General features: G+C 44.5%; 3 protein-coding genes and 1 long non-coding RNA gene across 9 annotated transcripts; 2 read left to right on the top strand and 2 right to left on the bottom strand.

Moving 5' to 3' along the window:
- Positions 1-9,428: 9,428 nt before the first annotated feature.
- On the bottom strand, positions 9,429-21,677 carry LOC104333347 (uncharacterized). 2 transcript variants are annotated; one of them, XM_075446169.1, is made up of 9 exons: positions 21,627-21,677; positions 19,258-19,329; positions 17,124-17,235; positions 16,312-16,456; positions 15,134-15,247; positions 14,419-14,563; positions 12,950-13,098; positions 12,303-12,442; positions 9,429-10,917 (listed from the first exon to the last, which is right to left on the bottom strand). In XM_075446169.1, exons 3-9 carry the CDS (start codon positions 17,227-17,229, stop codon positions 10,796-10,798), a joined length of 921 nt encoding a protein of 306 aa, XP_075302284.1. In that variant the 5' UTR covers positions 17,230-17,235; positions 19,258-19,329; positions 21,627-21,677; the 3' UTR covers positions 9,429-10,795. The 2 variants fall into 2 exon arrangements, with proteins under 2 accessions (XP_075302284.1, XP_075302276.1); XM_075446161.1 differs by lacking the exon at positions 21,627-21,677 and having other exon boundaries at positions 19,258-19,393.
- A 43,364-nt stretch (positions 21,678-65,041) lies between these two features.
- Positions 65,042-74,672, top strand: LGALSL (galectin like). The gene is made up of 5 exons (XM_075413331.1): positions 65,042-65,441; positions 65,638-65,709; positions 65,840-65,928; positions 66,371-66,548; positions 68,839-74,672. The coding sequence occupies exons 1-5, from the start codon at positions 65,409-65,411 to the stop codon at positions 68,980-68,982; spliced, it is 516 nt and encodes a 171-aa protein (XP_075269446.1). The 5' UTR covers positions 65,042-65,408; the 3' UTR covers positions 68,983-74,672.
- LOC142360501 (uncharacterized) lies at positions 68,805-94,105 on the bottom strand. 4 transcript variants are annotated; one of them, XR_012763104.1, is made up of 4 exons: positions 93,874-94,075; positions 93,299-93,410; positions 92,151-92,260; positions 68,805-69,141 (listed from the first exon to the last, which is right to left on the bottom strand). It is a non-coding gene; the product is annotated as an uncharacterized LOC142360501 (long non-coding RNA). The 4 variants fall into 4 exon arrangements; XR_012763106.1 differs by having other exon boundaries at positions 93,299-93,373; positions 93,874-94,073; XR_012763107.1 differs by lacking the exon at positions 93,299-93,410 and having other exon boundaries at positions 93,874-94,062.
- A 121-nt stretch (positions 94,106-94,226) lies between these two features.
- AFTPH (aftiphilin) lies at positions 94,227-142,798 on the top strand. Of its 2 annotated transcripts, XM_075413329.1 has the most exons (10): positions 94,227-94,425; positions 106,752-108,552; positions 119,523-119,674; positions 120,214-120,340; positions 120,636-120,692; positions 122,999-123,121; positions 129,483-129,543; positions 131,203-131,286; positions 135,210-135,333; positions 141,618-142,798. In XM_075413329.1, the coding sequence occupies exons 2-10, from the start codon at positions 106,783-106,785 to the stop codon at positions 141,760-141,762; spliced, it is 2,643 nt and encodes an 880-aa protein (XP_075269444.1). In that variant the 5' UTR covers positions 94,227-94,425; positions 106,752-106,782; the 3' UTR covers positions 141,763-142,798. The 2 variants fall into 2 exon arrangements, with proteins under 2 accessions (XP_075269444.1, XP_075269445.1); XM_075413330.1 differs by lacking the exon at positions 131,203-131,286.
- Positions 142,799-143,412: the final 614 nt, after the last annotated feature.

Raw genomic sequence — 143,412 nt, 5'->3', positions numbered from 1 at the left:
AGCAGCCGTCTCTCAGGTTGTGCTGCAACGCAATGGGAAATGCTTAGAGGAAGAGGAGTTCGAGCAGGCAGAGGTAAGGGCAAGACCATTTGCCTGGAAGGTCCTGGTTTGCACGGATTTGCTCTCCACAGAGGAATCACGTCCTAGCAGATGATGTCCAAACTTGCCCTGACCAGGACTTAGCTGAAGGAGGACACTTTACCCCTCTCCAACCATGACTGTGGACACACGGTTTGTGAGCAACTGCTTCCAAAAGTGTCCTGGGAGCGTCAGCGCCTCCAGTCACAGCAGAGGACCACAGTGCTGGTGTATTCTCCTTCCTCCCTTTAAAAGCCGAGTGCCAGCCCCAGCCAGCTTTCCCTCTCCCAGCCGAAGCCGTGGGCTTGGGCAGGTTGTTGTAGCAAAGAAAATATAGCTGTGCTGCCTCAGCCAGAGACTGTGGAGCTGCAGAGAGCTGAAGCACTAAGCTGGCTGAATGACAGGCTCTGCCCCTGTGGAGCACCAGACACTCTCCAGCACCCTCCTGGCATCAGCCCGGCAAGCCGACTAGTGCACTGGGAGGGAGGACATCTCTTTCAAGCTTAGCAAACTAAGCTCTTAAGCAGAGCTTGTCAGCCATCAGATAAACACAGTTAGAGTGTGTTTATCACTCTATGATAGGGAATATGACGTGTTTATGTACAGCGCGGAAGTGAGGAGGCTTTCTGACTGAGGAGTTTTCTCACCTGGTGGCCAGCTCCTGTGTTTCCTTCACCAAGGGCAGCTCCTCGTCTTGAAGCCTCTGACCCACGAGTCAAAATTTTTTGATTTGTTACCCTTTTGGAAGCCAGTTCAAGCCCCCATGGGGAAGATAGAAAACACTGCCCAACAAGTCTTTCCTGAAAGTTGATTTTGCAGGTCAAAATCCCTGGAGAGGCTGCCTGTACTCCACATCATGGATACTTTCAGCATAAACAGAGTAAGGCGCCTCCTTTGACAAGCTGTCAAGAGCTTTCAAGAGGCTCTTTATTGCTCTACACACAAAGAAAACCTTGAGAAAGCTGGGAAAGCTTGAGCAAGCAGATTGTCTTTTCGAGAGTCAAAAGCCAGTCTTCTGCTCAGACGTGGGGTTTCGGTCACTGTCACCCTCCCAACCTTCATTAGGATAACTTCAGTGTAGCACAATAATTGAGGCCCAGCCTTAAAGGTATCTCATGCCGGATCTTAAGCTGGCATTGCTGCCACAGGGGAATGGGGTTGTTTCTGCAAGGTTCCAGGTAGGATTTTCTTCTGAGGCAACAGGTCGCCAATTTTTCCTGGGTTGACCAGGTCTCTCTGTGCACTCGCTTCAAGCCTTGGCACTGTCCAGGTCTCCTAAAAAATAATTTCCTGGGCATACAGAGGAGAAGTAAACAAGTCTTGGGAACCACAGTCAGAGTTATGGGCTGTGATCTCATCTAGCCTTGTCAACCATCAGGTTCAACACAGTGCAAATACTGGGATCGGGTGCAGAGCTGATTTAAGGAACATTGATAATGTCCACTGGAGATGCTGCTCACAGCAACCAGCAGCAGCAAATGCTATTCCAGAATCTGAAGACAGTGTTGCTTTGGTTTGTGAACAATTGGTGTTGAAAGGCGGGAGATGCCATCACACTTGAGGAAGAGAGCTGCCTTTCTTTCAGAGGAGGGAAAAGGAAAAAAAAAACAACATTTTTTCACCATCTGAGTTGGAGTAATTTCCCTGACCATCTCCATCCCAACACCATGGAAGGCAGCATGCTGGCAGCTATTACAGTCTCACCTGATACCAAGTGTACTTGCCTTTTGAGACATATTTGAAGATCAAGGGGATTACAGTGGGGTGTGAAGAGATGAGGGATGAGGAAACAGCCTTCAGAAGGCTGCTAGGGCCAGTGAGGAAGCTACCTGAGCCCTTTGTGCCAAGTCTTCTGTCTTCCGAGAGGCTCAACCACTTCTACATCTGTGGAAGAGAGCGAGAAGTAGAAGCTCCTTTTCCCCCAAGGGGTTCTCTGCTCTACACATCAAAGGCAACATCATGGGAAACCCCACAAGTCTGTCTCTTCCTAGAGATGCTCTAGGTCTTTCCTGGTGGGGAGTCCCTTTATGCCAGCCCCATGTCCAAGGCTTGCTGGGAGTTTTTTCCCTGCCCTCAGGCATCAGATGACAGCACCATCGGCTTGGCTGAGCTGGTGAAGGTGTTGTAGTACCACTGCCTGCCCATCCCACTGACACATCTGTGTTCCCCAGGGTGGGTAGGAGGAAAACACCTCTTAACTCAATGCTGGAGGTTTTTAGGTGGGACTAAAACTCATCTCTTCAGTGCTTGAGTTTCACGCAGCGTGGGGGCTGGTGTGAGCCAGCCCTGGATACCTCATGCTGCTCGCTTCCTCCCATTTAACAGACATGAAACATACAAAGGTTCATTAATATTGAACAAAATCCCATCTTGCTGCACCAGCATGCCAATTCATATTATCTTGACTGACTGCAGCAAGATCTCTGCACCCATGAGGGGATATCTACGTGCAAGTTGCCCTTGATAAGCAGCCAGCACATTAAAACCTGGCAGGATTTTAATGCAAGGTCCATGGGGTGATGCTTGGGGCATGCACCCCAAGGCCCAGGTTGTAGTTCCTGGCTGCCTAAGACCTGCATATCTGTAACGCAGCAACATCTGTGCCTGGATTATGCCCATGGGGGGAGCCCCGGGGACAGGTTTGCAGGCAGAAGAAGGGGTGGTGAGCAGCACTGGGGTGCCACGCAGAGGACATGGGCACTAACATCTGAGTTGGATAGCCAGGACAGCTCAGAAACATGAACTGTGCATTGGTGTATCATGTGCATTTTTGGGATGGCTGTTTGCTTTGCCTTGGCTCCTCCCTATACAAAATGATAACATGCAGTCGATATTGTGCTCAAAAACTTGCTGCGGAGAGCAGAGAAATCCATATGCAGACGTGCAGCTGGCTCTGAAGGATTTGGCTTTGATGCAGTGTCAGGCAGCAGCTGCTGCCTGGCTTCAGTGTCCCTACTGCCATGCTGGCTAGAGCTGCTCCAGCATCTGGGACACCTTGGCCTGGTGGCAGCTGTGAGACCGAATTCCCCAAAGGGTGTCAGGGATCCTCCCTGCCCCAGCCCAGGATATGGGCAGGACCATCTCAATGCTGAGAGCTCTCAGCCACCGTCTTCCTTCCCCTCCTCCACGTGGTGCCAGTGCTGGAAGAACAGGGAAAAGTATCAGATGCTGCAGAAGTCCTGGCCTCATTGGTACGCTGCCTGCATATGTTTTGTGCTAACACTGTGATAATTATCAAATGCTTGCTTTCCATTTTCCCAGCCAGGCACCAACATTATTGCCATTGCTCATTTGCTTGTGTCTTCCGGAGTGTCCTCAAGGACTGCCTTTGCATTTGCCTGAACAAGATGTTCTTGTCTGAGGAACCACAACAGTGTTCTTCCTGGTTTTCCACCCATCCTCATAAACCACACCAGCAGCTTTTCTCCCTGCTAATTTGAGTAGCGTGCGTTCTTCTGGCTAGTGTTATGTACGAGGACAATATACCCTTTATTTCCCATCAGCTTTTGGTTAGGTGAGCCCAGTGCTCCAGGTCAGAGAGCTGATGTGCCTGACAGCATGATAGCACGAGGAGATGCATAAAAACAGTATCCCAAAGCAGATTGGGTGGTGTCCCGCCAAGGAGATGTCAGAAGCATCCGAACAGTGGCTTCCTGCATAGGGGTAGAAACATCCACAGCATTACTGGTATGTAGGGCCTGTCCTAGGTATCAAGGTGCGATCAGACAATAACAGCCCATGCAACACCTCTACCTGCTGAGCAGGTAAAGGAGGACACGTGTAGTCCTAAGCCAGCCTGGCCATTACAGGTCAGTGGTATATCAGGCATGAACTGTGGGGTTTTCTGCACTCACCTGTGAGCTGATAATAAGTCCTTGCACAAGTGTTCAATTAATTTATGCATGAGTGCTCAAGTAGTTAATGCATGAGCACCTATTTAATCCATGCATGAGCACCCAATAAATTTATGCACAAGAGTACAAATAGCTAATGCATAAGCACAGAATTAATTAATGCATGAGCACCCAACTAATTTATGCATGATAACCCATTTAATTCATGCATGAGACTCTGATTGGTCAATGCATGAGCACCCAATTACTTCATGTATGAGCATCCAAACAACGCAAGCCTAAGCGAGCTGTTAATTCACACTTGGGTGCTTGAGGAGTTCATGCATTAGTGCTCCACCCATGCATGCCTGAGCACCCTCTTTGCTCGTGCATGAGCACCCAATTAAGTCATGCATGGGCACCCAATTAGTCCATGCATGGGTGTTTGATCAGCTCGTGCATGACTGTTTACCTGAGTACATAATCGCTTATGTTTTCTTTTTCTCATTACCAACGCAATGATTAGAAGTTTGTGTTAGCTGGCAATAAATTAAATTAAGTAAAAAATCCTCACCGATAAACAGCATTTTGCTGGCTGGTGTGAAAGAGTGGTGTGGGAACGGGCTGCCCTGGGGATGGGGATGGTGCAGCCAGGGAAGAAGGTGCAGCCAGTGCTGTGGCCAATGCCTCTGACAGCAGTCGTTGCCATGCTTCAGCAGCCATCACGGCTCCCCTGCACTTTGCTTGGCATGTCCTCTCTATACATTTGCCTGCTCTTCTTGTTTTGCCATTTAAGTGAAGACGATGTGGTGCTAGCACCCAAGGTGTGTTCACATCTCATGCAAAAGTGGGGACCCTTTAGCGCTCATCACACTTGAAAGACTGTTCCAGAGCTCCCAGCACAAAGCCAAGCAATCCTCCTGTGAATGAGGACAATCCTGCTCTTCTGCTCTACAGACCCTTGCAGAACAGGAGGACCCCCCAAGCCCATCACTCTGACTCCCACAGACCCAGCTGATGGTCACATGGTGACCGTGATGGTGACCGTCTCCTGACCCTGCCAGGAGATACCTGCAAAACTCATCACACTGCTCTCTTCCAGCACTCCCAGTTCACAAGGATAAAAAACAGAAGGGCCTGCTGGAAATGGACCATGACTTTGCCCCTGCTGTTGTTATCAGGCATGCAGTGGATATCTCCTTATGATTTCTAGTCTTCTTTAAAGACATCCAGGATAAGCTTTTGTCTGATGGGACATTTGATACCGAGTCCATCATTATGCCTTGTGGGAACTTTCTCATGCTGAGGATAGTAGGATGGGTCTAGGAGTAGGCTGAACAAGGGGACATGCAGTGGGTCTCCCAGGAGGCTGCATTTTGGGCAGGGACCATGGCCCAAAGCAACGACAGCATGCAGATATTTTTGCCATGCTATTTTTAATGCGCTTATGGTAAAGCACTGGGGCGAGGAAGCCCAGGCTCATGCCAGTCTGGCACAGCTCTCAGACATCTCTGCTCAATCCCTCTGCTCTGCTTTCAGCCCTAGGGCCATCTGATAGCAAATTATTCCTTTATTCTGTTCCTGCAAAAGAAGTGGCAAAAGATGCATGGTTGCCAGGGAAAGTGATAGCAACCACAGGAACAAACACACATGCAATTTTTTTTTCTCTCTTGGACTCCGACCGGCGTCCTGGCTCTGCCGGGAGTGGGGTCAGGCTCTTGGGCTGCTCCAGCATTTTTTCCCACATGTTCAGTCCATGCATGAGTCCTGCCCGAGCCCATAACGCTTTGCTGAGATGCCTTTGACAGAGGGAGCTGAGCTAATCTCCCAACAAGGGGCTGTCCCGGCTCTACGCAGATAAAATAAATATTTAGCTTGAAAACATCTAACAGTTTTCAAAGAACCCAGCATGGCCCAAGCGTGTTTAGACTGTGTGCATAGCAAAGGGTGCTGATGCCTTTAATCATCGCTATATGTATTCGTCACTTTTATCTGGAGAACTTCATAGTCCTCCGCAGGGAGTCTTGTCCTGTTCATCTCTGCTTTACAGACAAGAAAAAGGAGGCACAGCCAGTGAGGGCTGGATTTGCTCCAAATCCGGAGGACGAGTGTTTGGGTCATCATCTTTTGAGCCAGTCTACTTTGTGTTTCCTCTCCAAGGCCAACATTCCTCCAACAAGATGCCTTGAAAAGTGACAAGGCACCAGCAAGAGTCTCAGCAGTGTTTTCCTGCTGCTGGTGGTTATGGCCGGTGTGGCCAGTGCCACTTGTACCTGTATCTTGCTACACCCATCGCCCCTGGCTGCAGCTGGGCAATAGGTTTGCAAAATTGCTCTGAATTGCAGATGAAAGGCAATCCTTCTTTCTGCTTTGGTGTTTTACACCATGGTGTAACATCTCTTCTCTCCAGCAGGCTCAATTTTATTTATTTATTATTCCTTTCCACGGATGCTTTAACATCAAGTAATTAGTACTGAAGGCAGCATCAAGCCAAGAACAAATTAGGTCATAACACGATGTCTCCTCTGCCTGGGTGCTCTGGTTTTTGGGAGCCCAGCAGGAGAACCTCCTACCTTCACTCTCTATGAGCTCCACTGTCAAGAGCATCATGCAGGAGTTGCGGTGCCCTGGGGCTGCAGGCAGGATGGTCTCTGGGGAACACCGCCCAGAGCATGCTGCTGCTGGTGATAGGTGTAAAAGGGAAGCCTGCCCTGATCCCTGCATCTCCTCCACTCTCACGGTGGCTGAGAAGGAGCCGGCCGAGCCCTAATCAAAGAAATGAGGTGTTTTTTTCTCTGGAAGCTATATGGGCTTTAATGAGAGCCTGATCCAGGGACTTCTAACCCCATTTTTTAAAAAAACCTCTTGAATTAACACATTTGCTCTCTCAGTTCAAACACATATTTCCCCTGACCCACAACTTCTTCCATGCAACATTCTTCCAAATCAGATTTTCCCTGGAAATTTTAGTGAAAACAACTGTCTCATAGCTTCAGCAACAACCAACCCAGCTGATACAGCCCTCCAGAGAAAACATTGCTAAACTGCTGGGTTATGCTCAGATGGAGGTGGCCAGGCACAGAGCAGGAGAGAGCCTGGGCAGAAGCTGGCCCAAGCCTGAGGAAGGAGGTATTCCTCAAGCATCCCTGGACTCAGTGCTGAGGTTGTCCACCCAATGGTGGTTTACAGATGGCCCTGCTTTTCCCCATCTTTTCGTTTAGCCACAGAACAAATCCCTTCACAGGATGACAAGTGTAAACCCAGCTCTTGTCTATCAGACAGAGAAGTACGCCTTCATGTCCCAGGCCAGAGGGCCCAGGGGACTTGGGTCACAGCCCAGGCTGGGCTATGAGACACACCAGCATTTGCCTGGGCCCTGAATCCCCTTTTCAGGAACAAAACTAATTTTTCAGGCTTTGGGTTCTTAAGGCCACAAGCTTTCCAAGAAATTTTAAATCCGGTAAAATTCACCCAAATCCTATAATCACTCATGGAAAGGCTGGACTGATTATTTTAGCTAAAATGTTGGCAGGTTTCCAGCTTCATGAAATGCAGCTTTGCTGAAAGAAAAATTCCTCGTGGGCAAAACCGCTTATCAGTGGTTTTTGAAAACAAATGAAAATAAAGCATTTCAGAAAAAAACACACCTTTAAAAATAGCCTTGATGCTATCTTTAGCCCCAAGGCTGGAAGAGGAAGGTTCACACTTATTTTTCATGTTTCCCCAGAACCCAGCTAAAAGAAAAAGGGGCAGGCTTCCCTATTTTTAGGCTCCTGTTCCCACTGCAGATGCAAGGAAAGCAATTTTCCCAAAGCTGGCTGGAGTTCAGCCTGCCCCAGCTCTGGAGAAACGGCTTGGAGAGGGTTTGGGAGACCAGGAGCTGTTTGTAGGTGGCCAAAAGTAGGTTAGGGATAGCTCAGCCTAATCATTTCAGGGCAGTTGCCAGGGGCTTTCTCACAGGGAGGTCTGTAAAAGATTAACTGAGTGCTGCTGCAGCCCCTCATCACCACTTAAAAAAGGCCTTTGAGGCTCTCCTTGCAGCTCATTTCAGAGTGGTGAGAGCAGGGTGAAAAGCAGCATCTGGCCCTGTGCCACACATGGCAAGGTGACCACAGGCTCACTCTACCTCCTCACCTGAGCTGCTCCTCGGCTCTGGGGTGCACAGCTGGGCAGGGAGACATCTGGCTCCACGGTGTCATCACTCTTCTCCAAACCCTTAATAATCTCCTGGAAGTGCAAGGACCAGGATTGCACAAATCTCTCAAGACATTCATGTACAGTAGCTTTAGAGGCACAAGGGTGCTCTCAATTTTACTCCTTTCCTAACCCTCCCCAACACATGGTTTCCCTCTGCTTCTGCTAGATGAGGACATATTTGGGTAGGAATGGCTACCATAGCTCGAAGCTCCTTTGCCCAAGTGGCAGAGGCCAGCTCAGACCATGTCTTTTGAAATGCGCACAGCCTCATTTTACCTGTATGCATCCTTTAGTACTTACCTACAATGTCTTTCATCCATCATTTGCACTGCCCACTTGCAGTTTCGTAAGAGCTTTTTGCAACTCCCCAGTCAATCTTCTTTTTCAGCATCCTAAACAACTGTCCGTCATCAAACTATCTCTTGGCTTTATGACAACTCTGTTATCCAATCCAGGTTTAATGACACATGCCACCAACCACCTCCCTTCCTGGAAAGGAACACCTCCTCTATTTCCCAGCTTTAATCATCTATGGGAAGACATTGCCTTTAATGCCATAGCTTTTGGGTTTCCTTAGACACCAGTAGCAGTATAAAACAGTTCCCACTTGCCTATGTTCTTTTTGAGTCCTTCAGAGAAGTTGAAGGTTTACAAGACGTGACTTCCTTCTATAAAATCCTATTGACTCTCCCCAGCGAATTAATAAATGAATTGTACCCTGTGGTCTAGTTTCTAGTCACTTGACCACTACAGACATCGAGAAAGCCCCTGGAGGCTCTCTTTAATGTCCTGTGGAAAGGCAGTGCAGCTGCCCTGGTCCAGGAGCCGTTTGCAGAGCTCTTGCTCAGGAAGATGAAAAATCTTCTGGGTATTCCCATGAAGTAACTGCTGCACAGCCTCACACCAGCTACTCACCTTGCCTGGACTCCTTAATCCACAGACCAGTGGATTTAATACCACTGTATGAAAGAAGGCAGCTTACATAGAGGCTGCTTGGAACATGCTAGCTGAGGTCTTGGGCAGCAGAGCTTACAAAATAGAAGTTTAATGAACAGGGTGCTGGGCAGAGGAGTTTCAGTCATACATAGGAATCTGCATCGCCCAATTCTTTGCCTCTATGGTTGTTGAGGACACCCAGGAGCACCCCAGCCAGGGAGGGGTAGCTAGCCCCAGAAAGGCACGAGAGTCCCTGAAGAACCCAGGGCACGAGGTAGGAGCCAGGATACTTGTTTTTGGTGATTTGCTTACACTTTACAGAATTAGCAGACTAGTGGAATGAGTTGCTTTATTTGGAAAAAAAAAAGACAAAAAATAGTGCAACTGAATGACAAGATTAATTGCATTACACTGATTTTGTTCTTTGTTAAATCCAAACACAATAGCACATACTACTTTAGAAGAATTTACCTTTGTAATAGCATTGCAAGCTATTTAGCATTTGAAAGCAGCTACCATGTAGGAACACTTTCCAGGCACCAGTGAGACACCATCAACTCTCAGGTAGGCACAGGAAATAGAAACAGTGGTCCAACAATTCAGTCAATCCACTGTTAGGCTTCATAATACCTCTCCGGAAACGGCGAAACCACATGAGAAAACACTGCTCCAGGTTGAACTCACTCCACCAGTTCAAAAATTTTTTTTCCCCTTGAACAGGCTTCCTTTGAAGCAGCAGGCTTTACCCAAGATCAGGTATCATCTTGTCTGCACATCTACCCTCCTGCCAGAGTGGCTGCAAACCATCCTCCAGTGGGAGGCATCCAGCCAGCACAAGTTGTGCACTACTCACTCTGCACAGCTCAGGAAGAGGAAGCCCACCGCTGCTGCCTGACCCAGATCTCATCTGTCTCACAGGCAGAGCAGGAACAGCGGGAAGCTGCTGTTATTGTGGTTCCACAGATAGAGGTACTGACATAGTGACTAGCTTTACTGAGAAAGTCAGGAAAAACCAGGGCAGAGACCCAGATACCTTAATGTATGCTGAGTAGTGAATGCATCTTCAGTTTCTAGAGCTACAACAAGCTTAAATAGGTTGGAAGCTTGCAATTGTGTCAGAAGTATTCAGGCATTCCTCCTCCCCCCTTGCATGTCAGAGCTGACAGACAAAACTAGATCTCTAGAGTTGTAGTATCCGTTCCCATCACGATGAAGAGAAGCAGGAAAGGGAGCACTTGCTGCCTGCAGATCTACTCACACCTCTGGGGCTTGTAGATACCCAGAACTGAACAGCCAAAGGAATGATAGACCTCCCGCTGCCCACCTTGACTTCCAGGGGCAGTTCACTTCAAGCAGCACTTTAAGAAAAACGAACTACTGAGGAAAGAATATGAACAACTCTCTGGGCAAGCCTGCCAAGTGCCTGTTGACAGCCCTCGTTGCACTGGCAGGAACATAGTGCCACAGCTCAGTCAAAGGTGCACAGGGCTGTTCAGCTGAAGGACCTTTTCCTGCACTGGTCCAGAGTCAAACCAAATGAAGGAGCATAGAGATTCAAGGTGGGACTGTAAGTAACTGATCTGAGGGAACTGGGTAAGCAGGACAGGTTTGCAGACATAAACCATCTGCATTTGGAGTGGAAGGAAACAGTTAGAGAAGAGCACAAGGCAATCAATACTGGAAGGAAGGACCAGCGGATGCCCAATTCTTTTTTCTCCCTTTGAAGTATCTGCCACAACCTGTCAGAGGTCTCAGGCCACTGTGCCTGATGGGTCCAGGGTTTCTGATGCTTCCAGTGGTCTCTTACAGTGTCTCCATGTGACTAGTCCCAGTCGAACAGCAAAGATCAAGCAAGCCATTGCCAGTAGAACAACTAGAAAAGACGTGCAGAAGCATGTTAGTACATGAGAGAAAGATCTGTGCTTCTCATCATACCCCAGCTCCCAATACAGGGGACATTCAGCAAAAGAGGAAAAAAGAACCCCCCCTGTATAAAAGTCATTACCCCCCATCAGAGTTGTATTTCACAGAGCTCAGTTTCACTGCTTTCCAGTCAAACTCACCAAATGCTGCCAGGTCAAAGCATGTCTAAGAGGGGGAGGCTTTATGAACACAGGAATAAAAATGCATTACATTAACAAAACACTCCAAGAATAGTCAAACTATGTAAAGAAACATGCACTAGTCTGGGAAAAGCACATTCGTGTCCTACCAGCCAAACTAGCTGAACCACTAAGAGTAAAGTTTTGCTGGTAAAAATGCACTTACTGCAGGAACACAGATGTCTGCCAGAGATCACACATACCTCCACATTCCTGGTGGCTGTAACCATCAGGAGAGGAGTCTCCAGTGCCCTCATGCCTTTGACAGACAAGCTCTGCTAAATTCTGCTGGATGCTTTTAGGCATTACCAGGCTCCTGCTGCCTTTACAGCAAAAAGGAATGTGTACTGGAGTGGCTGTAATGGTGGTATCAGCTCAGAAATTAGCTTTAGTCAACGGTAGATGGCAGTGGGAAGGTTGAAGCGTGGGAACGTGTTCCCTTCTGCTGACCCTACAGTGGGAACAGGCATCTCTGACTGCTACAGCAGAATTCAGAGTTCATACAGCCCAGTTCCTTTCAAGCCAGCATATAACTAGTCATAATGGCATAGCTTTTTCCAGGCTGTGACTGTACAGTATTCAGACAGCTTAAGCCCTTTTACAACAGATGACTACACTCAACTCAGCTGCAGTGGCCTGCAGTAGACATATAATCCCAGGAAAACTTGTTAAGGCTAGCCTGAGCTCTGCTTAGGAAAGGAATATGTGCAGGGTTTTGCATAGTGAAATTTAGATAAAACTCCTCCTTGGGTCAGAAACCTACTCTCTGCTGCTGTATGCCAAGGGATATAATGCTAATGGAATTCCACAGCCTTCATGCCAGTCCTGCTCTTGCTTTGGCCCACCATGCATTGGTGGAGATACCAGCAGAGGACTCAAGTGGATGATGGAGAATTGTAGGGCAAACTATCGCACTGGAAAGGGAGCTTGAGGCAACACAAGGTTTGAATCCAGCCCCAGCACTCATTGTCAATGATTTCTGCTCTACTCTTTACTTTGCAAAATGAACACCTTCTAATAAATCCCTAGTTATGCTTTTTATAAGTAATACTTTCCAAGAGGCAAGTATGCCTTTCTGCCCCTTATACACAGGAAAGATGTGGAAGTGTTTACTGGCCTTCTTTTACAAGAGTTGGAAGTAGTCCAAAAGATTCACCTATAAAAATGTTGTTGGTCGTTGGGGATGAAAATGAGAAATTCTTGCATGTGCTGCCAGTCAGAGCTATTATGACCACTGGGTAGATGGTAAGGTTATAGCGGACATGCTTGTCAAGGAAGAAGTTTTCTAGATAAAACCTGTGAAGAAAGAGAGTCACCAGACTAAGCATTTTCTCAGTACCTTTTCTTCGACAGAAAGTTTAATACTGGAATTGGACAAAGAATGTTTTTTCTGCAGGCTAGTTTGGACCAGAGTCTGAAATTGTTCATTTACTAAAATTCAGAAGATTAATTAAAAAATTATCTAGAGGTAAGTTTAGGGAAAAAAAAAAAAAAAAAAAAGAGCTGTGTTTCATATGTTTACCATATCAAGCCCTCACCTGTGAGCCTAGGTTGGGCTCATGTAAGTTGTGGCAACCTGGTTCCTGGCCCACAGCATGTACTTATTGGCATTGCTGAGGGTCACGAAAGAAAAGTGCTGCCCCAGGCTCCCTGTTCACCTGCTATGAATTATAACATAGGCCTTTGTACTCAATGTTGGTACAGGGACAGACTATGACAGAATTGGTTCAACTGAGGTTCAATCCATTTGTGAGAGTTGGAAGAGGTCTTTCAGGCTTGGTGAGAACCTCCAAGTTTGCTTACCATATCACTAGATCAAGAGCAAGGATGCTTAGAGCAGCAGTTGTTGCAGTCTCGTTGGACACATTCCACTTGTAGATCAACACAATAGCAAAGTTCAGCAGAGTGGCAATGGTGGTCCATGTTGCATACAGCGCCAGCCCATTCTGTACCTGCCATATAGCACAGCAAGATGACAAACAGTGATAAAGAAAGTAATTCCTGTTTGTCTTTTGTGACCCATAGGTCCTGGGACAGTTAAGTCAGCCTTCTGGACCTAGCTGCAGAAGTCGTCCCTTGACACAGAGAAGAGTTGAATCTTTGGAGTCCCCAAAGTAGCTCAGAGATCCATCCCAGTGGCAGGTGCAGATGTTTCTCACCCGCACCCCAAAGTGGACAGTCTACCTGGCTGCCCAGCCCAGTTGTTGCAGGCTGCTGTAACTGGCAGAGAACTGTTTTTTGAATCTCAACAAGCTCATAGCAAACGACTTTGCTATGTGGAGCCTGCAGCAGGCAATATCAAGGACTGGAGTCACTCCTGAGAGTGGATGGGGAATCCAGCTATTCCCAGTTCCTTGTGTTATACTGGTGTCTCAGGAACTGAAATACAAAGATGTAAACTGAGCCTGCTCCCAGTTTGGGCCAAGAGATTTAGAGACATTTCCAGCAGAGTCAGTAAGAACTTTTCTGTGCAGACTCCCAGCTTTACAGACTCCCTCTCCACTGGAGACCATCCTGGCTCCTTTGACATGCTTTTTCAGCTGATCCACTTTCTCACTGAGCAATGCCAACATCAAGCAAGGGAACCAAAAGTGGTTGAAGCACACATAGCAGGCACGGGAGGAACTGCAGTGTGAGGCATTCTGTGTGAGTAGGAAGGGTCTGGGGACAGCAGGTTGGAGCTAGGAAAGAGGAACCAGGAGGGAATCGAGGAGTGATGGAGTATGTTTATCTTATTTTCTCTGTGCAGTTTGCCAAACATCCACGCTTCTCAGACAGCTGAAGAGTAATTTTCTTCCAGAACTTGGCAGAACTCAGAAAGGCAGCTGTATTTGAAACCTTGAGCAGCGTACACTTCCCCATATACGAAATTAATAAATTTTTGTAGTCATATGACAGGGACATCACCATTAGCTATAGCAACAGAAGTCACCCTTAGCAATGGCTTTTCCTTCTGCAAGAAATAGTTGTCTCTCCACCCCAAACACAAGACTGGGGTGAAGTTTTCATATATCACTGAAAACTTCATTCTGTAGTAGCTGGAGAAGTACAAGGGATATACCTTGCTCTGAATTGTTCCCATGATGTCTGATAGGAAACTGAGATGCAATTAAACCTGCATATATCTGCAGCAGACGTAAGTTAAAGTCAGGGCAGAAATCTTCCCTTACTCATTACTCATCTCCTGTCATTGACTTTTTCATTCTTGACACCTTCAGCAGCTTTTTTTTTTTTTAGCATTTACCAACAGCAGACTCCCAAATGCCACCTACTAGGATGCGGATGATCCAGAGCTCAGCTTTGTGACCCTTCATAAGCCACGAAGAATGGATGCTCAGTGCTCGGTGTGAAATGAAGAGGGCGGCACAGGTAGTAAGAGTGATGGCTGCCAGGAGCACCAGGGCTGGGAGGAGGTATCTAGGACAAAGATACATGGACACACACAATGTACAATATACTTTTTCAGTGGTGTCACAATGCCTTAATTTGTAGCTTTAGTGTCTGGCCTTTACTGACTTTAGGTTAATTTGCCTTTAATAAAGGTAATCACTACATGTAGCCCTCATTTTAACATACTGCTGGTTTACTCTGTTAATCACAAAGTTATTTTCCTGACTGCAGCTGATTTCTTCACCTCTTGACAACAGTGCTATTATGAGCCCTTCATGTCACCATGATTACGAAAAAGATCCAAGGCAAGGAGCTTAACTGTATTTATGAAGAAAGGCATGGCCCCTGTGTTACCTGTGCAGAAAAAGACAGAAGAACAGCCACTCTGAGGAGATCTTGGACAATAACAAATCTACCTCAGAGGCAAGATTAAAGCATCATAACCCCAATTTCTATGAAAGCTGTCTTTTGCCAAGGCCTGCCATAGAGTTTTACAGGTGTGATTAAGTGTTCACTCATAGGGAAAAGTGCAAAATGAAGTATTGGGATAGTCCCAACAAAATGGTTAGAACGCATTTGTAACAAAAAGCAACTTACTCTCGGTCCCACAGAAACAGCCATCCTACATTGAAGCCATTATTCAGAATCCACACCACATAAAAAGGTATTGGCAACAAGTCCGGCTTTAGGTAAACACATCCAATTTCATTCCTGCTAGGAAAAAGTTGGATATGGAGAAAGGGAAACAATGCCTGCATTGACCAGCCAGATTTTCCTGGCTTTATTCTCCTTGTAGAGATAGGGACTATGGTAAAGTTAAGCATTCAAGCTTAAATCAGACTATTTCTCCTCTGCGGCCTTCTCTGATGCAAAGTACAGTCTCTGTGGCTTTCCACATCAGGGCATTGTCCCATGGTGCAGAACTTCCTGCTGGTCTCTGCACCACCACAGATTTAGTGGGTGCTAAGAACTGCTCCACAGATGCTGCAAAACTTGTGCCACTGGTGGTGGTAGCAGTGGTATGATCATGGGATTTTAGCCCAGTTCCCAGGGAAAAAGGCTTACGGGATCATAATGTGCTTGCACATATATGTACGTGGACTTGATCACTTTTGTGCAAACATACTTTATTCTTCCTTCAACTTCAGTGTTGCCCAGTATCAACTGAGCAACGGCTTACAAGTCATGTGAAAACAGCAGATACACAAGACAAACTAAGCAGTTCTTGTTCCCCTTTGACAGAAGAGCTGCAATGTAAGTCCATCCCACAAAAGACATCACTGAATATTACAGATATTGCATGATACTGCAAGAAGTAGTTAATGATCTCATAGCCCCAGGAAAAGCTTTGAGTCCAGTTCAATCCCCCAAGAGACTTCCCAATGGCAATTCTCTGATCTCTAACAAGTAAGACTCAAAGTATTAACTCCTTAACTCATTAATTTTGGCCACCATGGATTCTCAGCATTTAGCAGTGGGTAGGTGCAGCTACTAGATAAGTCTGTCGGATCATACAAATTAGTGGAAACCAGGCTTCACAGAACAGCTTACGTGCTTTGTAAGCTGTCCACACATTAGCGCAGTTCATATACACCTCCAAAGTGCTTCCCAGCTTTGGATGCTGAACCTAAGAGCAACAGAGCTTCAGCATTTGAAGTTAAGAGGAGTAGAAGTGGGTTTACTCTGACTAGAAACCCTAGACAAGGGGGTAAGAGGCTGAGCCATGCAAGGGAAGAGCCAATGTCCCTCCTTTATACTCTAAGCAGGGAAAATACCTTCGACAGATCCCTGACAAGGCGTAGAGAAGCCAGGCAAGCTGCCAGGCATAGATGACATTCCAGATGAGGAAAGTCCAGCCAGCTGGTGTGAAGTCAGTGTTATATTTCTCTGAGATGTTTCCAGGGGTTGTCCTGAACAGACCTGCAGTAGTGAATGGTACGGCAGGCAAAAGTGTTAATCCATACTAAGGATGGGGAAAGACTGCTCATTTCCCTAACCCTGCAATCTTCCTCAGGGCTTAGTCCACACCTCAGTGGATTCAAGGGAGATGAGAGGATGCCCTTGGTGAAAACAAGCTGTGTGCTGAGGTTGGCTTGCCTTTAGACACCCTTTATGGGATCACTGTCACTTATGGGGAACACTAAGCGCCTTCTTCCCTCTTATACAGAACCAGAAAAGCCAGTTCCACATGAAAGTCAGAGAGAAGCACAATGTTCGTTTCTGACAGATTCAGCTGGGTAGCGTTCAAACCAAGCACCATTGCCCTCTATAAAGCCACAGCAGCAGCCCAAACAGCTTCCACCAGGGATACAAGTACAGCATATGCAAAGACCAGCTTTCACCTGCCACTAGATCCAGGTTCACCAGGGACAAGACCATTTACTTGGGTTTCAAGGGACTGGATAGGGCTCAAGCACCTGGCTGTAACACCTGGAGAAAGCACCAGCTACTTCCACCTTTCACAAATCAAGGTGTATGTGGAGAGGTAGTGAGGTGACAAACAGATCTATCTCATCTAAGGCACCTTGTATCATTAAATGATACAATGCATGAACCCCACCTCTGAGAAAAAGTTTGCTTGCATTACCTTTGAATATCCCAGTGGCATTTCCAGCATTCAGTATCACCATGATTGTGAATGTGGCCAGAGACAGGAACATGACAAAAATCTTCATCTTGTGTATAGCATCCATTTTATCCTGCAACAAATTAGAAATGTTGTTAAGCTGTCCTAAAGTATGTTCTATGACCCAAAGAGTGTTTTAGAAATAAATCTGGGGAATTTACCATGTTAAATGCTAATTTTTGTGGTGTTTTCATAAGAACTAAAAAAGGCCTTGCATGGGCTAGGGGCCATCTTTCTTTGAACCAGCATCCCGGTGACAGCAGTCAGTGTCAGCAGCCCAGAGAGCAGCCCCAAAACAGGGCAAGCAACAGGTACTTACCCAGAACACTCTTTCAGCAGCTCAAGGATTTCTAGTAGTAGCAGCACATTTAATAGTCTCTTATGGGTTTTTAAGACTGTAAGCTCTCCACATCCATGAAGTAATCTGATGATCTGGGCAAAAACCTCTCTCCTGTTGTCTAAGCTCGGCTGTTACCTCCCTCTTCCAATCCCTAACACTGTAACAGCCAAAGACCCCCATACCAGTTTCACACAGAGAACATACGCTACAAAAACCATGGAGGGCTGCCTGATTTCTGGACAACCCTGAAGAACAGAATCACAGAGGCCTTGCCAGGTTGCAGAATTGAAATGGGAAGCCATGGAGTGTTCAGCAAGCAGCCTGGTCTGCCACCAGCCATCACTTACTGGCATAGGGCAAAAGACATAGCTCAGGTATGTCTACGGATGTATTGCAAAGGTTAAAGTCTAAATAATTAGCAAGCAAGTGTAAAAGAGGGATTCCAGCTTATGTCATACTGTTGTCATTTTGCTGAAGCAAACAGGCCTATCAATTTTGCTCTCTTTAGGAAAGAGATACGAAAACATTAAAATCTGGCTTTACAGAGTGCCTTTTAGTTCAGTATAACTTTTCACATGTACTCTCTAATCCTGCAACTCCTACAAAATAATCACTTCTTTTCCTGGTGGTATTACCTCCTCGTCTACTGGCTGCAAGTAAGATTTAAATACTTTTGCAGGTCTCGAGAACTTTATAGATCATAAAATCTACATACTACATTTTTTTTCCCCAAGGCTTTTAAGTAGTGACTTGAACACTCCCAACTGATCTCCATTAGTCCAGCATTTGTTCTGTCAAGGAAGAGTTCTGTGCCACCCTGTAAGAGGAAGCGTACTCGCACCTGTACTATAGGCACCAGCTTTATTTCCCTTTGCAGCTCAGCACTTGAGCTGCCTTCTCTACACAATGGCAGTTCAATGTCTGCCAGGGTTGGCAGGAATATTAACTGAGTTTTTCTAAGCTGTTCAGCATTGAGCTAGTAAATTACAGTTCCCACTTCAGTGGATAGTTTTACAGTTCCCGGCTTTGTCCATGAACTGACCTGCATCACCAGGAAGTGGGAGGGGAAATTCTATTTTCTGTAAATCCATACAAGATTTTGCTTTTTCACTTCCATGTAAACAGAAAACCACTTTTTTTTTTTTAAATGAAAGTCCTATATGGAAGTACTCATTTAACTCAAGATATCCAATCCCAATTAGATTTGTCAGTCAAATTCTAAAATAACGTATTATCTTCAGATACAATGAATTAGTAAATTCTGAAAAGAAAAATCTGCTTGCATTGTTAAAGATATCATTCCTGACTCAGGACATAACTGACTTGCAGATTTCTGAAAGCTAGGAAAAAGTCGGAGAGGAAACATCACTGTACACTTGCCCAATTCCTATGTTCTTTCCTTGAACATTGACTTTTGACCACTCCAAACCAGTACATAGAACTAGATGGTCCTTTGATCTCACTGTGAGGCCGAATGTATGTTCTTCTGGCAGTCCTGTAATTGAATTCAGCACCACATTTCTTCTTTATTAGCATATTCAGAAGAGACTTGATTACACAGCTTCAGAGAAACCCATACTTTCTTAGAGAGGTCTAGGGGGAAAGCCTTATTTTAAAACCAGTCAATAATTTCGCTACTGTCTCTCACCTCCTGCCTCCCTCTAATTTGTTGCTGGCAATAAAAGTCTGCAATATTTCCCTGCCTGCAGTTATCAATCACAAATACCTTTTAGAAGAACCAGAAGTGTTACTCACAAGGATCCACACAGGCTTTTTGGCAGCGTCTTACAGATGTAGTGCTGGGGAGTCTCCACCACTCAATCTTATCTAAAGAGACTTTCAGCAGATTAATAATCACGCATTATTTAAAAATAAAATCACAGTAGTTAGACATGCTTTCTCTCTGTGAGCTGCAGACTCCAACTGGCTGAAGCCTCCCAAAAACAAGCACTTACGCAAGAGAAGTGCGATTACTTAACAAGGGCCTTTTATAACAACCAGAGCATTTCACATTCCCAGCTTGCTGACAGACAAAATCTAATGAGTGCATGCTCTCAGGCTTTCGCCTACTTCGACCTTCCCTATCTCTGCCACAAGGAGGGAAACCGAGCGCTCCCAGTGCAAAACATTACATGTCAAAATCATCGCTAGGGCAGCACTCCTGTGTGGGAGAGGGGACGCTTGCAGGGGTAGCTGCAAAAACAGAATGGATTTGGGGAAGCTGGATGTGTCACATAGCAAGCTCTGGATCCTGTGAGCAGCTACTCCTATAGCCCCAAAGGTAGCTGAAAGCTGAGCTCCTCTGTGGACTTGGCACTCAGGGGCATTTTGTAGTGATAAACACTGTATAGATTGAGTAACTTCTCCTGCACAACAAGCACATGTAGACCAATCCTGTATTTTTATAGCAGTGCCACACATACTGTTGAACGTTCCTAATCCTGATCTCAAAAGCTGGGATTTTTAAAGTAATTCCTAGATCTGAAGGACTCTAGAAACCCCAGGGAGAACCTTCCAGATGTTAGAACCAGAAAGCAGGGACAGGTGAAAAGATAACCCCAAACCTGAGGTGTTGAACGGAATTTTTCAAGATTTTTTTTTAGAAATAGTGTTCAAGCATCTTGCACAAGTAAATTTTTGTTCACAGATACGGAAAAGGCTCCTGCCCCCTGCTGCAAGCCAGTCCCACAGCAGCAGAGCAAGCTACACGAGCTGATCAGTCTCCACCTGCATCTCTGCCTGCTACAGATCTGCAATCTCACCACATCCACTCCTGTCATTTTATATTTCTGCTTGTTTCCACTCAAATTTAAACTGTCATGACCAATTACAAGTATGCTTCAGCATCAAAATATTTATCTTGTGCAACTACAGTGTCTACCAAGCAGACAGTCTTACTGGAGACTGCCCCATGTCAAATATACAGGCAGTGAAAAACCCATGGAGCCAGGAATGAACCCTACTAGGGCTTCCTTGGCCTTTGGAGTAGGGGTACAAAGCCTACGTAAATGTGGATTTGCCAGCAGTAGGGAAGAGCAGGGCATCCAGCCAGCACTGCTGTTGCCTACCTTATCAATGTAGGTCTGAGGCACACCCTCTAAAGGTATTCTGATGAGGAAATCAGTGGCTTAAGTATGATTATTTCATATCAGCCAGACAATACATAATGGTCTACACACTGATTGCAAACTAGAACAGCTCATACATAACCTGTTCCTTGAAGAAAGCCAAGGCCTGGGCTCACAGCATGGTAGCATTGGCATCTCTCTCTCTCTCCCTCTTTTTTCGCTTTGTGTATCCCCCCTGAATGTGTACACGAGCCCTAGAAACTGCCTTCATCTGACTCAAGTTTATAAGCAGTGTTACAGCAAGTATGGGCTAGAATACAAACCGAATCGTTACTCACATTGTTTGGGCCTCTTCCTACTACATTAAAATCTAAAAGGTACTTTTTTCCACAGCTGGACCACATCTTATTTATGACCCACTGTATTTTACACATATATTTTTACCCATCTGGTAGCCCATACCACCCCAGCATGCAGACACTACATTTTCATCCAGTGAACGAGTGTTCTGAAATTCTTAATACAGACAACTATCTTACACACGTCTGCTAGGCACAGCTGATCAGCTAGGTCCACGCTGATCTAAATCCAGAGGAAGTTCTGCAAGTGGGAAACATTGGCCACATGGGAGAACCAATGTACACTTTGCTACCCCATGTTCTTGCTGGTTATTTCATAATGCATCTGTCTTGTTTCAGTGAGACAACTGGAAGCAATACCACCATAGCAGCAGCCTTGTCCTCTTGACACAAAAAGCCAGGCATAAGATTTAGGCCCACATTCTGGGTTTCAAAAGTTATTTTTTCAGAATACTTTGCAAGACAGGCCTTGAATAAAATATTCAAAATTATTTTATCATGCAACTTTACAGAAATCCCCTAAAGTATGTTTGTAAAGTACAGAGGAATGAACTTAGTGCTTATGAATGTGTTAAAACTGAACAGCTCTTGCTTCAGTAGGCTGCACAGCATAGCCAAAAGTGGGAATGCTCAATACAGCTACAGCTCTAACATACTAGCGTCAAACCCAAAACAAGCATTTATAGAAAGACCCTACCTTGCTAGTCTATCTTCACCAAAAGACCCCTGTTAGACTTAATGTCTTCCACACGGGTTTCAGTTGATTATCCTTGCTGGCCTGTTGAGGAAGAAAAAATTATGTTGTCAAATGAGAGTGACAAATGCAGTTATAGACACTTCAGCTAAGAAATGGCTGTTAATGTTTGTATGCACAGAGAAAAGGAAGCATAATAAAATCCACATTCACAAAAGAATGTGTCGTGAAACCAAGAGAGCGAGCAACAATGCTGAATGAGATCACTGGAACCAACTCCAGGACACAGCTCATGTTCAGTACTTTCCAAGATGAACTGCTTTGAATCAAATGCAAGTTTGTGTTCACCTGGGTCATCATAAAGGAAATAATGGTTATTTTACCGTCAAGGCAATTTTCCACTGATAAGCAGAATATACATACCTTTTTCCTGTATTCCCAAATATCTCTAAAGAAGGGTCTATCTTTAAAGTTCTCATCTGTAATTTCCCAGAGAATAAAGGGAAAAAATTGCTTTTCAAGAAAGAGATCTACCAAGCCCATCCCTCTCATGTGCACTCCCTGCTGCACCATGTTTGTCCCACCAGCACCAATGCACCTGAAACACCAGTTTACATACAGCAGTGGGACAGGCTGACAGCAGAGCTGTGATTCCATTGCGCTCTCCTGTGAACTAGAAAGCAGCGTAAGCATTTACAAGGTGCTGAGCTAGCGTGAACAGACTTTGTGCTAGAATTAACACCCTGCTGACAAGAGGAAGATCTTTTTTAAACACGACCTCCTGCTAGTAGCTGAAAGAAGACATTATGAGCACACACGGTTTGAGTCCCAGCACAGAAAGTGGAAGCCAATTGCTTTCTACTTAAAACGTACCACTGTGGAGGCCCTGCCCTCAAACTCAATACTTATTTTGCACTGTGCAGGAACTGAGACAAGTTCATCTGTGGGCAGCTCCCCTACTTAATGGACAACATTGCCTTTAGCAGGAAGTGCCAGAAAGCAAAGCACAAGAAGAGCCATTTAACAGACATTTTTCCTCACCAAGACAGACACCAATGTCATCTAGGACAGAAGTGTTTCTCTTACACAGTGACCAGCACAACAGTCGAACAAAACTAGTGCCAGGGCAGTGGTTATATTCACTTCCAGCCAGCAACTCAAAACAAACGAGTCTATGAAAAGGAGCGGCTCTCAACACTGAAGGGCACACACAAGCAGGGAAGAGCTGCCCTGTGCAAGTCCCAAATGCGGATATGAGATGACCGACACTACTCCTTGTCGCTAATGTAGCCACCAGCAGGGATCCCTGGGCCAAGTCAGAAACTGTCTTCCCCCTGACCCACACTGAACCCATGACAGCCATTGCAGCTACCCCGAACAACTGCCCAGCAAGGCAGAAGCTCAGCAACCACCAAAGCCTTTTGTCCCCATCAGCAGTAACAGATTTAAATCTAAAATGTATTCTGCACACTCAGAGCTCCAGTTAAATCTTTACAGCCACTTGCTTTAAATCCAGCCTTTACTAATGTGCCAGGCAAACTGTCACCCAAGAGTCAGCAACCTCTCTGGAAGTCATTTTCAGGCCAAGCTCAGCAAATGTTGAGAACCAAATATACTAATCTTCTAACAGCAGCTCAAGCGTTCTAATCCTGCAATGGGTTAATCTGGGTGCTTTCAGTGCCAGGGATTAGCCTTTCTGCACTGCTAGAATGGACAGGATTTGACTGGGCACACTAGGATGGGCACACAATGAAGAGGATCTGTGTTAGAAATCCCCTTTGGTTATTTTAAGAAGGAAAATCATCTGCTTTTTATTGTTTGAGAACAGAAAAGATCCACCCTTTGGCGGTAGGGAAATCTCCCTAGGTTTAAGGGAGCAAGAACAGTAATAGGAATCCACTACCCGCTTCTTTTCAACCATGCTTTAAGGCAGCTGCCATGCTAGAATTCATTGACTGATCTCCAAATCTTTTTTGTTGAACTCTAGATTAAGGACATTGCTGTAAGCATTTAAGTAACTCCAAACTAATCCCTGCTTCATTCTTGTGAGAGAAAGAGGGGAAAAAAAACAATGCACTTCTGTCTTTAAGCTAAACTTAATGAGACAAACAGAAGAAAATATTTCCCCCAGATGTTCTCACTTACTGGTTAAGCATTGGGAACTTCACCTTCTTCAAGGGCAGCCCAAGACTCTGCAGCAGTGTCTGGCAGGCAGCAACCACAGCATCAGACCAGGAGCACAGCAGCAGGCAGCACTTTCTGGAGCTGGCAGGCAAAGTATAGGCACAAGAAACCAGAAACTCACCTGTGCAGCCCACCCCTTCAAACAGGATCACTGCAAAGAGACAGCAATAGCAGCAGAGTTGAGCAGGGATGAAAGACATATTTATATGGCTGGATATCTTAATTTTGTAAACTATATTTTATTCAATCATGTGACACTATTGCTGCTCGCAGGACTTTCCCATGTCATCCTCTGTTACGGAGGGAACAACACATGACCAACAGCACCCATTCAGTACTTTGTTTGGCCAGCATCACTTCTGCACTCACATTGGTTTTAAGAGTACAGATATATTAGCCTCCTGGGTAGCTTTTCTCTGCCCTCCCCACGATCACCCCTGAATGCTTCACACTTTTTCTCCTCCCCATAACTCCATGGGAAAGAGCAAAAGGCACCCACGAAACCAGTCCCTTGCACTGACAGCAGACGTCTATAAGCTCCCAGAGGATATAGATAGCTATTTTGCAGAGCCTGTGTGCCCACCCAGCATGGTGAGGAACAGAGACATACAGCAAGGGAGAAAAGGCACCTGTGTTGCAGTCACAGCACAAGCTTTTCTGACTTCTGTGAGAGACAGAGCTGCCTGCATTTTATAGCTGTAGCATCGAGGTCAGCAAGACACTCTCATGCAGAAAGCCTGCTTTATAACTTGGGTGGCCTGATTTTCTTTATAGCATTTTGTGGTACTTTATATGCTTAAAGGCAGCAGTGTCACCTATAATTGACAGCACTCAATGCATCTCTCAAATGGACAATATGCATCTTGAGGTGAGCCTTTAGAAAATGAGAAACACAGCAAACATTTTGATTGCAGTAGCTTTCCTACAAAAGGGCAGCGTGAAGCTTAAACAGACAACTTCAGTTCACAGCAGGTGAGTGCCCAACTTTGGCGTGAATACTCCTTTAACACAGCAATTTTGCCATCAAATTACCTAGGTATTTTTTTTAAAGGCAACTGGAATATATATAACATGCCATCACATGGATATATATCACCTTCTGCATGAATCATTAGCAGAACTGGAACATTTAGTTCCATCACTGTGGAAAATTAGTGGAACAAAACTCATTGCAAGACCTTACAGCCAGGGAAGGCAATTTTTATTAAAAAGAAACCAATGAGTTCATTCTACCCACTCCCACTCTCCTAATCAACACACTCACATGCACAGAGCTGTACACATTGGTACGGTCAGGGTCACCTGTATGCAGCAAGAAACACGTGGGACAACATCACTATGGCGTCACTGCATTTCCTGAGCTCCTCTCTATTTTTGGAAGCATATTTTGTACCCTTTAGTGGTAGATACTGCTATTTTCTGCCTTGCTGTCTTGGCTCACTTCTCAAGAGTTTCAGGCAAAACTGAGTCTCTTGTAATCCTTATATAGCTATTTCACAGCTTCAGTACTACTGGTCAACATCTTTTCACCTTATCTTTCAGGCTTCTGTTTGTTCTTTGTCCTCTGGTTATTGGCATGAAACACACGGAGTAGCTTTGCAGCAACTAATACATGCCAGGCCTTTAACACTTCATCTGCTGTTTTTCTGACATATTCAGCCACGCATTTCCATTTACACCAATACTAGTGTTTCTATTAAGAACCCCTGCATCAGGCAGGTCTTAACCACATGAGATCCTGGCACAGCTAGTTCCAGTTGAAAGCTGTTAACTTTCTGTGGACTGGGGCAGAGAACAAACTTGGCAACAAAATTATACAGCGTTTGGCTGGCAGGACTGAAATGCAGAGGTTGAAAGTTTCTGTATGCTGTGGCAATTTTTCAGACAGCAGCCCCTCTAACTGGTTCTCTTCTGTACACATTACCAAACAAGCTTCATTCACCCTCTTTCCTACATCCCTCATCATTGCTTGTGCATCCACTCGACTGTCTCAGTTCTCATTATTCCACACAATTATGCTGTCCCCTTCCTCTCACGGAAAATACTATTTCTAAAGGCTGTATCCACCAGCCTCTACCCTCTCCTCTCCCACAAGGATGTGAACAAGGATTTTTAGACCTATGTCTTAACAGAATTATTCAGCTACTTTTCAAAGGTAAAAAAAAAAAGCACACTCTTTGCTGCACATTGATCTTCCAGCCAAATTTCCAGGCTGCCTTTCAGAACATGGAAGAATTAAAATAGTCAAAGAGCAATTTCAGTCAGAAATTTAAGACAAAACATCAGTTTTCTCCAAAACTTTTTCAAAAACGGGGAGACCTTTTGTACTAGGACTTCTCAGAAAAAAAGCTAAGGCAATTAAGAAACAATGAAAAACAGCAGCAACAAGGGAAAACTGCAGCCAAAAAAGAAATTTTGGTTAAGTTGGAAGTGAAGAAAGGGAGCTCTAGCACGAAGCATAAGGAAGCCATAGCTGCAAATTATATGGTCATCTTTGCATCAATGAATGCGTTTACTGTAGGAAGACTCCTATATGCACATCCACATATGCAGATCCTCCCAGAGCACTTTGCAGACTCTCCAAGGTCACACAATATATTGTTTTTTTCTCATTCAAGCTGGAGATCAAGTAAGTCCATGGAAAGCCAGCTAGAGACAGGAGCTTTACACCTCAAGGACATCAATGCAGCTTCTCACAGCAGCTTTTTTTCAACCCACAAAGGTTCACAGGCCTCAACACGCACCACTCGAGACCTGCGTACTCCTGGAGGTGTAGATAAGGACCTACTCCTAGTGTATCTGGTAGTTTGGGGTGAGCTCTGTTTTGGACTTGTGATGCCTCAGAAGAGACTTATTCTTTGGGTTGACTGGAATTTGCTCCTCAGGTAATATTGGAAGATGGCTAAAGAACAGGCATCTAAAAAGATCATCAGCAAGATCAGTGTCCTTGGTTTCAGTTGCGATAGAGTTAATTTTCTTCTCAGTAGCTGCTGTGTTTTGGATTTACTATGAGAAGAATGTTGATGATACGGACATCTATAGTTGTTGCTAAGAAATCCAGGACTTTTTCCAGTTTCTCATATTCAGCTGGCATGCGGGACCTGGGAGGGAGCATAGCCAGACAGCTAGCCCAAGCTAGCCAATGGAAATATTCCATGCCATAAACACCATGCTCAGTTTATGAGTGGGGGCTAGCCAGGGGGCAGGAATCTTTCTTGTCTCTGAGTTTGAATCCTCTCTTGGCCAGGAGTTCAAACTGTTCTGGGAATTTGGTCTTTCAGAAGTTTTGCAAAATCCACAATTTCCAGATTCCACAATCATTGCTCAGAGACTGGCTGCAAATTGGTCATCAGATGTGATAAAAACTGTATTGTATATAGCTTGGTTTGCATATTCATTATCATATTTATTACTATTATTCTTAGTAGTATTTCATTTGTTGTCTTGTTAAACTGTCTTTATGTCAACCCACGAGTTTTGCCCATTTCTTCTCCCCATCTTGCTGGGGGAGGAAGGAGAGGGGTGAGCAAGCGGCTGTCTAGTGCTTAGTTGCCATCTGCCGAGCTAAACCACAACAATCAGCCACTTCTTTTGAGGTACAGTATCAGCAGACTGATGAGGACTGAGCTCCTAGCGTATCAAAAAGAGCCAACAAGAGTCCCAGTACTGTGCACCCTGGTGAGGCAGCATCAACCCTACAACATCATCCTCTTGCTGTATTTTCCACTGCAGACCAGAATCTAGGTTACCTTCGTCCAAATATCCTTCAGGGGTATCACGGTGTTACTTTTTGCAACTCAGTCTTCAAAGCAGTGCCTGCCCTTGCTCCTTTTCTTCCTTCCTACTAATTAGTTTGTGAAACTTATGGTGTTAGCAATTTTGATCCGGTTGTTCTGTTGAGGCTTGTCTACAGTCAAAATCCAAAGCCTTATAGTGCTGCAACTGCAAGCTTGCTCTCGTGCCTGGGAAGCTAGCTGAACTCCCAGCTTTCTGGATAATATGACAACATCCTTTGCTTCTTCATTACAGCTTCCAAATGTCTGAAAGGGGCTACCATCAGCACAGGGCTTTGGTAGCTTCACAGTCTGAGGCACATTACCAGCATGTACCATTGAGCATACGTAGCACAGGTGGTTGGCTGACAAGTCAGTCCCCACACCTCTTTCATCAGCATTAGAAGCTCAGACTGCCACACAACTTTAGGTGTATCATGACTTAATTTTTTTTAAGTCTGTGGAAATGACAGTTACATCTTACAGATCTACACAGCATCATTCTTACCTAGCATTTTTATTTTACAGACATAGAAAAGTTATTACTGCAAACCAGAATATTTATAGACTGCATAATCTGCCAGTCTACCATGTGGCCCTGCAAAGCTGCTATGTATAGACACCAGCAGATATAAGATCCACTTTGAAGAATCAGCTAAAACAACTGGGAATCAAGGAGAATAAGAACTAGTATTAATTACAAAAAAGACTTGCTCCAATCACAGATACTTTCTTGGAGACCTCACCAACAATGTGAGAACAACACATGAATTCCACCTTTGAAATCAGGAAGTGCACACTGAAAAGAGCAAACCCCAACAGTAAGTTTTTTCTGTGATGTAAAATTGTCCACACCTAATATGCAATACAGTTCTCCTTCTTAAGTGGGTTTGAACCACAACAGCTCCAGTGTTTTCCTTCCAGCCTACCACATATTTCCTTTGTGACAAGTGTAGTTCAAAACTACCTGTTACAGTAATAAAACAAAGTAATAACAACTAGATCCATCATTCATTATGATGCAAGGACTGTCTGTCATGACTGGATCACAGTATACTGGTGTAGACTATAAATCTCCTCTGATTTTACTCACCATAAAAAGAGAGCTTGGCAAATCAGAGAAAGCTATTGAGCCAGACACATGTGTTTTCCAGGAACACCTCTCTCCACTTGGCAGGACTCATATGAAAGGAGAGCCCTGGGTGATATGGCACAGCCATGAAAGCTTGCTTTTGCAATATGCCATATAACAGAAAGAGGAAATGTTTGAAGAAAGAAGCCTCTCTAATCATGATCACTGCAGAAAGCTCTTAATTTTAATAGGATGTGAACCCATAATGTAATGGCTATGTACACCATACTGAATAAAGTCCCCTTCCAAAGGCTCATCCACTTGCTGGATACATCTTCACTCCCTCAGCATCTACAACCAGCTAGCAGAAAAGGAAATTAATATTTAAAACAAGCAAACCCCCTCAAAGTCCCAGCAGACTGCCCTACTTACACCATTCTGACCATAAGTAGGAGGGTATCCAGAGATGCCAGCAGGATCTCTGCAGGTACTGATGGCTTGCTCGCATCCTGCAGCATGCAGACCCCTGGATGAACAGCACCAGAACCCCTGCTACATTTCTGCCCTCCCAGCCATCAGTGAGAGTCAGACTTATGCCAAAAAGGTAACTAGTCTCTTAAAAGACAAAAGCTTGGAAAAGAGCTCAGATCATACCAGAAGGATGGGTGCTAAGCTGAGGCTGTCCCAGCTGGACAATCCAGAGATTTTTGTAGAGGGGTAGAGCTTGTTGCTCAAAACTACTATTTCACAGCAATCAGAGACAGCAAGTTGTCATCATCAGTCAACATAGTTCGCAGAGGTATTTCAGAGAAACCACCTCATCCAAAAGAAAATCTGTGAGACCAGCTCTGAGAACAGAAGAGGAATACAGACATGAAAAAAAAAGTCATTGGTCTTGAGTCTTCAGCTGACTGAAAGCAAAATCCAGCTTGTGGGCAGAGATCTAATGGACAACAAGAAGGTGAACAGACTCAGGAACCCTGTGGTGGACAACAGGGAGTCTTAACAGGCCTTGGGCAGATGGTGAAATCATAGGCTTCTCTATCTTCTTGAGAGCAGATATATCAGTTTATGATCTGCAATCTAGACCTCTTTCCCAGAGGAAAACATTAGATGAGGTAGCTTTTAAGACAAATACAAACAGAAAAAAAAATATATACACATGTAACAAGAGCAACTCCTGTTGGAAAACCCTGGAGGAGAGAGTTACCGGAGGGACAAGAAGTGGAACAGTAGCAATAGTATTTATCTGTGTCAGAGAGCAGCACTGCCCCACAAAGGGGGACAAGCAGACCCCAGCACAGGCAGTTCACTCACCCAAAGATACAGTCCCACAGTACCTGAATAGAGTTGGGTGCTGATAACAGGGTCCACCAGCAGCCCCAGACACAGCAAAGGGAAGTGCCAAGTTTAGGGTTCACCCCTTGGTTGCAGTCAGCAACAGGAGACCAAAGACAAACTACAACACGTACTTAAAGAACCCACCCAAACAAAACCAAAGACCAATCCACCTGCAAGGTTGCCCAAGGCTGAGCTTAAGTAGAGCTATTGGGCAGAGGGTGTGGGTGGAGGCCTCAGGTGAGGCTGTTCAGAGCAATTAGGACCCATGGGCTTGCTGGGAGCTTGTTGGGGTTTTTTGCTGAAACCTCACAGCCAGAAAGCTGGAGGAAGAGATGGATTGTGTCTTCCATAAAGAGCGACTGCAGCTGGGAGGCTTCTGCCTGCTGCATGAAGTAACACCATGCAGAGGTTGAGCATGGCCCTTGCCTGCTGTACAAATAAGGATGACTGACCACTGTGGTCCTTTGTTCTTTTTTTGGTCTGTCTGTTGTGACTGTCAGGAATTATAAACATTAGGACTATGGTTTTTGGTATCGATGCCAAAAGGCTGAGAGGTCAGAAGCCACACCTCCTCTTCCTTTCCAATCTAAAAAGATGCATCCAGAAATTAAAATGTTTTTTTTTCTCAGTGCCTTATGAACCATAATGAAAAAAGGAAGGTCATAGATTTAAAAGCTCTTCGTCTTGAAAGTCTACCTAAACTGGCATTTGATGGGTATAAAAAGCCCCCTTCCCCAGAGCTGTGGTAGGGAAGACCTCCAGTTTATTCCTCACTGGAATTGAGGAATTGTGGAATTTTTTCTGTCTTTTCAAAATTTTTTTTTTCTGGTTTCTTTTACCTACCTCCATTCATGGCACTTGTTTTGACATCAGCATCCCCTTTCCCGGTCCCACGTAAAAATCCCTCCCTTACATAATGGAGCTTTTCACAAGGGCCCAGGGCAGCTTCCCTCTCAGAAAAACAAGCAGGACATTCGTTAAAAAGGTCTGGGAAGGTCAACTTTGTCTCTTCATTTCCAGGCTTGGGATGCTGCCTACGCCCTGCACAACTGCTCATCTTGAGAATTGTTAACAGGGAAAATGCCAGTAGATGGTGTCCAAGAACAGCTTCTGGGTTTGGGGATCCCAGTGAAACCTGCGCTAAGCTCAGGGCTCTTCTTACAGCTGTTGGCATCTGCACGGTGGAAGGGGGTGCAGGGGGGCTGCGATAGCATCTCCACTTACAGCACCTTCAGATGGCAGCTGCTGCCTTCTTCCAGTCTTCAGGCTGTTTTTCACAAATAAGCACCTTTTGCTGGATATTGACTGTGAAGCTCCTCTCTTTTGAGATTTCTCCTCTGAAGAAGATATCTGGGTGATTGACCAGGCTGCCACCGGAACAAGGAGCAAAAGTCTCCACTTCTGTCTTCAAGCACTTGAGGCAAAAAACAGCACATGGGTATCTTTCAGTGCCATCTGTGCTGAAAGCCATGAATCTAAAGTCACACCGGAGGAGATAAATATATGTACATGCATGTAGATCTATGTAGCATCCAGAAATGCCAATGAGCACTTCAGCTCAGCCTAGTTAAGACAGCAATTTTTCAAAGCTACCTTTAAACCAGGAACAGAAGTGTCCACCACATGCATTTCTGTCCTGGAGAACATGTGACAGTGGTGTAACCAGACACAGCTCAAGGCTTCTTGGCCATAGAGGCAGAACTGATTGTTTCTGCCTTTGGGACCTGACCAGGTGGGGAAGGAGCGTCTGGGATGAGCAATCCATGAAAGTCTGGCTTACCACTTTGAGTGGAAAAATGAGTGGAGGGGAGCAACTGTTGAAGCAGCAAAGAACTGCTTGACCTTGCTGTCACCATCACCAGCGCCAGCCAGTATGGCTTCCAGGGCCCTTATAGTCGTTCCCCATCAGTCTGCTGCAACAAATAGCCTACACTCAACACCCGGCCTGGCCAAGTCCACCCTTTGTCAATGCCAGAAGCTCTCCCTTGCCAGAGCTGGACAGGGAAACCTCCCTCAGCTGTGTGCACATGTGCACCCAACACACGCCTTAAGACAGGCTTCCCCGCAATGCCTGTTCCCAAGCCTGTGGCTCAGAGGGGCTGGCAGCTGCCTGCAGGAAGGAGTTAGTCAAACCCAGGCAAGGGAACTCACAGCAAAAGGCCAAGCAAAGGCTTTGGCTGTGTGAGCGTAGACCAGTGCTGGACCTGGGCACTGAATTTCAATTGTCAGATCTGTAACTGGCAGCTTCCTGGCTTGTGCAAATTAATGCTCATCCAGAAGATTTCTGGACATGTCTTGGGAATTAGCAAAAGCCAGGGAGAGATCCCAGGAGGCTGTGTGGAGTCAGCCATCGTCTTTTGACAGCTGATATAGTTTAATGATGTGGACACAAGCTCTTCCCTGCCAGTTGGCCTCAGCAACAGAGAAAGGCCCTGGGTGTGATTAATTTACTAGATGTGGCCTCAGAGATCTTCCTTACTAACCTGGGTCTCAGCTCCAGTCCTTCTCCGGCTTTTTTCTAACTTGCTACAGACAGCCAATTCCCTTATTTTCTATCATTTTGTGATTCCTTGTACAGCAGCACTTGCATATTCTCTCTCTCGTGCTGTTGTGCTCCTGCGAGTCCCTTTGCCCCATCTCATGTTTCTTCTGCAGAAGCCTTTGGGGCAGGGGCTGTGTCCCTCCTGCAGAACAGTGTCTGGCTGGAGCCCCATCCTTGCTCGCCCTTAAACTTTAGTGGGATAAAAATAACAACTAATTGTCCTGTAGTAAGATGAGCAAATGCTACACAGGTCTTCTGCTTATGACTGGAAGTAAAAACTATTATTCCTATTTACAGGTTCCTCTGTGCCATCAGAGTCACCCATTGCCACTGTTGTACCTACTTCCGCTCCCAGAAAAAAATAGGTATTGCCCAGGGTGTGAGCGACAAGCTACCTGCTGGCTGTGTTAAAGTGTGTTATTTCAGCTTGCAGTAGAAATACCTTCCTGTTTTGAAAGCTTCATAGCTGCAATGTCATCAGTAAATGAGAGAAAAATCTCATTCTGGGCATTTTAACTCGATTTGCTTCCTGGAGTTATATAAATGGCTGCAGACATACACCACTGTGCTCAGGGAGCCGCAGGGAGAGGAGTCTGAACTCTTGCAAAAGCTCAAGGTTAAATTTTGACCCAAAACAGGAAAGGGACGTCACTTGAATTCTCCTCATTTGCTGAGACACCTTCTATCAATCACAAATGTAGGGAAAAATAAAGCAAGTTAGATGGCTGCAGAGACCTGAGAGAGTTGGTGGAGATGCTGTGAGCACCTTGACTTCCAGACCTGCTACAATAGCTGGTGGTACATAGGAAGGACACAGCCCAGCATAGTTCTGCGCCGAGGCTGTGTAGGCATTGAGGAAACAGAGCATTTGAATATACCTGGCCCAGAGTCAACAAGAGGGTTGAAAGAGGCATCCCTTCCTCTGTTTTGACACTATTTATTCAGAACAGAAAATTTTAAGGCTATTCTCCGTCATCAGCCTTTTGGGAGAGCAACGGCTAAATGCTGCCATTGAGGAATCCGTGCCTGGCTTAGCTCATCTCTACATCTGTTAGTGCAGTTTCTTCTTCCAGGTGCATGGCTCAGCTTTTGGGAACAAGAAGTCACCCAGCACGGGTCTCGGTGGCCGCAGGTCCCGGCTGAGCCTGCATGGATGGTGAGCGGCAGGTGAGAACAGAAACGATGCAGGTTGGAAAGCAAGAAGCCTAAGTGGATTGCAGAGGGTGTATATTGCTGTGGCTTCATCCTAGGCCACTGACTTTCCCGACTGGGATGTAACCCGGACTGCCAGGTTAGCGCAGCTGCAATGGTGGAGAGGCAGAGAGCAGGTGGGTGGGCGATGCCACAGCAGGAACCCTTTCCTGCAAGCAAACTTTAGGATTATTACAAGGACAAAATATGCGGAACAAACTGGACTCTCGCACATATAGCATGCAGGTTCCCTATGCTAGTCTGTGTTCACTAAATACCAGACAGGTGGCAATAGTCGTATCCTAGAGCTACTTCAACTGGCCGTGGGGCTACCTGGGTGCTCTTTGGGCCACCTTAAGCTTTTATCGTATTGGGACTTTTTGTCGTGTTTTTCCTGCTGCAGCTGCTACCTGACAGAGATGGCACCGGGGTCCAGTGACTAGGGCACAAATGGGAGTCAGAAAAACTGGTTTCTGTTCCCATCTTTGCTACTGATTTGCTGTATATCCGTGAGTAGTTAATCAAGCCTCAGCTTTCCCCACTTTAGAACAGTGATAATTGTATTTATCTCTCTTTATGAAGAGCAAGGCCTTGGAGACATTTGGATAAAAGTCCTCAAAGAGCCAAGTGTTGTTATAGTTAGTTATAATAATCTTGGCCCTCCCTCAATTTATAAAAGTTGTCCTGTTCCAGCGACTCTGTTCCACAGACAAGGCAGAAAAACCAGGATCATAATTACAGAGTGACTCCATATTCATCTGCAGGCTCCCTACATTGCATTTATTTGGCTAAACCTAGTTCTCCTGCAGACTGCTAGCTACTTTGCACAGGTCTTAAGGGAGCTGTCAGTATTGCAATGATATGACCACCACTGCAAAGCAGCTAGGTTTTTTTGCCACCCTGTGCTGGTGATTAAAAAGCACTATAATAGCTTTTAACTTCTGAAGTGACAGTGCAAAGGACTAAGCTACAGGGATTCTGGCATTGTGTAAATGACCTTTTTCAGAACAAAGGAACAAAAAAATCTATTGCTCTTCAAAGGTGTTTAGCACCATGATTTCTTTTTAGGTGTCTAAATTTCAGGTGAAACTGCCAGCTCTACAAAGCAAATAGTTCAAGTATTACTGATGTTTACAGTGATGACGTACAGGGCCAGCGGGGAAATTTTACCCCTTATGCTCTGTATGAGCCTGCTTCACAGACTGAAAGCTCCAGGCTTAATTTTCTACATAAGTAATACTCCTGAGGGCTTATGAAGTCTGAGGCAGAGCTCTCTGCTTTTGCTGCTGATCGATATTAAAATGTGAGCAAGCTATAACCTCTATATCAACAACAATATTTAATAAATTAAATAACGCTGGGGAAAAATCCTGGGCCCTGGGAGCAGACCTGTGCTGTTTAATTCCTTAGAAAAATGCCTGGTTTGATGCCGGCCAGCCAGCAGTCTCCCAGATCCAGCTTGAGCAAACTGCAGAAGTCATCACAGCACAGACCTTTCTTAACGTGCAGTTTGCATGTGCCTGCTCTGCGCTGGAAGCTTAGGGGGTTTATGGTACAGACAAAAGCCTGCAGGATAGGTCCCACAAGCCTCAAAAGCTCTGTTGTGCTTTTGGACCCAAATAAAGGAGATACATAGCAGAAAGTGTTAATCGTACAGGTCAGGTGTATTGCTCCAGAACTTAAAAGCTCCAAAAGAAGAAGAGGGAAGTGTCCGCATTTGCAAATGTGTGTGAGTCTGTGTGGGGGTGAGAGTAAACATGCACATTGAAAGGGAAGAACCTTCCAAGAAAATCACGGAATATCCACCACCAGATTACAAGGATAAGAGATGCCAAGATCTTTGAATTAATTATTCTCAGTGACTCATTCTTACAGTTAAAAGCCATACCAGCATTTCCAGAAAAACTTTCAGTTCAGTACATGTAAACAAATGTAAAGAAAACAAACAGCCAAGAAAATCTGAAGATAAAAGGCTTGAGATAATAAGATTAAAGATGTTAATTGGAGCCATTTGCAGAAGCTGTGTTTCTCCATGCTTTCACATTCACTTTTGTAGCTCAGTTTCTACAAAATACTCCAGCTCTGACCTGCTGGCCCCAGTCTGTAAGCCTATAGCCCAGAAAACCTCTTGCCACGATGCACCTCACTGTGCAGGCTTTGAAGCAGCAATGCATAGAGCCACGTGTTTAGGTGATACTGAGTTTTACTTTTGTGCAGCTATTTAACTACTTAGGGTCTGGGCTTAAACACATAATTAGAGGCAAGTACTTGTGTAAGTGCTTTGACCTTGGGCAGCCGTCCTCAAACCATTCATGTCTCCCCCAGCTTACTACTCTCTAGCACACTTAATTCCTCACCAAGGACACATTTCCCATCCCTGCTTCATATCAAGACCTCAGTCTCCTCCATGCACATATCATACTTGTTTCTCATGTGTAGTGCATGCTTTTAAAGTCTTGAACTAATAAGCTTACCAAAATAGATGAATGGTTTAAGAAGTAGGTGGGAAAAAACAGGGCAGAAGTTCTGTGATGTGTTTGTTTTACTGTACAGCCTGAATTTACAAACGATGAATTTACAGGTAGTCATTTATTCTTCTTACTCTGGCTGAATGAACAGTTTTACCTGAAAGGGGAACCGATGGATTAAGGCACTTGACCTTCATATCCCACAGTTTTAAGTGGTATTCCAGTGGTGATAGAAAATGCCTCTCAGTTTAAGCCTCTGTATTCTAGGAAACCACAGGGTGAGTGTATCTACAAGAAAAGCACATTTGCAGGACAGGCAATGAACATACCAGGGGTTGGTAGGCACGTTGGTGTGATTCTTCCCACTAAAAACAATTACAGTTTGCATGCACCATGCTATTGTAAATGTATTGCTGCACTATTGCTGTTGTAATACCTCATCTGGAAGAGATTGTGTCAGCCACAATACTAAGCCAAGAAACACACTAAGTCTTTCCCATTCAGTTTTTCCCTAAGAAGTGTTTATTCGGGCACACTTCAAATGTTGAAAAAGATTAAAGATTCGTTGAAAAGACTTCACACCTTCTGCTATGGCCAAAACAGATGCAGGCAAAAGCAAAAGCTTGTGCAGTAGTAGAGATGGGCAACAAAAATCTTTCAGCATGAGAAGCCTGCTACTGAAATCATTGGCTGCCAGCGGCGCAGTATGCCAAAACTCTTCTGAAATGTGACTGTGGTTGTAGATGAGCAATAAGAAAATATCTTACATGCCAGTGCAAACCTCTGCCATCCCAAGACAAAACAAAGAGGGAATGCAAATGAAAGGCTTGTGTAGTTAGCTGGAAGATGAGCCCTCATTCCCTGACATGCATGCCACCTAACAAAGTGTGAGACAGAAGGGGATGGAAGTATTCTCATTCTCCAGCTTACAAATAGTGAAAAGTCCTGCATATGTAGTTCTTCTGAAACTGTTGCTCAGAAAATGAAAGATCTGGCTTGGTTACGTAAGGCTTCTGCTGTGTCAGACCAGCTCTTCTTCAGATGAAGCAGGACATGACTGTGCCTCTGGCTAGAATGCCAGTGGTTTAATTACTGCCTCTGCTGCCAACATCCCTGCCATCCTCATGCAAGTCATGACGTCAGCTGGCAAAATCTGTTTCAAGTCTGTAAAATTAAGCCGAGTACATGCTGCCCCCCACTCCTTCTCCTGCCTGTGTGGATGCTATGCCTCCCTGGGCAGAGCTGCTCCCCCACATGGTGTATATGTACAATGCCAAGCATGGAGGGAGAGGGATGGGCTGAAATAAAATCCCCAGTGGTGAATACTAATTGATTGCATCTTTTTCCCTTCCTCGGTTTCATGTTTTTCCCTTGCAGGCTTTCCACACTGCCTTAGCCTTGAAGACCTCTTCTGTAACTGAAGCCCGCATCAGACAGCAATGATGCTACATCTGAAGAGGAAAGGAATCGCAAACCTTCCAAGGCAGAGCTTTTCTGGCTTATTTTCCGCTTGCCGTCTGTTTAAAGGGAAACGTCCTCGGGGTAGGAGCCTTTTGTGTCATGGGTTATATTCTGTCCATACCTATCAGATAACAAAGCTGTTTTTAAGACAGACTGAGCAGGGACTAGTGTCGTATACCTGCAGTGGGCACTGTGCCTGGGTGAATGGGAGGTGAGACTGGCATTTTGGAGACCTCCTGAGGATCTCAGGGGTCAAACACAGGATTTATCTAGCCGGTATTGGATATTTACACTGTAAGCAGCAGATCTGTGCTCCTTTATAACCCAGAGGATAGAAACAAATAATTCTAGACCATGGTTCATCCCAACTTAAAATCCTTTAGATAGGAGTCTCCAGTATCAAGCTGTTGGTGCTGCAGCTGGACAGTTGAAGGTGCTGAAATGAGTCTCACTCCAACTCGCTTGACCCCTCACAGTTGCCCTTATCAATATGTTGATGGTAAGGATATATCTTAGTTGGGTGACCTGTGAATGAAAAATAACACCAGGCTTATTTTGTTTAGAGTTATATTCAATTACAGTACAGGCTTTCCCAACATATAAACAAAAAACTTGTTCTTGCTAGCATAATTTATACTGATTCCCAGAACTATGCAAACACACACGTTTCTGTGCTAGAATAACCACATGTACCTCTGCTATGCAAAGACTTCAACATTTGAACAGCATAAAACTGTCATTAAAAATTACTCTTTGCCCATGTAAAGCTCTTCCACAAAATGCATTATAAAGGAGCAGTACTCTCAGCAAAGAGGACCAGGTGCATATCCCTGTCAGAACACATGGAAGAAACAAGCACCAATATCTTACTGACAGTTTTGTGCTGTAAAGCCTGCCAGGTTAGGAAGTGGATTTACACTTAAAAGAGCTATCTAGCTATTCTCTGGCACAAATCAATGTCATAGAGCTGCTCTGATGGAATAAAAACTTCATACAGCACTGCTGTTATTGTATATTGACGCAGAGTGACTGCAGGGTCTGTTCATTTAACTAGTGTACTACTTTCAAAATGGATTTTGATGTGTCCCATTGTGCTGCATTTCTGCTTTTGGAAAGACTTGATGGACTGTCTCAATTATTTTTCATAAGGATGCTGAATTCATTGCTGTTACTGAAACAAGTGGCAGAAACATGGGCACCTTAGGACCAGCCATCCTAGCAGGACACTAGCTTGCTATTCAGGTCCCAGGTTCTGGGAAATATGGCAACCCTGGCTTTGAAGGGCAAATGGAAAGGTCAGCTTTTCTGCAGATGTTTTGGTCAGTAAATGCCCTTGCCCTCCAGCACTGCTCATTTAAAAGGCATAATGCTTCTTTAGAAATAGGAGTGGTTGGTGACCTCAATATTTAACTAACAATTAAATATGATCATTGCAACACAAGGCAAAAACATCACTTTTTGACACAGATGATTTTGGAAAGAGAGTTGTACAGGCAACCATTCAGGACATTCAGCTTGCCCTTGGAAAGCTCTGTCCAGTTGGGAAGACCAGGCATCCCTGAGAGTTGCCTGCCAGAGTGCAAACTGAAGGAGGCAGCCACAGAGAAAAGATAGGGAATTAGGAAAATGGAGTGATGTGAGGAAGCTGGAAGGAGCTGGGAGAGAGCTGGAGGAAAGGACAGCTTTAAAATCTGCTTTATTTATTCAGTGGACGAAGAAGGCAGCTCCTCCACCAATAACAATTACTCACCTCGGGTGCTCTGGCCCCAGATTGACAAAGGGTTTAGGTGTGCTGACAGCAATTCCCACACATCCCTTCCAGGTGTCAGTCTCCAGCAGTGAAATGCCCAGACCCCAGCTACTCACGTACACCTCCAATATGAGATGCCATAATTGCTGGGTAGTTGCAATTAACAACACCTAAAATGGCCAAAAAGTAAAGCTAAGGAAATGGGACCTCTCCCTCCTTTAGGTGGATTTTGAATCCCACTGGTCCGTGGGCACAAAAGAGGGTTGTTCCTTGTTTTACCTCGCACATGGCCATGCCAAGGTTCAATGCATCAACAAGGGGGACCAGGACACTCACTAAAGGCAAGGCAGACATGGAAATGCCATCTTCAATCAAACAGAGATCAAGCCAGTACCTGCTTTCAAAGCACCCAGATTGGCTAGCGAGAGGGAAATATTTCTTGGCTCTTCTTGACATCAGACCACTGGGCAGAGAGGAATGTTAGGTTCATGAAACAGCAAAGATGGAGGTCCTTGACAACCAAGCCCAGTAGTAAGGATATTCTTCTGGTAAGGTGTGAAGAAGAGGGATCTTCAGGTATCCCTTCTTCACCACCATTTGTGTGTGTTCTCCAAATCACTCTTTTTGAACAACAGCCTGTAAGGCTTTGCTAGTCCAAGGAACGTATTTGTAGCCAGAGAGAAGACTTGGTATTAAGAGAAGAATGTTAGTGAAGCACCTGGGAATGTAAAACATTTCAATATCCAAGCAGTAGAATAGAAATCATTGACAATGGGTGGGGGTTTTCCCCTCCAGATAAACAATCTCACCAAGAGTAACTAGACACGTGGGGATCCCAACCACTGCAGTTCCCAGTGGAGTTGTCACTCACAGCATGCAGATGGAGAAAAAAATCAGTTTAGCAAACTTTCACTTGCAAACTCGATGTTGAGATCCTGTAATTGATAGTCTTCTGTGCTTTTGAAAGCACAGTTTCTCAGTGCTTGGAGAGAAAGCATGTGAGAGGTAGAAGACCCAGTTTCTACACCACTGGCGCAGAGTTTTTACTTGGAAAATGGGCCTCAGTTTTCCTATCTGGAAAACTAAAGTACTACTAGGTCTTTGAGGTCTGCCCATAAACAATGCCTCTGGGACCTTTAACAACAAAAGTATGAAGAGGTGCTCTAATAACAGAGATGCTAAACTGTATTATCATAGCTTGCAGGATACAACACACTATAATATTTAAAATATAAAGAACAAAAGCCTGTTCAGTTGATATATTACATCTGAGATTAGCAATCTGAGCAGCAAATGTATTCAGGTCTGCTGGCAGACGCAACAGCAAGGACTCAGCAGGCACAGAACCTGCAGGCTTTCTAGTAACATTAATCTGCATTTATATAGCACATTTCACTTGATGATCTAGAGAAGTTTATTATTAAAACTCTCACAACCCTCCTGTGGGCTAAGAACAACACAGTGTCTTTTTAACTAGTGGGTAACATGGACCTCATCAAGATAAAAGAGTTGAAGGTCAAAGAGGGTGAACGCCAAGGCGAGACAACTTACCTCTACTACCCGCCTTTTGCAACTCCCGTCTGAAGAAGCAGAAGGCAGACAGGAATGCACTGTTAATCAGAAGATTACACTGCCAGCCATTTCAAAGCGGTTATCATGAAGAGTAACTACCAGTTGTGCAGCACAGTTTGTGACAAAGGTAGATAGTCTGTTTCCTGAACCAAGAGCTGACCTCCCAAGGACAGCATGTCCAACAGCACCCTGCACACATACAGGTGCAAGGGGTCAGCCCAGACAGACGTCTTCACACATGCACAGCCAGACCATGGGTGCTCTCCTACAGACAGAGCCACGATCTTGTGCCCTGGTTCCCATTGATTTTGCTGCTTCTAACAATGAGTAGAGAGGTAGAACCCTCTGAATTGTGTCTACCTCCCAGACACACACCCCTTTATAAAAAACACTCTAAGTTCTTCCATTAGCGTACGGCCACATCATGCTATGAAACTCTACACCTCCAAGAAGCAGCTGCGTTCTGTCCCTCAAAGGGACAGACGCTCTCTTCTGAGCCAGAAGATGCACTCCTGAAATACCAGGGGTATTCTTTAAAGCAATTTTTTTCAATTTTTGGCCAGCAGACCTGTGGCATCAATGATCTATCATTAATGGTTCCATTAAAGCTAAGAAAACGAGCCTCTTGTCACCAGATTTTAATTTTCCATCAAGGAGGCTGAACAGCCCCCAGAACATTTTCAGAGTTCACAAATTAAGAAAGATTGAAAATCACTACTTCAGAATTTCACACCAAAATTCCCATTCAACCTCTCCCTCTCTGAGTAACAAGATATGACACGACCATGACCCAAGGCAGCATGGCTGCAGGCATAAAAATGTCTTCTCTCACAAGTTATTCATCAAATAAATAACCTGAAGGAGTCTCACTTCATAGTGAGTCTCTCAGGGCTCAAAGAAGATGCAGCTACGGAGTTGGAAGTCAAATTTTATCTCCCTTTGGGAAGCATTTTCCTGTAAGAATAAATAATAGAGGCTACCAAAACCACATCGTGAACTTCCTTGCTTTACCACACTTTATCCACTTTCAGAACTCTGTCACAGAGAAAAAAAGTTCAAACTGCAGATCTACATTATCAAAATGTTGACTGATTGCACAGTACCATGGGATAAGGTATTCCCTATATTGCAATGCCAAGACAGACATGTCTGTGTGTGCATGTGTGTGTGTGTGCATGCAGGGACATGCTCTTTTTGACCCCACTGGCTTACAATGATCACACCTGACAGAAAGGCTCAAAAATTCTCAAGTATCCAAAAGTTTTGGGAAAACAGACAACAAAGCTGAGGAACCAGACTTCACCTGTGCCCTTGGTGAGGGAAAGGCAACAGTGGCACCCCATGTTTGCACCATCAAAGGCAAACATCAGACAACCCCAGACTAGCCTTTCGAAACAAAACAGGAGGAAACCAGGCTTCACTGGCTCCATGGCTTGTGGCATCAGTTGCTGTTCTCCCTGCTTTCATTGCACTTGGGACCTGGGCTGTCTTGATTAGGTGTGGGCGGGTTTGTTATCCTCTGCTCACTCATCTCCGCCTGTAGTACAAGCTCAGGAGACTCTTGCCCTGCTTTGCCACTGACCTGCTAAGCCAGTCAATTTTCCCCTCAGCACCTCTGTTTCCTCATCTTTGAAATGAGGATTATGACCTCTGTGAGACACTTTGATGTCCACAGATGAAGTGTGCTTTGGCACATATACATCTTCTCTCTTTTAAATGCTAGGTAATATATGTCTTTGCTTGGGTTTTTTTTATTTATTCACTTTTATTATTAAAAATGGAAATCAATGAACCACCTTGAAAAAAAAAGGGGAAAAAACTTTGGATTAGCCTTCTCTTGTGAAGATAATTATGGGAGAGAAAGCAATTTTGAAACAACGGATGGCAAAGTGCAATGCTTAGAAACTATCGGACAGAATGTATTTGTCTACCCCACAGTTCGCCAATGCAATATTCCTGCTCTTTTCCATTTTCTAAGTTGTGCAAAAATGGGCTTCAAACGTAAATTATTTAGCTCTGAACCGCTGCAATGCACAGCAGGATGCCTGTCAAAGCAAAGTGTCACTAATGGAGGATACCTGCTATGAACCAGCCTGAAAGATGAGTTCAGACTGCAACAAGTCCTGAGTGAGAACACAGCTCCTGAAACCAACGTGCACAGGCAGTGAAACCCTGGCTTGATCTGCAACAAAGAGCAATCTTCACCTGACCTTTTCTTCTCAGGAATGGCCTCGTTCCCTGCCTGGGCAGATGTGCCAGCTGAACCGGGGTCTTCTGAACGCACTGTTGGTGGATGAAGGGCAGTTTTCAGTTTTATGATGTACCTGCAGATGCCTGGGACTCAGTCAGGTGCTGGCTCTGCTCCTAATGCGTCAAAACCAGCACACCACTTTGGACAAACCAGAGTTGTCCAGTAAATTCAGGGGGCACTGCATTGCCCACGTACGACTCTGTGAAGAACTGGGTCTGCATATAACTTTAGATGCTGGGTCTGGTAATTAAAAAGTGAAGACGTGATTCCCATTTTTCCGGATTCATTTGAAGAAAGCACTATGAAAACAGTAATAATATGGCAGGTCTTCTAAATTAGGGAGGAACAGTATTTTCTTTGGAGCTTACGAAAACAATAAACAACCCCCACCCTGCCCTGCACTGCATGCAGAGCAACTGGAAGACACTTCTCACCTGAGCAGTTTCATGATCTGCCTGGATCTCTCACATTTACAGGACAACATACTTTGAAACTTCAAGAGCATTTTATAAAGTTTACACGGAAAAAGAAAGAACAAAAAGGGAAAAAAATGGCTCAAACATATCTGTATACACCAGCCTAACATACCAATACAATCATTCACAAATTTATCATTAGGATACAAACACAGAAATTCTCTAATGCATAACTGGCAATCTCAACCTGAAGACAGGCTACTTGTGAACTTCTAATCAAAAAAGCTCCAGAGCCAACGGTGAGAGTGCTCGGCCTTCCTCCTCCGTCGTGATGCGGGCATTCCCTGGATCACGCTGGGATGCACAAAAGCCTCAGCAGCGCAGCTGCTGTTGGAGCCGCTTCTAAAGCTTTTTGGGTGAGCTGAGGACATTCTCCCACCCAGCGGGGAAGTGAAACTCTTCCTTCAGCCCTTTGGGGCCACCGGGCCCTGCCTACGTCTGCCCCTTTCTCTGAGCACATGGCGCAGCTGCCAGCAGATCCTCCAGACTCCCCAGCACAAGGGCCTGGGCACCCTGCTCGACGGGAGCCTGCCTGAGCACAGGGTGGACCACCTGAGCGCCACAGCTCCCTGCCAGCCTCCAGCCGCCCCTGCCACTCGCTGCTTTGCTTTCCCTCCTCAAGCACCTCAACGCAGCCCTCGCGCCCGCTGCAAACAATGCTGCTTTAGCAAGCAAGGGACCAGCCCAAACTCCTCCCCGACGACTCAGCACAAAACAACACCTCCCCACTCCACAACACCCCAGGCCTGACACAGTCACAAGAGACAAGAGATCAGTTTATTGTGGCCGCCAACTGCCACGTCCCAGCACTCACGCTGCTTCAGGCGCAGAAAATGCGTCGGCGCCTGCAACGACAAGGTCACAAAGCTCTGCTCAACCTGGAGAAGGCAGCAAGAGGCAGGACTTTGCTGCCCTTGCTTCGGCGAAGCCCGTTGCGCAGGAACAGCTGAAGGCCCAGAAGACAGAGCTCTTGCTGGCCCTGGCTGTGCGATGCCTCTGGCGCCTGATCTGCAGGGCTGATGCCCTGCCAGACCTGCGCCTCTGCAGAGACGCACGGTGCCCCGTGCCACGCAGCAGGGCTCCAGCGGGAGCCCCTGGGCAGCTGCCGTCGACTTCTTGACACACCCTGCGCAGCACCAGCCCTCGCCCCTTGCCACACGGCTGCACTCACTTCCAGCGCTGGGGCAGCAGAGCCTGCTACACACCTGCGCTTCCTGACCCGCTGCACCTTCCGGCGGTTTTGCGCTGCTCCGCTCCCCAAAACTTGCTCTCTCTTGCTCCTCTGCTCTTCTGCGCAGCTTGCTCTCTCCTCTCCCCACGCCTCTTTCCTCTCTCTTCCCTTTTCCTTGGGCTGGGGACCGCCTGCAAACCTTTCCAGAGCACAGGATTGCTACCAGTTAGGCAAAGCCACCATCCGCTGCAGTCCCTTCTCCTCTGGAGCCAGGCGAGCTCCTTTTACCTCCTGTCCTCTGCAAGGCTCGCCGGTTCTGGTGGGCACCGCAGGGAGACTGCCGCGCTCTCAGGGCTGCTTGGAGGCACAGCTGGAGGTGCCTACAACAGAGAGGTTGGAGTGGGTGGGTGGCAGGAGACAACTCGGAGCGGGAAGCGCCTGGTTGCCCAACGCGGCTCCCTCAGCTCTGCGCACCACATCCCTTTGGCTGCTTGGCGTCAGCCACATTTCGTGCAGTGCCCCTGACTGCCCAAAATACGCTTCGTCCAGCTCTGACCAAGCAGGACTGAGCAAAAGCCTTCTCCAGCTGCCAGCTGCTCCCCTCTGTCTGTTGCTCTGCTGTTTTCGGGGCTTTTAGGCTGACCAAGCCCATGCCTGGTGCATTTCAGAAACAATCTTGCCGCTTTTGGTGACTATGTATCACGGCGGGGGGTGGAGGAATCAGCCAGCCACACAGCAGCTCTGCTGCCAGGCAGAGGCACAGCAGCCACTTGGCCTCACCACCAAGCGCCCTCCTGCCCCAGACACGCTGCCGCAGCGTGCGGGGACCAGACCCACCTCTCCCGTTCCAGGCTGCGCCAGGGTATCTCCCCCAGCTTCTTGGAGGACACCGAGCAGAGAGCGCGGTGTGTGCGCCAAGGCTTCTGCCACGTGCTTGGTGTCTGCTGGCTCTGCAGGGACCCTTGGCTCTTCCACGCACACATCTAGAAAGAAGAAGCAGGGGCAGCAAAGGGACTTCTTGGAAGTGAAAACGAGCTCAAGCCAAACCCACCCAAAGCCCTACCCCACTTGTGTTTGCAGCCCTCCTCAGCCTGTCTGCAGCCTGCAGCTCATCTTGCAGAGCAAACCGTTCCTGCCCCAAGAGGCAGGGGCCCGACAGAGCCCATGGGGCAAGCGCGGCTCACAGGACAGCACGCCATGATGCCCAGCCCCGACACAAGCGACGCCAAAGAGTCTGGCATCCCAAGCCCCAGCCCCTGACAAGCCTCCGTGCCTGCTCTTACCTGTGGATCCCTGCGGGGCGGCTGGCGATTCCTCAGTCTCTCGAATAGAAACCTCCCTTCTCTCCTCCGCAAAGAGTTCCCCGCAGTTCTCCAGCAGGAACTCCACCAGCGCCTTCACCTGCACACACCCAAGCCTTGCTCTCAAGCCAGCTGCCTGCCAAGGCCCCAGGCAGCCTTTGGCAGCCCTCAGCCTTGCCTCTGCGCGCAAGGCAGTGGCTGTGGGGCTGCTCTTGCAGGCAGCCACCCCGCCAGCAGCTGCTCAAGGGAGGAGGCATCCCGACACCTGCGAGCAGCCAAGCTCTGATGGGCCGCCAAGGCTGCAGCCATGGCGGCAATGCAGCCTACCTTCTGGGTCACCACCAGCATGGCCTCCAGTGGGAGCAGCTCCTCGTTGGGTGGGCTTAGCAGGTTAGGCCCAACGCAGATGGCCAGGTTGCTGCAGCTCATTCTGCTGGTGGCTGTGTTGTGGCCGATGTGCTGCAGGAGGGCCAGCAGCTGCTTCAGCAGGAGGAGGTTGGCTGCAGGCAACTTCTCGGCCACGCTGAGGGAACAGGAGCACAAGCTTCATCAAGCGGATGCTGCCCACAGCCGTTCCCCCAGCTCTCTCTCCACGTGCTCTGAGGCAGCAGCGGGCAGGGCTCCTGCTCAGCAGGCAGGCTGCTGCCCACACTCACGCTTTCAGCTCTCGCAGCTTCTCCTCCTTGCTGCTCTTCTGCATGCCTGCCATCCAGTCCTCGTAGAGGCGGTTGACGAGGAGCTTGGAGGGGATGCTGCGCAGGAAGTCCTGCAATGGCAAGGGCTGCAGCTGAGCCGTACAGCACTCCACGGCAGCCAGCAGCTCGTCCAGCTGCAGCCCAGAAGCGCTCACCTTCAAGAGGACGGCCAGCAGCAGCGCGGGCTGCCTTGCCAGCTCGACGTCTGCGCCGCGGTCCAGGGCCTCGCGCAGCTCCCGCAGTGCTGTGGCGCTGGCAGCTCTGCGGAATATCCCCTCCGCTGCCGGCCCTTTGCGCTGCAGGACAGCCAGCAGCTCCTGCAGGAGAGGCAGGAGGACAGTTGTCTGGCTGAGGAGCTGCCTGCCAACAGCGCTGGCCAGAGCCCTGCCCCAGCCCTGCCTCCTTGCTGGGGCTGAAGAGCCCAGTCCCACGGCCGTGCGCGGAGCTCCTGGGAACACGCACCACCTCTGCGCAGCATGTGGAGGGAGGGAGGGAGGGAGGTGTGGGGACCCCCTGGCCAGGCTGCCTTACCTGGATGGGCCGGGGCAGCGTGCCATCGTCCTGGCACAGGGCTGCCAGGGGCTGCCCAAAGAGCGCCCTGCTGCAGCCGCAGCCCGCCTGCCCTGGCGCTGGGGCGACAGCCGGGCTGCGCCACCCAGCAAAGGGCCAGGGCAGCCCCTTCCTCCTCCTCCTGCTGCTGCTGCTGCTGCTGCTCCCTCTTGCTGCAAAGGAAAAGAGAAGGAGAGCCCGTCAATGGAGACCGCCAGGCCAGCGCTCCTGCAGCCTGCCCTGCCCTGCCCTGGCTGCAGCGCGGTGCTGAGCGGTTGGCAGGATGGGCATGGAGCCGGCAGCTGGAGCCACGGCGCCGGCTCAGCGCCTCTGGCTCGCAGGCTCCTGAGAGCCAGTGGTACAGCGGGACAGCCCGGCCCAGCCCTTGGCCTGCCCTCCTCCACGCTCTGGGCAGCAGCACAGGCTCCGTGTCCACGCAGAACCACCTCCAGCTGCCGCTGCCCACCGCCTGGCCTTGCTCCTCCAGCTCACGTCCTCCCTTGCGCTGCACAACTTGCATGGCGACACTCAAGGGACAAGTCAGCACAGCTCAACCGCTTGCACCAGCTTGCCTTGCTTGCCAAAACTCACCTGCTGAGGGGCACAGGCCCCCTCCATTGCCAGATGGCACCGAGGGAGCTCCTTGCTGGGGATTCGCCTGCAAGAGCCAGACCAAGCTTAGAGACCTGCCCCGCAGCACTAAGGCCCACCCACAAGCTGACACCCGGCATCAGCAGCCGCAGCGTGACACACCTGCAGCCCTCAGCCTTCCCTGCCTCTCAGCCCAGCACAGCAGCTTTCCTCCCACCACCGCCAGCCAGGACGTGCCGCTCTTCCCGCTCGCTCCGCAACACTCTCCGCTCCCCAGCTGCCAACAGGAAACCCTCCATCCTTCCATCCCTCCCTCCCTCCACACCTCCCTACCTCTTGCCCTCCCAAGCTCACGCCACTCCACGCACAGCCCTGGCACCCCGCCACAGACAGAGGCATCTGAAAGGCAGCCGTGCTCACCTCTGCCTGGCCCTCCAGCAGTCTCGCCAGGCTCCCGGCACTCAATGGCCTCCACTGGGCAAGAGACAACAAGTGCAAGAAGGTGAGCAGCCATGCCTCTGCTGCTTGGCGGGAGGACCCGTGCTCGGGGACAGAGCCTCCACCAGACAGACACTCACGGCGTGGCGCCCGCTCACTTCCTTCTCCAGGAAGCTGATGGATGGTAGCCGGCTGACTCGGGCTCTCTTGGCTCCTTCTGGTGTCCTGCGCATCGCAAAGGGACAAGGAGAGAGCTGGCTCAGCCCCAAGCCACCTCTTCCTTCTTGTCAGGCAGCTGTGCCCAACGGCTGCACGCAGCCGCACGGGCACCTCTCCCCAGCTGGGGAGCTCTCTTCCCCCGTCCCACTGCGCCTGCAGCATCGCCACCGCTTACCCCAGCAGTGTGCCCACCCACAGCTCCTTCAGCGCCCGGGAGCTGCAGCAAGAGAGGAGAAGCAGCGTCAGGCCCCGCTGACCCCCAGCCCGTGGCCAGAGCCAGGCGCCTGCACAGCCCTGCCCCAGGGACAAGGACACAGGGGCAGCACGAAGCCCCCTGGGGCACGACTCACCCAAAAGTGGCAACGCAGGAGCCGCTGTGCCAGGCAAGGATAACGGAGCTCCTGTCCTCCCCGCTGCCCTCAGCCTCCTCCTCTTCTTCTTCTTCCTCCCGCCACGCCTCCTTTCTGCTGCTCAGCACCCACAGCTGGTTCAGGGCCAGGCACAGCTCTGGGCGCAGGGTGGTGCCCTGTCTGAGGAGAGGAGAGGAGAGGAGAGGAGAGGAGAGGAGAGGAGAGGAGAGGAGAGGAGAGGAGAGGAGAGGAGAGGAGAGGAGAGGAGAGGAGAGGAGAGGAGAGGAGAGGAGAGGAGAGGAGAGGAGAGGAGAGGAGAGGAGAGGAGGGCGGCAGCTGTAGGTGGCCTCCCTGGGGTGCCCCCGCACAGGGCCCTGTCCCCCACCTGCCCTGGGCACGGCCACTGGGGCATCCAGCACCAAGCTGCAGGGGCGTGGGGCTGGTGCCAGGCTGTCCCTGCCCTGCTGCCAGGGCCAGGCATGGGGGAAAGGCAGCTGCGCTCTCAGGCTCTTACTGCAGCTTGGCGACCACCACTTCCTCCGGGAGCAGGAGAAGGCGCCTCTCGCTGCTCTTGCGGCCCCGGCTCAGCCGCACATCCACGCTCAGCAGCGGCTCGGCGTCTCTGGGAGCCTCCCTGCAGAGCAGAGCAGAGCAGAGCAGAGGAGAGTGGTGGGCATGAGGAAGGCTGCTGGTGCTGCGGGGCTCGGCCGTGGCCGCATGTCCTCGAGGCACGAGGGGAGCCCACCTGGAGCCACAGCAGCAGCTGGCCTGGCCCATCCTGCCCAGGACAGGAGGACCCTCGGTGGGGACCAAGGACGAGTCCCTGCTGGCGACACGGAGGAAGCGAAGCGGGGTGCTGGTGGCGGTGCCTGAGCAGCACTGCTCGGCTAGAGTCTGCCTCCTGCCAGCCGTGCTCTGTGCCAGCACAGCTCGCTGCTGCTGTCTCGGCGGGCTGTTGGCTCCAACTGACCAAGATGGCGTCCCCAGCGGAAAGTGGGCGGGGCCTGAGGGGACACTGCATGGAAGCTTCTCTCCACTACGGCCATCTCGTCTACCTGGCCCTCAGCAGCCCAGAGCGCCAGACAGCAGAGGGCAAAGACCACCTCCCTCCACCTGCTCTGCGCTTCACCGCTGCTTGCTGGCCTCTGCCACAACTTGTACATTAAACTACCACGATTCTGGATACACGAATAGCGGTCTGCACCTTCAGTCCAGTCATGCTCATGAACTAGCACGGCCGCGCTCTAGGGTTCGCTCGCGTTCAGTGAGAAACTCTGACAACCGGCTACTTAAACAGTGCAACAGGTATAGAGGTGTTTTGAATTGCCGGTGATAGTGACTGTCTACAAAAAAGGGCATGCAAATATGATGTTATTAAGTATAAACGCCTGAAAAGCTTATAAATAATACAGACTGGCTATAAACATGAGGGAGTAACTCTCCAGAGAGTTCTCTAAGTTTGCCGAGAAAAGCGCTTAGTCTAAGTCTCACCCAAGGCGTCCCAAGGCGGGGAGAAGCAAGGCTCAGCCGGTCGGCTGATCCCGCTAGTCAGAGGCCGTCTGAGGTGGAGTTTCCCTTGACTTGCTCATGGTGTTATGTTCTTGGCTGAAAAGCCCCTATTTCCCTGGCTATTTTTATATCCTTTTGTCCTGGGTTTGGCCAGGGCAGGGTTAATTTTCACCGGACTCCAGGAAGGGGCACAGCCAGGGGGTGGGGGCTGCAACCACCTGGCCAAACAGAACCTGGTATTCCATACCATGTGACGTCACGCTGGGTTCGGGGGGGGGGGGGGGGGGGGGCGGCGGGAACTCTCTCGCGGCTCGGGAGCGTGCGGCGCCAGTGCGGTCCGAGAGAGCGGGTCTGTTTTTGTCATGTTTTCTCCTTATCTGTATCGTTGTTGTTCCTGTTTCCCTCTGTTTGCTGTTCTGTTAAACTGCCCTTATCCCGACCCACCAGTTTCTGCCTCTTTCTTTCCATTCTCCTCCGCACGCCAGCGGGGGGAGGGGCGGCTGCGTGGCGCTTTTGTTGCCGGCGGCAGCCGACACCAAGACATTAAATTGGCGCCCAGACGTGGGGCGGGGATAACGGCAGGGCTGAGCAGCGGGTGTTAAAACTGCTTTCTTACGTTTTGTTAAATTTTGTTATACACATTTTTCTGTGTTAGTTAACTAGTCGCCGGTAAAAATGTTTCTGTCTTTGATCAGATGGCTGTGGTTTTTGAATCCTTATTTGCAGTATGTATTCAATGCCGTGCTGTTCATCATCGCTGGGAAAAAGATCAGGATGATAATTTTGCTCTACTGTACGATATCGACTTATGACATGATAACATCAATGTGCATGAAATTAGGCTTGTATTTGCATGCAGCACTGCGGTCATTTCCGTACCTCGGATCCTATGTCTTAGAATTTGTTAATAATCAAACCCAGTCTGTGGGGAAAACCGAAGGGGATACCTTCCCCCACTCTTTCGCCCCCCCCTCTCTCCTTCAGGCCACTCCTAACGGCTTTTGATAATTTCGAGTACCCGTGGGATGCTCAGGGCAGCACTCTCCTTTTGTTATGCCTCCTGAATGGGTTTTGGGTTTTGTTTAGGGTTAAGCAAGTAGTTAAGAACATCGTGCAGAGACCTGCCCCGGGGCCGGATAGCTGTGAGTGGCTGGGTGTGTGGGACAGCATGGGCAGGTGTCTAGAGCAGTGGGCACCCCCGGTGTGTTTTAAACTCACCCCTGAGCAAATACAGAATCCGGACAATCTGGTAAAATATCTGAAAAAAGTGTGCTGCCACCCTGGGAACTCCAGAGAGACACAAATCACCACAATGTGCTGGGGTCTGGCCCATGCCTACCGAGCCATGTTCAACACTGTTCAGTGCCTTAAAGGGGAAAGGGTGGGAAGCGAAGCGGCAGGCACTGTGACTGGCGCTGCCCCCCCAGCCGGCCCTGCAGCCCCTCCAGCCCAGCAGGCAGTCACAGCCCCCCCGACCGGCACCGCCGCTGCCACAGCTGCAGGGTCTGCCTCGGTTTCCCTGGAAAACCGGTTTCCCTCGGTTTTCACAGCAGCTGCTCCAGCCCCAGCTCCAGCTGCAGGCATCGCAGCTGAGCCCAATGACCAACCTGTGCCGGTAGCAGTCGCCCCTGTAAAACTAAAGAAAGACGCAAAGAGAGCAGATCGCCCCGGGAGGGATGACGATGAGCCAGGGTCATCGCGGGAGATAGAGACAGAGATCATCACCCGGTCCCTGTCCCTGGGCGAGCTGCGAGACATGCGGAAAGATTTCAGCCGCCACCCAGGCGAGCACATTGCCACCTGGCTGCTGCGGTGCTGGGATAACTGGGCCAGCAGCTTGGAATTAGAGGGCAAGGAAGCCAAGCAGCTGGGATCCCTGGCCAGGGATGGGGGCATTGACAAGGCTATTGGGAAAAAGGAACAAATCCTCAGCCTCTGGAGGAGACTTCTGTCAGGCGTGAGGGAGAGGTACCCCTTCAGTGACGATTTTGTATGCTATCCTGGCAAGTGGACCAATATGGAAAGGGGTATTCGGTACTTGAGGGAATTAGCTGTGCGGGAGCTGGTTTACTGTGACACAGACGATGAGCAGGTACCCACAGACCCAGATGAACTCCAGTGCTCACAATCCATGTGGAGGAAGTTTGTGCGGAGCTCACCATCCTCATATGCCAACTCACTGGCAATAGTAGACTGGAAAGGTAAAGAGGCACCAACAGTGGATGAGGTGGCTGTCAGACTCCGGCAATATGAGGAAAGCCTCTCTTCCTCCCTTGTCTCAGCTGTGGAGAAACTGGTCAAGCAACTAGACAGGAATATGTCCTACTCCCCACCTGTACGGGCCAGTGTCTCAGCTATTAGGGGCAAGCGTTTCTCTGCTTAGGAGAGGGAATACAGAGGCTATACACCCCGGGGCACCCTGTGGTTCTACCTGCGTGACCACGGAGAGGACATGAGGAAGTGGGATGGAAAACCCACCTCAAGTCTAGAGGCACGAGTCCGTGAGTTGCGAGGTAAAACAATCACAAAAGGCGATTCTGTTAGGAAAGATGCCGCTCCAGTTTCCAGCAGCCAGCTCTCCAGACCACGTAGACAGTTTGACCTTGATTCCGATCCTCTGGAGGGGACCTCCAAGTCATTTTTACAGCAGGTGAGCAGCAAATTCTCTGACGAGGATTAGAGGGGCCCTGCCTCCAGCCAGGTGGAGGAAAGGGACAACCGGGTTTATTGGACGGTGTGGATTCGGTGGCCTGGCACGTCAGATCCACAAGAGTATAAAGCTCTAGTGGACACTGGTGCACAGTGTACTTTAATGCCATCAGAGTTCAAAGGGTCAGAGTCTATTTGCATTTCGGGAGTGACAGGGGGGTCCCAAGACCTGAGTGTACTGGAGGCTGAAGTGAGCCTCACTGGGCAGGACTGGCAGAAGCACCCCATTGTAACTGGCCCCGAGGCTCCATGCATCCTTGGGATAGACTATCTTAGAAGAGGGTATTTCAAGGACCCAAAGGGATATCGGTGGGCTTTTGGCATAGCTGCTGTGGAGATGGAAGAAATTAAACAGCTGTCCATCTTGCCTGGTCTCTCAGAGGATCCTTCCGTTGTGGGGTTGCTGAGGGTTGAAGAACAACAGGTGCCAATTGCGACCACAACGGTGCACCGGCGACAGTATCGTACCAACCGAGACTCCCTTCTCCCCATTCATCAGCTGATCCACCAGCTGGAGAGTCAAGGAGTGATCACCAAAACTCGCTCACCCTTTAATAGTCCCATATGGCCAGTGAGAAAATCTACTGGAGAGTGGAGACTGACAGTAGACTACCGTGGCCTGAATGAAGTCACGCCACCGCTGAGTGCTGCCGTGCCAGACATGCTAGAACTTCAATATCAGCTGGAGTCAAAGGCAGCCAAGTGGTATGCTACAATTGACATCGCTAATGCATTCTTTTCCATCCCTTTGGCAGCAGAGTGCAGGCCACAGTTTGCTTTCACCTGGAGGGGCATCCAGTACACCTGGAATCGACTGCCCCAGGGGTGGAAACACAGTCCCACCATTTGCCATGGACTAATCTGGACTGCACTGGAAAAGGGTGAAGCCCCAGAACATCTGCAGTACATCGATGACATCATTGTATGGGGTGACACCGCAGAGGAAGTTTTTGAGAAAGGGGAAAAAATAGTTCAGATCCTTTTGAAAGCCGGTTTCGCCATTAAGCGAAGTAAAGTCAAGGGACCTGAGCAAGAGATCCAGTTTTTGGGAATAAAATGGCAGGATGGGCGCCGTCAAATCCCAATGGATGTCATCAACAAAATAGCAGCTATGTCTCCACCAACCAGCAGAAAGGAAGCACAGGCCTTCCTGGGTGTTGTGGGTTTTTGGAGGATGCACATCCCAGATTACAGCCAGACTGTAAGTCCTCTGTACCACGTGACCCGGAAGAAGAATGATTTTGAATGGGGCCCTGAGCAACGACAGGCATTTGAACAGATTAAACGGGAGATAGTTCATGCCGTAGCCCTTGGTCCAGTCTGGTCAGGGCAAGATGTTAAAAACGTGCTCTACACCGCAGCCGGGGAGAATGGCCCAACCTGGAGTCTCTGGCAGAAAGCACCAGGGGAGACTCGAGGTCGACCCCTGGGGTTCTGGAGCCGGGGATACAAAGGATCTGAGGCCCGCTATACTCCCACTGAAAAAGAGATTCTGGCAGCATATGAAGGCGTTTGAGCTGCTTCAGAAGTGGTTGGCACTGAAGCACAGCTCCTCCTAGCTCCACGATTGCCAGTCCTGGGCTGGATGTTCAAAGAGAGGGTCCCCTCTACGCATCATGCCACCGATGCTATGTGGAGTAAGTGGGTCGTGCTGATCACCCAGCGCGCCCGAATGGGAAACCCCAGTCGCCCAGGAATTCTGGAGGTCATCATGGACTGGCCAGAAGGCAAAGATTTTGGAGCATCGCCAGAGGAGGAGGTGACATGTGCTGAAGAGGCCCCACTGTATAACCAGCTGCCAGAAGATAAGAAACAGTATGCCCTGTTCACGGATGGGTCCTGTCGCATTGTGGGGAAGCAGCGAAGGTGGAAGGCTGCTGTGTGGAGCCCTACATGACAAGTCGCGGAAACTGCTGAGGGAGAAGGTGAGTCCAGCCAGTTTGCAGAGGTGAAAGCCATCCAGCTGGCTTTAGACATTGCCAGTCGAGAGAAGTGGCCACTGCTCGATCTTTACACCGACTCTTGGATGGTGGCCAATGCCTTGTGGGGGTGGCTGCAGCAATGGAAGAAGAATAACTGGCAGCGCAGAGGCAAACCTATCTGGGCTGCCCCATTGTGGCAAGATATTGCTGCCCGGCTGGAGCAGTTGGTTGTAAAAGTCCGTCACGTGGACGCCCACGTCCCTAAGAGTCGGGCCACTGAAGAACATCAAAACAACCACCAGGTAGATCAGGCTGCTAAGATTGAAGTGGCTCAGGTGGATCTGGACTGGCAACATAAGGGTGAACTGTTTATAGCTCGGTGGGCCCATGACACCTCGGGCCACCAAGGAAGAGACGCGACATACAGATGGGCTCGTGACCGAGGGGTGGACTTGACCATGGACACTATCGCACAGGTTATCCATGAATGTGAAACATGCGCTGCAATCAAGCAAGCCAAGCGGGTAAAGCCTCAGTGGTATGGAGGACGATGGCTAAAATATAAATATGGGGAGGCTTGGCAGATTGACTACATCACACTGCCACAAACCCACCAAGGCAAGCGCTATGTGCTCACAATGGTGGAGGCCACCACTGGACGGCTGGAAACCTACCCTGTGCCCTATGCCACTGCCCGGAATACCATCCTGGGCCTGGAAAAACAAGTCCTGTGGTGACATGGCACTCCCGAGAGAATTGAGTCGGACAACGGGACTCACATTCGCAACAGCCTCATAGACACCTGGGCCAAAGAACATGGTATCGAGTGGGTGTATCACATCCCCTACCATGCACCAGCCTCTGGAAAGATCGAACGTTACAATGGGCTGCTAAAAACCACTTTGAGGGCAATGGGGGGTGGGACTTTCAAAAACTGGGGTACCCATTTAGCAAAGGCCACCTGGTTGGTTAATACCAGAGGGTCCACCAACTGGGCTGGTCCTGCCCAGTCAAAACCTCAGCGCCCTGTAGAAGGGGATAAAGTTCCTGTAGTGCACATGCGGAACATGTTAGGGAAGACGGTTTGGGTTAATCCTGCCTCGGGCAAAGGCAAGGCCGTCCGGGGGATTGCTTTTGCTCAAGGACCTGGGTGTACCTGGTGGGTAATGCGGAAGGATGGGGAAGTCCGATGTGTACCTCATGGGGATTTAATTTTGGGCAAGAATAGTCCATAAATAAATTGTACAAAGTTAATTGTTAAATAACCCTGTCACTGTCTGTTATCACTGTTATAATTGTTGTACGTTGTACCAGTAGTAGCATAGTAAGAATCATCCAGATTAAAGAAGGATGGACTTTTCTCGATGAAAACCTAGCAGAGCACAGCGATGATGGAACTGGACCTGGTTTTCAACAACTGACATCCAGCAGCTTCATCAGGATCAACACCTCCTGCAGACTGTGGGCACGGGCCGCACCAGATACATCAGCCGTGAGCTCCGGATGCAGCAAGTGACCGCCCATCACCACACATCACCTCCCCTGCCACGGAAGACCATAACGACAGATGGAGCCTGAAGTCATGGATTAAATGAACTCAATGGACACTTTAGAGTGATGATCCATAGACTAAAGGAATGATATCTGGAGACAGGAGAAGTGGTGGTGATCAACTGGACAATGGGGGACCTGGGCATGATGTAGATGGTATGGAATAAGGGGTGGATAATGTCCTGGGTTTGGCCAGGACAGGGTTAATTTTCACCGGACTCCAGGAAGGGGCACAGCCGGGGGGTGGGGGCTGACCCCACCTGGCCAAACAGAGCCTGGTATTCCATACCATGTGACGTCACGCGGGGTTCGGGGGGGGGGGGGGGGGGGGGCGGGCGGCAGGAACTCTCTCGAGGCTCAGAAGCGTGCGGCGCCGGTGCGATCCGAGAGAGCGGGTCTGTTTTTGTCGTGTTTTCTCCTTATCTGTATCGTTGTTGTTCCTGTTTCCCTCTGTTTGCTGTTCTGTTAAACTGCCCTTATCCCGACCCACCAGTTTCTGCCTCTTTCTTTTCATTCTCCTCCACACGCCGGCGGGGGGAGGGGCGGCCGCGTGGCGCTTTTGTTGCCGGCAGCAGCCGAAACCAAGACACCTTTCTACATTTAAGGTGACGTTTGAGTGACTGTAGTCATACATATCTTTTATCAGGATTGGTGTAAAATCCTCTCACTTGACGTGTAAAGGTATAGCTTACAGAAAATGGAGGGCGCAGACTCAAAGAGAAGTGGTCGCACCTCGGAGGCGGGTAGCCTTTGGGATGGAGGTGTGTTTTGGTATTAAAATGATATGAAAATGAGCAAAGTTCACAAAAGCACAGAACTTTGGCAAGGTCTTGAAAACCTGTTGGCTCAGAGGGCCAGATGAGCTGCTTCTCCGTTCTAGAGGACCACCTCATCCTGCTTTACCATCATGGAGCATGGCCACAGAATCTCCACTCCGCTCCATCCTCTATGGTGTGTTGCAGGGAGTTGCTGTGTCAGAGGATTCCTCGCATGCCTGCAGCACCTGTGTCCCATCCTCAGAGCTCCTTCGGATTTTATGCTTTTCCTCAATGGGTGAACAAGGCTACGTTTTTCAAAGAAACTTTAATTTTCAGATGTGAGACCTTAATTTGACTAATAATTCCACACCCACTCACCCACTTGGTCACACACTGCCACTCCTCAGCAGCCCATGCGCTGCTTGCTGGCTCCAGCCTGCAGCCACATCTGCCTTTGGCAGTGGCCTCACGAGCCCCTCTGCCAGCTCCCTCAGCATCTCCGCTTTTCTTCACTCTTCTCTCCTCTCGCCCTCTGCCACCTGATGACCCAAGTGCATCCTCTTGCACTAAGGAGGGTACATCCTCCTAGGGAAGCTCAGGAAGTGTGGGCTGGATGAGTGGTCGGTGAGGTGGATTGAGAACTGGCTGAATGGCAGAATTCAGAGGGTTGTCATCAGCGGCGCTGAGTCTAGTAGGAGGCCGGTAACTAGTGGTGTCCCCCAGGGGTCAGTGCTCGGCCCAGTCTTGTTCAACTTCTTCATCAATTACCTGGATGAAGAGTTAGAGTGTACCCTCAGTCGGTTTGTTGACGACACAAAACTGGGAGGAGTGGTGGATACACCAGAAGGCTGTGCTGCCATTCAGCGAGACCTGGACAGGCTGGAAAGTTGGGCAGAGAGGAACCTGATGAAGTTCAACAAGGGCAAGTGCAGGGTCCTGCCCCTGGGGAGGAACAGCCCAATGCACCAGTACAGGCTTGGGGCGTACCTACTGGAGTGCAGCTCTGTGGAGAGGGACCTGGGTGTGCTGGTGGATGACAGGTTGACCATGAGCCAGCAGTGTGCCCTGGCTGCCAAGAAGGCCAATGGGATCCTGGGGTGCACTAAGAGAGTGTGGCCAGCAAGTCGAGGGAGGTTCTCCTTCCCTTCTGCTCTGCCCTAGTGAGGCCCCATCTGGAGTACTCTGTCCAGTTCTGGGCTCCCCACTTCAAGAAAGATGAGGAGCTACTGGAGAGAGACCAGTGGAGGGCTACAAAGATGATGAGGGGACTGGAGCATCTCTCCTATGAGGAAACGCTGAGGCAGTTGGGCTTGTTCAGCCTGAAGAAGAGAAGGCTGCGAGGGGACCTAATAAATGCTTATAAATATCTGAAGGGTGGGTGTCAGGAGGATGGGGCCAAACTCTTTTCAGTGGTGCCCAGCAACAGGACAAGCGGAACGGGCACAAACTGAAGCATAGGAAATTCCGTCTGAACATGAGGAAGAACTTCTTCCCTCTGAGTGTCCTGGAGCCCCGGAACAGGCTGCCCAGGGAGGTTGTGGAGTCTCCTTCTCTGGAGATATTCAAGACCCGCCTGGACAAGGTCCTGTGCAGCCTGCTGTAGGTGACCCTGCTTCGGCAGGGGGGTTGGACTAGATGACCCACAGAGGTCCCTTCCAACCCCTAACATTCTGTGATTCTTTGCTCCAGCCTTTCCTCCATGTCTCCAGGCCTTGGCCTGCCTGACAGCTGCTCTTGCTGGCACCGTCACACCCCAGGAGAACCTAGACCAGCCTGAAGCACACCCAGAGCCTAATGAAGGCCAGCAGATTTTAAGCCGGAGCAACAACAAGTCCTGAAACGTGCCTTTGTGATGCGCTTCATCATTACATTTGCTCAGAGTAGCTTGCGTGGGGCTATGTTTTGCACCTGTGCAAAAAGCAGCCTTGACAACCGAGGGATGTGTAAGTTCTTCCGAGCAGCACTTGCACAGTGCCAAGGGCTTCTCTGCTCCTCAGCCTGCCCCGCCAGTGAGCGGTTAGTGGGTGCACAAGATGGCGGGAGGGGACACAACGGGGACATCTGACTCCTGCTCACCAAAGGCAGATGCCACACCAGACGATGCTATCCTCAGCAAGAAAATGGGCATGTGGAGGTTTGGCACAATCAGTCAGAAACACCTAAAAAAGTGACTATTAGATGAGTTCTTGTGACCATGGGGAACTGTGCATCACAACTTCTTTCATTGCCTTGTCCTGTGCTCAGTCTTGCCTTACAGTGCTCAGAAGCTATTGTCTTCACTTCTCTGTCAGAATTTTATTGGGGCGCGGAGACTGAGTTTTCATATGTGATGTTGCCACCTGCTGAGGACAGAGGCCCCTAAACCACTGGGCCTTTATCAGGGGAGGGTTATGGCTTTCCCTGGATTCCCTGTGCCTGGGGCATCCACAGTGAGTCCCACCCTCTGTCCGCAGGTCCTCCTAGGCCACTGCGATGAGGATGAGATGTGCACCATTCCTGTTTCTAAAACAGGAGGGCCACTTCTTGTTAGGGGACAGGGAAAAAGAGGATGAACAGCAGTCACTAATAATTTAAATGTACATGGAAAGAGCTCTTTGACATGCTGATTACTTAGAGGCAAAAGCCATTTTGCAGTCTTCTTCCACATCCTCTGGCAGATGTATACAGGCGTGATGCATCATGGTCATGAATCCCCATCTTTAAATTCCTGAGGTTCACCTGAAAATCATCATATTTTTAAAAATAAATATATATATACATAACGGTCCTTATTATTTTCTGCTGGATTTCAGTTCTTATGGAAGCAGCCACATTCGCACATTGCTAGAATTTTCCTCTTTAAAAAAAGGCTGTAAGTTGCCCCCGTAAAAAAAAACAAATGTGTGAATAAAGTAAAAGCCAAGTACTTGTGAAACGACCAGGACTTCCAAACTGAAACTGGAAGAAAATAGAGCCAACATCATGAGATTCACGATACAACTGTTGAGATATGGTAATGATAATACTAAAGAAGCCCCAAATAAGACAGATCAGGAAAGACCAGCCTCCAAGTCTCAAAAACACAGCGTGTCCCCTGTGGATGCCTGCAGCTCCCACCACAACTTTGCAGGTATTACCTCTCCCTGCCCTATGCCTCCGGACATGAATTCCCTGTGGTAGGGACTGGAAGAGCTGAAAGATCCTGAACATGAACAGCCGTCAACCAGCAACTAATGCCTTATCTAACATGCCTTTATGTACATACCCTTGGTTCCTGGTTCAGACTCCAGCAAACAGTCTGCAAGACAATTACTTCTGATATGAACATGCTCTGCACCAGACATGCAGCAGTTCTGTGTGTGACCAAATGACTCGCTCACAAGGACCATCTCCTTAAACACCAGTTTACACAATCTCTGTTACCGAGAGCCCCACAAAACTGACTTCTTCACTGGATTCATGCACAGCCAGAGCTTGAATCCCTAAGGGCAACACTCAGGGGACAAGAAGAAGCAGGGAAGCCACAAGAAATAAATGTGAAGAGAGGTTGCTGCTCCCGGCCCTGGATTCCCTCCTCCATCCATGAAGGTGTGACAGCAGTAGCCTGTGAAAGCACACAGGCATGCTAAACACCCTCCCCGCACTGTCTGTACCGATAACTGTCACTTGTCTTTCCCACAGGTGAGCGTGGGAGGGCAGGCTTATGAACATTTCCACAGGTATGCGGCACCCTGCACTTTGGACTGGGTATGCAGTGCCAGGGGAATCCATCCTCAGGACACTTTGAACCCACATGGCAAAAAGGCTAGGACAACATCTCCCACTCTGCTGGCAACACATAGTCAGCACTAGCCTCTCCCGAGGTGCCTTGGGCACCTGCCCAGGGCAAATTTTTGCAAGGTTGGGTTTGGTCTCCCAGACCTCTGCCTGAGGATTTGCAGTGGCAAGGTACGAAAGTCAAAAAAAAACCATCCAACCCAAATAATTGTTTATCGGCACTGCAGTTTTATTGCAGTAATTCTGAAAAGGAGGAATTCCTCTGAACTATTATACACTTCGTTCCAACCACTGAATCAAACTTATTCCCACACATTCTCCTTTATCGTATTACTCAGGTTCTTCCGAGTCTTACAAAAACCAGGACTTCAGTGCCTTGCCACCCAGAAACCAAAGGAAGCTTCCATGAAACCAGCAAACACCTCCCATCTTCTCACCAACATCATTAAAAAAGCAAAACAAATCAGAGAGGTTGTACAAGTCAGCCAATAAACCCAGGTGTGAGGAGAGCAATGTCAGTGGTAATGGGGCAAGAAAGGCAGGGTAATTATACCACACCAAAATTGCAATCGTGCTGCATTCCTTTCTGGTGAAGGCCAGCTAAGAATTAGATACACCTTTTTAAATCATCAAAGGGAGTGGCTGCAAGATACAAGGTGCTGGGATTAAAATGACGTTCTGGGTTTGCCAGTTCTCAGCAATGCCTTTGGTGGCTGGGCTGGGCACGTCATTAAGTGTTCCCAAACGGTGTTCACACCATGCCACTTCTTTTTAATCTTTGTACAATTCTCGGCATTTCAAGAGTCCCAGGCTCCCGCCGAGCGAAGGACTGTACAAACCCAGAAACGGAAGACAATACCTATCCACAAGGGTTTTGGTACTTGGTCAGCCAGTCAAGTTCAGTATCTTGTACCTCAGCATTACTTCAGTGCAGCAGGAATATTTAATGCATTGCTCCAGCTACTCCCGTGAGGTGTGCAAGCTCAGGCCCTCAAGCATGAAACCTCAAAAGCTTCCCTGTCGAGAAGGCTGGTACAAATACTGAGCAGGGCCCATTTTGTGCAGATGATTTAACAAGGACTGCATGGGTGAGGGAACAGATTTGGCTCAGACCTCTCCCTTTTTCATAATAACAAGTGCAGGAGCTTACTCACCCTGCAGCCCTTTGCAGAGGGGGACCTGCTGGGAAGCTGGGTCTTGAGCAAGCTCCTCCGTGGGCGGGAGGCACAATGATGCCCAGAAACGAACCCTGCTCCTCAGATCGCTGGGCAGTGCAGAGGTGGGTAGTCCTCTTCTGCTGGAGAACACCTCCCTAGGAGAAACCACAGGAGCAGCCATCACACAGGCAGGACAGCGGCACACAGAGGCAAAGCTCCTGCTCTGGCTACTTCAATTTGTTTGTGGTGCAAACAGGATTTTCAATGTCCTCCTGGGCTGTTACAAGGCAAGAGGCAAACATGGCACAGAAACAGAAAGGCACAGACCACCAGTGCTTTAAAAACACGGGAATGTCTTCCCCCATCGTAATTTCATACTGCAGGTTGTTCCAGTCAATCTTTCCATGGCCAGCAAAACAAATGTTGCATTTGTGCTAGTTTTCGGAAAACACGCCAAAAAAGACAAACACAAGGCAAAGCAGCTAGCCAAATGGCCAAGTCTCACTGTTTAATTGTTTCAAAATTAAAAAGTTCAATTAAAACCAGCTACAAAACAAAGACATAATGATGACCTCTCTCCTCACAAGAATTCATGCTTTGGCGCAAAGGACTGGCTGGCCTGATTTTATGTCCAATAGAGTCACAGAATGCTTTGGGTTGGAAGGGACCTTTAGAGGTCATCTAGCCCAACCCCTCTGCAGTAAGCAGGGACATCTTCAACTAGACCAGGCTGCTCAGAGCCCCGGCCAGCCTGACCTTGAATGTCTCCAGGGACGGGGCCCCCACTACCTCTCTGGGCAATCTGTTCCATTGTTTCACCACCCTCCTGATAAAAAATTTCTTTAAAAATTTCAATACATTTAACCTTATCCATTAAACTCGCTCCCTGTACAGCAGAGGAAAAGATAAGGTGTTCTGAAAACAGCTCTTTGGGCACCGTGCAACACTGCACCACTAAATAAAAGTAAAAAGTTTAGGGCAATTTCTGTTCTGTCTGCAGCTGGCATCAGCATTGGTGAGGTGAGCAGCACACAGGAGCTGACAAAACCATCAAGCCAACTCCAGTTCCTTTTCGTGGTGAACTTGTGAACGCACTCAACTCACCACTTAAAATCCAGCTGTTCCTAATGTACGATGGCTTCATGTTTACTGCACTTTTATGAATTCAATCTCCTGGCAGTATCTGAGGAAGGTGCTTAGGAAGGTGCTTTTCCACGTGGTGACAGCTGACACTCAATGTTTTGGCACAAAGCAAACAGCTCAGTGGTTTTCCCATGCTGGGACCTGGGCCACAGGGATGCCTGCTGCCTTCATGTTCAGCTGTGCTGGTACAACTGAAGAAGCCATGCCTTCGGTACGTGACTTCAGCAGAGCTGTATGCACAAACATAAGCTTCCATGAGCCGTCTGCAGTTGGGCATCCAGAGATGAAAACATCCCCAAATTAGTGGGCACTACTGAAAAAGTAACCAAGCGTCTAAACACTTGCACAATCTGTGTTTACTCTCGGTAGCTCTTGATTTCTCAAATGGCATCACCTACTGATTGCAGGTGTTTCCCAATGGACACGCACCATCTTATTGAAACCCTGAATATCGCAGTGACTTAGCTTCTTCCAGTCCACTTCACACAACATGAGTAATTAATCCTCAGATGCCTCAGAGGAGGGACAGTAACACTCACCAACCCAGCCCAACGCACAGGTAAGAGGCATGAAAAGCCAAGCGACCCGTGCGAGGTCCTGCAGAAAGCAGGCCAAGCCCAGATGCTGTGTCACGTTGCTGAAGAGATGTTCCTGCCACCAAATCCCAGCGGTGAGGAAGCGAGAAGAAAGCCTTCCTCAATTCCCACCCCCTCAGGACTCTAAACTTGTCAACAGGATCATTACGGCATGCCTGCCGGGACAAGTCACTCCTGCTGCGGTAAAGACGAGGGATTCCTGTCGCTGCACTGCAGCCGCGAGCAGGGCTGGTGGCCTCAGCCGGAGCTTCGCCAGGCTCTCGGCAGAGCGGGGCACCCGCAGGCACCGCCACGTTGCGTAACTGCGGCCACCGCACGTCAACAGGAGCTCCGCTGTGCAACGACGAGCAATCAGCAGCCGGCCGGCTTATGCAATTACCATCTCTCATTAGGAGGTTGGCGGGGAGGATTTCAGAGGAGCTGCTGCCTGGCTTGGCCGAGGGGCTGCCATTCGCCTGGCCGCATGCCCAGCAGCCGCCCGCGGCGACCGGCCACGCCACCCGCCGGCGGGACACCGCATCCCAGCAGAGCAGCCGCTCGGGGACTCGACCCCCCGAGGGTCCAGGCCGTGGGGCGATGGTCCGTTTTCGTGGGGGCTGAGCCCTTCTCCCCACCTCTGGAGAAGAGGAGTTACCCAAGACGCGCCGCTCGGCCTCTTCGCCGGGGTGTCCAAGCTCAGAAATAAAGGTGCTCCTCGAAGCAAGGGGCGCGGGGCTCTTGTGGCCCCTCTCCAAGCACTCGTCACCCGCAGGGCACAGGCGAGCCGGACCCCCCTCTCCAAGCACTCGTCACCCGCAGGGCACGGGTGACGGGTCCCCAGGTCCCCGCCGGCCCGGAGCGGCCTGCCCCCCTCCAGGGCCTACGCCGGGCCCACCCCCGCCGCCGCCCCCCCCTCCCCGGCCCCCGCCGCCCGCCCGCCACTGGGGCCGCGGTCCGAGCGCCCAGGCCCGCCGGGCCGGGGGCTCCCCGGTCGGGTCCGGGCCCCGCCGCCGGACAGGCTGCGGAACGGAGGAGGCGGCAGCAGCCCCCGCCCTGCGCGGCTCCCCCCCGGGCCAGGGGCTGGGCTCCCTGCCGGGCGAGGCACAGCCGGCCACCTCCCCCCCTCCTTCTCCTCCTCTTCCTCCTCCTCCTCCTGCTCGCCTTCCTACTTCTGCAGCAGCGCGACTCCCGCTCCGGCTCTGCCGCTGCCCCTCGGCCGCCGGGGCTGCCGCACGGCCCCGCTCCCTCCCTCTCCCCCGCCCCCGCCGGTCCCCTCCGCCCGTCCCCAGCGCCGCCGCCGCTTCCACAAGATGGCGGGGACCGTGGCCGAGGGGGACGCGCTGGTGAGTACCGCTCTGCTCTCTCCCCGGGGCTCCGGGACGGGGACCGGGACGGGGACCGGGACGGGGCTGGGGGCCCGGCGGGGCAGGGCGGGCCCGCAGGGCGGGCCCCCACGGCGGGCACCTGCGGCGCCGAGCGGGGGGAGGCCGGGAAGGGCTCCGCCTGCCCCCGCCTCAGCGCTCTCCTTTTTACCTGCAGAAAATAGAGGACGGGCATTTAAACAACTCCCTGGGATCCCCGGTGCAAGCTGATGTGTACTTCCCTCGCCTGGTAAATCACCTTTATTTGGGCTTGTCTGGGGGTTTGCGGGGGGCTTTAACCCCTTTACCCCCCCCCCCCCCCCCCGGCCGCTGCTGATGCCGAGCTGACCCTCGCCGCCCTCCTCCCTGTCCTTTTCCAGATCGTCCCCTTCTGTGGGCACATCAAAGGAGGAATGAGGCCGGGAAAGAAGATCTTAGTTATGGGCATAGTGGACCTCAACCCCGAGAGGTAACAGCCGGGCGGGGCCGCCCCGGGGGCGCTGGGCCGGGGAGGAGGCGCGGGGGGTGGGTTGGAGACCGCACACGGGCACACGGATCCCTCCGTTCTGGAGAGGGATTATTTTTATCTTTTTAAATATAGCGTGCTGATTTCTCCTTTGACCCATAGAGGGGGCATTTCTTTAAGGGATCCTGTTTCCCAACATTTCGCTTGGGAGTAGAGGAGCATGTAGAGCACACATATACACATACATATACGCATATATGGACAATGCATGTGCACACACACACATATATATGTATGCTATAACCATGTTTTTGTCCCTGCTGAGCTGTCGGGGCATTCCGCTATACCGTCAATGGCTTTAATAAGCTGAGAAATGAGACTGGCAGCATTTGGGGCGTATCCGCTCGCTCCTGGCTGAAGGAGAGCCTTTCTGTTTGTGTTGCAGCTTTGGCATCAGTCTGACTTGCGGGGAGTCGGAAGATCCTCCTGCGGATGTAGCCATTGAACTGAAAGCTGTGTTCACAGACAGACAGTTTGTCAGAAACTCTTGTGTAGCCGGAGAATGGGGGGAAGAGCAATCATCTATTCCTTACTTTCCGTTTATACCGGACCAGCCTTTTAGGGTGAGTACCAGGATAACAGCGGTGTGCACCGCATCTGATAAAGCGTAATACGATCAGAGTCGCAGCAGAACCCGACTTGCCTCTCGTGGAATCACGGTGTAGCCCGCACTTCTCCGGCTGAGACACCGGTTGCTGGAATGTTTGTATCGGTCTGAAGTTGCGCAGAGATCCCGCTGCTGCGTGCAGCTGCAAGCAGTTCAGATGGGGCTGCGAACACCTCACCAGGGTGCTATGACAAGTCGGAGGCTGTAATACCGTGTGATGAAGCGCACTTCCTGCGCTTAGTTTTATAGCTATAAATTAAAAAGTACCTCTATGTTATTAGTGCATTACAAGTTATTACTGGAGAATGCAAACACTCCATGGGACTGCTGTATGTTTTGATGGGTTTTTTAATGGACGTAGTGTTTGCAGTTCAGTGCAGCTAATAAGGATCTTGTTCATCCTTTGTCTCCAGGGATGTTACGCTCAGGTTGACCGTAGCCCTTCGCGTTAGCAGATTAAACAGCTAAGCAATAGTGGTATTCTTTTCTGAACCCTGGGATTAAATCTCCTGTCAAACTTAAATCTGTAGTCACTTGAAGATGGTGCACGTGGAAGTGCTGTGGTGCAAGGGATGGACTGGATTGACCTAGAAGCAAATTCCCATCTGTAGTGTTTATGGTTGTGTGAAGATGTCTTTGCAAATCAGGACTAACAAAGTATGCAGCTGCAGAGGGCCGCTTCTCTCGCAGCGGCTTCACAACATTGAGGAAAAAAGGCTGCATGCCTTCTCCATGCGGCTGACCCAGAAAAACGCTTCTTCTCCTCCCCGCCCCTCTTGTGAGACCTCGCTGGCCCCTCTGCTAAATGCCAATGCTCTGACCAGCTGCCAAACTCTCTTAATCCTTCTGGCCCCCAAGATAATCTCCCCCAACCCCAAAAGCTCACCGTCTCCCCAGATACTTGGGCTTTGAGAGGGTGTTTATGACTGGTATCGCTGCAAATTGGTTGCACTCTACTTCCTTCTACAAACTCTCCCGTCTCAACTGGCAACACCCTTTGGTACGTGTGGGAAATGCACTTGAAAAGGCTTGGAGGCTTGGTGCTGCTCTGGCGGAGAGGGTTGTGCTACCTGCTGCAGTGGGTGGTGGCTGGGCCCTCGGACAAGCCAGACAAATCACCTAGAGCATGTTTCGTGGGTGCCCCACTAATGACAGTTGATGTTGGAGGACAGTAATATTGCACGTTCGGCATGAGATACTGTAGCAAGGGAGTAGCTGTTCTTTTTCTCCCCCCCGCCCCCCCCCTTCCTTTTTTCCCAAATGCACAAATGGAATTTAGACTCCTAATTGACTTTGCACCTTTCGTGGTCTACCTCTCAGTGAATAAATTAGACTATTAAGTGTTCTTGCCAATTGCTTGTGATCCAGTGCAATTATTGTTCTGGTGTGGCCCAGGGTGATCTGAAAATATGGATCTTACGCAGTGGTGAGGCTAACCGTATCTTTTACATAACAAGGCGTGAGGCTGGATGCACCTGCCGCAGTGACACAGGAGCGACGTGGCAGCATGGGCGCTTCCCTCTTACGTGGTGCGCTGCCAGGTCCCCAGGAGCTTAAGCTCTCCTGGACTGTCTGCTGCCACTTCTCCCAGTGCAACGTGCCCAAAGTCAGCTGGGCTTTGGCTCAGTCAGTCTGTCACTGGCCCTGTTCCCATTTTTATACACTGTAATAGCAGCAGAGTCAAGTGCCTGGAAGCAGCACTTCACTCCAGACGGCCAGCCTCTTGAAGTGACCCAGGATTTACATGTGGCTTCCCTGCAGATTTTCGTCTTTGCCTGTCTGGACCTGGAGGTCTCAGAGGGCCTGAATGAGAAGCGCACGTTCCGTGCCCTCATATCGCTGCTTCCTGCTGGGACAGCTCCAGCGAAGCTTAACTACAGGGCACCCTCTCCAGCCACCTCTAACATCAGGAATCTCCCAACCTGTCCAGTCTTGTTCAGCTCCAGGCTTTGTTGCTTTTCCAGAGCATTGCTGCAGGGCTGTAAGGAGGAGGGGTGAGCTGTGTCCCTCCCTGATCCTGTTTGTGCCTTGTGCAAACTGTCTAGCTGAATTCAAGCCACATCATAGTGTAACTGGTGTCATGGGGGCAAACTGGTCCCAGCGCTGGCTGTTACGTGGCACTTAATTAGCAAGACGTGTAACCACACCAACACTACTTAAAGGCTGATGGAGTGGTCTCTGTATTCTGTGAAATAACTTCCCAGTTACACAGTGAACAACATGCTTCATCATTTTATTTTTCACAGGTTGAGATACTTTGTGAGCATCCCCGTTTTAGAATATTTGTGGATGGACATCAGCTCTTTGATTTTTACCACCGTATTGAAACACTGTCAGCAATTGACACAATAAAGATAAATGGAGATCTTCAGCTTACAAAACTTGGCTGAGCTCGTTAGGACTGCAGATTCCAGACCAGCTCAGGTGCCATCGTCTGTTTGGAGAAGCGACAGCCAGCTCTGGACACAGCTATGGTAGGAAGGCTGCCCCGTTCCTTTTCCGCATGCAGTTCTTCACTCCTGTGCCGATGAACTGTGCTGTTGTTTACCCTAATGAAGAACACTGTTGGTTAATAGACATTGAGCCATTTTTCTTGGATCAAAATAGCCCACCTGTGCTGGATAACCAAATTGGAATGGATTCAGACAGACCTGCAGTCTTGTTTCAAATCTCACAGAAAGGCAATTTCTGAAATGCAGCGCTAAAACTGGTTACTGAACAGCAGTGACAACAAAAAAAAAGTTTTTCTTTTGCAAAATTTGTTTCTGCACTGAAGTGGAGTAGTGGTAGCACGACACAGGGCCACGTGCTGACGTCCTTACCTGGGGCCTGAGCCCGGTTCCATGGAAATCAACAGCAAAAGTCCCACTCACTTTAACGGGGTACAATCAAACTGTCTAGTCCTTAGCCAAGCACAATTCCCGCTGATTTCTATGGGATTTTTGCACACCCCTGGGGGCCAGCTTTTCTGTTGGTGTAAATCAGCATTACCTCTACTGCTTGTGCTGGAATTCTGCTGATTGCTCCCAGCTGCTGATTTGGCCCAAGGACTGTGCAAAAACGGAATGAGGGTGCGAGGACACAGCCTGTATATTTTAGTCAGGGTATTTGCATAGAATGTAGGTCGTTACGAGTTTTTGCACAATGTATTGTTAATACAATTTTTAAAGCTTATCTGTAGTTTATTTATTTATACTCATTGTATGTATTATTAGTAAAAACAAACAATCTTACTGATGGTTAAGAACAGCAAAGTATAAACATTTTGAATGTACAAAATGTGTTAGGTTCTTTGGGTAAACTTTACATATCATTCTCAAAAAATGTTTTCTATCGAACATTTAGTTACATTTTAATGGAACCCTCTAGGCCCTGGGAAAATGTGGGCATGGTAGTTGGTGAGGGCGGGGGGAACTCTTTGCATATTCACTAGAAACTGTTTTTCAGGGCTTACTAGCTTTGCTGCACAGGATAGGTTTGAGTTGAAGTCGATCCATTTTAACAACTTAAACAGCAAATTTGTAGGTTTAACTGTGCTTTTATAACCTGAGAAGTTAAATTTGGAAGTCTCTTGGTTCAGAAAGAGAACCAGCCTCCTTCCAAGGGAGATGGGAGACTTTTTTGCACTTGTTTGAGAACATATTCGGCCTTTGATATGACAATTAAAACTTGTCTAGACAGCCAAGTTATTAAAGCTTGAAAATCAGCTACTGCACATGAATAATAACTTTTCAAGTAGCTTTTTAAATAGTAGGTATAGCTGTATAAACACAGTCATTGCAGTACACTATAAATGAACACAGCCACTTTTCTTGACTTCTTTAGGACTAAATACACTTTTTTCCTTGGCTGCTCACAATTGACTATAGCAGGTCTTTCTGAGTGGTTATAATCATGGTATAAACATATATTTAGGCAATTTTGAAAACATGTAATATAGGGACTTTCTAAGACACAGAGTACAAAAAGATCCTTTGTAGCACAATATTAAAAAAAAAAAAAAAAAAAAAGAAGAATCTCACAAACAGAACTATGTTAAACCTGCAATAAAGCTGTAGTTTAAAGCAACCAAAACTGGAATACCCAAAGTTAGGGGTAGAATGCCAGTTGCAAAGCCTCATTTTGTGCTAATTTGGCCTGCAGTTAAGAAGCCTTAGCCTGCAAGCTGAAATTCCAACTGTGGCTCTAGTCCAAAGCCTGTTGAGGTCAATCAGAGTCCTCCAAGCACAGAAGCCTGATTCTTATTTCATCCAAGTGCAAATCTCTTTGTAAAGCCAGGGGGATGTTGCTGCTCCTGCAGATGAGTTAAGAATCGGGCTGCCACCTATAAAATACAAGTTAAAAATAGAATTTTTAGCCTTAACATTGCTGTTCCCTGGCTTTTACTTCTTTTTTCCAAATTAAGAGAGAACCTGTTATTTTCCAGTTGATCTTTTTATCTGGTGTGTGGCTTTTACGTTGTACATCAGATTCTATTTGTACTCCAGACTGAATCTTAATATAAAATGTTCTTGTCTTGCTCTGTTTTTACTCTTTTACATGATACATGATGACTGTGTCATTTTCCATTGTATAAAGAATGCTGACAGTGTTTCGATACAAAATATATTCTTAAAAATTATGATGATGGTGATAATAAAATTCCAAGGGAAAGGTGCTTCTACATGAGGTGTTTGGATTTTTCTCCAGCTTGGAAATGCTCTATGGTTCCACAGCAGACGCAGGCAGAAGATGAATTCTGGTTGGGGAGATATTTAGCACTCTTCCCGCCTAGTGCTTTGTCCAACTAGATATGTAAAGCCAGGTTTGCTGACGCAGTGCCGTTGCCCAAGGCTAGTCCAGTAGGCCATAAAATAGGAGGCTGGAGAGAGTAAGTAGCACCATGACCCTACAGTAGCACAAAACCAAAAGGGATCTCCCTGCCAGCACAATGCCAATAGAGATTTCCCCTCCATGCCTTTAGCGTAGCCCAGAAAAAGCAATTTGGCTCACTTGAATTTTCAGCTGCTTGGGATTCCTGGTAGGTTAGCACAGTCCTTAGACTTCTGCTATCCTGCACGAGCTCAGCACAGCACAGTGCCTACGCCAGGGAAGCCAAGAGGAGCTCGATGCACTACTGTGCCAGTGGCCTCTCTGTCAGGAGCAGGGGCCCAGTGACACTGCCTTGCCTCTGCTCCCACCCACTGCACTGGGCACTCCCATTTGTTCCTGCTCTAATAGTTTTCTGTCTCAGGAAAACGCTTTTTTGAACCTGAATTCTGGTTTTGCCTTTGCATAACTCTACCAACCATAGTGCCCACCACCTGATTCTGCCCTGTTGTGGTTTCTGAGCCAGGCTTCAAGGCAAGAAGGGCTGTGAACCCACTTCTGATGGGTTGTGGTTTGGCCGAGAGCTCAGGAAAGGTCAGAAAGTCACAGTTAAGGCTTTAACATCTATTTGTCTGTCTAACATCAGTTTGGAAGAATTTTTATTTTTCTTTTGCTCTTGGGCTATGGCAGGCGAGGGAAGGATGACGTCTACGTATCCAAGGGCTGTTCCACGCATGCTTGGTTATGTTGGCTGACCGTGTTCAGAAGCTACTGCTGAACACTTCTATGTGCAGTCAGAGAAAAGTCAGAGAAAACCGAGGCCTTAAATTTTTCTGTTCAGTTGGACTTCGAGCCAAAACCAAACGTTCAAGATGGGAGACTGTGCTGCAAAACCTCCATCTGAATTCTCTGGGCTCCACAATTCAGAGATTATTCAGATCTTCATTTTGGATATGAGCCCTACCAGACCTGAAATAAGACTTTTTCCAAATTCGGCCAGATTTTCAAAATGTTTTTCAGTAGGGACAAGTAGTCTGTGAGCTTCTCGGAAGCTGCAGTTCTTCAGACTAAGTGTGTGTGTGAACCAACTTTTGAAATCTTCTGCTAGAATTTATTAGTTGCATATTTCCATGGTTTCCTCTGAATGAGGAAATAAATTCTGAAATTAAAGAAGCCTTGAATGGGTAAAACCCATGTGGAGTGGAATCACTCAACTTAGCACAGATTTATTTTTTCCAAAGGGGAAAAAGCAAAAAAAAAAAAACAAAACCCAAAAAAACATGACCAAATTATTTAGTTATGTTTGGAATTAGTGTGATAAAACTGCTTTAATAATAATAATAAAAAAGGTTATTATTGCTTACTCACAAAGAGCCTTGAAATACTTCGGTATCACATGAGGTAGTCTGTGTCTAAACATATTTCACATAAACACTTTTTCACAGCCAAGATGTTAAAAATGTTACAGAATACCTTCTTTTTGTGTCACAATTAGAAATGTTTGCCCCACCTTGAAAGAACATTTTGTACCAAATATTCATATGTTGTCTATGTGAACTTGCACTAACATACATTATATTCTCCCTCCCCTCCTTGACTAGCTTGAGAAGAAATAGGCATAATATTGCTAAACCGGTTGAATGTGACATCTGCTTGAGGCATAGCATCTTTCTCAAGGGCTGTTTTGAGTAAACAGCCTGAAAACCAAAGGGAGAGCCTGATTCACCATTCTGCTGTGCCAGCTTTCCACCCCTGTCACTCTCCTGCTGTGAGGCTGGGACTGAAGCCCTGAGATTTTAATGTAAGGGAGCAGCACTGAGATTTTTATCTTCTAGGATTTAATACTGTTCACTGTGGAGGAAACAAAAACAGAGTAGCCACAGTGCTCTCAAGCTTGGTAGTAGTTTTGAGGTAACACTACGTGCTGTAGTCCTAGTGGAGCATGAGTTCAGAGGTGGGTAGTGGGCATTTCAGAGCCAACCAAGAGCACAGGCTGTGGAGTTGCATGACGGTTTCCCAGGGATGGACATTTGCAAAATTACTACAAATTACAAAACGCAAGGACACACGGCAAAAACCAGCATTGCCTACAAGTTTGGAAAGCATGAATGGGTTCATGTTCCAACCTGGCCTCTTTGAAAGAGGCTCCCAAATAACTAGTAGGAATAGCCATGCCACTAAGGCATTTTTTTTCCCCACAGCCATTCAAGCAGTGTATCTGATGTGGGGCTCATCTCGCCTCCCGTCCGCGAGAAGTGCTCCCCCCCACAAATCTACAGCACTGCTTTCTGCACTGAGGCTCGTTACAGTGACCTGTCCATGCAGAAAACTGCAGAAGCGCAATTCTGCTGAGCCAGAGCCTTAGTGGCGGCTCTAAGCAACCTCCCAGCACCCCTGGAACTGATATGACAGTATGAGGACCAAGAGTCAGGCTGAGGGCAGCCCCAAATGCTCACTGCGATCAGCACAGAAGTTAGGAAGAAAAGCTACCCAAGTCTAGAAACAGTTAGTGACCTGGTGAGAATTTTTGTAATCATGGGTATTGTTCTGATTTTCTCAAGTGGATCAGAAAGCATACAGGTAAAAGTCACCTTGCGATCAATGGTGTGTGGGGTTAGAACCAAGGCCAATCCAAACGGGGAGAAAAATGAGCTGCAGACGCTTTATCTGGCTTTGATACACCCTCCAGCTCCTCCCAGCAATCACTGCTGTTACAAACATACACAATTACTACAACAAGGAGATTCAGCAGCATGTGCAACATCAAAATAATAAATTCATACTTTGCCACAGGTCCTCCCTAGCTTCTGTTGCTAGGCCTCTCCATCTGTCTGTCAACAAATAACTATATCCTGCTGCTTTTAAAATCCACGGCAAAAATCCCTTTGACTTTCATGGAAATAGGTCCATAAGAAAAGGGGTATTTCTAGCTCTTCCTCTTCAGTTATTTTCAGCTGGAGCATACTCTAAAAATCTGTTCTTTCGTTCTCCTGAGTTTATTTTTAAGTATGAATAGAGGACTATTTCTGTCTGCTTTATCCATTTGAGAAAGTCAACAGAAAGCACAGCCTCTCTCTGCTGCAGTAACACTGGTTTCACAGTTAGCTGATGAAGTATCTTATATTCGTTAATTTCTGATTTTAAGAGGTGAGGGTGTGCACGAAATGACCTGGCAATAATAGTAATATGTATCATTCACCACAGATCTATTTTTATGTGTTGTGCCAATTTCATAACAAACTTTTAATAACAATAAAACATGAAATCTTCACTAGGTTGTTCTGTCATTTATCTGCATTATTAATGCTCATTACACACCCTCTTCTTTAACTTCTGGCTTCTTTTATCTTCTGATTGTTTTTCAGATGTAGCTAATTCTTTCCCTCATAAAACTGCAGTGTGAAACTTTGGAATGAGATGTGTGGGTTTGGTAGTAGCTTGTGTAAAACTCCTTTACAGCTTAAATACACTATATAGAACAATCAAATAACTTCATTAGAGGAAAGAATAGCTTGCTTACTCATGCAAGACTCCCACTGACATCACTGGGCAGTGTAAGCCTCAGGAGTTAACAGGCACGACTCAGACCTTACGGCCAGGCCATGAGACACAGATAGCTGACCACTTTTGCCTAGGATAAAAGAGCCTGTCAGCAATGCAGCTCACACACGTGCTTCATTTCACTCTGGTGGGACTGGGTTCCAGGGTATGGGTTACATGGTGAGTAAAACCGCCGGCTAAGCACCAGAGACATGTTATTATGAGATCCAGTATTTCACTTGTTGGCATGATCCTAAGTAAGGTTCCCATTGACCTGAGTAAGTGCAACAAGGAACTTCAAGGTCTCACCTTCTTTCAGTTAAAGCTATTAGAAAAATTCTGCGTGACCCAAATGCGAAAGGACTATGTCCTACATCCAACTGTGGCTGTAAAAAATGAGTGAGGTTTCTGAGGGAAACCTCAAAATCCAAACAGCATTGAAGCAGTAGATGAACAGGATTTGAATACAGCTAGTTCTGTGGTTTTTCTCCCAATAAAATGACTATGAACCATAGAGTCATAGAATCATTAAGGTTGGAAAAGACCTCTAAGATCATCAAGTCCAACCACCAACCCATTACCACCATGCCTACTAAACCATGTCCTGGATGATCCCCAAACAGTTCATTCTAGCTCTAACCCATAAGTATAGATCTGTGGCCATACCTGCTCAAAGCCAGCCTGAAACTGGCCCTTTCTTGACTACACATGACCCTAAAAGGTGGTATGTTACAACATTGAGAGATTTCAAGCTAAAACACAGCATTAGGTAACCTAGATGCAAACCAGAAATGGCTGTGAATGGTGTAAAGGCAGCATCTAGTCCCCATCAGACAGCAGAACAACAGCCGCGTTAAGTGTCTGGTGGGATTTTCGAAAGGGGGAATCTATACATCAAATTTCACCACTTGCATTGGCTAACTCCTATAGAGGCCCTTGAAAAGCTCTCATTTGACCCATAATACTGAGTAAACTACACGCATGAGTTTCAGGGTGAAGGAAGGGAAGGGGTCACCCACTCCACTGAGAGCAGCTGATGTGGCAAGTGTGGCACTTCTCTCCCACTCAGATCAGTACTACGGGCGCCTCACAGCTGGACCTTATTTTGGTGGAGCGTTTCTGAGCTTCAGTTCCCTCATGTTGAGGGATTTACTCACAGGAATACCATGAATATAACTCTTTGCTAGCACTGCACTGGATCTTATTTTTAAATTATGACTTTCACCACTCTGCTAAGAATAGAGGCTGGCTCTGAAGCATCATGTCAGTTCCAAAGGTTACACATTTCTTGTCCTGTTCAGGTTTTGAGGCTTCAGTTTCCACAACGGTGCCTTGCTAGACCAGGGCTGTGATGTTGGGGTGGGGTGGGGGGCATTCCATGAAAGACCCTAAGAAGGAGGTGTCTTTCAGCAGCTTTCTTCCCATCTGGCAGAAGGAGACCTGCAAGTCTACCTCAGTAGTCAAAAGCAACAGCAAAACAGAGCTACGCTAATTCCTGGTTTGCAGAACAGGGCTTCCTTGCGACTCTGAAAGGTAGGAACAAAAGCCTGGTTAATCAGAAAAACTTCACTGAAGCTGAACAGTAAATCTCAGCAGCAGAGAAAAGGGGAGGATTTTAGTACTAGGCTATCTGCTATTAACAGCAAAAAGCCATGGTGCCCAGAGGCCGTGGGCAGGTGTTGCTTCAATCAAGCAGAGAGGCAGAGCTCCATGCCGTGGAGCAGCCTGTCACGAAGCGCTGGGGGTTTCCAAGAGTGCTCAGTGGCCCTGCCTTTGCCAGGCTCCAAAAACCCTTGCAATGGGAGAAAAGCCAGTGCTGACAGTATTGTAATGTATGACAAGCTACAGCAGCAGCTCCAGCACCACGTGCTCAAAGAGGGAAAGAGGATTCTTTCCTGGCTGCTCTCTAAGAAATTTTGTGTTCAATGGGAAAGATAATAACCGTCTAGAAGAGATCCAGACCAGAACTAAGGACAGAATATGGCTATAGGTAGAAGAAACATTCTTGGGAAAGCAACAGATTCACTACAATCTCCAGGGGAAAAGGAAATATTTTAATTTAGAAGTACAGAGGCCTCAATGAGGGTAGTGGGGTTCCTTTTACACTCAGTTTTTTGGAAGAAAGATACAATGAGCTATAGTGGCTACAAAACAGACTCTAAGGGGCAAAGCTGGGAGCAGCTCTGGATTATTGCGTGGGTACAAAACACAGCTTCGACATCCATTCCCCTCCATTTCCACTGCCTTTTCTCAGGGGTGGCAGGTCCTTCCCACAAGAGAGAAGCATTGCTGGAAACCCCACAGCCAGAGGAATTCTCCTGTGGCTTCAGAGCTTTGTATGTGTTCCGTGGACACTGACCAAGGTGTACTTTATTTAGCACCACTCACTGAAGAACTCCAAAGCACTGACAACCTTTACAATTTCTATTAATTCATGAATGCTCCTTGCCTTTTCTAGTATTACTGCTGTTATTCTATGGGCAGGGAAAGGGAAAAACAGAGATGCATCAACAGTTTCTCAGCAATCAGTGTTGTAATTTGGAATGTACTGATTTGCACACATGTAACGTCTCGTCACTGAGACTTTTGGCTGTAACACTGAAGTTCAGGCTCCCAAGCCCCCTCCTTCGCTCACCAGGCAGACATGTTATTTCGGGCCAGAATATACGACAGTAAGGCTGAGTAATGCCATACACTCAGTAGCTCCTCTGGGATTAGAGGGGCTATGTGTAATACAAAACCCTTCCAAAATACGATTTTTTAAATAATAAAAATTCAATGGGATTCTGTCAATTTTTTGCAACCTCCACTGACTCACAATGCTCTCACCTGCAATTTAAATAATGCAGAAGCAAAGCTGGAACATGGAAGATCAGGTTTCTTAGCAGAGAGTTGTTTGCTGCACCTTGAATTCAAAAGACAATGTGCACACGTTTCCCTAGACAAAATACAGCAATCACATCCTGAGTGATGCAAACAGGCAGATCTCTCTTGATTTTGGTGGAAGTACACTGACTGATAGCAACTGAGCACCTGCTGGAGTATGAACTGGTTTAGGGTTCCCATCATAAACCTAACCTCTTCAAGCTATTCAAAAGATGCTCTCAGGCAAAATAACAGGATTCTATTTAGCAAAGGGAAGCACATGATTGTTTTAATGCATTGTACAGCTGAAGCTGTAAAAATGTAGGCTAGAAGATGATGTTTTTAAGTGAAATCAGTTGTAATTATAATTGCTGTTGTCTTTATGTATTACTAGCTGTATTGATTACCTTCATCCTGTGTCAATGGCAACTAGGGAACGTGATACATTATCTCATGCTAGTGCCGGAGAGCAACAGAGACGGGTATATTTTTAGAAACAAGATTCCCACAGTGTAACTGTAGCAATTGGATGATTGTATATATGCATATTAAAATGCCAACAGATGAATTCCTGGACAGTGCTAGCAAGCATTTCACTGTTTGGGGTGGGAGGAAAGGGCAGGAATGAACAGCTCTGAAGTTCAACAACTGACAAGCACAGCATTTTCATCTCTAAAACTGTCCTCTGAGAGCTGTGTGGCTCACATTGGCCAGCGTGGAAGAGAAGCTGGTAAAAAGCAGAATCTCACTTTCCAAGGATGAAGAGGTGATGCATTTGCAGGTCAGATTGTCCATATCCCTCCTGCCCTACCTGGTTCCGTAACACATGAACTTACATCTCTGTATCAGTAAAGAGAACTTATGGCCATCTACAGACATCCTTCAAGCGCTCAGCCTGAGGTCTCAGCTGCCAGCGGGCAGTGTTTGGGGTGCCTGTGTTGCACAACGGGGCATGGTGCATATGTCCCTGACTCAGTAAATCTCTTCAAGCTTGCAGAAGTGCAAGTCTTATTGCTGGTCACAAAACTGTACAGATGTGGGCACACAGTTGGTAGGGCCAAGTTGCCTGTAAGCCAAGTCAGTTGGGAGGTAACCAGGAGCTGCCTGTCCAGAGCAGATGTGCAGCAGCATCTGTTGGGAACTTACATGTCTCATAAAGCATTTATATGTCTTGTAAAAGAGAAGATGCTGTTTCAGACTCTCTGGGAATAATATCAGCCAGGTTAACAGTCACGTCATTGGGCTGGTTTAGACAGGAGTTGTACAGCACCGATCAAGGTCTGAACCTTTCCACTAAGAGCCAGCTGAAGTGTCTCTAAGTAGAGCACAATATGGGTTCACTTGTAGTAGAAAAAGCTAAAGTACATTTAAAGCATTCAGCAGCCATTCAGGTAGATGTCAGAACGCCCGATATCTTCCAGTAGACTGTTACTGTATTCCGTATAAACTGATGATCACAGACCACGACAGGAGCGTGGTGACTATTACACTTGATCAAACCGGCAGCCCAAACAGTTCACGGTCTTTGGCTGTGCTGACTGGAACGCATTTTGGAAAACAGCACACGGGATGCTGTAGCAGACAGCTATAGCATAGCCTGCCTCAGATAGGTTTTTCTTTCAATTCTCTTTAAGTAGAAGTGGCCTGAAACCTATTCAGTAGTCTTGAATTTTACGTATTTTATCACTGCAATAGGACACGTTGGTGTTGGAGGTTATTAAATGCTTAACCTCTTTCAGAATCCTGTTATGTTTATGCATGCTAATATTGTTCATGAATGGCAATACACTCCATGTAAGGAAAATTCCTCTGTCTGCCTTCAATGTACCACTCTTCTGTTTCATTATATGTCCTTTTATCCTTTAACAGGTGGATGAATAAAGAGAAGACCCTAAACTATCTTCTGTGTCATTTAGCTTTCTATTCACTTTCATCATGTTTATTACCACCTTCTTCAAGGTACACAGTCCTTTTCAACCTTGAAGTTGAAATGACCAAATACCAGACTGGAAACTTTTCTAAAATGTTTTAGCACATAGCTTCAGTCCACGCTATACGAATTAACAGTCACCACAAAGTAAATTGCAGGTGGTGGTATATTGCCTAACATCGTGATGTAATCGTAAGATAAAGGCCTGCTCCAGGGGGTGTAGTGCAACATGAAATCCAAGTGTACAGACTTTGCATATGAAGTTATAGCTGCATTTCAGAAAAGCCTCTAATTATGCTGAAACATGCGCTTTCAAGCTTTCCTACACCTGGCCTCCAGGAGCCCCCCCCAGTTCACTCCAGGGAATGACTCTCTCCACGTCATTCTTTCCTCACATGGGATTTTAGGCACTGAATCTACATAGCCACAGTACCAGACCAAATGGACATCCATCTCCTCAGCCTGCTCCCACCTGCCTCCAGCCACTCTTCAAACAACTTTTCTGGCTTGCTTTATGTTCAAGTCATCCTTATCTATGCACAGTGCTGGAAGAGATTAGCCAGATCTGGAGTCTCAGAGCGTACCACTCCACAGGGAACATCTCATTCTGGAGAGGGCATGGCAGGAAGAAACCTTCTTCATGGCTTTCAGGGTGATGTGAGCCAGCTTTCAAATGGGCGGCCATAATTTTCACTGCCAGAGACTGCCACCCATTTCAGACACGTAGCAGCTCCACTTGCCCTCTTCTGAGCTACTTGGTTTAGACCTCAAACAGACCCAAAGGGAAATTCTGGATACCTTCACAGGTGAACTTCCATATACAGCCATGCAGCCACAGGCTGTGACGGCTGGCATGCAGATATATATCAGCATGCCAAAACTTCCACAGCAACATGTAACTAGTATACACAAATACGATTACACACGCGTTTATTGGCAGAAGGTGGTAGAGTGACTCGAACATGTGTCAACAGCTTCACAGGGTGAGGATTTAAAAGAGGTATTTGGTGCAATAAAGACTGATGCTTAATACACAGTTTTCCACAAAGACGGCTTTTTTGCTTAGGCCAGCTGAGTGGCTACATTAATAGGAAAACCACAAGCCTTTCAGTGGGTGACTAGTAGATGAAACTGCAGGGGTATTCATGCCACCTTCTGCGGCATCTAATTTCAGCTGTGGTAATTTAGTCTGGTCTCTGTGGGTTCCCCGTATAGACAGTGGAAAGAAAGACACTTCTTCAGAGGATGATTTAGCAGAGACAACTTTCATGCCCTGAATGGTCTTCCAGAGGCCTTAGCTCCAACGTTTATAAAGGGACCTTGAGGACACTCGTCTTCTACCAAACACCTAAATGCACATTCCTAATCTCCCCGTCACACACATACACACCCTGTGTTTAAAGACAAAAAAAAAAGCGAGCTGGAAACAACAGGCCACAGATAGGTGACTCCAGATGTTTCCTAAGGACCTGTGAATAGGAAGGAAACTACCACCTATGAAAGTGAAGAATAGCAAAGGCTTTCAGTGCTGAAGGCAGAGGGTTATGCATCATTCACACAACAAAGACAACACTTGCAATTCTGCTTCCACAGGGGTTCAACTCTCCTGCCAGGCTTGGAAAGAGATCTGAATAAAAAGTCCTGGAAGGAGCTGAGGCACTTAGGGCAACACCTGCACAACATCCCTCTTCAGCATCCCACAGGTGATGCAAGCATCTTCTACACATAGGAGTAAGAAACACAACACACTCTATCAACTAGGAATACTAAATGATGTGGAAAGGGCTCTATAAACGTGACCTTTATGTATTTTTAATTACTTTCCATATTGCTGAGAGTAGAGTTTCCTATTGGCCAGATCCAAAGTAATAACTGGCTGTGGGAACTTTCAGTGGCTTTCGAGCAGGTCCTGTGTTGCCAGAAACAGGCGGCAATAGAAAAACACCATGTGTCTCCCCTTCCACCAAAAGTAAAACCATATAAAGCAGACATGCATTTCAAGAGAGCTGATTTATCATTTTGCTTAGACTGAACAGGGTAATTTTTTTTCTCCCTGTCCTTTTTGAACTGTTTAGCACCGGCATATAAAGGAAGAAACAGAACAGCGCCTTCTCAGAACCCAAGCCACCAAATAGCTCTTGGCCAAACAGCACTGGGAAACGTTTCAGTACTCAGCCTTCATTTCTTGGTGGTCTCCTACTCATGAATGTAGAGGAAACAATGCTGCTGCTCTGCTGATGTCAAGGAGGTTACAGCAGCAAACAAATCCGACCTGAGCTGTTTTGAGTTGCCAGTTTTGTGCACAGCTTACATTTTATCACTCCTAAACGGCTGAATGCCAGAGATGGGAGAATGATCACTGGCTACACAAAGTCCGAGTCAGCCTGACAGGTGTTTCGGAGTGCTTTACCAAAAGGTACAAATACTGAGTATTAATTATTAAGAGATCTCCTCCAGAGGAGTGGGACAGAAACAATTTGTTGACCTCAGTCTCAGCTACCACCAACACCATGATGCATGTGAACATGCTCACCTTCCCATAAGGCTACAGCCTCTACAAAGGAAGGGGAACGGGCAGAGTGTCTGAAAACAGAAGGGCAACAGGCCCGTGTCTCTGCACAGAGATAACAGCCCTCCAGCTGCTTATTTAGCCACAATCAGAATGCATCCCATTTTGTGAATCTGCCAGCACGCAAGAAAAAAACACAGGCATGAAACCCCTTGCTCAGCAGATGCAGGACATAGGCTTTTCATTTTCTAAGACAATATTATTTTTAAATGCAGTCTTAGCTAAACTCAGGAGTCCTGATGTGTTCGTACTCACTTCAAATTCCTTGTCTATTTTGTCCAGCTAAAGACTGAGCAAAGATTTGGGGCTAAAGACTCTGATGGACTGCAGAAACAGAGGGACAATGATGTGTTCACCTACTTTGTTAAATCTGAAGACATTGGAGATACAAGACTTTGCATTTACAGGCATTTTTCATTTCCAGTGGGGTACAGGAAGATGAGGTCTTTGGAGCTTAAAGATTCAGAGCCTGAATCTTTGTTTTACTTCTGCCTATTTTTTACACTTCATAGCAGGATAGTCCATTTTAATACACCCCAAAGAAACGAGGGCAAAACCCTCAGATTCCTAACCAGGTTAGGACTGTACTAAACCTTACGTGGGCAAAGGTCTAGGCAAGGGTGGTCCTACTCTGGCAGACTGAGAGCACTGAAGATGTAACTTTAAGATAACAGAAGGCAAAGCAGATGTCCAAGAAGGAATGGGACACAGTCTTCTGGGTTTTAATTGCAATTAGCTCCTCTGGAGTATTCTCTGAAGGAATTTTACACAGGAGCAGCCCATCAGGTGCAAAAGACCATGCCCTAAAAGCCTCAGAGAAAACAATCTTCATGCAGACAAACAATATTAATCACCAGTAAAGCAGACATCACTTTCTTTGATTTTGTCCTTTGCAAGAAAAGTGTAAATACATACATGCAGTCACATACGGCTTTATTCCTGACCTTCAAATTGGTTTTAATGCAAATGAGTCCAAAGGCTACATAAGTGTGTTAGGTAGGTATCACTGCAGCTCTCTGCATTCTGCTAACAGTGCAACTTACCACCTATAATCTCTTGGGAGACTCTTCCCTTCTAGCAGTCGCTGCCTTGGTAAAACTGTGATTCTGTTTTTTCACAGCTGAGCAGTACCAGTGCAATGGGAAATGCAAACAGCACCTTCATGCACTGGAGAAGGTCCTGTGGTGGTAATGTTTGCTTCCCGGGATGTGAAATGGTTGAATTCAACATCAAGGTGTTAGATCAGCCAAAAAGAATCACGTGAATAAAACTGGTACTGCAAAACTCACACAAATTCTGTGTATTTCCCACAGACTAGCACTAGCTGTCACAACTGCAGAGATTATTTCCTGTTCTTCATGGGACTTGCTTATTCACCATCATATTCTCTAGCCAAGTTTTGACTTCCAAGGGAATCTTGGAGACCGCTGCAGAGCCTTACCTAGGGCCAGCATTAGACTGAGGTCCAACACAGCTCTGACCTACTGCTGTCTGCTCCCTCGTATCAGTCCCAGTGCAGAAAAAGAAACGGTCACCTTTCAGCTCAGGGTGTAACAGTCCAGCCTATCCCACAGAAAGCCGGGCCTGACACTTTTCATGCATGAAGCTTTCCCACAGGCAATAACGAGCCTCAAGAAGCTGTAGAGATAAGTTTATAATGCAGTGATGACTCCTTCTACACAATCAGGAGAGAAAAACACACCATGGACACTTACTGCACCAGGAGGCCCTGGGGCATGCTCCTAGCTGTGCGATGCTACCAGAACACACATTAACAAACAGAGCAATAACAAGGTAACAATTGTGAAGGGGAAGAAACCTATCTGATCCACTCTTGAACTGAATTAAAGGCACCACAGTAGCTTGCACATAACAGAATCTGACTCAGGAGAAACTGGTCCAGCTCTGTAAAAGCAAACCAGCCCCAAGGCAAACCTGAGCACACAGTGACTCTTTGTCATGATTTGTAAAGGGTTATCGCTCTGGGGTTTTTTTTAGGCAGCACAGAGTTGTAGCTCCATCTGCCTGCATCTCTGTCAGACTGAGAAAGGGGGGCTCTCCAGAGAAGTGGCCTAGCTAGTAACAGTGTATAAATTGTCAGCCAAAACCAGAGATGTGTAAGCAACATGGGTCTCTCTGAAGGTGCAGCTTGTAGGATAATTTAAGCGGGTCTTGATGGTGTAGAACTGCGGAGTGGAAAAATCTTCTCAGTGTAATCTGCTGTCAAACTGCATCTGAAGACATTTATACAGGAAAATCAGAAGACTCATGGCTCTGCAGCCACAAAGTGAATACACCACCCATCCCTGACTGGCTGGCTACAAGCAAGAGAAGAATAGGTCAGTTCGCAATAGCTTCTGCAGCAGGTTCAATCTACATCTTGCTCATCCCTGAAGCAACTCTGCAAAGGGCCATCTGATAGCAATAGAGTTCCATCAGCACAATTCAGACAAAATGATCCCAGAAGGTACAAGAGGACATACAGTCATGTGCTAAATGCCTACATCATTTTTGAATGAAAGCTGGTTCACATCCCACCATCTCTTTGAAGAAGCAGAACAAGCATCTGACTGGCGAGAGATCTCTACAGTAGTCCTGAAACTCCCTCCTGCTTCACGTGATGATATGCACAGGAGTCTCTGCTCCTTAAAAAAATACAGGCTATTGCCAACAGGTTTTGTATCAAGAATTAGTTGCTGCTCAGAGAACTGTGAATGATCTCATAAGCTGCAACATTTCCTAAGTGAGACAGGCTGCTGAGGAGACAGAGGTCTCATTTTGGGAGATAGCTGCATCAGTAGCAAGACTGGCTCCTCTGCAGAGAATTTGTTGGAAACTCCACCCAGTATGGGGTAAACAGTGAGTTACTGAGGATATGCTCTCTGCCCAGGGGATTTCTTTCTGAAGGAGACAAGACCCTTTGCAGTAAAACATGGATAAATATGGATAAAATATGGATTGTGGCCAAATTTGGAAATAATTATATCTGCTCTGCTCATATCACATTCCAGAACTGGGCAACTGGCCCAGTGCCATTTCCATGCAAAGGGATTGTAAGTCGCCATCAGTCTTTCATTTAAATCCACTGAACTGCTGACTTACATCTGAACAAGCAAATGACAAATGCCCAGTGGCCTACATTATAAACAATTCCATAAATGCAGGGAAATCGAGACAAAGTTGCTCCTTTGAACATCTGGCAATCAGCTTGTGTTGGGAAGACGGGTCTTGGTGCTTTTGGTGCTGTTTGGAGCCGTGTTTCCAACTCAGCATCCCTGCCTCTGTGGAAAAACAGGGGCATGAGAATTCCTCAACATCTAGATTTGATCTCAGATCCCTCTTTGGCCAGATGAGGGTACAGAGCCCAAGCTGGTGCTCTAAAAACAGCCCTGTCTCAGCTGCGGTGGGAATTGAGGCTCCTTGTAACAAGCAGTAGACCCTATAAATTGATAGGTTTATTGTACTTATTAAACATTTTTTTCAGCTCAGTGGTTTCAAAACTGAAAACCATGAGCCAAATTCACCACTAATGCACACCCCTTGAGTTCAATACAGTTAGAGATGGGGTGGCTGCAGCTCACAGCTAAGATGCATATTATGTCCCTTGAAATGACACAGGCTGCACTTAGACCATATGGCTGGTGCAGAGAGATGCACGGAATGGCAAGGGGAAGCAATCCCTGGCAAGAGGTCCTGCAGAACACATCAGTGACAGCAGGTAAGCCTGCTGGGATCATATTTGCTTACTAGAACCAAGGAGCTGGCTCAGAGATAGCACCCTTTTCCCAGCACTGAAACCCAGCTAGCCATGATTTAGAGAGAGAGTTCCTACTTAGGGGCTGGTGAATTTAAAAAGATTTCTCAGGCACCTGGATTTACCTAATCTCATCTTTCCTAGCTCTCCTCCTGGCAATAGAGTTGGTTCCACTGCTCTCACGAGATCTCTGACTGATCCTGGGTGTTGAAAGAGTGGAGGTTGGACTTCTCATCTTACCTCCTCATCTGCCCCACTGTCTTTGTGCTTGCCTTTGTCATCCTGCAATTTCCCTCCCTGACCAGTTCTCCACACCCCCTTCTGCCTGCTCGTTCCCACATTCTGGCTGTACTTGGTACAAATGTCAGGGGTTCAGTCTTGCTTCTTTCTGCTTGTGAGACAACAGCAGGGACCACACGGAGACCAGAAGACACCTCTGTCTGAGGGTCTCATCCCAACTGCTGGTGCAGCCAAAGGCTGTTGCATGCAGGACTCCAGGGCAGCTAGGGCAGGCAGTACTTCTGTAAGCATTCAAAAACGTTTTGGCTATTTGGAGCACAGTATTTTCTCTCTAGATTCTGATTTGTTGCTTATCATTTACCTATGACAATAACCCTGTCAGATAGTTTAGGACCAGATATGGCCAATCTCACATATTTCTCATGTAAAAGCTCTCCAGAAAGCAATCCTATTTTTCTGAGCTCTACCCTTGTTACGTGCCTACATGCCAGATGCTTTGCATCTCAATGAACATAGACCAAGAAAGCAAATCCACCACAGAAAAATATGACAGAGGGTAAAATTAACATACGTGGTACTGAAAACAGGCATTGGATATGAGTCAGAAAGACAATGAGAAGGATTTTGACAAATATCTGCAAAAGTAACCACTTTCCTTGAATGGCAGTTGCATTTGAGACAGAAGCTGTCATTAACCCAGAAAAATATCAGCCACTTCCATTTTAAAACCTGGAAGTGATTCCTACTTTCACTTACATTTAATGGGTATTTTAGCATTCACTGTAAAGAGAAAAAGGCCATGATCTCTGAAAAAAAATTATCAAATTATTTTTATTGATATGCATCATTGCCAGTCACACAACATTGGTTCATGAGAAAAATTTGTCCAAAGCATCTGAACCAGGCACCTGAATTTCACTATGTTGACATAGAGGTGTGAAATTAACTTATCCGATTATAACAGGATATTGCAGGTCTTGAGATTATGTATGTGTGTGTGTGTGTGTGTATATATATACACACAACCAGCTGTAGACGGAAATTTCAGTGTTCCTAAGCCTCAACCCCAGCCTCCTCCCCAAAAAAATTAAAACCATGAAAGCCTCTGAATTGCCTTAGAAATGAAGAAGCCTTAAAATAGATGTTAATAGAGATTATAGGCATATATCTTATTACCCTGAACAGCCCAGTATGCAAGAGACTGCTGTAATAGCGCCCACCACATACACAGAGTTCATAGTTTGTACCTCAGAATTTCCTGTCAGCTGATCTACAAGGGTGTTTGGTGGCTTTTGACTCCTGTCATCACAGAGAGGAGCTGACACACACGGAAGGAGGATGGCTATGGAAATCAACTCATCTTTGTCCAATAAATAAATGGGATCATTAAAACAGAATAATGGTCTTCAACTATTTTTAGCACTTTTCATCTTAAACATACAAAACTCACAAGCCAGGCCTCCTAAAGGCAAGGGGCTGTCTTTAAACAAATAATTTTGATTTATTTTTTTATTGGCTTTCTACATTTATAGCCTGTATTGAAAAAAACAGTCACACTGGAAAGCCTTGCTCTGCTACTGAGAGAGTCAGAAATCTTGCTTTCCTGCTGACAGATGAGGTACACATCTTTTAGAAGGAAGTAAGTATTGTCAGACCTGGGAGGAAACAGTACACGTTGCCTGTACATCACTTTTGCTGTCCATAGCTTGCTGGGCTGCTACGTCAGCTGTTTTTTTCCCTCTCAGCTTGCCTGAGTAACACAGTTAAATTATGGCTGAAGTGAGATTGTTTTCAGCCTGCACCCGTCTTAAAGTTTATTATATTTCATTCACACCTGAACATGCCAGCACTGCCAACAGCTTGCCAGTTTTTGCGAGCTACACTGGTTTGTCTATTGCCTCTTCTGACAAGCCTTGCCATCATTAAAATGTACACACACTAAAATACACAGCACACTCTGCTGATGAGTTACATATAAAAATATGTTGAGGCCAGGTGTACATGTAGTACTGCCACACTGAAGTCATTAACTTCCGGCACTTCGAGGATGTGGGCTAGACCACGGCAGGAAAAATGGGGCTGTTTGGACATTCATGAGCTGGTTAATCCACTGGGTAGCCCTCATACAGCAAGAATGCGAGCCTGCATGTTCATTAGAGGCTCCAAATCAGCTGCAAACATGAGACTCAGAGAGGATTTCCTTGGAAGAAAAAAAAACCTCACAACAAACACTGCTGAGTATCAGCAAGCCTATCCTTGCCAAAATAAGGCTCAGCCAAAAATCAAAGAACCTATATGCCCTTCAGATGTAGGAGATTTCTAAGACCCACCTAAAATAACTGCCATTTCATCTGTTTTCTGTAACTACATAGGAATCTTTGTAGTTAACACATTTAGGATTTCTAAGACCCACCTAAAATAACTGCCATTTCATCTGTTTTCTGTAACTACATAGGAATCTTTGTAGTTAACACATTTAGGATTGTTTAAGGATAATTCTGGGATTTTTAATGACTTGTGAATCACAAGAGAATGCGTAGATGTAGTAATGCCTTCTAGCTTTCATAACTGTAACTCCAGTAAAGATAGCTAGGGAGATTTGTATAAAACAGTAATAAACTTGCACTCCAAATGAAAGATTTATACATTGCACCTAAAACATATGTTACAATGTTTTATGTCACTGCAACTAGAACAGACGGAGACAGTCCTTTCCTTGAAGAGCTGGGAAAAGCTAAGACAACTTTGTTGGATCCCCAAAACTAGAGAAACCAGTGCCTGGTCATTCTGAATGCCCAGAGGTCAATGCTAAAGGAAGTAGCAGTGATGCAGAAGACGTGGGCATTTGAGGTGTTTAGAAATGTATCTCAGCGCCTCTGAAAAGATTTGAGAGGTACTAGAGCCCTGGGAGGAAAAAGAGACCACCATATAGCAGTTGTTGTAACGGCTAACACCCATTACAGGGAGGCCAGGCTCATAAAGTTCCTCTCACTGTCAGCAGAGAGACATGTGAAGACCACACGGAGTGGGAATTAATTCAGACACTGTTAGAACTGCAGGGAACGGGGATGCTCAGGATCTCTGCCACACAGCCAGCTTACAGACCCAGACGGGCTCTTCACAAGGGGGTCCCTGGTGCAGTTGGGGGATGCCCTGGGGCCAAGAGGCACTCCTGGCTCCCTCAGCTCTAAGACAGATGAGAGCTCTGCAGTGCACCGCGGAAGAGCCAGGCAGTCTGCACGGATTCTGGACTGAGCTCGGGATGCTGACCACTGCTCGAAGAAACAGGCATCAGCTGCTCATAGATCTGTTTTACCACCTTTCGATGCCAAAGGACAGATCAGCAGTGGAGTTTAGTAACAGACTGCTTTAGTAACAGTTCATTCTCTGCTCAGCTGCAGCTTTGTTTAACTTAGCTAACAGTAACTGCAGAATTTTTCTTTTACTAACTGTTGCCCATTTCGAAGTCAGCGGAAAGCGCACATTATTCATTCAGCTAGCTTTGGTAATGTCCACCATACGAAACCACAGCCACAAACAATTTTCATGCAAAGCTTTTGAGGTTGATTGGTGAATTCAGTCAGACAAGCTCTTTTTGGTTGATGATGCAGTAGTAGGGGTTATTTCAGCTATAATGGTCTAAGATAAATGCAATTTTACTGAATTAAAAACATTTCAGAGAAATGTGCCAATTCAGTTTCACGTCAGGATGGGAAGAAGTCAAAACATTCTGTGAAGATAAATTGCAATGGTTTGATTTCCTGTTTTCAATTCGCTTGATTTTTTTATATGTCGTTTCCACACAAAAATTTAAATAAGTTAGCATTGCATTGACAATAGCACAAATGAAAGCCTTTGGCATTAGTGAAATGAAACTATCTGGTAGGTCCAAAGATTATTTAAAATTCATTCCATGGCTAATTTCAAGTCTTCAAATGTCTGATTCAATTGTGAATTAAAAAAACAAAGAAAAATCAAGCATCACAGTTTCACAGGAACCTAGTTTCTGATCAGCAGTGTTGCCAGACTCAACAGAGAAGGAAGCAAACTGCCTCAAGTTTTTATCTAGTCTTTGATTACAGCAAGTTTCTTCCCTATACACAGAGTGGGGAAGCCAGAAAAAGCTTGCACTGCCAGAAGCCATGTCGTACTGTACACATTTTTTAAATTAAAAAAAAAAATACAAGAAAGAACCACACTATCCTCTGCTAGCGATCTAGCATCTTTCAGAATACATTCTGCACTAAACTACACAAAATATGGTACAGCTTATACTATAACTAGAAGTCATATTCAGGAACCACACTGTAAACTCCAAAAAGTGATTTCCGTATAAATTCTCAATTTTCTTGAGAATTATGACTAAGTTTTATGAAGGACATGGATGTAGACCATAACAAGTTCTCCCTGCCATCATTAATTCCCAACCCAGGAGCGTCTGAGCCTCCAGACCATGCGAGTTTTTGGGAGACCACCTTTCTGAATCTTCTTGACACACCACAATACCTTTTTTTCCATTTCAGACTTCTAGGAAGGCTGCGCCCTCTCCTGACAGTTTAGGACTCAGCAGCAGCGACTGATACAGCTGCTTTGCTGCAGCTAAGAAGTCCAGGCTGGACCTCATAGTTACCAAGACCAGTCCTGTTTGACTTAAAACCTCTATTGCACTATGCAGAGGGGCTTCACGTTGAGACGGATATCTCAAAATTACAACGTTTTTTCACCACGCTGTGAGAAAAAAACTCGCTTGGAAGTGTAAACTTCAAAAAATAACCCACCACGTGTTTGAAAATGGTTAGAACACCATTCTAGAATAAGGTCCAAATAACATTTACAATCCATGCAATTCTGTAAAGGAAACTTTCATACATTGAAAACATACCCTTGAAATTAGTGTTGTAACACATGGATTCCATTTTCACAAAACTAATATATTATACAGCAAATGCTATTACAAAGAGTCAGTGTGCCTTCGTAAGCAAATGTGATCCCCTTCAACTAGCAAGGCTTACGCAGGAGTGACTAAAGAAATCCCACAAATCTTGTCAATTATTCACACTATGCCTAAGTGAAGACCACCTTCATTTTTTTTATGTGGAACGCTTACCCCTCGTCTGATGCTGCATACAAGTTAAATGATACTGCATACTGATTAAAGCTTCTGGTCCTAGGAACTACTGAATACAACCAAAGAAAGAGAAGGAAATTTCCCTCTGGTCAAACTGGCAGGAACGATTTGGAGGGATTTTCTGCCTTTCTTTGTAGCTTAAGCTATGAGTCACTTCCTCAAATCATCTGGGAATTTCACTTAACAAATTTCCTTCTATTCTAGGACCTAATTACTGTCGATCTTTCTGGCATTCTTCCTGTGGTACATGGATGTGCTTGTGGCTTTGGCCTTTCCCACAGAAGGGCTTTACTTTTTTTTTAGGGTGCTGGGGCTCATGTTGCTGTCTGTCTGGGCAATGTGTTTATTCTGCATGCTCACTCAAATCACTGACAACATCAGCTGTATAAGAGAAGATAATTATTACATTACCTCCTCGAATTACATTATTTACAATGTTGCCATAAGGATGATTAACACTCATGGCCAATGACCACCAACTAAACAGAGCTGGAATGGGAAACGGTTCTTCATGGACTAACACTACGCACTGATGTATATTTGGGCCCCTGGAACTCAATGGCTACTGCCAGATATGGGAAGAAACGATCTAGTTTGCCTGTTGCTTTACAACAAAGTATTTCACTGCTTTTACAGATTCTTCTCTGCACCCTCATGATTCGTAAAACACGTTGTTGTACACTGGGTGAAGGTCAAAGATTTCTGACCGCTAAATTGCCCTACCTTCCAGTTTCCTCACTGCTTCTCCTTGCCCCACTTTCCAGTTTCCTCACTGCTTCTTCTCCTGTCCTGCCAGGTCAGCACAAGCTTTACGCTGCATTTCTGATACTAAGCTGAAAAAAAAAGAAAACAGCCACCAGGCGGCGAAATGTAATACTCATACAGCCTCATTAATAGTCACCTATGATTATCTTCAGCTACTGTAACAGGATTCCCAACATAAGAAAAACATTGTACTAACAATATAATTTCCCCTTATATTGCTTATTAAATTAGCAGATTAATTATAATTACTCTTAAAGGCTTTTGAGGCATTTTTATTTCACAAACCAACCTCTAACATGAAAAGTTGTATGAAAAGCCTTGTTTTAAGCCTTCTTCAGCCAAACTACTGTGTGCTTAAATATATGCTTAAGCCTCTGTAGCAACAAAGCTTTAATATTACACTTTGATCACTATTTTATTATTGTAATTTGCCAGCATGTTGTAACTGCTGTACAGCGTTCAGTTCACTACTGTCAAAGGATGAATGGCAGGCTTTGCAAATTATTTAAAACTGTGTTACGCATTTTTAAAGACCTAATGTGCTGGTAGTTCTAACAATATTCACCAATACAATGTAAAGAGGTATTACAAAACCAAAAAAATAAAAATATTTTAAAAAACAGAAGCTTGCATGTGTCGTTATTTTTCATTACTTCATTTAGTGGTTTTGCTGTAAACGTTCTTTCACCTATGAGGTCAAACGATCGCCTACTTCCACCTCTTGGGAAAAAGGGCAAGAGATATATATGTATATAAAACCATGATTTTAAAAATAGAGTATTTCCCTGTATGTCTTTTTGACAGTATTCCTACTCCTTTTTATGGAATTTGCACAACCAACCAGCAAACAAAACCGCAAAAAGCCAGTTCAACTGAAGCATGATTTGACTGGTGTTGCACTTACAACTTACCCTACGTACACACCTTCCCTACGAAGCGTGGGCACACACAAATCTCTTATCCCGGAAAAAAATCTGTACCAAGCTACTCTTTGAAGGTGGCAACTCCCGCAGACCCTGACGCCTCGGAGCCGAGGCCTCGACGCGACACAGACAGGCCCTCCGCGACTCCACCGGTTTGCAGACTCCGAGGTTGAAGGAACTTACCCCGCGGTCACACGGAGACATCAGAGTTGGAATAGCGGCATGGCAGCCCGTTCCAGCGATGGGTTGGAAACAGGGCTGCGAGATTGCGCATCTGGGGTCAGACTACTCCCCCCTAAACTTCAACGGGGCGAAACTCTGCAGCAAACGGCTTCCTCTGCAGAAATGCTAGCCTAACCCTCCAGGCTTGGGACTGAAACCCTCCCAGGGTGCGGGCACAACCACTATCGCATCGCCGGTGCTGGCCCCAACGCCAGCCGTCCCGCAGCGCCGCTCCCACCCGCCCGGAGCGGCCGGCCCGCCGGCCGGCTCCGCTCCCCTCCCCTCCCCTCCCGCCACCGCCCCGCCGCGGGGGACGCGCCCCAGTTCCCCGCTTCTCTTTCGGATGGGTTTTTTTTAATGTCACGGCCCGTTTTCGGAGCTTCTTCGCGAGCAAACACCCGCACGGCCCCGGCCCCCCTCACAAGATCCCGGGCACCGAGCGCAGGCAGCCCCAGCGCAGGGCTTCACCCGGCGCAGCCCACACGATCCCCTTGGAGAGAAAAATAACAATAATTAAATAAATAAAATTAAAACACCTCCTATCGCGTACGCCAGGGCACGGAAAACGCCGCAACCCGACGCTGCCCTCTTCCTCCCGAGCTCAACATGGCGGCCACGGCATCGCCTCGCCCCTCGTCCAAGATGGCCACCCAGCCGTGCTGGAGGTGGCTTGCCAGCACTTAAGATGGCGGGGGCGCGGCTAAACCATCGTCTCCCTTCACCGGCGTGAGGTGGGTATTACCGCAGCAGCGTTGGTCGCTCGTTTATTTATTTATTTATTTGTTTGTTTCTTTGTTTGTTTGTTTACGTGCCCGCCCCGGCGGCCGCTGCTGGAAGTGACGCGGCTTCGGTAGCGGCCGTGCGGTGCCTGCCGGGAGGCCAAGTGGGCGGTGGCGGGGCAGGAGGCGGTGGCCGCCGGGAGGGGGGCCGGGCCGCAGCGACGCGGTTCCTGTCGCTGTGACATGGGTTCCCCCTCGATGGCGGTCGCCGCGGGAGGCCTCAGATAACCGGCCGCGTCCCCTCTCCCCTTCCCTCCCCGCCCGCCGCCATGCCCGCCCGGGCCCCGCCGCCCCCCGCGCAGCCCACAGGTAAGAGACGGCGCCGCCGCTGCTGCCGCCGAGCGGGGGGCGGCTCGTTTCCTCCGGGCCTGGCCGGGGAAGGGCACCCCCTGCCCCGCGGTGGCGGGCGGGGACCTCTCGGGGCTTCGCTCGGGGGCCTGCAGCGGCCGGGGCCTGTCGGGGCATCGTCCTTCCCCCTCCGTCCTCGGGGGGGGCGGCGGGGCCGGGCCCCCCTGCCGGGCGGGAGGGCCAGGCAGGGGGTGAAGCCCCGCAGCGCTCCCCCTCGCGGAGGCGCCTCTCCCGCGGCTCGTCCCACCGCGGCCGGAGCGCGGGGCCGGCCTCGGAGCCGGGCGGCTTTGTCCTCCGGCGGCGGGCCGCTCCTCGCAGCGGGCGGTTTCCCGTAGCGGCTCCGGGCGGGGTGGCTGCCGGTCTGGGGCCGGTGCCCCGCGTCTGTGCAGGGTTCGGCGGGGCCGCGGCTGGGAGAGAGGGCTCCGTCGCGTGTGGTGCGGTACAAGGAGTTAAGCTCTTCTGTGTGTTTGGGTTTTCCTCATAAGCTTTCTTTTCTGAGGGACGTAAAGCGTGTCAGTCGCTAAATGCGTCCAAAGATGACACGCTGGAACAGTTACAATTTTATTTTATATTTTTAGGAGAAATGCCGTTCTAAAATAAGACAAAATTGCTGAAATTCTTGTTAGTTTCTGACAGTTCAGTTTGCTGTCATAAGTGGCTACCTGATGAACCAAAACATTCTTTTTCTTTAGAGAAGATAATCCCTTAAACCCAGGGTTAAACCTTGGGATTCCTTCAGAGCATCAGTAAGTTGGCTTCTTGGTGGTGACAGTCCCATCCAGCTTCAGCACAGAAACTGAGTCCTTTGGAAGTTTGATACTCCTTGTAAAGCAAACATCTGTTCATAAATGAAGAGAGTGAGTAGAAGCAGCATCGTCGACAAGAGCTGTACTGCGTTGATCATCTTTGTTTTCATGCGTGGCTTACAGTGTGATGCGCTTCATTAGAACTATTTTTTTCAGCTATTGAATCCGTAGTAAAATGAGTTTGATGGATGCTACTTTTTAACTGGGCTGGTCCTTGGAGGTTGAACAAAATTAAAAGTATTTTCTCCTTGTTTTATTCTCTGGACATAGAAAATAGACTTGGAAAACCAATTAGCCTACTTTAAACATTAAAAAGGTAGGTTGTTTTGTCAGCATACACAGGAGTTTGTGTACATGCTCATAAGCTAAAGCGTACGTAGTGGTTCATCTTCCTGAAGTGGGAACTATACCTGGAGGAACAGAACATTAATTGGGAGAGCTGGGGAAAGAGGTGAAGTACCTATGGCTGCGGAGGGGTTGTGGCTTATTTTTTGTTTCAGTGTTGTTTTTTTTCTTTGAATGTTTCTTTCATATCGGTGAAAATAAATATAGTAATTTTGAGGATGTGAGAATTTAAACTTAAAAATACGAATTAACTGTGTAGTAAAGGGACTTCAGAAAAGCTAATGTGGCTGTGGTGTTTCCATTCCACATGATGTTTGCCTGAAGTACACGTATGACCTTCTAAGGTCATGTGAAAGTATGACCTCTTCTTTTTGCCGCCTTAGTTTGTTTATAAGTAAGCAGTTAAAGGATCTTGGCATCAGTAGATCGGTTCGTGCTGTCCAATTATTTTTTTTTTATTGTTGTTTTATTTTTGCTCAGATCATGGTTTTGTCTAGCAAAGGATTTAATAGTCTGTAAAATTCAGAGTTATACACAGCGAAACATATTTGTGTTACATATTGATGAAGGCAGTATGTGATCCTACATTCGGCAGTATGTGATCCTACGTTTATACTTAGGAATTGCTTTAGTAACTTACGAAGTTTATGCAAGCTTTTTAACACACTGATTACATAAAATAATATTCTGAAACTTTCAGTGCTTTGGAAAGACTTGTCTTTCACAGTGGAAGTAATAGAACAGCTTAGATGGACTTCTGTCAACTCTTTGCCCTTTCATCTTGAAATATTCATAGAGCTCTGCTTGCAGATACGTAGTGGTATCAGTTGGAAACCCCACGGTAAAGAAACCGATGCTGGATTTGGTTGTTTTCACTATACTCAGCAGCATAATCTTCCTTCAGATACATGTTATCTGTTTCAACAAAATGTTCGTTCCTTTCCGTGCTGTTGTACTGTTAGACAGTTTAAACTATGTCTTTGTGAACATTTCAGTGCAGTGACATGCTAGCCTTTTCATGGGGCTTCAAAATAGTCGTAGGTTTTCTGGCTAGTCCTCTAAAGAGAAGTGACTTAGATCCTACACATTTCTAGGTTTCAGAAATTTTTTCTGTTAATTTTATTTTTGCTCTGTGCAGAAAACACACTGTGCAAGCTGTTCCTATGCACACAGGAATAGGCCTTGAAATGGGCCTTATTTGAAAACTGGCAGTCTCATTTCCAGTAGGCTTTCTTCCATGTTAATGTCTTTAGCAATTAAGTTTTGGATTGATACTGAAAGGAATGTTTCTGTATTGGTACCAGTTGCAAGGTGATGTAATAAATCTGCTTCTGTAAGGCAAATAATTTGGATTTTTCAAATCCAAGACTCCTGTTTTGGAAGAACCACAAAGAAAGGCAGATCTTGTCTTTGCTTCAGTACATCTGAGAGTAGGTACCAGGGGGAAGGAAATGTGAAACCTCAAGTTCAGAAGTTTACAGAAAAGTGATGGAAAATAGATTTTATGCTTTGGAGTATTAGGTGTCCCTCCTGTATTGTGTTTTTAAAATGAGATAATGTCTGTAGGTGGGATAAATGGTCAATAATGTAAGCCTGTTCTTGCTAAGTGTGTTTTACTTGCTTCAGTCAGGGGTATGTTTTTACCCCCACTTTTTTTTTTCTCACCTGTTTGTTTTCTGCATATTGAAGAAAATATTTGTTCACTTACAAACAAGCAAAAGATTGCAGTAATGGAAGCTGTGAGGGAACCTTTCATGTAAGAGTGCACCTCTGGGCTGTTCTAATCTGCTCTTTACTGTAGTCCACATGAAGTTTGAAGGGTTTGTATGTGATAGAAAACATTGTGCTCTGTAAATAAAACTCTGAGATCAGTTGACCTTAGGTAATATAGTTCTAATACTTTCTGATTCAGCTTCTTTTCATCCTAATTTAGAACAAGTTCCTAGCTAATATGTTTCAGGGTAACATCCAGAAATAAAGTTTCTCACTGAGTTGAACACTGTTTTAAAAGGAATTTAAGAAATGGTAAGAATGAAAACATCCCAGTTATGTGTTACTTACGACAGCTGTCTTTACAGTGTATGGATGTGTGGTGTACGTTGGATGCAAATATTGTGTTCCCACAGAGGGAGATTTGAAACCTGATTGACTTTCCCATCCAGATGTGTTTGCCTGTATGAATTAAAAACATGCTTTTTCTTGTAACACTTTCCCCACTGTTTATGGAATTAGGTACAGACAGTGTCTTTATCTGCAGCTGTTAAAGCAGGTCAGTAGATGTTGAGTTGAAACATTATATTTTTTTGCTTATGGTAACTTTACAACAACGAGCTGGTCTTCTGGTTTTGGGGAGTTGATGCTATTCTTGGTTGAAAAAGAGTTTCGTGAACTAACACAACATTTAGATTCGTATTTTTGAGTTGTTCTTACAATTCTACAGCTAAGCCTAAATGGAATGGGGAGAAACAACTAGTGAAAGTCTGCTTGATTGCTGCTTCATATAATCTGACAAGTAAGATTTAAAGGAAGACATCTGTATCCCAGTTATGTTTAAATTTCACATTTGTACAACCTAACTTAATGTTCCTGTATTGTCAGTGATGAGATTATTGTCAGTGATGAGATGAAGAGAAGCCCTGTCAAAGATGTTTGAACCTTGCATAGGCTGAATTGTCTGAGGATGCCTGGTGTTTACTGCTGACCTGGGCAGGGCAGGAGGAGAGGAAGAATGAGCTGCCAAAGTGCCTGAATCCAGATGGAAGTCTCCTGAGTTTTGTTACTTTAACGTTCATTTTGCATACAACACTTTCCAACAGAAGGTGTCTAGCATATTCGGTGTTTGTTGATACCACAGTAATGTAAAGTGGTATTGATTAAATCTGAATGTTGGGTAATAAGAAATAAGGCTTAGATACGTTGGCCTTATTGGAAATGGAGAACGTTGTTTTCTTCAGCTCATATATGTCCAAGCGAAAAAGTGCTCTGCAACTCCTGCTTTGGATAATGGACCTTCTGGCTGTAACAGCATTACGTTCAAAATTGAAAACATTGATTTCTTGGAGGCTTTATGAAGGAAACATTTTCTTGCTGTATTATGTTTGCTGGTAACTTATTCCAAAAATAAAAGTAAGCTCATTAAAGCATTTTAAGAACACATTGACTTCAGCCTGGACAGTGACTGTCTTTCTAGAGTGTACTTGGGTTGTAGGAATGCTGTTTAAACAGACAGGCTCGCCTCGCTTACGACAGTCCTGCTAGAAATCAGTTCTCAGATGCAGAAAGACTGTAAATCCATTTTCCATTGTTCATAAGCCAATAAAAAGGCAAAGTTACAGCAGAAGAGGACAGCTTTTCCTGCTGGAAGCCAACATTTTGCTGTAATGCGAAGTCTAAATCTGGTCCTTACTGCCGTATTTTTGGTATCTGCTTGAGGAATTCCCTTGCAGTAGAAGAGTTAAATGTTCTTGGAAAGATCAGATGCTAGCAGCTGATGACTTGAATCCATCTCCTTGCCACTGCAAGGCTTTTACTGTAGGGCATTTCAGTAACATTGTTGTTTCTGTCATGGAGATCTTGGTCATGCCATTTCTGATTATTTTGTTTTCTTTATGCTTAAAGCGATGGGTTGCTTAACTCAGCTTTGCTTTCAGAATAATCCACAGTTGAGAGGTTATCCATGGCTTTGCTAATGTTCACCTTAACTTAAAGGGAACATTCCGCTCTGCAAGCAGTTTTTCTTTTTGAGTTTACATGTCTCAAATATTTCTTTAGGGGTACTCTTTGTTTGTGGCCTCTCAGTTTTTTCGGTCTTATGTAAGAGCCAAGTATGCTGTTTCAAGTTTTGCCTTAGAAGATATGCAGAGAAGGGACTATTTATACCTGCTTTTGTGTATTGTAATTACATCGTTCTCTTTGCTGCCATGCCTTTGTTAGACTGTTACTATTATTCTACAAGAAGGTAATGAACAGGGATGTGATCAGTGTATGAGGAAAGCAGGTATTGCTCCCTATTTACTGCAAGCAAATAATAAGATACCCTGGTCTGACATTAAATGTTTTAGAAACCTAGTTAGTGGCTTGAGATAGAAGGGTGCGCATTTTATCTTTATGAATTCTTGCCTCTCAAAACTTAGGTCAACTACTACTTTAATCTTTTCCAGTATAACCAATTTCTGTTTTCTGTCGTCTTCTGAGTGTTTTAAATTAACCTGAGTTACATTTTTAAATTCTTGTGACTTTAGAAAAAAGGTTTAAACCAAAAGCTGCAGTAACAGAGTTGAATCTGACCCGTATAACCAGCAGTGGTTTTTTTTTTTCTTTAAAGTAATATGTCAGTATATACTTTAAGTGTATTGGTGAATTAAATTTATAGCATGACTTGCACAGTGGTCTTATGATACTGAAATTGGTTTGTGAATTTCCTTCATAATGAGTATCAAAGTATGAATATAAAGAAACACATGGAAGCAACTGGTTAACTGGTGTTTTCACCTTTCTTTTTTTTTTAAAAAAAAAGAACAGCAGGTAAAAGACTGCAGAAAATGACATCTGAAAGCACAATTCTTTAGTATTTTTTTTTTCTGGAAAATGTTGGACAACTGCGTATCATGCGGAATTGATGGAAATCCATCATCAGTCTAATATTATGAACTATTGTGATTCAGAGAAACTTGCTGACACTTGTCAACATAAATCTGTAACTGTGGCTAAAATAATCCAGTATAAACATGAATACTTGAATTCTTTCAGATTCTTCACTTCAAGGTGCAGGGTCTGCTGCCAGAAACCTGGGCTGTTGTGTGTTACAAAACATGGAAATAGGTGCTCTTTTATGTGGAAGTAAAAACTGTTATAATTTCCCTCAAAGCAGAATCCTCACTATGTAGTGTGCTGAAAAAAGAAGTGTTTTCCATTTGTTTAAAACTTGCGTGTTTCAACAATGTTTAAATGAACAGAGAAGTGCAAAAGTGCATATTAACTTCATAGATGACTTTTAAATTTGGGAGCTAATTCCCTCAAAAATATGGGAAGATAAATAATATGCACATTGGTCATAGATTTGTTCAAATTCTACTTTGTCAGTTAAAACACGTTTTGGGTTAATAACTTGAAACACCAGGTTTACAAAATTATGTAGCCTAAAGTCTTTACCAAGAACATGTCTGAATTGGGTGTGAAGTACTACAAAAGATGAAGCCACAATTCCAGCTCTTAGCCCCTCTTTGAGATGCCAGACAAAGCAGGGATTAACTAAATGGATTAATGAACAAAGTTGTTCTGTCAGACCTGTGGGTTTTCACTGTGTTAATATTCTAGTGGATGATAACGAATTTGGTTCAATAGTTTGTGGTTGGCAGGTGGAACACTTCTGAAAGTTAAGAAGGGAGCTTATAATGAAATTATTTCTGAAGCAAACTAACGCTAAAAATTCACGTACTGGATTTTATATTGCAAGAAGAATTGGGATTATGCCCCAGTGGAAGAAAAAAAAAAATCCCTGATTAGTCAAGGAGAAGGGGAGTACTGGTATGATGTTTTTCCTTCTGTTTCACTTTGATATGATATTCTCCTGAGTTCTGCAAACAACAATTAAATTGTGTTAACATAACTTTACACTCATATAATACAGATTCATACATTTTGGAGCTTTTTAACTTTGGCTTTTAAAATGCAACCGTAAAGTCATCGGAAATAGCTGACATTTAAAAAAAAAAATACACAAGTCCATACAACTGATTATGTAATTGGTTCTTATGGGTTAAACTGATTTAACATGTAGTAGACTATCAAACCTATGATTAGATTTTTAAATGCACAAGTAACATTGCTTGCAGATCCTGTTTTGGCAACTGTTATTGAAACTTATCTGTGGCAGAGTATTGTGCTACTGGACTGCTGCTGTGTAAATGATCCCTGTGGTGTTTTAAAAGTGCTTTGAAACAAAAAATTAGAGGAAGTTTCTTCTCTGGCAGAAATTGCAGGAGAGAAAATTTTTAGATGGTCAGAGATCTTCCTACATGTTTGATTGCACGTTGGCAGTCTGCTTCATACTCCATGCAGCCTCTTCTTGTTGTGTTTGTGTTGTGCTTGTCCCTGCTATTCTTTCCAGTTAACAGAAAAAGGGAGACAAGTAACAAGAAAAATAGTCTTACAGGTAAATTCCCTTTGACTGTGATGCTTGCTGCGCTCACAGGATTCAGTTTGTTTTCGGAATGCTGCATCTCGGGGGTTTTTAGATCATCTTTGCTCGCAAGGATTTTCTCAGCTCTATTATGATTTATTTTTAGCTGAGGTTGTTAAGATAATAATACAGTAAATGGTAGACAAAAAATATGAGTAGAATTGTTATGATGGATAATATATGGAAGTATGTCCAGTGCAGATGAAGAATTAGTTTTTGTTGGCATGTCCCTTGCTAGAAGGAAGGGATGCCATCCAGAGGGACCTGGGCAGGCTTGAGAGGTGGGCATGCGCAAACCTCATGAGGTTGAAAAAGGCTGAGTGCAAGGTCCTGCACCTGGGTTGGGGCAATCCCAAGCACAAGTACAGAATGGGCGGAGAATGAATTGAGAGCAGCTCTGAGGAGGACTTGGGGGTACTGGTTGACGAGAACCTCAACCTGACCCGGCAATGTGTGCTCGCAGCCCAGAAGGCCAACCATATCCTGGGCTGCATCAAAGCAACATGACCAGCAGGTCGAGGGAGGTGATTCTGCCCCTCTACTCCACTTCCGTGAGACCCCACCTGGAGTCCTGCATCCAGCTCTGGAGCCCTCAGCACAGGAAAGGCATGGACCTGTTGGAGCGGCGCCAGAGGAGGCCACAAAAATGATCCGAGGGCTGGAGCACCTCTCCTGTGAGGAAAGGCAGAGAGAGCTGGGGCTGTTCAGCCTGGAGAAGGCTGCAGGGAGAGCTTATAGCCCCCTTTCAGTACTTAAAGGGAGCCTGTAGGAAAGATGGGGAAAATCTTCTTAGCACGGCCTGTTGTGACGGAGAGTAATGGTTTTAAACTAAGTGAGGGTAGATTTAGACTGAATATAAGAAAGAAACTTTTTGCATGAGGCTGGTGAAACACCGGAGCGGGTTGCACAGAGGGGTAGTAGAGGCTCCATACCTGGAAACATTGAAGGTCAGGTTGGACGGGGTTCTGAGCAACCAGTTCTAGTGGAATGTATCCCTGCCCATGGCAGGGGGGGTGGAACTAGGTGATCTTTAAGGTCCCTTCCAACCCAAACCATTCTATGACTATGATTTCTTGCATGAGATCATCTGATGTCAAGTGATGGAGCAGTTACTAGTACAGAGATGAATGTGATACTTCAAATAACTAGTGAAAACTGACTTATACAGGCCTATAAATCTGAGATGGTTTGAAAATAAAACGTACATGCTTTTGGTGAAACATACACATTTTCTTTCTAATGGGAAAGTTCAGAAGTTTTTTTCAAGGCCTCTAATTCATAGGTTATGTCTTTCAGATACAGTAAAAAAAAAAACTTTTTAGTTAGGCTTCATTGTTTAATCTGAGTTGTGATGACTGCAGTTTTGTTGTTTAGCTTGTTTAAGTAATATTGTCCTATATAATGCATAAATTAGGAGGCTCATCAGTATCCTCCTGCATCTATTTCCTATCCATAAAGCTATGGTAATTTAGGTAGGCCGCTGAGCTGGCAGTGCCAAGCAGAAGAGTTGCAGCTCATCAAAGTACTTCCCAAGATTTTAGAAAACTTTAGGGTGTAGGAGTGCAATATGGATCTATTTTATTACTGAAGCAGCAAAACTATAATATGTATAGGACTGCAAGTTTATGTATTTGGCAGTTGGAAACAAATTTGAGGTTGCTTCTGTCATCAGCTTTTTCCTCCCCTGCTCATTACTTTTCATCAACAAAAACAAAGTATCCGGGAGAGGCAAGGTTGGTCTACCTAGATTTAGTTATACTTGAATATAGTTGCTTGCATGACTTGATTATTCAAAACTGTTTCAAAAAAAGAAAAATCTGTTCTGTATCCATTTGGAGTTATTTTACATATAGTATGATACTTTTGTTTTAAGCTTGATTTTTATTACTTGTACTGTACAGAAAGCTTCAAGGTTGGATCTTGTGGTTTCAAAATCAAATATGTTAACTTCCTAGCTTTAACTTGTGTCAGCACGCAAGCATTTGACTTTCTTAAACATGTAATGTTTTATAGACTACCAGTTTGAGAGTAATTGAAATATTTGGGGATCTTAGTTGGGTTTCTGCTTCAAATTTCTGTGGGTTTAGTTATATGGCTTTTTCTTTCCAATGTAAACATCTAATCATGATAAAATCACTGTTGAGGTTGCAGTGGCTTCAACCATAGTACTTGGTCTTGGTCAAGTGGCTGCTTATCCCACCCTCCCGTATTATTCCCCAGAAGCCTATCAGGGGTGTTCTTTGTAGGAGTCTTGTTTTCACGTTCCTTCTTTCCAGCCATTTCATTGTTTCTGTTCAAGCTCCTTTTTACTCTGGGATGATGAAGGTTTAAATGCAGTCAGTGCTGTCCTTGAAATAGTGTTGGGGGTTTTTTTGTTTGTTTCAAGAAATAGTTTCTTGCCTTTACAGTCTCTTCAACTTTTGTCAGGTGGGGTAAGGTGATAAATGTAGTGTCAACTGCATTTTCCAAATAGGTGTAACAATTCTTGTTAAATTTCAGGAGGTTTAACAATAAATTTGTGCTACTGTGTGCTGAGATTCATCTGGAGACTTGTGAACTCAAATTGGGTTACAAGGGATGATTTGTTATAACCAAATAAACCCACTCTTTTTATTTGAAAAAGGAAACCAAGCAATCCTTTCCCTTTTCCAGGAATTAGAGAGGGGGAGTGAGTACTATCCTGACTGATGCCGTTTTCTCTGTCCTTTCTCATAAATGTCATGTATTACAGAGAGCTGTTTATTCGTTACCCTAGGAGTCGTGAATTCCAGACAATGCCATTCAGTGTTTAACCACATCTCCTATAACTTTAAATAGTCTTATCCCCAAGATAAGGTGCCTTGAGATTCGCACAGCTATTATATACCACCATGAACCTAACTGGTCTTTTTTCTACAAAAGAACAGCCAGCAGCACTTCCACATACCAGGGCATGTCTTTGTGTATAGCATACGGATGTTCCTCTGCTGTACAACGTTAAGAAAGCAATTGTAGTCTGGATATACTGGGCATTTAATCTTAGTGTTGATGGTTGACCACAGTAGATCTTGGAAACTTGCATATAAAGAAGGAATGGCTGCTCTGATAGTTACAAAGAAGAAATGCTAATATCGTATTTAGTGGATTGAAAATCCGGAACCTTGGAAGATAAACAGGCTGGAGTAGTCTCAGGGGGAACTCAAAGTCATGCTCTGCAGACATCTTGGGAAGGATCTTTACATTCATGTATGACATGAAACAGCAATTGCTAGACCTTGATGCAAAAGGGAGAGTGCTCTTGAGAGATGAGGCCCCTAAGATAAGAGAGTGAAGCTCTTAAATACCTTGTTAAGCAGCTGGTGCTGAGTAAGCCTACGTGGGAGCTTATTGGCAACTTACCCTTTATTCTAAACAAAATTCTTTTGCAGTCTTCTTGAGTTTGCATGTGATGCTACAAATTGTTTCATGGTTTCATCTGATAAGCTTGATGTTCTTTTATAACTGCAAAATACCTTTTAATAAAAAAATGTAGGTATGTTAGTCACCTTAAAGATGGCAGACTTTCCTGGCAAGTACCAAGAGTTGTTTGGGTCAGGTGCTGTGATATGTTGTGCTTGAGAAGAACAGCAGAGCTTCATTCATTGTTGTTACACCCTTTGTGTGCTGCTGTTTAGGTGCATGGACAAAGTCATTTGCTAAAGATGTCGGAGTTAAGGATAACGTTTTATCTGTGTTTCAGAACTACTATTGTAAAGTCTGTGCTTATTCTGGTGGTTAGAAATCCAAATATTTGCTAATACGTATGGGTTGTTTCCACACTCTTTCTGTAGATAATGCTTAGTATGTTCTTACAATTTGTTCGCAACAAGTGGGATTTGAAATGGAAAGAGCTTGGTTGTAGCTCTCCCTTTAAGGGCTTTAAGGTATGAACTAGTGAAGTGATGTGTACAATTGTGAATCTATAAATAGTAGTAGTTATTGCTTCATTAATTACACACAATATTGAAAAAAATCAAGATCATACTTTAGGAAAGAAAATTTTCTATCCATACCTTGCTTGTTACTGTAATGGTTTGCAATGTTAAGATGGAGTCCTTAATCTGTTTCAGTCTGGGCCATGGGAACACTTTCCTCTTTTCCATCCCCCACCCCCCCAATGTAATGATTTGTGTTAAAATATTTTATGGATAATCTTGCTCCGTTCTGCTTTTGAGAATAAGCTTTGATGGAGAAGTTTGTTTTGCTGGTGCTCACAACAGCATTTCCCAACTGGCGGTTTGTAAGACAAAAGCAGGCTGGCAGCAGCAGCTGTGGAGGCAGCGCATCTTGACTGGCAGCTACAAAATCCAAAGAAAGGGGAGACCTAAGAGAAACCCATGAATTGGTAGAAGAACTTGCAGAGCAGCAGATCATAGCTAGTGATTATAACAGCAGTTCCTTCCTCTGCTTCTTCACTGTTTCAAAGCTTAAGGAAGCATCTTTCAAAATCTTTGAAGCTGCTGTCTGAAGGTGCCTTAAGTACTTGACTATTTAGGCATAGTTCACCAAGTGGATTAATTTCTGTTGCAGTCAGCTGAGTGCACTAATGAGTGTGGGAAAAGATGAACCAGGGTCGTTGGCTGGTTTACGAATTGCTGGTGACAGGAAGTAGAGAACTGGTGGGTTAAGACCCAATTTAGCTGTGTTAGTGTGTTGCACAACAGCTCAAAGCAAATGTGTTTCGTGTTCTGACATTTCAGCACAGTATGCTGAGAATATGATTGTGTAGTAGTTTACAAGATGCTTGACCTATCCCCAGTAGATTGACTTCTAAAACAAAAGAATTGGTTAGAAAATGCATTTGGGGAATGTTCCTTTCTCATATCTGATATGGGCACTGGCGTATAGATGTCTAAAAATGTGAAACACTAAACATAAAAAAAATGAAAGATGACAAAAGTTAGCCAAATTCTAATATGCTTTTTTCCCTTTTGTAGAAATACAGTAACTTTGAAGTGGAACTAAACAATGGAACCAGATATTATTCGAATGTACTCCTCATCCCCTCCACCACTAGACAATGGAGCTGATGATGATGATGAAGATGAATTTGGAGAATTTGGAGGATTTTCTGGTGTGAGCACTGCTGGTGTAGCTTTTCCTGATTTTGATACACCAGACTACAGTCATCCAAAGGAGGAATTTATACCGACAAATCATTTCATCCCACTTCATGATTATTCAGACAATGTAGCTAGCATTGCAACTTTCACATCTGTTAAAAATGTTAAAGATAAAGACTGCATTGCAGAGCTTCCTACTCTTACTAAGGAACTTTGTGATATATCAGCTACTAGTACCAGCAAAGAAAAATCTAACTTTAGAACTTCAGGTACTGCTTTAGAAGATGTAAATAAAAGAGGGGAACAAAGAGGCAACACTGGGAAATCAGAGGTTTTTTCTTCTCGTGTCATTAGAACTGGTATAGCAGATGAGAGCCAGGATGAGCAAATAGATGCTTGTAATGGTGAGAAACTTCCATGTCTAGAGATTCTAACAAATGGATTTGCAGCATCGGACCCTGTAAATCCTCAGGGAACAGAAGATCTAGACAGTATTGGTGACTCAAAGGGACTGAAAACTGTTAGTGGCCATAGTACTGAGAAAAATTTTAACTCAATGCCTAGCTCAGGTGAAGACTTTGCAGATTTTGCTACATTCTCAAACAAAAAAACAATCCATTTAGAGGGAACAGGACCTACAATACACAGAGTTCTTAATGAAAGAGACTCTCTGAGCGTTCAGGAGAACAACAGAATAAACAGAGTAACTTGTGTTGAAGAGGTTTGCATTTCAGAAACTAGTTGTGAACAGGGTCCCTCAGCACTGGAAGATAATGAATTTGCAATTTCTAGTACATCTCGAACAACTGGAAGTTCAATATGCACTACTGAAAATGGCGAACGCAGTGGGAGGAGACGACAACATGACACAGAGAATGGCAAAGATTTTACTAGGCCTGATGACTCTTTGGGAATAGAGGACATCAAGGCTGATAAGATCCAAAGCCTAAGCAGTGATCTTGCAGGAGAAAAATCGGGTGATTCCGAAGAGCTTAAGAATGGTGGAAGTAGTACTGAAGTTGTAGCCTGCAGTGACACACATGATGATGATTTTGGTGATTTTGGTTCAGTTGGCAGTGCATCTCCCACCGTCGTTAATGCTCAAGAATCAATAAATGCTTTAGATTTAGAAGGAACTTCTGAACAGCCCGCACACATTAGCGAACCTAATGATGAATTTGGTGAATTCAGGGACACAAGTACTGTTTCTCAGCAGCCAGCAAGGTTGGATCAAGTTGAACTAAATCAGACTGCTGACAATTTAGAATGTGATACTACCAGTAAAACTTCAGGCTTAGACTTCCAGCATACTACTGAGGTAGAAAATGGTGATGATAGTGAATTTGGAGACTTCGATGCAGTGCCAAAACCACAGGATGAGAGTGTTGCTTTTCAGGACTCTGACGACTTTGCCGACTTCAGTTCAGCAGGTTGTAACCAGGCTACAGACTGGAATGCTTTTGAAGATGAACAAAAAGACAACTGTTCTTGGGCTGCCTTTGGAGATGAGCAAGCTGGTGAATCTCATCACAGAAAAGAGATGTGGCAATCACATAGGACAGATGCATCTGCTGGGATTGATGGTCCAGTATTACACAAGACTGACAGTTTTGCTTTGACATCTTTGCAAGGAACTACCAGTAAGCAATCTCAAGAGCCAGCACCTTTAGTTCAGGTAAGGGTGATTTTGATTTTGTTTGTACAGTGGTGTTCTGCTCTTGTGCATACAGCTCATCCTCGTTCCTGCTTCTGCATAGAACAAATGCTTGGATACTGCTTGTTTGTCTTGTGGGAGTGTTTTAATTTGGTGGGTGAGATGGGCTGATACGAAATAGTATGCTGTGTTTGCATCTTGTATCTTTTGCACTGTTACTTCCCGCAGAAAAATGAGCGGGGTATGCTGGAACTTGTATGCATTTGTTTTGATGATTGTATGTATTACATAAACTGATCAAAGGAATAAGCTGTCATAAACATTTCCATCATAAACATTTTGGAGCCTGTGATAGTTCTTCCTTTGCTTCATAGTTTACTGCCTATTGAAGGGGAGCACTCTCATATTGCCTTTTCATAGAATAGTGGTGTGACTGGAAGCTGAGATTACTGGTTCTCAAAATTTTTCATCACCATTCTCTATTATGTTTTCAAAATCTGATTTAAAATGTTGACTTGATTTGTAAATAGCTGCATTCATATGCTTAGAGCAGAAAGCATTATAAAATACGACCTATGGAATTCTGTCCCTGGTATTCCAACTCCTGGGAAGTTAACAATTTAAGTTATTTAAAAATAAGTTTCTGTTGTACATTAATTGTGGGAAGCTCCACATTATAGCAATATCACAGATATAGGACTGGTGATTTCTTAAAGCTGCTGCTATTTCTAATTAGCAGTGTTGGGGAGGGTGAAGTAGATAGATTTGTTTCTTACCCTCACGCCCTAGGTTTCTGCTTTAGTTACTAAGTATGTATTAATTCCTCACTAATTCCTTCCTGGGTCTTTCACCAGTCATCTTTGAGTTATGTGCCTGTGTATATATAGATTTTTTTTTTTAATATTACTTTTACAAAATTGAGAACACAATTTGAGTTTAAAATTCTCTTCAGTGCTGCTTCTTACAAATGTCATCCTGTGTGAGTAGTTTTGAGTATGCTCAGTCTTTTTGAAGCATGCAGCAACACCTGAAATAAAGGGTGTTAGTGATCATATGTGTCTAAAAGATTTGGATCTTTTTTGGCAATAGAAGGAAAAGAGGTAAGTCCCTCCTTCCAGTACCTTGTGTAGGCTTGGTGACAGCCCTGCCTCCTTCCATTTCCTACCAGTGATATATGAAATGGCTTTTCAGAAGAAGGTTGTGCCAGACGCAGCTTTGCAAGCATCAGCAAATGGAATGGAGCTTTCGGGGCTTAGTGCTGATTTCTTGTCACATTAAAAGGTGTGAGCCTCAACTCCTGATGCTTCCTTCTTGCTGTTTTGTGCAATGACTAATACACCAAATTTCAAAGTGGCTTCCTGAGCCAAAAAAAGGCTTGCAAGTGAACGTGCAGGTGGATTTTTGTGCCTATGCAAAACCTTACTCGTCATCACCTGAATGTGTGGGTCCGTTTCTCAAGTTGAAAGCACAAATGTGTTGTTACCTCTTCTGTTGGTCATTCGCCCATAAAACTGCAGAGTACTAAGGTCATTAGTGCACCTAATCTAAATTGTTCCTGTTGCTACTTGAAAGACTGACCAGAATCTGACAAAAGAAATGGGGTGGGGGAAATGAGTCTCGTAAATTATCCACTTTTCTAGTTTATCATGCTCTTAAGGGGTAGTCTGAAGCTTTTAAACATTTATTTTTACTAAAAATTTTCCATAATTTTGTGATGGGATTTCAATAGAAAACACTTTGGAATGTAGATGTTTATTAAAGCAGAACCTTCAGAGGTTCAGTAGTTGTCGTGTGTCCCCCCCCCCAAGTCTACCTTGACAAAGGATAGAAGCCAAGTTACAATGGAAGTTCTTCAGTGGCCTGTGATGAAGTCATACAGTAGTTTGGTAAGATTGTAAAGCAAGTTTTAAGACTTAAATTATTTTTTCATTCCTTGTCTTTGTATTACAGCCAGTTGTGACTGTTTGGATATAAAGTGGTGTTCTGCCTCTGCTGCCAGTGAGGAAGTACAACTCGGAGAATGCTTTACACAAATAAGATGTAGAGGAAGTTGAGCTGGATATGTTTTCTCTGTTGCAATAGTTTCCTTAGCCTTGCAGTGACTGTCAATTGCTACGTTATTTTTTAGGATTAACTCGTAAAACAATAGTTACACATTTTCAAAACTTACTTTGTATTTTGTAAGTGCCTTAAGTTTTGGAAGGATCTGCTGAAACCTTTTTAAATTTTTTTAAAATGTTTTATTTTAATCTTAAGTAGTAATTATGTTTTTAATCCATTGAGCCACAGTTCTGTGAGTTGCAATTAGAAACATTGAGGTTAGTCAAGTCAACATGAGCCAGCAGACAGTCCTAGTACTTGAAGCACAGAATCTTAGTAAAATTAAACTCGGATTTTGATTGGCTTTCTTGCTTTTGCTTAAGAGAATGTCACTGAGGTCAAACCACAAAATACAGCATTTTAAATTGTTTCCTGATCTTCTGTTTCCCATGTATTAAAATTGAGTTCTAGAGTTGAGACAAAAAAGCAGAAACGCTTGCATGCAAAATAAAACTAGGGAGAGGTAAGCAAACAAAGTTTTATATTAGCCTGACCAAAAAAGGGTGGGAGAAGTAGCTCACTTGCATCAGTGTATTGCTGGCAGATCTATAAAACACTTGCTGTAGCAACTTAAAGAGAGCAGGCTGTGCAGGAGGGAAATACTGCACGTGTTAGACACTTGAGATAGATGTGAAAATTGAGACCTCAGCATAGACTAAAGGTCAACAGGGATCATTTACAAGATGCTGTATACACTTGATCTGTAATGTTGAGGCTAGGACAGTCACTGTAATGTGGTAGTGAAAAAATTTTGAATGGTGTATAAACAGAATGACCCTAATGTAATTCTTTTCAGTTTGCTACTTTAGACAACAGCATTACTGTATACATAATTCCCACATTTGAACAGCAATTTTCATCCATCCAGAATGCAGCATGAAAGGAAAATTATTTACCAGTAGCTCATGATCCCTTGCCAATGGCCTCTGTGTAACACATTTTCCTTGATTTTTCCTTAGTTTGTGTATTCTGGATGTGGAAGTGGCAGCAGAATTTTGTGCTTTCTAAATGTGGTCTTGATCATAAGGTATGTGTCAGGCAAACTGTATTAAAGATGGTGGACTTGGTATAATGTTTAATTAGAAGTTAGACTTTGCTTGAATTCAACTGATTAATCCAGTTTTTCTCACAAAATGTAGAATACAAATGAGGAAAGTAAGGGGAAAAGGTCACAATAATGACTTTGTATAGTAACGTGTAGTAACAAAAAGATCATTATGTCCTTTCTTCTTTGCCTTTGGTCTTAGGCTCTCTGAATCCTGCACACAATCTGCAACGTAGGGTTTGTAATGTGCTTACCTCTTCCATTCAGTAGTGGTGCATGGAGGCGAGAAGAAAAAGGGCATGGTATATGGTATTCAGTTAGAATTACTGGAAGAATTTGTAGTCTCTTAGGAAAAAGTTGCAGTTTCAAAGACTGATGGACACAGATACGCAAACTGTTGTTGGAACCCATATTAATACTACCGTATACCTTCATCATTTAATGTCTGTCTTCAGCTGAAAATTATGTAAAATTTGGTTTCAGAATAACTGCAGGTTTATATTTGAGATATGCTTTTGTGTTCATTAAAACTGATTTAGGATGTAGTAGTGGGTGAATTGGTTGATCTGACAAGTTTTGAGCTAACCTGCACTGTGCCATGTGGATTAATCCCCTTTATATGATCACATAACATACTGCTAAGTTATGTTTATAAGGAATATAATAGAGAATATAATATTATAATATATATAATATGTAATACTTTTTCCATGAGATAGTGTTGAACATTAATCAGTTGAAGGGGTTACTCTGGTGTATTGTGCATTAAGAATATATGTAGGACTTAGGCAGCAAAGCACAAGAGCAGTTGTTACCTGTGGTGATCGTGTGGATGGGTAATAGGGCTGTGCCTAGCTGTGTTCAAGGAGTATAGGCGTCTCTAGAGGAAGAGGAGGTGAATAATGGCTTGGTTGGGAGGCAGAAACTCTTGCCTGATTTAGGTGAGAGTTAACAAATCCCAGAAAGGGAGAAAGGGAAATCTGAACAGCCCTCCAGATGGGTTTGAAGATCCTCCACTTATTAGAGAGCCTGTGCTCGCAGGCTCTACCTCTTCAGATTAATCGGTGTGAGTGATGTACAGTTACTAAGCCACAAGTATGGATCAAGACAAAGAAATCCCTGGATCGCCGTCACTGAGAGTAATTTGTCTTGAGCAGTGAATGAAGTCATCCTCTTGGAAAAAAGTAATTATGACCGTAAAGACTTCAGCCTCCCAGTTCACTAAGATAAATTAAGATAGTGTTGGATAAATGAAGTTCAGACAGTTGGGTAACAACTTCCAGTGTGAAAATACCTGTCTGGAAAAGGTTGGGTTTTTTTAAAGCCCATAGTACAGTTTTTTAAGTATGTGCAGCTGAATAACAGTAGAAGACAGACCATTGAAAGTAGCCCGATATTGCTTTATTTCAGAACGGGCTGGCTAGGGGGATCTTACAAAAGAAAATAGTTTGGGATGGGATTGTTTTAGCATTTCTGTTTATATATCACAGCAAAAAATTATTTTACATCTTATACACCTAAGTTTTGTCTGCTATACTTCCTCTTGGAGCCTGACTGAAGAGCTGGTACAGCACCCTTAGATAATAATGACATGAATGACTGAAATGTGAACTAAGTTTTATGTAATCTAGATAAATAACTGTTAAACTTCACTTTGCCTGCATGGAAGATGCAAGATTTGGTACATTCTTAAACTGAGGGCGAGTAAAAGTGTGAGCCTTCCAGCGAGGGAAGAGGGAGACAAATTCATATTTCTACAGTGGATTTCCCTGTGGTTTGTAACTCTCATATCAAGCAGTGAAAAGACTGTATAAGTCTTGGTTTTCTTTCTCAAGCCACTAAATTTTCAGATTTGCTTAGCGTCTGAGCTCAAGATCTTTACAGTGACTGTTCAGAAATGGGTTTTGGAGATATTTAGAACTATCACTGCCTCTTTATAAGTCTTTAAATTATTGTAATAGTTGTTACTCTTCATTTCTCATTGGTGAGGATTTTTAGCTCTTGTAGCATCATATTTGATTGCATAACTGCGTGGCATCCTCTTGATGGCTTGTAAATCTCAGTTTATGACCAGTGTTTCCATTATAAATTACCTGTGGGAATAAAAATGAAACAATACACTTTTTTTACCTCTAAGGAATTTATGTCACCATCTTAAATCGATCTGGGGGGGTGGGGGGGTGGAGAAAAGCCATCGTATTTGTATCATGAGAAGTTAAATTTGTGTTCTTTGTAAGCTTTGCTTCTGCTTTTTACTCAGGAGTTTTTCTGCCTGCAGCTTTTCCCCCATTACTTCTTAAATAAAAAACTACCCCCACTAACTAGGAACTTGGTGATTTGTTTGTGTGAATGTGTTTAGTTAACTGTTTAGCTTTGCTTGAGCCCGAAAGATTTTGAGATGCACTGAAGCTGACTGGTGTGTTCCTGTGCTGAGATGCATCCACCGAAATCCGTTTCTCAGCTCCCCTGTGTTAACTGCATGGTCCTGTAATTCAGCTCTTAAAGACAAAAAAAAGAAGGGAAAAATAATTTTAAAACAAACATCCTACCAGAAAAAAAAAAATCCCACACATGGTGAACTAACAGGAGTATATGGCACCTTAGCTCCGTACGGGTAAAGGTGTTGTTGGGAAATATTGTTTGATAGGAAACCCAGCAAAGGGAGTTTTTCATTTAACGTCTGCTTTATTTTGTTAAAATGGCCATAAATACCTGTGTTAGGCACTCTCCAGTGCAGTGGGTTTATGATTTATAATAAATAAAATCTGTTTCATCAGTTTATTTTCTTGGCTTCTGGCCCCTGAGCTTTGTTCTGCTATTGTTTGAGAGCCTTCACTCGGCTTCTGAATTCTAACTAGAAGCTGATCATGTCCATATGGACTTTATTCATTTCCTAAATTATACATTTAGCATCTTGGATCCTTTGTATACTCATTTCTGTCTCCTTTCTTATGTTTTTCTGTCATATGAGAAAAGAGTATCTAAATATTCTCAATAATTTAACTGTTATACTGGTTTTATTTATTCTTAGGTCTTCCAGTTTTGTGTTTGATAGATGCAAACAGCCCAGAGCTCGAGTGTTGCTTCCTCCATAGCCTCTTTTCCCTGCAGCAGGAAAAGGAGGGCTGAAGGCGTCCTCTGCTTTCAACTCTCCCTCTTCTTAAAGCACCTCTGAAGGCTGCCAGAGCAGAGATGCTGCAGGCTGTGAGAGTAGGATGGGGGAAACAAGGGACTGCATGGAGGAATGGGGCTGTCCACTCTGATGGAAAGTAGGAAGGAAGGAGGGACAAAGTGCTACTCCACCGTTGAACTTCCAGCATAAGGAGAAGTTTGCTGGATGAGCTCTTGTGTCTGTTCTGCAGCTTGTGTGTGACTGGGACCATGGAGAGAAGCAAGAAGACTTCTTCCCCCCCCCCCTTCCCCCGTACACAGACTTCCCTGAAACTTCACCCAGAGAAGCTTTACAGCACTGATATGGTAAAAAATGCAGTTTGTATCAACTGCTTCTGTAGTGTGGCCCAACTGTGTTGTCTTTGTGGCAAGTTTTAGTATCTCCTCTTTTCATAGCCCTAAAGAAAGGGACTGACCTGCCACTGTTGAGTTCACCTGGAGTCGGCTGGGGAGGATTTAGTGTGCTGGATGGGCAGTGTAGATTTATTTTGTGTTGAAGGAGTTCATTGATTCTGTAGTCTCGTGGTAGAGAAGAAGAGAAAAACAAATTCTGCAAAGCAAGTACTTTGACCTTTCATCTCTGAGGGCTAGATCTTGCCCCCTGTTTAAACAGCCAAGGAGATAAATTCTAATCCTGTGGTTATCATTCTCACTTGAAAGTCTGTTACATCTGTGGTATTTTTGTTGTTTCAGGTGATGATTACCACGTGTCTTAAGTGTTTATTGAAAACTTTTATGCTTTCCCAGAAACTATGGGGCTTTGAATTTGTTACTGTTTGGACAATCATGGTTAACTTTTAGAATGGCAGCTGTAGCCTTCTTTCACATTTTTCAGCATGTGCCTGTAAGAATTACTCTTCTCAAGTGGCTGTGCAGAACACTCAGGTATTAAATATTTTTAGTAACATGAAAAGTGGAGAAACGTTCTTGTTTTCTTTTATGCCTCTTTCTGTTCAGGATTTTTCATCCTGAAAGACATGGCACTACTGTGTATGACAGAAGTAATACTTTCTAACAGTCCACGTTGTACAAACAATAGATTGAGGTTTGTAGAAGATAGACATTTCCACTAATTTCAAAATCTTGGTAATCCCCTTTAATACCTGGGAGCTGTGACCACAGGATTTCGTCACCGATTAGAAGAACAACTTCAGCTTTTTCCTTTAGGGACATTGCCACTGCCTGGGAGCTACATGTTTGTACGCTCATCCCTGTGTCCGTTTGCATACATAGAATGAATTACTTCGGTTTGCTATGGAAACCGTTCTTCTCTATCATATATAAATAAGGGCTAAGCATTTCTGGAAACTTAGAAAAGATGAAAGGAAGTGTAAAGAATGCTATAATTAAACTGTTCCTGAAATTCTGGCACAATTCTTAAACTCAAATTTGGAATTGGGTGCAGACTGAGATGCTGCTTGGTTCTTAGAGACCTTCTGTTAATTCTTTCATTACCTAAGCAAGCATGTACTTAGTCACTAGCATGTTCTCAAATGTTGATCCTTTTCGAGAAACTTGATGCCTTGCTGTTTTCGTGATACAATGCCTTCGCTTCCCTCTTCCTTTTCACTGAGGATATGTATTCCTGCTGTATTACAGAGATGAAGTAAGCATCGCCTGTTCATGTAAGATAAGGGCAACTGACGTAGGCAAAGCTAATTTTTAAAACTTAAGTAGAGCATGCTTTTGTATGTTGACATGTTAGGCTATAATCTGGAATACTGTTTAGTTTTACTTCCTAAAAATGTAAATTAGTGTCTCAGTTCTGATCAACAAACACAAAACAGCCTACCGGTAATGTGACACATATTGTAACTTACTGTATGGCCAAAATGATTTGGCATTAAGAGGTGAATAAATGGAAAATTACATACTGTAGAACGTGACTCATTATGGTCAGAACATACCAGTGAGATAATGAGAGGAGAAGGAAAAAAAAGTGTGAGTCAGGAATTATATCTGTGTAATTCAGATCTTTTGATAGTATTGTAATTATGGCATTTGGACATTACGCTGTGCAAGTAACTGAACCTGGTGGCTGTCCCTGTCAGGCATTCCTTTCACAGCTAGCAAAACTGAAGAACTGGTGTTCAAGTTAATTTTCCTGCTTTTTGCACTTAGTGGCTGAATAGGGAGTATAGACTGAACGGACATGGCTCACAGTTCCCAATTCATCATCCTGACTCCAGTACAGAATCAAGATATTCTGATAACATGGTGTTTGCTTCTGTGTTTCATTTCCTGTACTATGTTTGCTGATGTGCGTGGTCAGTGGTTTGCTTAATTGAGACAAGACACAAGGCAAACTTTCAGATAAAAATTCAGATGAGAAATTTTGTAGATAACTATTACAATTGTGAAGCAGATATTCTGGTGCATGAAGGTTTGTCCTAACTGTATCATTGTTCTAATTAAAGTATGTAACTTCCACCTACCAGCCTTGCTTCTCTGAACCTTAAATCATTTCAGTTGTAACAAAATACCTCTGTCTGAGGTTTATGTTTGTAAATTCAGCATTGCTACTGGAATATGCTGCATCTCCACAGGAGGGCTCTGCTGGCATAGCCATACTGGCACGCACTGTGGGATGCTCGTGGGATTTTTCGCCTGCTCAGTTTCTTTTCCATTTCCTATAGAAAAGTGGATGTTGGAGCTCTTGAGCGCTGCCCTGTGTGTGGTGCAGCAGAGCATTGAAAAGGTGGCTGCTGAGGAACTCCAAACTAGAAAGACAGAAGTGCTCCTCCTGTGCCAGGCCTGCATCTCCTTCCCCTAACATGAAGCAAGATTTGGGTGCTGCTGTTAAAAACAAGTGCATCAAAAAAAAAAAGGCTTTAATTTCGTTTTTATGAGCATACCTTGCAAGCAGTACTTTTTAATAAATGTTTAGAGATTGCCAGTTACCTGTTGTTAATGGGTTGAACTGGGGGAAAAAAAGTATATTCCATGGCAGTGGTACAGTGGAACAGTGAGTTCTGAGAGCTATAATGAAGTTGAAGCTCTGTGGCTATATGGAAATAGAACAGAAAAGATAGAAATGTAAGAGAAGAACTTAAAAAACAGAAAGCATACTAAGCTTGTCAAAAAATGGTATTTTTTTGTTTGGTTTGTTTTTGTGGGGGCAGGAGGCGGTTTGAGGGGTGTTTTTGTTTTGTTTTGAATATTAAATCAAGCTGCCGAAGCCCAAGTGGCAAGAATCGGACTGTTCTCCAGTGTATGCAGTGGAATTAAAATACCTGGAAACCATTAGTACCAATATGTGCTCTTTATATTGCTGAGACCTTATCCTACCCAACAGCAGTGATCATGGCACTGGTGGAGAGAAAAGCAGGAGACGTTTGCTGCGTTAAGAAACTTAAGAACCTTGTCTGCCTTCCTCAGATGCTGAAGTTTCCTTTCTCCCAAGGGACACTGAAGCGATGGCAACATCAAGACATGGTTGCAGCTACTGTGACAAGCAGGAAATCCTGCCTAGTCTCTCAAAACCATGGAATATAGATCCATAGACCTCCTGCAAAACTTCTGAGTGTTTATATTTACATACTTTTATTGTGACTTTAAAATGTAAAGCATCAGAAAGAAGGTCAGACGAGAGTAACCTTGATCAGGTTGTGGTTATGCAAATCATGCTGCTATCTAGCTGGCTTCTTATGCAGCTAAAATACAACTTAGTGGGGTTTTTTTGTTGTTTAAGTTATTTGGCTAGGATGGAAACATTCCCAAGGTTGGCTTCTAACCCACGCAGAATCACAGAATACAGCATCAACTGTCTGAATCATGAATCGGAGGAAAGTAATTCTTCTATTTAAATTAAACAGACTCTGACATGTAAAAACACACAAATAGGTTTTAGGGCATGAAATCAAGGCATTAAGTAATTCTTTTTCTGCTTTAGTTTTTTTTGGCCTGGAGAAGCATAAAACAAATGTTACAAATACTTTTTGACAAACAATATGTTTCAATGCCTTAGTCTTGCCTCTTCTGCATTATACTTGTCACATGAACTGTAGCAAATGAAGCTGGAGATGATAGTTTTCCTACATCTGAGTCATTGATACAACATTTTTTTAGGAAGTGTGCAGTCTTTGGGCTATAAATAATTTTCCCTTAGCATTTTCAAATTTATGATCACACCGTGAGTATGTTGCATGTCAGGCTGTTTTGTGAGACCTTTAACTGCATATGTCTTTTGAGAAGTGGCGCTATCTCTTAAATAAATGTTGTGTCTCAAGTTTGAAGTGCATCATCATTAAGTGAAATGATACTGGGTATGGTTCATATTTGAGACAACATTGAATACCAAGCTTGCTGAAAAAATGTCTTCAGTAATAGCATTAGGATGCGTAGAAATGGAGACTATAACACGTTAGGTAAATGTAGCCTTATACTCGTAGCACATCTTTTCTGCTAATTTGTAAACAAAGAGTGACTCCAGTAAGAACTATTCTGAACTCGTCTGGAAGAACTCATTTTGCAGAGGACAAGATTCTTACTGTTTCTCAATAGCTAGCAGGCTGTGTTCGGCGCTTTTAAAAAAATCTGCCATCATCTGACAGTTACAGATTTTGTGATAAGTGAAACTTTGTATCAACTACGTATTGGTTTCCAGCTTCACTTATTTCTATAATTTTAAAGCATTTACCAAAACTTGACAGAAGTATTTTTCTCTTTGATATAGACAACATTGCTAAATCGTCTGGAACGAATATTTGAAGTCTGTTTTCCTTCCATGCCTGTTCTTGAAGTTGAAGAAGAAATAAATTCCTTGAATCGTTTGTTGGAAGCAGGTGAAAAGCAGATGACAACTGAGGAGACCTCAGGAAATACTGGGTAAGAAGCCACAATGCAACAAACTTAGAATGAAGTAGAAACATGTCTTCTTTGGGAACTTAAAACATATAGCAGTAAGTAATACAAATTAAATTGTTTGCTTCAAGCGTTTTGAAAAACTATCGAGTGAAAATTAGCGATCTAGCAGAATGCTTATTTTCAGTGACTTCACATACCAAAAGTATTTCACTTAGCATATCATCTTGGTCAGCAGCATATCATCTTCTTTTAAGTGATGTCTTTGAGTTAATTGGAACGGGTCTTATTAGTTACACTTGATATAAATTGCTGTATTTATTCTTGTGATGATGAAGTCTTAGCAGGCCTTGTCCTGTCTGCTGTGGACATCATTTTCCAGCAGTAATTCTGAACTATAATTGTTCTAAGAACACTGTGCAATTTTAGTTCCCCTAGGTGTTGTGCTTGGGCATAAGTTTAATTGGAACGTATAAGTCACTTGCTTTAATAACTAGAATAAATACTCAAGGCTGCAAAGCTGTTATTCCCATTGACAACTTGATTTATGATGGCTTGTGTAGGGAACTGATGGACGTGTGGACAGAGCTGCAGGATATCCACGATGCATATGGACTGAGATACCAGTGGGGTGGCTCTCACAGCAACAAAAAGCTTTTGTGCTCCTTGGGAATCGACACAAGAAATATTGTGAGTCTGTCAGTAAAACTTGGTTTCTAAATAAGGGGGCTGCTTTAGATGTAGAATCAAGTGGAAGTCTTTTTGTATGAATACTTGTCTCTTAATTGCATAGATGCATAGACCATATGATAATTTAATATTTTATAAGCCCTGTTAATATTAGAAGTTGCATTAGTTTTTAACCTTTGTGTTACATTTAACATAGTATTTATTCTCTGATATTGTTCTTATACAAGTTGTATAACATTGAAAACATATCGCTGACAGAAACTCTTAAGTAATTTTTTTGTTATTGTTTTATCAGCTCTTTACAGGCAACAAGAAACAGCCTGTTATAGTACCCATGTATGCAGCAGGACTGGTAAGCTTTTTTGGTGTTATTTTTTGTTATAGTTCCAACAACATTATATAATTAAATATATAAAATGACATTAAGCACCAAGTATGCTGAAAGATATTTTTGTAAGTAAGGTTATGGATAAGCATCATTCAAAAGGCTAGAAAAGAATCGTCAAATACACCGTTTTCATTATACGTGCAAGCAGATACTTTTTAATGCAAAAAGTATCGATTTACTTATCTGGCAGAACAGATTATTTATCTAATAAGGTGCCCTAGATAGTCCAAACTCAGTTGAGACATTTTCTAAACAAGAAAAGAATGCAGTAATGTATTGTTGAATTTTGACCATGAAATGTAAGGTATAAATGTAGAAAATGTCTGCTAAAACTTCACACAAGAAACTAGGTGGTTAAATAGTTGTCAAAAATGACAAAGGAACGTTAAAATTAGTCCAAACATCAGTTCACATCAGCAGTTGTGGGAAGCCCTGGCACTAAGATCAGGTGCTTCGAAGAAAGCTTAAGAACTGCTAGATAGTTACAGTATTCCATGAAATGTGTGTAGAAACTTTTCTTAGCACTCTTGAGCATTACTCTTTGTGCAACTGTTTCTCTGACAAACTGTTGATTAATTACTTGATTGCATCTCAATATTCTTAGATCAAGAGGTGCATGGTAATGCTCTGCAGTGTGTTACTGACATATTTATAAAGGACTCACACGTATATATATATTAAACTATTTATGCATACAAGAAGCATTGTATAGCCAGTATTGTTGTGTTGTCTGAAGTGCTAGATAAAAATAGCGAGCATAATTTACTGTAATTACTGTACATTGAAGGAAACTCAAGCAACCTGGTGCAGTAAGACCAACTGTTTTCACTTAAGACCATATTCTGTAATTCCTGTTTGGCATTTCAGACTCTGTGCAATGTCTGTAGTAATAAAAACGTTCAGAAGATAAGTTTTGCCGGTTTTGCTAGTCTGAGCAGAGCAAACGTTCTTTTTTCTGGAAACCTATATGTATATATATATACACACACACACAGATAGGCTTTTGTATGGTCATTCACAAAATGAATATAAAAGGATTAAAGTTTTCTATGTGTTAAGCAAATTTAATCTGTAGGATAATTTTGTAGAGTGACTTCTACAGTCAGTCTCTAGAGCTGTTCTCTTCTGATTCATCAAGGTCAGCTCATGCACTTGTTTGGATGTAGGCATGGTATTCTGATACAGAGAGGTAAAACATTTCATAGCAATTGCGATTTTGTTCCTGTGACACATTTTTGAGCAAGACTGTGTTTGTACGCAACATGTGCAGGTTTTTTTTGCAACAAGTTGTTGTTGCTGATTAATTATCTCCCTAAATTTTATGTATACTTATGCACACAATAAGCTGGATAGAGATGATGGTAGGAGTAAAGTGGCTTTCTGTTGCCACACTGCTTCATGTGTTTCTCAGCTGTTGAAAAGAATTGATTTAACTGGTGGTTAAATTCCGAGCTTCCCATACATGGTGTAAAAACATTTGAGGGGCAGCTGATTTTGGTGATTGGCTTCCTGAAATTATTTTAAGATACACTGGTTGCAAATCCACTGGTTTTATTTGAGGGTTTATTTTCTCATACCTCTTTGTTCTGAGATGGTTTGCATGTCTCGGTGCATATTTTGGTCTTTCTGTAAATCTCTTTCTCACCCTCAATTTTATTCAGGAACACCAGAGACTTCAGAATTTTTTCATAGCACTGTTTAGCTTTGAACAGTTTGTTTAAAAATGTGGTTTTAATTATTTTCTTAATGCTTTTTAATGCATTTATTTCCACATCAATAATTATTTTTCTCGGTATAACTGCAACCTGATAATTTGACTTGTTTCTTCTGAATTATGTAATTGTTGAAATGGAATAAATGCACTTGCCCCTTCCTGAGGGGCCGTTTGATATTTCTGGGATAGTCTACACATAATTGGGAGGAGAAGACATCACATTATCAAGTAACTGTTTCCTCCAGCTTAAATTATATTCTTGAAAGTTGAAAGTGAGCTCTAGCTAAGCACTTGGCTTTCTGTTATTGGATCTGAAATGTTTCTTTGGCCTAAGGAACCAGGATAATTCTCTCCCCTGCCCCATCTCCTTCTGAGTCCTCCTCAATGACAGTGTCCAGAGATGTATGGTTACCCCTAAGCCACTAGTTGAGGATAGTACTACCTAGTAATGTGTTGTCTATTGTTATTGTGGCTGTAGTTCTGGGAATACATATGAGTGTGTGTGTGTGTCTGTGTATGATTTTTTTATTATTTATTTATTTGTTTCTTTATTTAGGGTATGTTAGAGCCTACCAAGGAACCTTTGAAACCAATATCTGCAGCAGAAAAAATAGCTTCAATAGGACAGACACCTCCTGTATCGCCAGAGATGAACACATGTACATCTGATCAGTTCCAGGTAAAAAATAGACAGAGAATGGGGAGGAGAGGAAAAGAAAGAATGAGGGAAACAATGGGGTGCCTTGCCTCTTCCTTCATATTCAAAATATCTAGATGCTGTGTTCAGAGACACCTGTATGTAAAGGGCAGGTGTTCCTTGTATCAGATTGAAGTCCTGCTCTTGGATCTACTTTTCATGTGTGACTGGAAGGGCGTCCCTACAGTAAGACTGTAGTAGTTGATGGCGAGCATTGAAGAGTCCTGATGGATTTTTACTGCTATACAACAAGCTGCTCCAAAAGACAGTGAACATTTACTTCCACAAATTTTAGATGTAACTTTACAATTGTCCTTCCTCTGGCTAACATTTTTCACCTTTGCTTTTTCTGAAGCTTATTGTAGGAATCTGATACAAGATGAGTGCAGAGGAGATTAGGAGTGAGCTTTTGAATTCGAGTAGTTCTGTTTTGTTGTGGTTGTTTTGATATTATGATATTAGAAAACAACTTAAATGCCATGCATGTTGCAATGTGTGTGGTTGGCAACTAGATAACTGCATATGCAGAGACACTCCATTTTCAGTGTCACTGTAGTGGTACTCAGCACATACGCAGAGAGTCAGCTGTGTCCCTCCTGAGTGCATGTCTGGCTTAATCTGCATAGCATCTTTAGTTACCTGCTGTGCTTGTGATTTCTGATTGAAGACATTCCAGAATGAATTATCTGTGTGCTACACCTAACCTTAACATTACGTACTTCTGAGTATAGTGATTTCCTTGCACTCTTTGCTCTGCTATAGTGTAGAGCTCTTAACTTAACATGCTTGTACCGGACGAGAAATATTTTTTGTTGTGGTATAACGGTATGTTGGTGGGCTCAGAACTGAGGTTATATTGTATAGTAATATACATGTTTGGTGACACTTCCTGTGCTGCTTCTCACAAATGCTATAGTGGAACTAAGCAGCTGAACTAGGTATTAGAAAAGGTAACAATAATGATTATTGCAAACAGTCTGAGCTGAAGAAATCACTTGTGGGATATCTACATATGAACAAAGTAGGAAGATTTCACTGGCTTTCTGCAGCATTCAAAGTTCCCTTTTTTTGCAGAGGGGAAAACATAGATTATGACGTACACTAAACACAGTGTAAAGAGCTGCAAGAGCCTAAAGTAGCATCTCTGACATCTGCCATTTTCTCAGTTGTTCGGCAGTTGTAGTGCTGAGTGCTACAAATAAGAACCTCTACTTACCAAAGTCTCCTTTTTTCTTTCTAATTACAAATTTGTACTTTTGGATACTCCTGCAGCAGAATTTCCTATTACTTGTCACAGTTTGTTAATCTACTCAAAAAAGCTTGTTCTGTCCCTCTCAGTTCAATAGTTGTGGTCCATGAATACATAGGAGAAGCTTCTATGCTATCTGTCTGCACTGCTGGCCTTAGGTTATTTTTTCCAAAAATACTAAAATAAGCTTTTGGGAAGAGATGAGTTAGTGCTGTAACCGTTAAGAATGCTAAGAGGCCACAGTTAAGTGACATTCGGAAAGTTTCAAGGCATGAACAATGAATTCTCTGCCTTAGACAACTTGTTTCTTTCTTGGCCTCATCTTCTGTTTATGTTTGGTGGCTTCTGTTTGCTTTTGGCAAAATCCAGCTTCACATTGTGCAGACTGCCTCTTAGGAATATTGCAGGTTGGGCACATCATCTTAATACCACTACAAACTTTGGTAAACATTTCATTAGGAACTGTGTTATGAACATTGACAAATATGCAATGGAAATATTATAGGCAAATTTAGTGGACCCTGAAACTTGTTGTTCTGAACACAGGTAATTTAGGTGCAGCAACATAGGTATCTTTAAGCTGAACTAAGCAATTGGACATGAACTGGGTGCCACTTCTGAATTCCTCCATTTTCAGATGGCAGTGATGGTTGGGTATTCCTATATTAAGAAACTTCAGCATATTGGCTTTCTTGTTGAAAAGAGAGGCTCTGGTTTACAGATTGCTCTGCTTTGCTTAAGGAAAAGAGTTCTCCTTTGTTGAAAGCCTGGCATTTATGGGACTTGTATACAGATCAGTGTCTGTGCATGTACGTGTATGGCTTCCTGCTGAGGGAATAAAGTTTTGGAAGAAAGACTGTGATGATGCAAAAGTAGGAGTGGAAAGAACATTTTTTAAAAACACAGAAATGCCTTCGTACTTTTTTGCTTGTTGGTGAACAGAGGAAAGCATGCAGAGATGTAAAAGAGAGAGCATTAGAATTCAAAAGAATGAGGAAACAATCGGCAGATGAGCTGCAATATTTTTTTCCTGATTATTATATAAACTCTGTATGTTTTGGCCTCCTTCCCTACAGAGGATCTCACTGGGTTGGTTAGGCTTTGGAAATACAGTGGACAAATTTCCATCTGAGCCGTTTAATCTGTAAGGATGAGCTTTTTAAAATGATGATTTCTTGTCTCAAGCAAGTTACATTACTGACTGATCTATCACGTTAGTTTTATTGTATAAAGATGACTTGTGGACTTGTTCTGTTTTATTTTTGAAGGTAGCATCTAAATTCTTCTTTTATCTGTTGTTTATCTTGACAATTGAGGGACTTATTTCTCTGTTCCTCTGTGCTCGTAACTGTAAGGCAGTAAACAAAATGTGAAATAATCCCCTGATTATGGTTGCCTTTAAGCGTGGTGTCTCAAAGGCTTCGCAGGTCTGAAGTAAAGGGCTCTGTCAAGGCACATCAGGTGTAAGAGAATGGCTGCTCAAACAGGCAACCTTTGTGAATCCTGAGACAGGTACCCTGCTCTACTCTGTAGCATCTGCTATAGTGGGCTTCTACACCATAGCCAAGTCTTCAGGCAATGTGATTAAAATACATTCCAGTGCTTGTTTAAAAGGTTGCTGTCTGGAGTTAATGTTGACTGTTTTCTCCTGATTTGATACTATTCTCTGGCTACCATAGTTTTAAAGTTTATTTACCTTTTTTTCATTGGCTTTCTTGCAAAAAGTTCTCTAGATATTTCTGCTCTTTTGGTATAGCTTCAAACATCTTATCTCTGTCTGGGACTATGTTTCTTTGGTAGACCCTAGCAGTAACTTTGTCCCAGCATACACGATAACTTCGGGATTTCTTATCTGCCTAGTTTGCTTGGTGAGTTTTATATTGTAATAGAAATCTGCGGTAACCCAAACCTTTCTAGAAGAAAATTACCAGTAATTCTCTTCTTCAGGTGCCTATTACAGCACATCTGCATGCATGTAAGCTACTGAATTGGAGATCAGGTTATAATAGAAATATGTACCTTACACTTGCTGGCTATTAGGGACTGAACCTTAATTAAACCCCATGGGGTGACAGTCTTTAAAAACACTTTTAATTACATAAGGGACCATCAGGACTTCTAACAATGACAGATGCAAACTACCGTATTATTGGCCACCAGCCAAAGGCTCCATCATGGAACTGCTTTCCAGTTATACATACAAGAAAGATCCAAGAATATATGTAGCTTTGTTGACAGGGTAAGAAAGAAAGATTTGCAGGTAAGAGATACTGCAGAACTTGCTATTCTATCAGATGTGACAGTCGCTTAAAGGTGATGTCTGAGAAAAATAATTTTCAGACTGTTGCAATTTTGCCAATGAATACACAATGAAATGTATTAATTACTTCTGTGTAAACCTTTTTCTGAAATGTTTGTGATGCGCATTTGTGGGATTTATCTAAATATGGATATTATATTTGTATTACAAGTCCTTCTGTTTTTTCCCCCAGCTTTAAGACAGCAAAATGCCTCCTTTTTTTTTTTCCCTTTTGTTTAATTTTCTTTGGGTAATTATTGGCACAGAGACAAACATTTACATTTTACTCCTTTGTATTATAAAAGCTCTTACATAATACCATTCTAAAATTACTATGTGAAAACATCTCTCACTTTTATCAAAGCGAAATATGATGCATTAAAACCAGCAGGCATTTTAGTTCCCTCTTTTTCACTTCCTTAACATTCAGACTAGTACTCTGACAGCTGAGTATACTTTTTCATTTCTATGCCATGTCCTGTAATCGAAGATGGGGGGAGGAGAGCAGTTTGCTCTGATTCTCAATATCCTTCTAGATTGGGCGCTTTTCCTTATAGCATGTTATTAAAATACTGGTTGTAAATGCCATAGTCTAGCAACCTTGCAATCTCTGGAAGACAAAACATAATATTCCCGTTTGCAGGGCATGTTCCCATTGTCTGAGATTTCAATGCTGTGTTCAGGTATAGTGAGACTTCTTAGAGTCGAGGTCACTAGAAACAGAAAACTCCTTGCTGTTTAACTGGCTTTTGCCTCTGCCCTCTCCTTTCACTTTGTTTGCTGTTATACAGAGCAGGGCTTGCCAGCATCCTGTATGGATGGGGTGCTTTACTTGGCACCCCCCTCTTGCAAGTGGTTGAAGTCAGCAGAATGGCCTCATCTCACAGAGCAGACTAATACACGTAGTATATTCTTGGCGATTTGGAGTCGGATCCATCCACCCCCCACCCCCATTTTAGGAAGAATTCATCACGTCCTTTGTCCTTTCCTTGGCAAATTTGAGAATCAAGTTGTCATTAAAGGGAAAAGCTTAGCCAGCCATTGGTACCACCTTTTCCATGCAATTCTGTCACGCTTATCAGTCCTGACTCAGTCTTTTGACAAAAAATGTAGTGGGTGTTTTCCTCGGTAAGTGAGAGTTGGTGGGAAGCTACTTGTTTCAATTTAAGTTCATTTTCCTTAGGGCAGAAAGCTACTAAATTGTCATACCTACCTCCTTTTCTTTTTTTTCTACGAACCTCTTTTAATGTTAATATATTTTAGATGTGAGTAACTTCAAACAAGCTACTGATGACAGTGATCATTACTTCATCAGGTGTAGCTTCCACGCTGCTAACATTGCATTTCCACGCAAGCCATTTCAATGCCAGTAATTTCATTACCAAAGCAAAGTAAAACGTGTAGCATCAGCTCCTGAAGTTCTGTGTAGTTAATGCTGTTCTAGTAGTGCTCAGTACTGGAAATATTTTGGAGTCATTAGATAGGAAAGATTTTTCTAGGCAAGGCATTTACTATAAGTAAATACAGGAATCCCCAGCTCGCTTCATTTTTCTTTCTGTAAACATCGATCACCTAGCAAAAGCCTCTTAGCTTAATTGTACAAAGCTAGCTCAGGTTGCTGCAGTCTTGATTCATGAATCTGCATGTTTTTTCAGTGTTGGGTAGCTGAAAGTTTTAAAAGTACCAAAAAAAAATAAAGCATTATTTTCTACAAAAGCAAAGAGAAGGTATGTCTCAGGCACTGGAAGCTTGACAACTAGTGATGCATTTTCACTAACATGGCAGAGAACTTCCACTGCTTTTCTTCCCAAAGTACGATTGTCCTGTTAGAAGTTGAAGGCACACCCTTTCCCTGTGCTTCCTGATAATTCACTTCACTGAGAAGAGAGCAGAAATGTAACACATAGAAGTAGGAAGACCAGCTTATTTCAGCCATTTGTGATACTGTCCCATCAGTTTGCATCCTGAGAATACAGGAGGACAGTACTTGCAAGTTACACTGCACCCGAACACACTTTCCCTATAAAGCATGGTCCAGCTGCTTGTTTGATTTACCTGTGTGTGTGCAAAAGGCTGAACAAGAGGAAAGGAAAAGGCAAGGATGGGCTTTCAGAAGGAGTCAACATTTCCATGCTCCTCTTGTTCACGCATTGTTACCAGTGGTTTGTTCGCAGATTAGAATGGGTTAAGCATTGAAGCCTAATAAGTCACAGGAATCTTTTTTTTTTTTTTTGAAGGGAGTGAAGTGGGGAGGGTGTTTATAGTTTGTCCCTTACGTGTAGGGATTATGTCTTTTAGAAGCAAAACTAACCACGAGAATCATTGGCTATTTGATGTTAAATAACTGATTTGATGTGTAATCAGGACAAAGCATGGATGTACAGACAGCTTTCACTAATAATCCTATTCTAAACTTTCCCTGTAATTGTGTATACATAATTTTTCATGCAAAATGCCTTGTTTTCCATGAAAGTAATAGTAGTTTAACTTTCAACTGTGCCTTAAGGTTTTTTTTTATCCAATTTGTATGTTTCAGTTAATTTGCAAATCCTGTTTGAGTTAGAAGTTACCTAATCTGTACTGTTCAGAATTTAATGAGACTTACTGTGGTAGAACAAATCTACTTTGAATCTTTAGTGCATATTGTAAAAATACGTGCCTCCCGAAAGTTGGGGCTTGCTCATTTCATTGTTTTTTTTACTATTTAGACACTAAAGAGTCTGTTGTTTGAACTGCTTTGCATTGTTGTAACCTGAACTGACTATAAAATCTGATTTCTGACTTTTCAACTCTAGGAATCTCTACCACCTGTCCAGTTTGACTGGAGTAGCAGTGGCCTTACTAACCCTTTAGATGGTACGTCTCTCCGTAGAGCCGCTAGCACCAGAGCTAGAGATAAGAAAGCTACAAAGTTCAGACAAACATCTATCTGCTGATTATTTTTTTTTTTAAGTACACACACACGCACATATGCAAAAATATATATAATATTTATTTCTTACTCCTAACTTTGGAAATTCAGGCTTTCTTTCTGATTTAACTGTGCCCCTATGTGAAGTATTGTGTAGTCTGAAAAATACTAAGTTAAGTATTATTTTAGATTGCTGCCATATGCTAATGACACAGTGGCAATATTAACACTTCATTATGTATAACTGCAGATTATAATGAAACTCTGAACAAATGATCATTTTAGATTGACAAGTTTTACTTCTTAAAAGTATTTTTCATCAATTAACTATCTCTTTAGACATCCTTTGAATGACAAACCTGTGTATAGTAGCTACTTCAAAGCACAATATTTTAACCACAAACTGTTTGCAAAAGATACACTTCTTGAGCTGAAAGTTTTCAGATTTACAGATAATTTTATATTTCAAAAATGTGATCATCTGTTACCACTTTTGCTTACACTCAAGAGCTAATTATAGATAATATATTAAAGAGGTAGCTACGAACTTATTTGTATCTGTAAATGTATATAGTTATCACATAAAAGACCCTTTACCTATATCTATTTTAATAGCAAAGTGAGTTGTGCCGCTGCCTCCAGTCTCAGAAATGCAAGTGCATGCAAAGGAAATAAAACAAGTTTTGGAAACTTGTTTGATCGACAGACTAAAAACCTGTAAAGAAACTGATACCTTTATGAGGAGCCTGCTAACAGCAATTAATTCATGGCACAAGTTGTTCCAAGCAGACTAAAACAAACCGCATCGCTTACTGCACTGGTGTTGCCTCACAGTGTTGTCAGACCACGTGGGGTGTTGCGAGTTTGGATAGCAATATCATGGTGCTGAAGGAAAGCCTGGATGGACCCTTTTGCTGTTGTCTGGTGTCTTACTACTTCAGTCAATCATCATGCTTTCTTTTTAACAAACAACTTCTTTAAAATGTATCTTGGTTTGATTTCTGTTTTAGTACTAAAGGGGAACAGTATAATTCACCAGTGAGGAACTGGATGTAAGAGTGGCATTTGTTACCCTGTGTTCACACTGCTTTAAGATAAGAATAATCAATAGCTTAAAGCTGCTAAATAAAATTTTAAAGGGTGTTTTTTTTTTTTTTTGTTCTTTGCTGTTTGGGGATCTGCTAAGTCTTCCTGATGAAAGAATGGCTTTCAGTTTCAGCGAGGGGAGAAAAAGCCTGCTGTATTCTAGCTACCAATTGACCTATATATTGTTTCCCTTTAACTTATCACATCTTTCTCTCTGGGTCTTGCTGGTTCTCTTTCATTTTTAGATTGAAATAAATATATCTATTTTAAAGTTACTAGTGTTGATTTCCTTGCTGCATTGTACATGAGGAAATGTGCACTGAATTAAGTTGTTAACATTTTAGAAGGTACAAACTAATACTGTAAGCATTGTTTTCATGTCAATTTTTAAATTGCGTACTGAGTACTAATTATAACTTGCATGTTCAAGTGTGTGTCTTACCCCTTTTTACACATAAACCCCTCCCTTGGCTTACCTTCTATATGGCTGCCTACCAACACGGTCACTGAATTTCAAGCTAGTGGAGGTTCCACTCTTCTGAACCTTGATTTCTTTGGGCCCGTGGATGACAGTAGCTCTAGCAGCACCACCACAATCCCAGGTCAGCAGAGTGTTAAAACCACAACTGTAATATTATAACAACTTATTAAAAGCATGAGCACATCACTTGACTTTCCTATAAACAAGGAGAAATTTTACATTGCGTTTCTCTAAAATGTCTTTCTGCTGCATTTGTCCTTTAATCTGCGTTCTGTTTTCTGATGTTTTGTATCGAGTGCGAAGTATTTAAAAGGTACTGTCAGCTCTGTATTTGTCACATGCTGAAGGAATGAATGGCTCTTACGCTTTTGCAAATAAGATGTTAAAACACTTGTTTCAAATGAAAAGTTTTGAAAGTTAACTATTCTAAGCACTTAAGAAAAATTGAAAAATACTGTAAATGTGGTGATTCCCAAAAAGTGAGGCTTGCTCTCTCTGCTGCATGAGTGTCTCCAAGTTACAGAATTATGATGTTATTTGGAAGTTTTGTGTGAATGTAAAGTTATGGGGCTTAACATATCACAGCCCCGCTGGTATTTGCTACTACCAGGAGGTTGTAAATTTTTTCTTTGTACGCGCTACTAATATTAATCATAAAGTGAAAAAAGTGTTTTAACAGCATTCATAATAGAAAACAAGGATAGTTGCATGTTTGTGGGACATCAGAAGTTCACGAATGTTAAAACTGAAGCACTTTATCTGCAACTTACTCCTTTAAAAGGAGACGAAAACACCACTCTTTCTATTGAATAATATGTGAAAGTAATTGAATTCATATGTCGCATGGTTTGACATGCTCTGATTATTTTGCACGAGCTTGTGAAAACCTACACTTTGAATAAATTTCTGCAGGAATTTAAGGGGACGTTTTGGAGATTTATCCCAGTGCATAGGTGAAGTGGATAAGGCCAAACCCTCTGTCAATACAACGCCTGAAGCCATGATAATCACTTGCTTCATAGGAAGGGGTTTTTTCCTCATAGTGATTTTAATGTAAAAAATAAGTTTTTCAGAGGTTTGGGGTTTTCCCGCATGTCAAATAACCGTGTATCATCATTATTTTTTTTTAGTTTGTTTTTAAAAACCTGCTTTTTTAGTTTTGAAATCTGATCATTGAAGGCAGTTTTATGACATCGGTCATTATCAGATCAAAGATGTCGTGGAGGTGATAGGTAGCAGGTTGAAGATGCTTGAGTCTTAGAGTTTCTTTTGTAAGTGTGTGCAAGCCTATCGACATAAGTCGTCAGTGCCCAGTACATGTACTGCTCGTGCGGTCAGGTACGCTCTTGTGCCCTGACGGTGTGCACACTTGAAGTGATTACTGGAGGATTACTCTGTTAGCCTTTTATTGCCTTTTTTTTTTTTTTTTTTATGTTGTTGTTCTTTCATCAAGTTACAGGTATTATCGCCTTCCCTGGTATGCCCTATAGCCCTATAGTGCCTATTATTGTTTTTTTGGTTTTGGCTTTTCTTTCCTCCTGACTTGTTTCTGGGAAAGTCATTTGTTTCTTGGCTTGCAGCTGGTGTGTTTGTGTGTGTGTTCAGGAGCTTTGTGTGGGGTTTGGTTGGCTAACTTTCCTTCAATATCTCATTAAGGTTTTGCAGTGCTGTCATTAAATAGTTGCTAATCATTTGAATAAAATGGAGAATATGCAACTCTTAAAAGATAACTAAAATTATTGAAACACAAGTTCTTAGATCTTGTGGCTTGAAGAAGAAACTTTTCTCAGAAGTTTGTTCTTTCTCTGAAGACCTTAATTTTACTTACTATAGATCCACACTGTATTCTTCTCAGTCTGATTTAATCAGTAGCCAAAATCACTGGTTATTAAAATTTGCGTTCTATGTCAGGAACAGGGAGCTACATTTTTCTAGTGTTTTCCTAGAGATGTAGTATTGTTTTATTTTTCATGTTGATAGTTAAAGATAAATGTAGCTGAGTAAGAGGTGCCTAAAGAACATTAAAGTGAGCAGTGACATTGCACTACAATGGAAATGAATTCAGGACCTTAAATGTGTGAATATCTAAATGATGTAACTTATAAGGTTGCATTTAACATTTGTTGCAGAGTTGCATGTCAAAGGACTCCTTGTTTCAGTTAGTTTTACAATTTGTACCTTAATGGGATTTCACAGGCTTCTGCAAGTCAAAATGTATTTCTTCAAGTCTTCCTCTCCCTGTTTGAAAGTGCATATTTTATGGAATAGCTGGGCTTTTTCCTGTTTCCAAGTTCTGTAAACATCTGACAATATTGAAAGTCTTGGTATACTGGTCTCAGGAAGGTATATATTTTGATGTTTTGCTGAAACTGGATGAAATTAACTTTGAAAATCCAGACTTTAAAAAAGTAGCTTAAAAGGAGAACTGATGAATTTCTAATCAACTCATATTAAATGGAGCAAATCTCCACCCTCCTACACCCTCCCCCAGCTCCTGCAGCTTAACCCAATGATTTTCTTTATTTTGCTTTTTGGTCAGCTTAGCTTCCCAACAATGAAAGAGTACTTAACTTGTGCACAAATGATGTATGGTCGAGACACTGCTTGGGGAGAGCTCATGCAAAGCAGGTATGAGGATTATTAACCTCATCTGTTTGTGCCCTTAGTACTGCAGTTACTGGGTGGAAAAGGCAGGACAATAAGCACAGGCGTTTTTTTTTAATTTTGTAATCTTTCAGTGTTTCAGGAGTACTTCTAAAAGTGTCTTGATCCAGGCAAGTAAACTGGGTAAAATCATCAGCACATCAGTGTATAAATGCTGATTTTATATTAGGTAGCTGCATGGGACCATTGTGTCCCAAGTATTTGCAACGTTTGTTCTGCAGCAGTATGAAATGCTTCTGTGTTGTCCAAACCAGCTGGCACTCATGTTAGACTTGTTTAGAACACAGCTGTCTGTAAAACATGATGCCTCTGTACAAAAATTCTATGCTGTATTAAAAAAATATTTATAATTGTGGATGGCGCATATGCACACTTCATTTAAACCCACGAAGCATAAAATAGCTGAAACTGTAACTAGAAGAATATCACCAATTTAAAATGCTTCTGAGAAGCAAAATATGTTGTAACAGTCTTTCCTCTTGATCTATTTTGATAATTCTAATTCCTAGAGGATTTTTTAAAGAAAACATACTTAATATCTGGAAATTCTACAGCTACTTCCTACTGAGATGTGATGCTTTATATTAAATAGGTAGAATTTCATCCATACATATGTATTTTTTTGAACGCAGGTTTCCATTGTTTGCATTGTTTTCGGAATGACTTCTGCTTATAAAATTTGAAATTCAGTCGCAGCGTATATGATGTCAGAATTCAGCGTCTGACTTAAGGTACCTGAAACTACAAAATCAAAGCCGAAACATCCAGTTACTTGATGCTTATAAATACTTGAAAAATTAAAAGGGAGCATAGACTAAACGTTTTGGTAGTGTTATACATATTAGTATGTAATTTTTTTCAATGCCATTCCACTTGTATGTATCATAAAAGCTGCTTTTCCTCACTTCAAAAATTTTTAACACAACCTCTTGTGAAAAGCAAGATACTAAATGCACTCTAATGCATGCCAGTGTTGTGTGTAGCCCCTTGTTAAAGAGCTGGTCCCTGTTTACATGCAGTGTTCTTTTAGTACAAACAATTGAGTTGAAGTAATTGAAACAATCAATTTTAACACAGCTGACACTTTTACAGGTGTTTCACTCTAAAAGGTAAATCAAATCGATTTTGTTCACTCTTAGACTGAGACCTTGTATGCCAGACTTGATCCAGTGTGGGTGTGTTTTGTAGTACAACTATAAAAGCTACTGAAAAAAGGTGGGGAGAGGAATGTGCTTTAGAAATGCAGACATGTTCTGTCATGTATCTTGAAATTATAAATGATTCAGATGTTTACAGAAAGCAGTCTCTAGCAAGTTGGTCTGTGGCTAATTATGGCTATACTTAGTCCAACCATCACTGATTATTGTTTTATACTATAAGGTGTGGATCCTGAGTTGTATGAATTGACAACCTCAAAACTGGAAACTTCCAATGCAAGCAACAGAGTGACGGATGCGTTTGCAAGACTCATGTCGACGGTGGAGAAGGCAAGCACGTCCACAAGGTAAATGCTGTTTGTTGTGCTTTCTTCTTTTTCTAAGGGTGGCGCGAAATCTGAGCAGTGAATGTGTATGCTGGTTTAGGTCAGAAGTTCTTGAATGGTCAAAAGATTTAAATTTAATAGGTTTAAGTATGAAATTCACAGTACTGTAGTTCACATTTGAAATTATCATAGAATTATCTCTAGAATAAGATGGGAAACAGTTTATGAGCTGAAAAGAAAAAAAGATAACCAGGACATAAGTTGAAAAGCTAGAGCCAAAGATTGAACTGTAGGAAGAGCCTTTCTGAAGAACAGAACTGATGGCTAAGAATGGTAGGGTAAGCTGAACCACGCAGCTTAGTGACCTGTGACTTCGTCAGAAGACTCTGCTGTGTCCTCTGTGCAATTTATAGATACAGAATGTTCCACAAGTAAAATGATAAAACTGACTAATGATTATGACAATACTTGTTCCTTCCCGTATATTTCTAGCACCTGTCAAAACTTCAGTGACCAAACATCATTTTGGTATTGCGAGTTAAGTAATGAGCATGTAGTTGGTTAGGAAGTCCTTTCTGCTTCGTGGATCTCATGTGAAGTTCTGTGGTACTTTTTTAATAGGTAGTCTGTGTAAAAGGCTTTAGATGTCAGATGTCTTCCTTGAAGTCTGGCCTGTTGAATGGTACAGAACAGTCTCTGCACTTATAAGCTTGTATTCTTTGGGTTAATTTTTTGAGTTGTGTATCTTAGCAGTAGGATTCTGGACTGTATTAACATGTAATTGATGTCTGTGCCCATTAAAGAATTGCTGAGTGATTCTTACCAAATAAAATGTTTTTATTGTTGAGGAAGTGCATGCCTCAACATGCAACGAGTCCTAGTTGCTTTGCTACTAAGAGATAGTAATGTAGGCCTCACTCATAAGTGAGCTTCAGGGTTTATTCAGCACTCTGAAATTGAATAAATGCATTTCCATGCAGCGTAGCACTTAGAGAGGAGGCACGGTTGAGGAGAGTTGCGGCAAATGGAGTGATTTGTAATGGTGGGACATAGCTGGCTTTCTTAAAGTGACGAAAAGTAGTTTTCAAGAGCTCTTCTAAAACATATTCTTTCATTGAGAAAACTGTCTTGCTGGTTTTCCTGTAGTGAAAATGTTCAAAATGAACACTGAATAAAAAAGATGAACAAGCCATGAAATTTCAAAGGAGAACCAGTAGAGGGAACACCACACTTTAATGCTGATTTTTGTGTCTCAGCTTTTGGATTGCCTCGTTTTTCTGTCCATGGAATGCATATACTCTTTCTGAAGATACACTAGTAGGAAGGTTTGACTTTCGCTAATTAGAAAACATAGTTACAGTTGAAATATTTTTGTACTATATTCTAAGTCTAATTTAAAAGTATCCACAAATTCACAGCAGGACAGACAAACTCCAAATGTATCTTGATTATTTATTTCATCTCCATCATAGCTTTGTACGGGCTTGCTTGCTTTAAGATGTCTTAGCTTCCTTTTTCTAAATGAATGTTGATCTTCATTTTTCTGTATTGTTGTTTTTTGAAATGAGGGGGTTGCGTTTTTTCCAATGCTTCCATGGTGCACTTGAAGGCTTTACTTGCAATGTTAAAGCTCTTTATTCAGACATCAGAGTTCTTCCCTCATTCTGGAGAGCATTGCTTACTGATAGGAAGGAAGAGGTTCTAGATCTGTGCTGTAGCAATGGGTCAGACTGTAGGAAGAGGCTGGGGACCTCAGACTTGGCGATTAAGTTCAGACACAAGGATTAGTGGTTTTAAAGCAGCTATTTTCAGTGTTCAGTACATTTTGTACGTTTTTGTCAGCTCTGAATTTTGAAAATTTGAAGTGTTTTTTATTTTTTTATTTCATGCTGTCTAAAAGAAAAAGCAGTCTGGTTTTCTGTTTTTCAAGCTAGAAACCTTCAGAGGTATGAGAAGGTCTTAGCAGTATGCTAAATATGTTGCAGTATGTTAGCTTTTTCTAGTAAAATTGTTTTTTCTCTTGACTTTTTTATTCTTCTGTAATGAACTGGAGACTCTCAAATCAGAGTGACTGGGTGCAGCCAGCTCAACAAGGGTGACGTTCATGCACCAACCTGGAAATACAGACTATTAGCCATTCATGATAACTGATTAGGGAAGATGTGGCCAGTGTCAACTTGAGTTGTGCTAAGGCTATCTCATGTCTGCCTGCAACTTGTCTGAACTCAGGATCTTTGAGGATAAAGCTTAGAGTGGAAAAATACTGTTCAGCTGTAGGAATCCATGTGAAGTCATCTTTGTCTGAAATAGCCCCATCTTTTGCTTGGAAACCCACCTCTTGAAGCTGGAAAGTCAGTTTCTGAGAAGGAGTGTTGGGAGAGGAGAGGAAACTTCCTCCTCAGCGTGAGCCTGAAACCTTGACGGCAGCAGTAAGTGTTGAAGGTCAGGGATCCAGTACAGCATTCCACTGAGAGAGACTGTGCAGCCTCGCATGGTTCCATATAATTGGCAGAGATCAAAAGTTTATCTGCTGTCTTTTTGAAGGAAATCAGAGCACTGATACCTTCCCAAGAAGTGGCCAAAACTGTCATTTAAACTGGAAATACTCCTTGTGGGTGGTGTTGGATGGAACAGGCTGACTCTTAATTACAGAGTGATTTTTTAAAGTGCATTTCTCTAATCAACTTATTGTTGCTCTTAGAGCCTGGCCTTGCTGGTGCTATCCACAAAAGCCGTTGCAAACATGAGAGATGACTGAAGTCCTGAAAGACTGAACACTGCAGGAAGGGGTTGGAATGCAAAACAGAACAGAGAGGTGTGAGTGACGCATCAACAAAGCATTCCCTATTTCGTACTGGATTTTCTTCCAACAGCTTTCCTGCCTGTCAGTCTGGCTAATTTCTTGCAGCTTAGTGTTAACATGCCTTTGGAAAGGATACTTTGTGCCAACAGGTAGAGGGACTTGCAATTAAATGGTTGGGTAAGGGCATCCACTCTGTCTTGGGAGGAACTGTAGCCTAGTGCAAGAGAAGAGATGGATGGTGGCAAAGTGTTCTGTAGTTTTAATATCTGAATAGACAGGGACCCTGTTTTGAGCCAGGATTGGGTATTTTAATGGTTTAGTAACCAAAAGTTCTGATTGCAAAGCAGACAGAGGTAGTACAGCTGCCAGTGACAGTCCACTTGGGTGTCCATTCTGTAAGCCACAGTAGCTAGAAATTAGAGTGCATGAGTAGAAGCTCTGTCACAGCCCCTGTGCACAGACCAAGGTTTAGCAAAAGAATCTCTAGACAGTGGGAGCATCTTCAGCAAACGTGGTGACTGAAATTAATGCAGCTGATACAGTTTTTTCTCTTGCCTCTATCAAAGGCTACAAGGATGGTGAGGGGACTGGAGCATCTCCACTACGAGGAGAGGTTGAGGGAACTGGGCTTGTTCAGCCTGAAGAAGAGAAGGCTGCGAGGGGACCTTATAAATGCCTACAAATATCTGAAGGGTGGGTGTCAGGAGGATGGGGCCAAGCTCTTTTCAGTGGTGCCCAGTGACAGGACAAGGGGTAATGGGCACAAACTGAGGCACAGGAAGTTCCGTCTGAACATGAGGAGGAACTTCTTCCCTCTGAGGGTGACGGAGCACTGGAACAGGCTGCCCAGGGAGGTTGTGGAGTCTCCTTCTCTGGAGATATTCAAGACCCGCCTGGACAAGGTCCTGTGCAGCCTGCTGTAGGTGACCCTGCTTCGGCGGGGGCGTTGGACTAGATGACCCACAGAGGTCCCTTCCAACCCCTACTATTCTGTGATTCTGTGATTCTGTGAAAAGGCATCACAGTTATTAGGCCATTTGGTAACTTTTAAGGGTTAGAACAGCCAGCAGTCTTTTAAGTTTAGAGAGTTAGTGAACAATTCTTTAGGATTTGCCCTGGTGGTATTTGCTGCTGAAGGTGCTGTTACCCAGAAAGGGTACTTGCAGTGTCCAGTTTTATTGTCTTCTGGAGCAACATGCCCCTCTCCATTGAGAAACAGAGACTTTAGGCTGTCTCATCCCTCTGCACTGAGAGAATTTACAAAGCAGGTTTTGAACCTCATAACAGTTGTAGATACAATCACTTGGTGACTTGGTCCTACTTAAATAACGTTTGCTGTGTCAGTGTGTTAGCTTGTCTTTCTTGATAGATACTTTTTACAGAGCACATTAAGTAGATAAATTATTGCAAGGGGCCTCCAGCCAGGAGGGGAGCATTCAGTAATCGGGTGAGATTCACATCTGACTCTGCTCACTGGTGTGCCTGTTCTGCAGTGGTGTTGCAGAGACCAGCTAGTACAGCAAGAGCAGTAGCATTGTCCTGTGATAAAGGTCCTGCATATGACCACCAAATAAGATGCAGCACTGCCTCTGGGACCCAGCAGTGCCATTTCTTAGCATGCCACAGTTGAGCAGAGGAGGAAGAGGCATATAAATAGCAAGGAGCGTATGAGCTCCTTCTCCGTGCCTGATTAACAATTACAGGAACTCCTTTTGATGCAGATCTCTGAGTCAGCCCTCTTCCTTTTGGCTTCCTCTGTCACACACTCCTTTGTTAGCTCTAAGTCCTTGATCACCAGGAGTTTGTACCTTTAAGAGGCTTGTGGTAAGTGATTACTAATAGTGGCACCAGATACTGATAACGGTGGTGGGTGACAACCACATTTCAACAGCTCAGAGACAGTCCTTCGAGTGCAAACAGAGCTGACTGTGAAGTTGTTAGGGAAGGAGGTACATACTGGCTCTGTCCTTCTTCCTTCAGTAAATCCAGCACACAGCTTTGTTTATCCTCCAGAATTTGGTAATCTGCCTAGTCAGTGGCTCATGAAATTCCACTGCAGCAGAGAAAAGAAAATATTGCTATTCTAGTGAAGGAAAGTCAGATTTAGTATCTAGGCTGCCTCATCTAGAGATCTTTCATCAAGTGGAGATTTCAAGTAGCAAACAAAAGTGATAGTTCAGTGTCAACACAATGATCAGTGATGTCAAGGATGAGTTTGACTCCAGCTCTTTTTTTTTTTTTTTCCCCTTCTCCTAGCTAAGAAATTCTGAGGCTGCTGCTGAAGCAAACACGTAGCCCCTTGCTTTCCCCTGATCTCTGATCAGTTCAGGAAACAATCCTGATGGGTGCTGACAAATGAAAATATAAGTACATGCTGCTTTGTGATCAGATTGGTGATTGTGCTCTCATGGGCTCAGTTTAAAGTTTATAGCTAAGACAAAATATAGAAAGGAAATTTCTGAAGTGTTCTAGGGAGAGGCAGTTTGTTCGGTTCAAGCCTTTTGTGTCAGTTTTTTGCCCCAAGGTTGGGGGAGCTTATTTAGCTAGAATTTCTAATGTCATTACAGGGTGTAGCAGGTGCTTTTTTTGGAACTGGAATAATGTTTGATGGAAAACTAAGTATTTCTTGTTAATAGGCAGTGTTCTTCAAAGATAAGCCAGATGTCTGTAAAGTGTGGATGTTTAGGCAGCGAAGGGGAGGGGGTCTTCTGTAGCAGTCTGAGCCAAGCTTCATTTTACTTAGGAAATGTGAGGTTTTTTGCATAATAGTGAGAACCAAGCAACATGGGATTCAGACCTCTTTATTCATTTGCATTCAGTAATGCTTGTGAATAATGCAAAAGGCAGAGTAAACACCAGTGATTCCCAAACTCCTGTATGTGTCATGGCTACACATACTACTGCACTTCAAAGCAAGTAGCTACAAGTTTTGAGCCACCTTTTGCTGCTGATGAGCCCTGGGGGAACAAAGGGTTTGTGGATCACAATCTAGAGCGGTATGATGTAGAATCTGAGTACGGTCGTGTTGGAAACCCAGCATAAGTATCTTCTTTTTATTTTAAAAGAATTAAGAAGTAAGTTAGAGACTTCTTAATGTCCTTTTTAAAATTTTTCCATTTTATTTTGAAAGATTATAGTGGATTTAGGTAGTTTAGAACTAATACTCCTATTGTCTTATCCCTAGTATATGGGCGTGGTTGTTTCTTCAAGTGAGTAGTCCCAGAATGGCGCACTGGAACCTGCATCCATAAGCATCTGAATAGGAAATCTTTTTTTTCCTTATTGTAAGAATATTCAGGAACATTTTGCTGACTTTCTGTGTTTAACATTTTGTTAGTAGGCAGGCAAGTATTATACCATTAGACTACCTTCAAGTTGCTTACAGAAGTGTCTGTCAGTGGGAGACAAACTGCCAGAACATTGCTTCAATCAGTGGTTCTTTCAGTGATCCAAGGGATATCAGGTACTGGATTAATGCACTTTGTTTTTTTCTTCTCAACAGGAAGCCTAAAAAGGAAGAACATCTTAGTGAAGAGGCTGCCAAGGTGATTTCTAGCCTTCCTGACTTAACTTTCATGCATGCCAAGGTGTTGATGTTCCCAGCCACATTAACACCTTCAACAAGCTGCCAAGAAAAGGTAGACTAAAGTGATGTGAATTGGACGTTTTCTATTGATTTTTTTTTTCTTCCCTCTGTGGGTCATAAAAAGCAATCTTGCTTTAATTAAAAAAAAATCAAGTTCAGATGATTTGTTGGTAAGCAGCACTAGAAAGGTATACATAGTAATGTATATTTATTTACATACTGGAGTCCTAAATTTATATTAGAGAAAAATGTAAATAATTGGGGGTGAATCTTTTTGAAGATCTATTCTTTTTTGTTGTGCTGGGGTGTATACATTTATGTCTTTGTGAAATACACTGGTGGTGTCCTTCTTACAAAACTTTAAAAAGTTTTTTAAAAAAAAAAATCCTAGAAACACAGAGTGAAAACTTCAATCTTCACAATCTGTGAAGTCCCCCTTAAAGGTTTTCAGATTGCATTGAGCATCTTTTTCTTTCCTGCATATATTAAAATACTTCTTGCTGGAAAAAACCCAAAAGATTACCTTGTCCCTTTGCAGGTTTTCAGTTATTGTTGTTTCTTTAAATCCCAGTAATTCCTTTTGCGTTTTAACAAGCTTAAGATGCGTTTTTCCTTTTCTTCTCCCCCGTCCCCTCCCCCTGTTTGATTGTTTGGCTGATCTTAAACTTCAATAGTATGGCTCTGTCACTATATTGCCTTTTGAAAGGTATGCTGTCAGTAACTTCATGTTCCAGTTATGGATCGCTGTCTAAACACTTGATTTTTTGGGGTCATTAGAAGGTTGTCTGCTTTTAATCAGTTTGATTTGGAAAAGAAGGACCAAAACTATATGAATGTCTTACAATGAAATTTACCTGTTAAAAAATTTTATGTTCTGTTGTACCACTATTCCTGTTTGATTTTGCACAGTGTAAAATGACATAATCATAGATTGCTATGGTTTTAGGCTGTATATACAGTAAAAACTATGGGTTGTAAATGTCTGGGGAAATTCCTATGGAAAAAAGAGAGCTATGTAGAAGAACCTCTAAAAAGGTCAATGTGCATGCCCAAGGTCTTTTGAGATTTAAGTGTGTAAATTTCCTTTTAGCTTACACAAAATAAAATAATTTAAAAGATATTTATGTATATAGTCTGCTATCTTTTTATACAAAATTTATACTTTTTCACATTTCTGTTGATGGTAAAATCGATGCACTGCATTAAGAGTTCAACCTTCTAATTTGTGTTGCGCAGTCCCACAAAACACACCTGTCAGGGCCCTGCAGAAGGAGAAGCAGACTGCTCTTTAATTGTCCTGTCTCTTTGAACCTGTTGTGATGTAGTCTTTTATTTCTGTCTCTGACTTGCCGTCTGGCTTGTAGGGTGATGTGGCTCAAGTCATGTCGGTATTTTGGGTTACAGACTTCTTCAGAGTAATTGGCAATACTCAGCTGTAAGAAACACAAATTATGGTGAGGTGAGAAAGGACAACTGGTTTTGCCTATTTCTTGGCTAGAAATAAAAAATGTAAACGTAGCATTTGCTTAAGTTTCCTAACGTGTTAGCTTCCACTGTAGCTCTTTGAGGATCCTCTTCAGAGGATATCGGTGGCCTGTCTGCAGCTAAGGCATGCTCTGGGTGCTGATTATTACTTGAGGGTGCTTTGCTTGGGCATAGACTCGCCATGTCTAACCTTTACTGTGTGCACAGCTCACTTTACTGTGCATAC

The sequence above is a fragment of the Opisthocomus hoazin genome, chromosome 2 (assembly GCF_030867145.1).
Source record: "Opisthocomus hoazin isolate bOpiHoa1 chromosome 2, bOpiHoa1.hap1, whole genome shotgun sequence".
NCBI classification, from domain to species: domain Eukaryota; kingdom Metazoa; phylum Chordata; class Aves; order Opisthocomiformes; family Opisthocomidae; genus Opisthocomus; species Opisthocomus hoazin.
The sequence above is the reverse complement of the archived record's forward strand: the minus strand, read 5'-3'. Positions and strand labels throughout refer to the sequence as shown.

Bases quoted from the DNA above. Each gene is read 5' to 3' on its own strand.
- AFTPH (XM_075413329.1), top strand. From the start codon at position 106,783: ATGGAACCAGATATTATTCGAATGTACTCCTCATCCCCTCCACCACTA. The intron at 129,544-131,202 runs GTACGTCTCTCC...CTGAATTTCAAG, and splicing joins CCTTACTAACCCTTTAGATG to CTAGTGGAGGTTCCACTCTT. The intron at 131,287-135,209 runs GTCAGCAGAGTG...TTATACTATAAG, and splicing joins CAGCACCACCACAATCCCAG to GTGTGGATCCTGAGTTGTAT.
- LGALSL (XM_075413331.1), top strand. From the start codon at position 65,409: ATGGCGGGGACCGTGGCCGAGGGGGACGCGCTG. The intron at 65,442-65,637 runs GTGAGTACCGCT...TTTTACCTGCAG, and splicing joins TGGCCGAGGGGGACGCGCTG to AAAATAGAGGACGGGCATTT. The intron at 65,710-65,839 runs GTAAATCACCTT...GTCCTTTTCCAG, and splicing joins ATGTGTACTTCCCTCGCCTG to ATCGTCCCCTTCTGTGGGCA.
- LOC104333347 (XM_075446169.1), bottom strand. From the start codon at position 17,229: ATGGATGCTATACACAAGATGAAGATTTTTGTCATGTTCCTGTCTCTG. The intron at 16,457-17,123 runs GTAATGCAAGCA...TCACTACTGCAG, and splicing joins TGCCACTGGGATATTCAAAG to GTCTGTTCAGGACAACCCCT. The intron at 12,443-12,949 runs GTAAGCAAACTT...CTTTCTTCACAG, and splicing joins GCTCTTGATCTAGTGATATG to GTTTTATCTAGAAAACTTCT.